At 41.4% G+C, this 140,461-nt stretch overlaps 11 protein-coding genes across 16 annotated transcripts in view; 9 read left to right on the forward strand and 2 right to left on the reverse strand.

The window, feature by feature from the left end:
• Nucleotides 1-10,950: 10,950 nt before the first annotated feature.
• Nucleotides 10,951-62,172, reverse strand: ntn1b (netrin 1b). The gene is made up of 6 exons (XM_069676362.1): nucleotides 61,158-62,172; nucleotides 31,752-31,940; nucleotides 26,493-26,642; nucleotides 23,628-23,681; nucleotides 20,559-20,633; nucleotides 10,951-13,719 (listed from the first exon to the last, which is right to left on the reverse strand). Exons 1-6 carry the CDS (start codon nucleotides 62,170-62,172, stop codon nucleotides 13,400-13,402), a joined length of 1,803 nt encoding a protein of 600 aa, XP_069532463.1. The 3' UTR covers nucleotides 10,951-13,399.
• A 2,290-nt stretch (nucleotides 62,173-64,462) lies between these two features.
• LOC138604131 (phosphoinositide 3-kinase regulatory subunit 5-like) lies at nucleotides 64,463-75,411 on the forward strand. 2 transcript variants are annotated; one of them, XM_069675988.1, is made up of 18 exons: nucleotides 64,463-64,497; nucleotides 66,873-66,987; nucleotides 67,504-67,604; nucleotides 67,691-67,759; nucleotides 67,887-68,025; nucleotides 69,320-69,389; nucleotides 69,526-69,703; nucleotides 69,782-69,953; nucleotides 70,107-70,175; nucleotides 70,264-71,066; nucleotides 72,233-72,358; nucleotides 72,511-72,642; nucleotides 72,727-72,820; nucleotides 73,203-73,279; nucleotides 73,389-73,482; nucleotides 73,559-73,641; nucleotides 73,735-73,853; nucleotides 73,949-75,411. In XM_069675988.1, the coding sequence occupies exons 2-18, from the start codon at nucleotides 66,888-66,890 to the stop codon at nucleotides 74,094-74,096; spliced, it is 2,574 nt and encodes an 857-aa protein (XP_069532089.1). In that variant the 5' UTR covers nucleotides 64,463-64,497; nucleotides 66,873-66,887; the 3' UTR covers nucleotides 74,097-75,411. The 2 variants fall into 2 exon arrangements, with proteins under 2 accessions (XP_069532089.1, XP_069532088.1); XM_069675987.1 differs by lacking the exon at nucleotides 64,463-64,497 and having other exon boundaries at nucleotides 66,860-66,987.
• A 1,149-nt stretch (nucleotides 75,412-76,560) lies between these two features.
• On the forward strand, nucleotides 76,561-81,933 carry mfsd6l (major facilitator superfamily domain containing 6-like). Its single transcript, XM_069676216.1, has 2 exons — nucleotides 76,561-76,668; nucleotides 78,295-81,933. The coding sequence occupies exon 2, from the start codon at nucleotides 78,344-78,346 to the stop codon at nucleotides 80,126-80,128; it is 1,785 nt and encodes a 594-aa protein (XP_069532317.1). The 5' UTR covers nucleotides 76,561-76,668; nucleotides 78,295-78,343; the 3' UTR covers nucleotides 80,129-81,933.
• Nucleotides 81,934-83,460: 1,527 nt separating this feature from the next.
• Nucleotides 83,461-90,793, forward strand: LOC138604405 (bMERB domain-containing protein 1). The gene is made up of 6 exons (XM_069676330.1): nucleotides 83,461-83,539; nucleotides 86,230-86,350; nucleotides 89,290-89,363; nucleotides 89,805-89,919; nucleotides 90,185-90,255; nucleotides 90,585-90,793. Exons 1-6 carry the CDS (start codon nucleotides 83,461-83,463, stop codon nucleotides 90,701-90,703), a joined length of 579 nt encoding a protein of 192 aa, XP_069532431.1. The 3' UTR covers nucleotides 90,704-90,793.
• Nucleotides 90,794-97,064: 6,271 nt separating this feature from the next.
• tom1 (target of myb1 membrane trafficking protein) lies at nucleotides 97,065-107,346 on the forward strand. Of its 4 annotated transcripts, none has more exons than XM_069676008.1 (16): nucleotides 97,065-97,205; nucleotides 98,678-98,762; nucleotides 98,867-98,945; nucleotides 100,085-100,234; nucleotides 100,356-100,490; nucleotides 100,590-100,724; nucleotides 100,875-100,991; nucleotides 101,174-101,307; nucleotides 101,396-101,438; nucleotides 101,520-101,646; nucleotides 101,732-101,795; nucleotides 103,392-103,464; nucleotides 103,861-103,926; nucleotides 104,333-104,395; nucleotides 105,540-105,579; nucleotides 106,668-107,346. In XM_069676008.1, exons 1-16 carry the CDS (start codon nucleotides 97,154-97,156, stop codon nucleotides 106,760-106,762), a joined length of 1,458 nt encoding a protein of 485 aa, XP_069532109.1. In that variant the 5' UTR covers nucleotides 97,065-97,153; the 3' UTR covers nucleotides 106,763-107,346. The 4 variants fall into 4 exon arrangements, with proteins under 4 accessions (XP_069532109.1, XP_069532110.1, XP_069532111.1 ...); XM_069676009.1 differs by having other exon boundaries at nucleotides 101,177-101,307; XM_069676010.1 differs by lacking the exon at nucleotides 103,861-103,926.
• A 709-nt stretch (nucleotides 107,347-108,055) lies between these two features.
• gcat (glycine C-acetyltransferase) lies at nucleotides 108,056-115,501 on the forward strand. Its single transcript, XM_069676145.1, has 9 exons — nucleotides 108,056-108,287; nucleotides 109,123-109,253; nucleotides 109,338-109,439; nucleotides 109,534-109,680; nucleotides 110,228-110,382; nucleotides 110,576-110,658; nucleotides 111,441-111,612; nucleotides 113,132-113,253; nucleotides 114,985-115,501. Exons 1-9 carry the CDS (start codon nucleotides 108,068-108,070, stop codon nucleotides 115,134-115,136), a joined length of 1,284 nt encoding a protein of 427 aa, XP_069532246.1. The 5' UTR covers nucleotides 108,056-108,067; the 3' UTR covers nucleotides 115,137-115,501.
• Nucleotides 115,502-116,218: 717 nt separating this feature from the next.
• Nucleotides 116,219-123,254, forward strand: mcm5 (minichromosome maintenance complex component 5). Its single transcript, XM_069675903.1, has 16 exons — nucleotides 116,219-116,515; nucleotides 117,579-117,705; nucleotides 117,814-117,942; nucleotides 118,033-118,205; nucleotides 118,444-118,599; nucleotides 118,691-118,860; nucleotides 118,957-119,128; nucleotides 119,403-119,514; nucleotides 120,378-120,521; nucleotides 120,605-120,670; nucleotides 120,751-120,927; nucleotides 121,019-121,131; nucleotides 121,231-121,359; nucleotides 121,448-121,590; nucleotides 122,114-122,241; nucleotides 122,576-123,254. Exons 1-16 carry the CDS (start codon nucleotides 116,343-116,345, stop codon nucleotides 122,675-122,677), a joined length of 2,214 nt encoding a protein of 737 aa, XP_069532004.1. The 5' UTR covers nucleotides 116,219-116,342; the 3' UTR covers nucleotides 122,678-123,254.
• Nucleotides 122,804-126,014, reverse strand: hmox1a (heme oxygenase 1a). The gene is made up of 6 exons (XM_069675906.1): nucleotides 125,957-126,014; nucleotides 125,821-125,872; nucleotides 125,317-125,428; nucleotides 125,007-125,222; nucleotides 124,381-124,653; nucleotides 122,804-123,739 (listed from the first exon to the last, which is right to left on the reverse strand). The coding sequence occupies exons 2-6, from the start codon at nucleotides 125,868-125,870 to the stop codon at nucleotides 123,572-123,574; spliced, it is 819 nt and encodes a 272-aa protein (XP_069532007.1). The 5' UTR covers nucleotides 125,871-125,872; nucleotides 125,957-126,014; the 3' UTR covers nucleotides 122,804-123,571.
• Nucleotides 126,015-127,062: 1,048 nt separating this feature from the next.
• foxred2 (FAD-dependent oxidoreductase domain containing 2) lies at nucleotides 127,063-133,414 on the forward strand. 2 transcript variants are annotated; one of them, XM_069675905.1, is made up of 10 exons: nucleotides 127,063-127,166; nucleotides 128,011-128,234; nucleotides 128,322-128,627; nucleotides 128,718-128,969; nucleotides 130,161-130,478; nucleotides 130,566-130,732; nucleotides 130,867-131,032; nucleotides 131,257-131,483; nucleotides 131,569-131,739; nucleotides 132,683-133,414. In XM_069675905.1, the coding sequence occupies exons 2-10, from the start codon at nucleotides 128,017-128,019 to the stop codon at nucleotides 132,913-132,915; spliced, it is 2,058 nt and encodes a 685-aa protein (XP_069532006.1). In that variant the 5' UTR covers nucleotides 127,063-127,166; nucleotides 128,011-128,016; the 3' UTR covers nucleotides 132,916-133,414. The 2 variants fall into 2 exon arrangements, with proteins under 2 accessions (XP_069532006.1, XP_069532005.1); XM_069675904.1 differs by having other exon boundaries at nucleotides 128,014-128,234.
• Nucleotides 133,415-133,773: 359 nt separating this feature from the next.
• Nucleotides 133,774-139,500, forward strand: ankrd54 (ankyrin repeat domain 54). Its single transcript, XM_069676028.1, has 8 exons — nucleotides 133,774-134,422; nucleotides 135,870-135,917; nucleotides 136,561-136,659; nucleotides 136,744-136,815; nucleotides 137,044-137,091; nucleotides 137,895-138,019; nucleotides 138,107-138,214; nucleotides 138,570-139,500. The coding sequence occupies exons 1-8, from the start codon at nucleotides 134,032-134,034 to the stop codon at nucleotides 138,642-138,644; spliced, it is 966 nt and encodes a 321-aa protein (XP_069532129.1). The 5' UTR covers nucleotides 133,774-134,031; the 3' UTR covers nucleotides 138,645-139,500.
• A 244-nt stretch (nucleotides 139,501-139,744) lies between these two features.
• hmgxb4a (HMG box domain containing 4a) overlaps nucleotides 139,745-140,461 on the forward strand; it is a 5,682-nt gene continuing 4,965 nt past the window's right edge. The window contains exon 1 of the mRNA XM_069676058.1: nucleotides 139,745-139,805. The gene's annotated coding sequence lies outside the window, so the exon portion shown is untranslated. The remainder of the gene's footprint in view (nucleotides 139,806-140,461) is intronic.

Raw genomic sequence — 140,461 nt, forward strand, 5'->3', positions numbered from 1 at the left:
AGGCAGGTCGGGACAAACAACAAGATGAAGGTCAGCTAATATAGCAGTTAATTCCACTTCCTGGTCCCCATGACACCCAGGCAGGGTTTATTTGAAGATCCCAGACCCTGAAGTCACTCTGCACTTTGTTTAGTCCATGAGTGTTTTTGGAGCGAGCCAACACTTTCAGATATTAATGTGTTGGGACGAGGAGGAAGGAGGGAGGAGGAGAGACAGGAGAGGGACAAACAGGCGAGCAGGGAGGAGGAAACTTTCTACACATCTCCGTCTATATTTACTCAATTAACAATAATACTGATTTAAAGACCAAAAAAACACAAATAACATTCTGACATGTTCTGGATTCTTTTATTTAATGCAGTTTGAGTTAAACTGGCTGCAGTAGGACATGCTTGTTTCCCATGTTGCTCTGATGTAAGTGTGTAAGAGTGAGCAGTAATGTTATTAAACTACAGACAGTAGAGGTGGACCACATGCGGCATTATTACACGTGAATTCCTCGTCTAAAGTTTGTCATTTGAGTCCAATGCAGGAATGCAGACGAACAATAAGAAAGAATCTTGTGATGTAACAGCAGCAGCAGGTTATATAAAAGAATATAGCACTAGAAAGATAAATAAATACACAGTGAATATACTCTAACTGTAGAAGATAGAAAAATTTACTTCCAGAAATGATAATAAACTATAGACATAAACACACCGTACAGGGAGGTGGAGGTGTTAAAGTGTCAGATAATCACAGAGAGAGAGAGAGACATGCAGACTGAAAAAATGTGTCTGGATTTTTTGTGTCTTTCATTTAGCTCTTTCAATTCTGAACATAAATGTAAAATACACGACATAAGAGTTTAATAATTTATAATATGGTGGTGGAACGAGCTACCAAACTCCACTCGGTCTGCAGAGTCACCTTTCACCTTTAAGAAGAAGCTAAAGACCCAGCTCTTTATGACCTCTGACCTTAATCATATTGATGATGATGACATCGAGGATTTATGCTGACTAGGATTTTCATGATGATGATGACTATACTGATCTTGTTGATGTTGCTGATGATGATTGTTACACTGCCTGTCAGCACCAGTGTCCGATCGCTCTTGGAGCTGTTTGTTGGCTCTTCCTGACTTCGTTCCCTCCTGTCTCGATCGTCGCTCATGTTGTTTTAACTCTCAGATTTACGTCGCTTTGTACAAAAGCGTCTGCTAAATGAAATTGTAACACTGTAATATAAAATAGGCCTGCACTCCCATAACGATAAATATACAAATACTAGAGTGCATTTTAGCTTCAACTCTTCATATCTACGTCTGTCTGCTGCTCTGCTTGTTTTCTCACCACTAAATTGACACCAGTTAATCTGAGGGTAGCTGGTAGCTGCTTTGGCTTCATCTGATCGCAACATAATGATGTGAAAGCACCGACATTACACCCAGGGCTCCATCCAGAAGGTCAAATTTTCACATGCTGGCTGAGAAAGCACGGCCTGTTGTTTTTGATTCAGTGCGATGAATTCTTTTGTGATGCGTTTATTGCAAATGCTCATATTGTGATAACGGTGAAATTGTGATTTATTTTGCAGCCCTGCTTGACAACAGGTAATAAAAAGATCCAAATGTAATAAGACAAACAAAGCTGCAATGAAAACAAAATAAAGTAACTGACCCAGAGACACAGGGAGAATTCTAACCTCAAGGTGGCAAGAACTCGAACCGACTCGACTCAGGAGCCGATTTAATCAAAGGTTTAATAACAGGCAAAGTTCGGTACACAGGTAATCAATCCTACAAGGCAACCGTGTCCAAATCGTGAGGCAAGAGGCATGTCAGAAAACAAACGAGGTCGAGGCTTACGTGAATCAGAACGCTGTGAGAATGCTGGAACGTGACGACAAGGTACAACAAACTGGAGACGAGACATGATGTTTAAATAGAAGAGGTAATGAGGAGTGATTAGACTCAGCTGAGGAGCAGGTGAGCACACGACGGGGAAAGGACAGGACACAGATCTGACACAGAGACAAGGGTGAGTGATCTTCAAAATAAAACAGGAAACTCGAGACATGATACATGAGGGAACAAAAAACAAAACTTAACTGAGGTGCAGACATGACACAAGGGTCATATAGACCAGTGGTTCTCAACCTTTAAGAGTCGCGACCCCCGCACCCCACCCCCGTCGCATGCAGAGCAACTTCCAAAGCGTTGGCCTTCAGTCCTTTTCTGGTCCCCTGCACAGCTCCAGCTCCATCTGTACACGCAGAGACACCCTGCAGAAAGTCAGTGTGATATTTCTGAAGCTTGTTGGGAGCTCGGGGCTCTGTTGGAACCGCAGGCGCCTTGTGTTTCTCAGTCGGTGCTGCTGTCGGACTTTTAGGTGACCCACTTTGAGACGCCTCCTGTTGGCCCCAGTCTTGAGCTGGAACACTTTTTCTGAGAAGCCATCGCTCCATAGTTGTTCTGTGTGACAACTAGCAAGACTAGCAATTGGCTATCCCAGCTAGCAGGGACCATTCCCATAACGTCGGCTAACATTACCTACAACTTCTAATTATGTTTGAGAGAAAACGTTTTAATCTAATATTCAAAGAACGTTTTAAGGATGTTTATCATTTCAAATAAAGTTCTTGTAACGTTAAAACTTAAACTAAGACAAAACGTTTTAACTGCAACATTGTGAAGATATTTACAGGATGTTATTGAAGATGTCAGAACGCCTTTTATAAAACATTTGCTCAATGTTACATAAAAACAAAGGTAGAACATGCTCACTGCAACATCCTGAGGATCTTTCCAGGATGTTAGTTCGGCCTGAGCTTTGAGAATGTGATTTATAAAACGTTCCTGAAATGTGATTTGAACATTCTCGTTGCAACTTTCTGAAAATGTTCTCAGAGAATGTTCTCCTGCTATTAAAAGGAACATTCTGGGAACCAAATAAAAACTTCACGCTCAAAACATTACCAGAACATCGCACGTAACGTTCTCACAGCGTTCTCAGAACAAGACAGTGCTCAGTTACGCCCGTTTTTTGTGTCCAGTCATGACTCATGCATGCACACTTTGACTCCCACAAACACACTAAAAAAATCTATTCAAGGCAAATCATATCACTGGCACAGGTAATGTAAAAAAAAATACCCCAGTCTGGAATGTCTTATTTTATATCAAATATGTCAGATTTTTTCTCCACAACCGTCTGGCGACCCCCTGAAATCATCTCAGGACCCCATCGGGAGTCCCGACCCCCCGCTGGAGAGCCACTGATATAGACAACACGTCCTCCCTGCAGTTAGACTGAACAGTCTGTGGAAGTTTTCTATAAAATCCAGAAAGAGATGCCTTATCTGTAATTCCTAAATCTTTTACTCCATAGCCAGTTACATCCTCTCTCGTGGTATATTACTGTTATAATCAACGTCAGCGAGCAAATGGGTCTTGATTTAAAGAAAATCTTAACTATTGAAGTCACATTTAAATATAACTTAAAGCGTCAAATTGCTTTTAGCGTGTGTTAAACTTTGTTTGGTGTCCCCGTTAGAGCCCGCAGGGTGAAAACAGGGAGCTACTGTGAGGCAACTGAAGGACCCTCCTCACGCTGCGGCCTCCAATGAGATCCATCCACTCGGGCGTCCTCTGGACCCGGCAGCGTGCGTGAATGGGCATTAAAAAGAGCTCGTTTATGAGCCGATTGTCTAAGTGATCATTTAACTCAGACCTCGTGAATGCAGCGGGGCGGGTGGGGTGGGTGAAAAATATAGTACACACCATCCAAAAGCCAAGTGGCTTAATCCTGTATGGAAATGGTAATGAGAAAAAAGAGGACTGACTCTCCTCTCCGGGATGGGATGGAGGCCTCTCTAGTGGGGCTTCTCCAGGATGCACAAGAAGAGCCTTTGTGCTTCGATGTAGTAAGCCAGAAATACAGCTTTTGAACCATGTGCAGCGCAAGAAAGGGGGAGATGGAGAGGCAGTTAGGGAGAGTGAAAGAGTGAGAAAAGGGGCGAGGGGCTCTGAAGTGTCAAAAGCTGTAATACATTTGGGCGCTTGTGTGTGTGCACATGTATGTGTCTCGCTGCCCATGTATGTGTGTATGCAGCGGTCACACCGTGGGCTGGTATGAAGGACCTCTTTAAGCGCTGCCTCCATCTCCAAAGGTGCTTCACGCTTTGTTTCATGGAGCCTCATTCCCCCGCTCGGCTGAGGCCTGACTGCGAATGAAGGCTGGGAAGCAAAAGATGGAAGACGGTGCTAAAAAAGGAGAGCGGAAATCAGGGAACAACATTTATCAGGGGGGCATGTTTGTGTCGCGCAATTTATCCAATAATGACCCGTTCTCACTCACAGGTAGTGAAGCTCGGTCAGTGTCTAAATAAGGAATAAGATTCCCATGAAACCAAGAGGCAAAGTTGATTTCTTTGAAAGTTCTATTACGTACATTAGTTGTGTTACATACGTTAGCTACATCAGCTACGATGCCTTAGTTGGTTTGTTTGAGGTTTCTGCCTGTTAAAAGCAATGACTGTATATTCAGATGGACGACACTGCTCTCCATTGATGCTAAAAGAGCCCCCGTGATAGGCGCTGCCATCTTGCGATGGTGACGTCCTTTGGAGCCAGAATCTGCGCAGTAGAGATCGCCGGGGGACGCCACCGTAGCTACTTCCGCCAACCCAAACACACACTTAACTTACAGAAAAAACAGCAAGGATCCCGCTCGCCCGCGTGTTTAACCGCAGAACAGCTTCTTTGTGTTGGTCTGAGGTTAACGTTCACAGATATGTAACTTTAATGACTGTAGTGATTGTTTTAGTTACGCCTCCTCTCACCGTTCCTCCTCTACTCTGTTAATCCGGAACTGATAGGATGCAGGAGCCAGATTTGTCCTCACAGCTGTCTGTCATACTTGTCAGAAAAATGAACACTTGGACATAAATCAGCATGATAAGAACTAACTATAATGACAGAAACCATGTTTGAGAAAAATGTATTTGACGTGTATTTTGATATTATAGTTTGACTCATGTCCCATCTGTTAACATGAAGGAGGCGGGCTTTATGATCTATACTGCAGCCAGTCAGCAGGGGGCGATAGAGAGGGTTTGGCCTCACTTTTAGGCAGCTGTCATGTCGTCCATCATTTTATACAGTCTGTTGGTAAAATGAAGAGTTCTGTTATGAGCAAATATAAATTGGCGCACTTTAAAACCCGAGCTGTGATGTTTATTCTACTTAACTAAATAATTTGGTGCTGAGACCTCACCAACCTGCAACAATGTGTGCTATTTTAACCACGTGCTAATGATTGTTAAACATCCATAGGTCCCAAAACGTGAAATGTATATCAGCAAGCTTCATTTAGAAAATCTAACCGGAGGTTTCGTATTTATTATTCTTAATTTGACGGCTTTATTTTGTAATAATATCCCTATTTATTATTGCTAACACGACCATGGAGCCCTGGACATTTAAAACTGACGCTAGATCGCCGTTTATTAAAGCTTAGAGCCACAGAACAAGCTGTTGTATTTGACATGCTGGATGTGAGGACATGCTGCCAACTGAGAGACAAAATCAAGCCAAATTCCTGAGGTTTATTTTGACAGTATTGATTATTGTTTATGCGATATGTTTTGGCAATTTGCATGTGTTGAAATGTGATCTGCATTTGTAAATGAATATGATTGTTTTTCATCTTCTGGAGAAGCAAAGTAAACAGGGCTTGGAAATACATTTAGTCAGCTGAGAAAACACACTGTTATTTTGTTCTCTGTTTAGTCGGGTGTTTAGGAGCAAACAAAACAGCATCTGTGAAGCTGCTCCAGTTTGACGGGGGGTTAAGAAGAAGGAGCAGGAGGCCAAGTGGGTTTCACAAAACCAAAAAGCATGAATGTTTGTAGTTTTCCCCCTTACAGTGAAGTTTTTATTTGTAAAATCAAACTTTAAATGATGAAATAACTGAAGATACCTGACTTAAATCACCTTGTCTGCGAATAGATATTATAGAAGTGGTGGCACTAATGCTCTGGCTGCTAGCTAATGCTAATCAGTCTCTGTGATCCCCTCTGTGTTCCTCCTTCTTCCCCAACAACTAATCCACTTAAGTATCACAGGCTCTCAGCTCTCACTCATTCAATAATTAGTCTCCCCGTGTGTGATAAAACACCAATATGTGTTGTTAACACATTGTTCTTTTACACTGAAGTTAATGAATATCTTGTCCGTACACTAGTTACCTGCTAATTAGATTGTTACTGGACAATTTGAAGACAGCCTTTTTACTTTTGCTTTTTACAGTTTTTTAAGGGCTCTAATGTTTATTTTTTAATGTATGTTTTCTAATGTATCTTATTTTTAGAGTTATTGTCAAGTTAATTTTTTTAACTTATCTTATTCGTGTGTCATAAGTCTTCGTTAGTTTTTATCATATTTAGTAAACCCCTGCTTGTTTTGTTGTTGTTGTTGTTAGTGAAAGATTTTGTTGATTTAAAAGGTCATTTTAGTCCTACTGTAACTTAGTCATAGTAGTTTTAAATCAATTGTCCATATCACACAGCAGTGGCTACTTTCCATAAGTAAAATCTGGCCCTATTTTCAGTTAGCTACAGTCAGACAACAGCTAATGTTAGCATTCAGTCACTTACTGGCTTACATTAATACCGTTAGCTAGGAAATGTTTGAAGTATATCTAGTATTGTTTAGTAGTTTTATGCGGTACCATAGGAAAGGTGTTAATATCTAGCTAACATAGTGTTGGTTAGAGACGTTAGCTAGGGATTAATGTAATGTTAGCTAGAGATGTTAGCTCGAGATTAACATAATGTTAGCTACAGATGTTAGCTAGTGAATAGTGTAATGTTAGCTTGAGATGTTAGCTAGGAATTTAAATAATGTTAGCTAGAGATGTTAGCCAGGGATTAACTTAATGTAAGATAGAGATGTTAGCAAGGGGTTAACGTTAGGTTAGCTAGAGATGTAGGCTTTGGAATAATGTGATGTTAACTACAGATGTTAGCTAGGGAATAACGTCACGTTAGCTCGAGACATGAGCACAAAAATTAACTAAATAAATTGTTTAAAAAATATATCAAAAGAGGTCCCATCCTTCCAGAGAGACGGGACTTAATTCCAAATGAAAGTTTATTCTAGACTGTTAGAAGAAAATACTGTGAAGTAGTCCTGCTGAACAGTTTTTAAAATGTGGGGCCCCTTGGGTCTAAAGGACCTGGGAGCACACTCCATGTTTCCCCACTGAGTTATAAAACGCAGCTAAATGTTTGGAAGTCACAAAAAGCCTCCTGTGATGTTGTTTCAACATTTCGGGCAGTCACAGCGGTCTCGTAACACTCACTGCTGACCTTTCAGGGGGGTAAGAAACAATAAGGAAAAGGCAATAAATCCAAATCCTCTGAATGTTTTTATGGGCTCAATCTGACAAAGAAATCAGGTCCTTTTCCATCATATACAATTTATGTCATGGGAGTTAAAGCCATGTCACTCAACCACTTGCTGTTTCCATTTCCTGGCAGCTGTCAAAGGGCCGCCCCGCACACTAAAGCGAGGACACCCTCAGCGTGTCGCATCATCCGCACCGGCTTGTCTGACCGTGTTTTCCGAGGAGTTTTCTCGCTGTTAACAGAGACACAATGGCAGCAGTGTGACCGGGGGATTCATCCGAGTGGAAAGTTCCGAGTCTGTGCTGCTGATGGACACCTGACCTCTGCATTCAGGTCGCTCTGTGTAGAATAAAAGCCAAATAACAGTGGTAATATCATGTCTGTGTGTTTGTTGTTCCAGCTTCATCTTTGCGCATACTGAGAGGGAAGTTCACACACGCCCAGATCTCTTTTCACCTCTCCCATCCCGCCCAAACCACCACAGAAATCAAAGTCTTGTAGTACGCTCCTGTAACAGTCGCCCTTGTTGAGCTGAAGTGAGATTGTTCATGCCTCGCAGGCTCTGAATGGCAATTTAAACTCCTCTTTGGGGAAGCCAGGAAACCTAAACAGGCATGTTTAAGGAATATTTCTGATTCTTTGAGGTGAGGTACAGTAGATGACGGTCAGCAGGGGCCCTGTTTGAACAAGCTGACTGGTGTACGGACACAGTAGCTAAGCTATTTACTGCTGTAGATGTGGCTTTGAATTTGTTCTTTCATAAATACACTGCTTGCCCGAAAATTTCCCAATATTGTCCTGTTGTGTGAGCGCAAAGTGCCGAAGTTTTCACCCCGACTTTATGCTGACTTTTTCCTGCCAGCCTCCTCGTAAAATGTCCGCAAGAAGTTGCGGTGAGCTGATGTGTGAACATTCACTGTGAGCGTGTGGGCGAGGTGATGACGTTTATATCATGTGACCGGTGTGAAACCACAAGAGCGACACATAAACAGGATGATTAAAAACATCCGAGGTTAAAGACGAAGGATCATTTACAAGATGACAAAAGCAAGGATGTCTGCAAACTGGAGAGATGAAGAGATTCAGGAGCTTCTAGCTGTGAGGGTTTCGGACTCATTCCGGACTGCAATTTTTCATTATGTCCTGCCTCATGAGACTCCCCCTGTCCGACGGGGAAATCTCCCACTTTGAGGGATGTGTTAAAAGGCAACTCCAGAAAAATTCAGGGGCAGACTGTCCTGAAATTTTGTGTGAAAAGGGCAAATGAAACAACTCACCAAACATTCACAGACAACTTTTCCTTGTCTCTGTGTGGGCCCGTCTAAGTTTCCTCTTGTCCCCATTGTGAACGGTAGTTTGTCTGTTCCATCATATTTTCTTGTATTTGTTGTCTCTTCCTCGAACCGCAGATGCAAACAGCTGCTGAGCTAATACCCTGCGCTTAGGGTTGAATAATTGAAATGGTTCAATCGAACAGGACGAGGCTGATCACTGTAAAACATATGGGAACCAGTATCAGAAATTGCAACCTGTAACCGCCCCAGCTACAACCACTACTAAAGGGCTGACCTTTTGCAAGCTGAAGCGATAAAAAGATTCAAAAGTGAAGCGTGAATTTTGTTTTAAATGGGACTTTTTATTTAAGTACATTTTGATCCAAACCCAGCTTAGCTCAGCTTCCTTGTCTGTACTACAGCTGGTTTCCCCAACAGGGGCCATGCTGACCTCCATCTACCGTAGGTGATATACTGACTATTGATAAGTACCTCATACAACCCCAACTATCTCTATCCAAACTATCCCTTACATAGAACAAAAAAAACCATGGGCATCTTCCTCCCTCTCCTTCCCTCCAATTACCAACACAAGAGATTTTGAGGGTGTCACTCCCGATAGCCTTTTATTAATGGGGAACACAGCTAAAACACTCAGCAGTGACTGTATGATTTATTGGCCTCTTCGGAGTATTTTGCACAGTGCATTGTGGGAGCTGTTTATCAATACTCCGTCCTAAAGCTGAGACAGATGGACGCTCATTTGGAGCACCTTCAGGATTCGTGTAAAACTCCCAAAGGATTAAGTTCAGGTATGCACTGATGCCAAATCCTGCCAGCTACAACAATAACATCTGTGCTGTGGATTATATCACTCTTTTAGTCATATGCCTGCAGGAGAGCAAATCTTACAGCCAGGTTTATTGTCTGTGAAGTTTATAGAGGCACAAGATCCAACTCAAATGATGCAGCAGTTTTTGTTTTGGCTTAAATTTTCTTATGTTACACCGAGAACGTCCCGTTATAAAACTCATGTTTTCTGAGGTTCAAAAGGTTCTCAAATACTTTACTTAAGAAAATATAACATTACAACATGACATAAATACAACAGCGTATTGGGGCCAATGTAAAGAAAAAAACAAGCCAGGAGAAAATAAATATTCCAAGAAAAAATCCCAAAATTTTGAGATTAAAGTCATAAATTTGCATAAATTTGAAACTAGATTCACCTGTTTCTCTTCAGCGCTCTGCCCTGTTGGCACTGCTGCTTACAGGTGTGCATGGCACGTAGCGCGGCGCATATTTAGCCTATTTTCTCTGCGCACAAGAAGCAGACTTCATAGTGGAGAAAGATTTAGTGACCCTCTGCTGCCCATAGGGTTACCATCACACATGGAAGTTATCCTACGACAGCTACTAATAGGAAACAAACCTGCATTACGGACAAAAAGTACTCAAAACTACTTTAAACACCTCAAAAAAGACGATTTTCCGAGTGTTAGTTTTTCACAAATGTATTACTTTATTTTTTCAAAAATGTGCCTTTTTTTTTTTTGACAAATTTACCAATTTAATCTTTGAATTTTCAAGTTTTTTCTTGGAATAATACTCTTTTTATTTTTTTTTTTTTTTTCAGTGACCCTAGTACGCCGTCGGACATAAATCAGTTGAAAGTCAAATGAGTGTATTTTTTTTTTACGTTAGCATTCACAAAATGTTTCTTAAGCAGTTGTAAATTACAGCGTTACATAATTGTTGCATTTTAAACTGCACATTGAAATTCAGCAGATAGAATTTTCTATAGCTTTAAATAACAGCTTTTAAAATCATTTCTATACAGAGTATCAATAAAATACTTAATAGGAACTTAACATGTTAAATTAACACACCTTTTTTTCTATGTTGCATATTCTGTTTTTTACTCTAAATTCTGTGAACACTTTCATGCACAAAATTGTACCACTCTTTCTTTTAATATAATTCATAATGCACACACTGCTTTAAAATAATTAACTAATTAAATGATTCATACTGTATATTGTAGTTAAAAGCATGTATGTAATGTGTGCATATACAGTATAGACCCTTTAATATGAGCAGAGAGGTGTTGGGTGGGGTTAAGAGAAGTTTATAACCCCATATTAACACATTGCTCTTCCTGTAGGCATTAAATGAAACCGTGAACATTATGATTAAAAAATGTGGTGTTAAATATTCCAGCTGGGATCAACCTCAACGTCTTTTTTTTAAACAGCTTTATTTCAGATGAATTAATTCTCAGTTCTATCAGGCTGTTCAAGAGCCAAACACGTATCAATACTTTTCATTACAGCCATCTACAATTCAATGCAAAAAAAAGTAAAAAATAATAGATCAAAACAAATAAAAACCACAAAAGCCACATTGTTTCATGTGTCATTAAATATATTCATTTGTGATAAACATAATATATTAGTATTACAAGACATTACACAACCTTTTTCTGCAATGGACACTGCTGAACAACATTTACAAGCCAATGTATAAACAGATAATTATTCAGGTGTGATATTTATGGAGAGTCTGGTACCTTTCTGCAAACACCTGCAAAACGAGCTGAAGTGTGTCGGTACTGAGACTTAATAAGTGCGCTGTAGCTTTAAGAGAAATACAGTATGATGCACAGAGTACGGAGGTGTACCCTTGTATTTATGTTTGTGTGTTTTTCTCTGACATTCAGATATTTGTCTTTTTTTTATTAGGCCTCTAGTATTTAAAAACTCTGGTTAAGTTCACATGGAGATAGATCTAGTTAATGTTTAACAAAAAATACAAAAGTAATACTATACATCTATATAACATGTAGACAGCCGGTCATGCCTGTTTGCCGTGTACCAAGTCTTTATAGTGGTCCTCAAAAAGGCGCTTTGAGGCGACAAACGTTTGACACAGCGTGCTGAACGCACTGTACAATAAACATGTGATATTTAATCACTCCACAGGTTACTTTCCCACAACACTGAATACTGTATACAAATTAAATGTGTACATAATTCACAATCATTGTTAGCTATCAGTCAGCTACAGTAAGTAGTGAGCATGCATCACGTCAGTGGTTTGAGGATTGTTGATAGGTTGATATTCTCTTTTTTTTTATTGAGGTGAAATGGTTCATCGGTTCTTTCTCTTGGACATCAAACTTACATTTAATTATTTATTAGAAAATAAACTCTGATTTATTTGTAGCCGTGACAAGTTTAAACAGAAATCAGAAACACCAGTCATGACTGAGGCATGAATTATTGAACTATACAGCTTTTTTTTTTGCATTAATACGGCGCCTTTATTGGGATTTTCTTTCTTTTTGGATGCCACTCTAAATCTGTGAACATATCTCATATGTTCTAAAAGTTTTCACTAGTAAAAATAAGTGCATGGTTGACATGTCTACTCTACATCTAGCCGATGCTACGGCATCCTCTACAAAAAATAATGTCTATGTATGCACGTATGGTTACTTTACATTGCAGAGGTCACAACCACAACATACTGTTGATACATCGATAAGCGCTGATTTGCTTCTAATATGAAATATGATCATTATACAGAATGAGCTGAGGATCAATATGGCAGCTTTTTCACTGAGGTAACACTCGCATATGAGCGGGGAGCTCTCGGACAGAATTGCACCCATTTTATTTTCATAGTTTTGAATAATTTCACAATTTTTCTGTTGGAAGTTTTGGCAGCAACTTATCAAACACGGCGTCTCTCAAAGCATCATGTTCACACGGCAGCCTTCTTCCTCTCGTCACGCTCAAAACTTAATCTCAAGGGATACAAAATAATGTCATGTCGCTGTATTTCTGGTTGCAAATCGTTAAATAGGAAATCTGACAAAACTATGAAGGGACATTGGGACATATTTAAAGGTAAAAGAACATAGGCATTAGCTACCGTAAGACAACAGCTAAAGGTAGCATTCAACCACTTCCTAGCTAACATTACTGTTTGATCAATGACAATAGTGTGGTAACAGAATTTTGGAATTCACACGTATGCTAACACTATCAAATGCAAGCGTTAGCAAGGTAGTGTTTGAATGCTAACTCGAGCTAGCTAATAGGTTAGCATATGTTGTTTTACCTTTAATATACCCTGATGTTTCAGATTGCCTATGATTACATGTACAACCTGGAACACAGCTTTCCAACATTATAACTGCATTTGAGTTTTTCATCCTGAGCGTGACATCAGAGGAAAATGGCCGCCATGTGAATCAGTAAACGCCATGCAGTCTCATGTAACTATACAATGCTTAATACAGCACAGTGGGAGCAGATCCTCTTAAGATCCAAAAATGGATAAAGTAGCATTGATCTTTAAAACAACTTAACAAGGGACTGTAAAAAAAACAAAGGCATCATGGGTAACGTAGTCAGAATATGACATATCTGTAACATTAGGTGCAAACTCTGCAATTACACAACAAAACAAACCTTGAAAGACAGAGACAAACAACTGTAGAATGAGCTCCTTCACAAAAGTTCCTAAAAAACACTAAACTCTTCGCTCCAACTCAGAGCAGCAGCACTCCGTCCTTCCCACATCTCTCCTAATATTCACCGTTGTCTTTCTATCTTGTTCTCTTCCAGTTGTTTTAATTCTTCTCCTCTTCCTTCGATCATCCCAGTGAAGACGTTAATTTACCTCCACTTCACCCTCAATATCTCTCTCCTCTCCAGCCACTTTTAGCACTTCCCCCTCTTGTCACGCTGTTGGAACTTCCTCAGCCGGCGACCCCACAGGTCCTTCCAAGGGATGAGCAGGCTTCCCTTGTCCGCCACCACGCCGCTCTGTCCGGGGGAGTCGTCGTCCGTACCCAGGAGCAGGTACTTCCTCCCAGGTTTGATCTTTGGGCATTTGCAGGCCACGTCCTTGGCCCGCACCCACAGCGGCTGGTCCCCGCGGCGGATGCGGTGCTCGCCTTGTTTGTAGACAGAGATGATGTTGACGGTGAACTTCCACCACTCGCCTGTCTTGTCTCCTTTAAGAACGTGCACTTGGACAGCTGGTAAATGAGAAGAGAAAACCTGGATTAGATCACCTGCATGCACAAGGATTCATTTTTAAAAACTAGTGATTGCTACCAGGGATACTTGTAGCCCTGTGTATACCGAATATACCCCTCAAATCAGCCATAACAGGTGAACACCATATGTTGCAATTGAGAGTGTTGGCAAGGGAGCAGAGCTCAATAGTCAATCAATCAATCATTTTTATTTATATAGTGCCAAATCATAACCAAAGTTATCTCAAGACACTTTACAAAAAGAGCAGCTCTAGACACTCTTTTTTAAGATAGCATAAGATTGTTTAAGATAGTAAGTTAAACATAATAAATGCATTATTTATTTGCCTAAATGTAATTGATAAATGATTTTACAAGTTAGATTAAAGTAATGGATAAATGGCTCATAGTTAGCTCAATGAACGCTTGACATAGATAACTCAAAATCATGTGAAATGGTTAGCTTAAAGTGATGGGTAAATGCTTTACTTGATTAGCTAAAAGAAATGGATAAGTTGTTGACAGAGTCAGATAAAGGTTAAAATTAACAGAAAAACTGTTAAATTAACTTAAATTTTTAAGTAAACATTTGACATTGTTAGCTAAAAGTAGCCACCAAAATAAACTGCTGAAATGGTTATCTAAAGGGAATAGATAAATGCTTTAATTTATTAGCTAAAAGTAGCCGAAAGAAACATTAAATAAGTTAGCTAAAAGTAATGTATTACAGTTGTATAGTTAGCTCAATGTAACAGAAAACTGTTGAAATGGTTAGCTAAGTAATGGATAGGTCTTTTGATTTGTTAGCTAAAGGTAGCTGAATAGGATAACATAAGACAAGATACTTTATTGATCCCCAGAGGGGACATTCGGTTGTTGCAACAGCACAAAGACAAGCAGGAAGCAAGACGGCAAGTACAAATAGAAAAAGGAATAGATAAAAAATAAATGTAAAAAAAAAAGGATAAATGGTTGACAATTTAGCTTAAAGTAAGTATTAGACAAATGTTCATCTTGCATCTTGATATCACAGATTTCACTGTTTTAAATAACATCCATTTTAAAATCAACTTATTTGGAGCATGACACAAGTTAATGAAGGGGTGCTCGATATCACTTGATTTAGCGGGGCTGTGTAAGTTGGACTTACACAGCCTATTACACCGTTTTTGAGCGTGGCATCGATCTGAGGCAGCACACAGATGCAATTGCTTTCTTATAAAACTGCATAAAATGTCAAATTAACCTGCAGTACAAACATAACGCAGAAATTGCTGCAGGTCACTGGTCCATCCACTATTCTCTGACCTTTGACCTTTCTTTGTTGTGCTCTTGAGAGTCCTTCTTATTACAGCAACATTTGGCAAAGCACTCCCTGTGCGAACACATTTATTGAAAGCATGCTCCCTGTGAGGGGCAGAGAAACTCTTTTCCTTCAGGTGGCCAGGCTCACTTTCTTTTATCTAAAGATAAATGTCCAAAAGAGATTTTTTAAAGAAAAATGACACATCTGCTAACAATATAACTTCTGAAACAAGTCCTTTTCAATTGGTCTTTTAGGTGCTAAGCTGGACTGTGAACACTGACAACCTCAGGCGAAATCAAGCTAAACCTGGTAACTATTGGAACCCCACTTGAAACAGATATTTTCATACCAGAGAATGACTAAAGCTCCTCTCGAAGAAAGTCCCCTGCACGGATTCTCTGTCAGACCAGGCAACCATTACTTCATCACAATGATCTTAACAAGAGGCAAACAGCTCTACAGCGACGGAGATAATCTGTGCTTGAGGTAAAGTGCTTTACCTCCTGGGTTTAGCTAGGAATGTGCCATTAACATTTAAGTGTTTGGGGGGTTCAGTAATCAAATCTGGAGAAGACTGGATTAGATGATGGGAAAAACTACATCTAACAATCAGTTACATTTGAACCAACCTTTATTAGTTCTGTCTGGAACTCATTTAATGATTTAACAATTAATGATATGTGTGTTTTTGTTGCACACAGGATAATTCATTGTGGGGGCTGTTCAATACAAAGCTTTGACTATGTGTTAATTTTTTTTATTGTTAAGCACCAAAGCAAACTCCTATATCAGCCTACGTGTTGTCTAATGTTGTAAATTGCACGCCGGCTGTCTACCGTTCATTTAAACATTTGCAGCTAACTGCTTTCTTTGTGTTTTAATTCATGTCACCTTCTTTTTTTAATTTATGATTGAACCAGATTGGACAGCTGTGATAGGCTCCACCTCCCCCACGACCCCAAAGAGGAGAAGTGGTATAAAAGTTTATATATATATATATATATAGTTAGCAAGTAAGCTAAAGTTAGCTGCGGCTCAGCTCGCATCCGAGGTAGCTAACAACAGAGAGACATAGTTTGAACTTTAGTAATTTTACTAGTATTAATGACATTATTGGTTTGTTTTAATTAATAACCTGGTGATTTTTTAATTTATGATTTAACTGGTTAGGATTTTAAGCTAGCCAGCAAGCTAAAGCTAGCAGCAGCTCAGCTTGCAGATGTGCTAGCTCCTTCGAAGAACATCAGAGAGTAATTCTTTTGGACTTGAAACTGCTTTATTCATGCTTTTTTACCATTTTTAATTACATTATCTGTTGTTTTAATAAAGTCTTTTTTTATATTATTTAAGTGAATGAAAGATATTAGTCGGCCAGAAGCTCAGCTCACAGCCAAGCTAGCCCCGCTAAATACTTCAGCGAGACACTGAATCCCACAGGATCGACAGACGGCGCTCGCCCTCGCCCACAGGAAATGTGTCTGATCCGCAGCGGAGCGCTGACCCAAGCAGCTTGATTCACGAGATCATGAAATCGTGGAGAACTACGTTATCGTGCGAGAATTGGGAAATCACGCGATAACATCAACGTTAAACAGAGCAACACACAAACAGTTCAGTTTGCACCTCCGAGGTTGATTATCTGCTCATTTGGAGATCATGCCGTGATTTTTGTGCTTCTTACCATGGCTGAGTACACTACTTCATTAAGAGTGTTCTTTTTTCAAGATTTCAGTGTGTTGCTGTATGCTGTTTTCATGTGTGACGACCTGTTTGGAACGATCTGCTCTGTTCAGCTTGACGCGTGTTTGAAGCGACATCCATCAAAAATAGACCCAGCATGTATCTTTAGCGGAGCAGAGCGGAGAGACGCTTCTGGGACGCACCGGAGACTGACCACGGCGCGTGCTGTGGAATCACGAGCATTGACATGATCGGGCGCGATCAACTCCGGAGGTCGCGCCGGAGACGGATCCTGTGGAATTTGAGGCTTAATTCATCGTTTGTTTTAATAACATACATTTGACATTTATGACATTTAACACACACTGATTTTTCATGTGAAACTGCTTAATTCTGTGTTTTTCTCTGTTATAACCTTTCTCTTTTTTTTTTTTTGTAGAGGATGGAGAAAAAATCCTGTGAATAAATACTGAATGGGCATTTCGATAGTTGGTTCACAGGCTCCTGCATGGCTTTGTACACAATCATACTGCCTGACAATATACCTGCTGAATCAGGGTCTTCTTGACTTTAAGAGTGCCGCCATTCAAAAACGAAATATCCATAATATACGTCCGTCTTACTTCTTTTAAATAGCTAGGTAGGTTAGCCTTTCTCCGCCTCTCTCACTGAAAATGATCGCTTTAGGTGCTCATCAGTCGTCTTCTATTACTGCCAATAATGAAGAGAACTGGAGGAGTGGGCTGTTTGAGTGTGTGTGTCAATGCACGGTGTGAGCAAATTGCACACAATTTCAGAAGAAAGAAGGTTTGTTGGGCTGAGTAGAGCTCACTCTCACAGCCCTGCCATTCATCGCAGCCCTCTCCTTCATCCAGACACAAAAAGGGTGTGTGAGGAGGGGGGAGGAGGGGCCACTATTTGTCTTCCCAGCCACAGAAAAAGTTCCAGGAGAATCGGGATGTGTTTCCGACCTCATGAGCTATCCGGGTTTCTGCTCCCAGAGCCCCGTCCAACTCCACAGCGTGAGAATCCGGCGGAGATATCGCGCTCCTCTCCAGGCCATGGAGACTCGGTTACAGCGTCCAGCCCTTTCATTCTCAAGTATGTTCTCAGTCTGCGCCATGTATTTAAACACACACAAATCCACACACCTTCTGCCACTTGGTTTGAGCTAAATAGACAACAGAGAGAGCCCGAGAGCACAGGGTCAAACCATCGATTACAAAACAGTGTGAGCTGACACTGTTTGGTGAGAGAGACAGTGTGAGATGATCCTGCACTCGCACAATGGCTGCCAACCGAGCCTCCCTCACAGCCAAACCTCCAGCTGGGTTTATCTTCTTTGGGCGGTGTGCTGCGGCTTGACACGGCATGCCACCAACAAGCGAGGGCTAATGAAATTAGAGCTTGGTTAATTACCGTGCTGAGGCCCCTGTCCCCGCTGGTTATCAGCTGAGTGAATGATCAGAGACCTGTTACCCTCGGGTGAGCACAGAGGGGTGTTCAGGGAGGCTGGGGGGTACGCTGCCTTTGAGCACTATCCCGGAGCGTCGGTAAACACACGGCCCTTTGATTCATTGTCCTCCCGGGTGCAAAGAGAGGGAGGGTGCGTGTGTGCAGAGGAGGGTGTCAGGCGAGAATATAATCCCTTTGTGTCCGCCGTCTCCGGAGCTACGGCAGTGATGAAAAACAAAAATTGAATAAACAAAACATATTTCTTTCTCTCCGGGGTGGCAATCCGTCACCGTCTGACTAATTTACCACCTGTTTGTGCGCAGAGGAATGCTCCGTGTCGGCAGAGCGCACAACTGTGTTTAAACAGAGGGCCCCTTCCCGTGACCCCCGGGGGCCCGCAGCAGCACTCACACATGGGGGTTGTGGCCCCTGAAGAACAGAGAGGAGACACTGAAGCCCCACAAAAGCAGGGCGACAGGCCTGAGAAATGAATTAAGAGTGAGGCGGAGGGAGTGCATGCTAAGCGATGATGGCTGCCGCACAGAGGTTCATCTGCTTCCAGACGTTTTATAGGAGCTTCAGAGAGACGCAGCAGGAACCGCTCGCTATGCATGAACCAGCCTGACTGATTTACAGACGCGGGGCCGGGCTCAGCTGTGATGATTAAGATTTAAATCAGGGGAAATATGAATAATGGCTGCTTTTGGCTTCCTAGCTAAACAAATGGGCTGAATTACTCAGCTGTGAGTTTGGCCACATTTCAGTTGGATGCCGTTGAAAGTATAGGAAGAGGAAGCTTCACCAATGTTGTTCTGAATGAGCGACTAGTAAGCCACATTTTTTATTATCAGTCATACGTATATTATCATTATTAAGGTTGTTGCTAATATTTATCATTTTTCTACTATTATTGACATTGCTACTTTACGTCTCTATTTGTTTGTCTCCCTCTGTCCCACTTTCCCAGCCCATCCAGTCGAGGCGGATGTCTGTTCACCAGTGAGTCTGGTTCTGCTCGAGGTTTCTGCCTGTTAAAAGGACGTTTTTCCTGCTACTGTTGCCAAGTACTTCCTCATTGGTGGATTTAGTGTCCACTAACGGCGTTTTTTGCACTGGCAGTTCAGCGTTTCAGCGCTCAACAACACCCTCAGTGTCAGCTGTTTCTCAGTTGAAAATAGTTCAAAGTTTGGAACACTGCGCGCTCGTCAATGTCACTCTTCCTTCGCCAACCAATAAAAATCAAGAAGGGGCGGGACTCACGATGAACTTCTTTGTCAACAACAATGGTGGAGGAGAAGTTTTTTTCCAGGGTACATTTCCCAGGTCTGGAGCTGCAGCTAAAGCCAGGACACGATTCCTTTACATTGCTTTTACATTTTCTTTTGTAAAATTACCTTGAATCAAAGCAAATGTTAAGATAACGGCCGTGTTACTTCCTCATATAGTAAAAATACTTTGTTTCTGCAAATTAGGGCCATGTCTACACGTACACGGGTGTGCCTCCTTCGTTTCCAACAAAAATCCCGTCCACACGGTTATTAAAAATCCCATTCCAAACGAAAACGCAAAAACATAACAGAAACGCTGTCATGAGAACGCCACACCAGCAGGCGGCGATATAACCCGGTGATGCAAAGAAGAAGAAGAAGAATTGTGGCCAGAAAAAATATATCCCGACGCCTTTGTTCCTCAATATAGTAGACGAGTAACTGTACATATATGTGTAAACATGTAAAAAGTCCTGTTGAGCATCACTTTTTATGTCACTTCCGTCATTTTGCAAGGAATGTCGCCTCATTAGTGACGCGTCACCATGGAGATAACGAGCAAAAAACTCTCCACCCTGCTTAGAGTTTTACAAAAGATCCGTTTTCTGTGACCTAAAACGGAGTACGTGTGGACATGGCCTTAATTTCAAGGTATCTGTATTTATCCCCCTCCCACTCCTGTTGTTTGTTTTACACCCTACATTTTAACACAAATATCTGTACTTTTTACTCCTTCCTTTTTCAAAACAGGCACTACTTTAAGTTTAATGAATTGCAAATGAAAAACAGAGAGAGAAAACACCTGTATAAATATGATCCAATCAGCTGTATCAGCAGACAAAATGAGCAATTACACCTGACAGAAAGTTGGCTGACATCATATGCCCTGAAAAAGCCAAGTTTTCTCCGTCCACACATCAAAATAAACCACAAAACCTGTGTTCTTTAGGGGGCAGGACTGTCAGCTTGGTGTGTATGAAGGTAAAGGTGTGTTTTCAGATTAATCTCTGTTAGCAGACGTTGCCTCGGGCTGTGTAAGTGAGCCATCACAGCGCCAGGGTCGGATTAATTGAGACATTTGACCTCTTGACTGCCGGCTGACGTCTGGCAGCAGACAAGCCTGCACTCACCGTAGTCTTTTTTACAGTATTTCTTCATAGTGATCTTCATCTTCCCCTTGGAGGCTTTGCAGTGAGATTCACAATCTGGAGAAAAAAAGAGAGAAAGAGGCAAAGTTAGATCCTCAATTTCTAATAAATAAATTGTGTTCCAGCATCATCAGCTAAATTTGGTCCCTTGCGTCACATTATTTGTGCCCCTGGGGTCTCCAAGATGCCTTAAAGGGCCACTGTGAGACAGATTCCAGCTTACACAACTCCTCCTGTGTCTGTCAACACACTCCTCCCAACGTTTCCACTCCGGCTCGCTCCCTCGTCAGTGTCCTGGCATGCATTGTGTGCGCTCTGAGGGCTGCAGAGGTCACCCGTGTACAAAAGAAGGCCACAAGGGGGGATTAACTAGTGACCTGCAAGAAATTAGCAGAGACCTTTCGCCGCGTCTGAGCCTCATGTGGAGAGAGAGTGGAAAACCAAACGCTAGCTGAGACTAAATGCCCTGTGGCCCCCGGAGAAACAAGCTCACAGACTTTTGATTAATGCCTCAGCGGCGTCACTTTTACACCAGCGCATGTGCACCTGGGGGAGCACGCCAAAATGCTTTATCGATGGCCGCCGCTCTGTCACCTCGCCAGGTATGTTTTTAAACGAGCGAGCTGGTGGTGCGACCGGAGGGCAAACTGAAAATTGAAATCATTTGTTCCCTCCACTTTCTTCTGACTGACACAAATTGGAACCAGATCATCTCTGAGTGTCGCCCCCCCTCCCGCTCCGCCTCTCCCAGAGCAATAAGCCTTGTGCTTTTTTTTTCTGGGGGGGGGTGGGAAAGCTGGGCAGTGTGAAGAGAAAGGAGGGGGCAGTTGAGAGAGAGAGGGGACCTTTCAGCTTGCCTGAATATGGACAAACTTCATTATTTCTTCCAGCCCTCTGTCCAGTCTTCCCCTTTCTTCCCCATTATACTCCGTGTGAATGAGGTTGCCTGGGTAATGATTGAGGAAGAAAAAAACGCCCCTCTCCTCCCTCTCAAAAAAAAAAAAAGAGAGGTTTGGGACGTGGGATGAGGATTGAATTCATGTATGTAGAGAAAGCATTTCTGCTGGAATGCCTGGCTGCTTTCTGCGGCGGCGGGAGAAATAAGAAAAGAGGAAATCCCAAAGTAAATGAATTTGACGAGTCCATATCAAGCACGCCTGATTTCCATGTAAATGAAGTGCAGAGGGTGGGGGGCCTCTTTATCTCCCGCTGGCCCCTGGGGGCCTGTATCATACATCCTTTGATAGCTGACGTGTCCCATTAGCCCCTTAGCGCGATCGCCGCAGTGGGCCATTACACTCTCAGCTCTCATTAAGGTCCAATCTCCCGCTGCGAGGACAAACGCCCCCTTTGTGCGTCTCTGCAGCAGTAACACGTTCATCCTGCGGGGTCCCAGGGGAACACACTGCTCCTAATTTGGAGGGAGGTGACTGTGTGGAGTTCCTGACAGGAGTCCAAACTCCACACAGCCTCGGCGGGCACTATAGTAGGAAGTGGGACTCACAACAAAGCTGAATGAAGTCAGTGGCGCCACTTTCTACAGGCACTGATCGATGAGGAGCAGTGACTCAGCCTATTCAACCAAACCTGCATCATGGTGGAAACAAACTGATGTATTGTAATCTAAAACATACAGAGGCAACACGTTTGACCCTGCTTGGAGCTCAGTGTAAGGTCAAGCAGGAGGACTGTACATTTCATTCATTCATTCTTTGATTCATCTCTCTCTCTGTGGGGCTTTTCATTACTCTGACATTTCTTTAAGGAAGAGGCGCGAGGGTGAAGCGATAATTACCATATTTTAAAACTATTTCAAAACTTTACAGCATCTTTTTTTTAGATAGACCCAATCGAATATTAGTGGTATATATTTTGTTTTATATTTTAATCATTTACTCGTCCTTTTAAATCTTTTATTTACAAATCAGTTTTACTTGAATTTGCGCTATCGACACAAACGTTCACTACGGAGCCGAGTGTGTATGTTGATATTTGTGCAATAAGAAACAAACTAGAGCTTTGTATGATGCACTTTGTCGCTCAATTATCCCCGGCACATTATGTTGTTATATTTTCTGTGCTTCATGACTACACAAAGACGCCAAGATGGAGTCTAACCACCAGTGACTTGGCACATTTCTCATCCTTATAATGTGATGGAAGTCTTTGTAAAGTAACACTGAATACCAACAAAACAAAAATGATGTGCTTTTCTAGGTCAAAGGGGACAGTTGATGGTTAGCAGATTTTCATTTGAACACTTTACTCTATCTTTTCATTATCATATCCATAGTCTTAAAAAAAAACCCACTGCGGGTGAAATTTGGTGTCATCTATAGAAAGAAATTATGTTTTTCAAGCTACATTTTTATCAGTAATATTCTTTACATGCATGCTGCCTCATCTTCACTGAAAATGTTGCACTCAGTGTACCACACGGCACTGCAGTTTGTCTCTGGCTCACGTTTCCGCACTTTTTTTATAACCAAATAAAAGTTAAATCAAAATTAAGAATAGTCAGTGTTTATTTGCTCTTATGAATAATCATCTCCACCAGCCAGCCAGAGACTGAAATCGTCACCACTAAACCTGCAAGTAAATATTTTTGTTGCACACGGTCTAATGTCAGCGGTCCAACACGGACACCCTCCTCAGAGCACAGGAACAAAAGGGTCGGCCAGGGCTTCACTGTTCGCTCAGCGGGCCTTGATTGAAATACAAACTGGTGCAAATGAAGCATGTAATCAGATTAGGGTTGAAACCCGGGGGAGGCTGCTTGGCAGGCTGGGGATACCGACAACCAGGCCACAGGGAGCACTGGAGAAATATCTGGAGTTTACATCAGCTGCAGACGGACCTCAACGACGGGTGTTTAGTCGAGGAGTAAAACCATGAGAGGATGGAAAAACTTGTGTTTAAATGTGAGCGTTAAATTTTATGAAGGAGAAGTTATTAAAATCTTTAATTGAAGGCCACAAAACATTTAAACCAAGAGATATTTAGTTTATTTTATTGTTTTAAAATCAGTCAAACGTGTCTTGTGCTGCTCACCTGACGGCTCCTCGTAGCTGCTGTATGTTGCTGTCGGAGATGCTACCGGGATCTCTGCGTTGAAGAGAGAGACAGATACAGATTTTACATTTTCGTCAAAACGCTAAATATAGACTTAAACTCATGAGGAAAAAAAGTAGCTTAAATCCTGGTCATTCTCATTAGAAGATCACTTTCCCCAATGTGAAAATCTCTGCTCTATGCAGTCACCCTCACTTTGGGAAGCTCAGATGTTGTATTCTAGCTTGTAGGACGTACAAACTTCTGGCAATCATTAAGTTGTTTATAAATTGCTCTGCAAGCAACTAAAAATACAATGAACAGTTAATTTCAACTAAAACAATACATTTATCAAACCATTAGCTGATGTTAGACAACAGCCAAAGTTAGCATTTAACCACTTACAAAATAATATTAGCTTTAGCAAGAAAGAGGCTGAAAGCTAATATTACTGTTGGGTTCTGATTAACAAAAGGAAAGGCCTTGCTAACGTAATGTTTGCTAATACTAACATTCAACGTATGATAGATTTAAACAATACAATAGGGATGGCGTAATGTTGGCGATTGTTCTTCTTGGCTAATATAACGTTAACTTAGCTTGTTGTAGCTAATGGGTTATCAAATATGTTGTTTTAACTTCAAATATGTTCGATGTCTCCAGATTTTCAAAATAAAAACAATATTTTTCACAACCAGTTAGCTACGGTCAGAAAACAGCTAACATTAGCATTCACTCACTATCTAGATAAGATTAGTGTTAGCAAGAAAGAGGCTACATAATAGGGAAGGCCTAGCTAACGTGATGTTTTGCTAGGAATTTTCTTCCTGGCCAACATAACGTTAACTAGTAAGTGGTTGAATGCTATCTGCTGTGGTGTAACAAACTAATATTGTTGTTTTAACTTGAAATATGTCCCAATGTTCCTCCGAAGTTTCAATGTCCAGAGTCTTTTCAGTTCCTCAGTTATCAAGAAGTTGTGTAATTACAATGATTTGAGAATATACAGGAACCATAAATGTATGCGCCTTAAAACCTGTAACACATAAGTACAACATCTAAGGCAGCTTTCCACCCTGAGCGTGACACCAGAGGAAAATGGCAGCCGTGTGAATATGATGAATGGGATATCTTGTTAATGCAAGCCGACTCTGATGCCCAGATGTGCTGAAAAAAAAGTCAATCATGAGTGCGAGTTTCCTATTAATGTTACGCTCCCTCCTGATTGTGGTAAAGACAGCCAAGGCCGACGGTCTTGTTAAAGCGAGAGCTGGCAGGAAGTTACATCCAACAAAAATTTTATATCACACTATTAAAACAAAAACACATTATATAAAAAAATATACAAGATTTCAAATATATTCTTTTCTTCAAAAACCTCATTTCCTCCAACTTTTACACCACATTTGTTTCCTTCTCACAAAAATTGAACAAATCCTGTTCCAGCAGGTCCGCAGGTTTGAATTATCTTTGTGGACTCTGGCCAAACACATCACTCCGATTCTCCTCAGACACCATGTCCAATTTTCACATAGACTTTATCAGGATCTCAGTAGAATAGTGGACAATTGTAAGTGTGTACTCTTATCTTATCTGTTCATGCCAGCCAGCTACTTCATGCTCCTAGCTAAAGCAGCTCCAAGCTAACCCATCTCTGTTTGTGTGAGTCGTTGGCATTTATTGCCGAGGGCCTGGAATCTGCGCGCGGCAGATACGGCCAATAAACATATCAGCCATCATTCCCCCGGACTGGTTCTGTGGATTTATTGTGAGACGAACCGCTAGTGTTGTTTAAGGCACACATGGCCATGTTAGACGAGCTGTAATGGTCTGTTTATCCTGGATCCAATTTAAACAGCCCAGTATCTAACCACCATATCTTAGAAATAATATGAGATGAGTGTGACTCATGAATTAATGCATAACAAGCATGTCCTGTCCTTTTCGGGTCTCGGATCCCTTTAGCTATTGCTAATGGAGTCCAGGAATCAAAGCTAACCGGGCTGAAGGAATAGTCACCGATGTAATTTACTAATATAAGCATTTTGCAATTAATTAATTCTAACAGAGCTATGTGCTTGTGGGAGGAAGCTTTAAATAAACTGACCCACAAATTACCACTTGACCGATAGCAAGGGAACTGCTGGATGGAGAATCATACAGGGAGGAGGCTATTGTAGCTAATAAAAACTTCTATTTACTGCCTTTCAGTATTAACTGTTCCACTATAGACTAAAAGGTTGCATTTCATTATAAGAGAGGAGTTGCTGGTACAACAGCTTTGGAATAAATTTCTTTATTGTCTCATTTAGCCAACAAGCTAAACTCGTTTGTTAACATAGCTTACTTACTGTTAGCTGTTTGCTGACTGAGCGTTAGCAGGGTTTTAGCCTATTTTAAATTTTCAGTACATTTGTATTGAACAAAATGATGGACGAAATAATAGGAAGAACTACACAGAACGGTTGAGACTCAACAGAGAAGGTTTTGGAGTAATAGTGACGGACTAGCATAGATAACTAGCATGTAACTCCCAGCTAGAGTTCGCTAACTATAGCCCTGTGAGTGGTTGGTATGTTGCCAAACTTCTACAAGCAAATATTTCATAAAGACGTGAATATTCATTTTGTTGAGCTACTTTCTGCTGACTGATCCTGAAGTTTGTCTGAATACAAACGACTGAGCTAGATCAAGTTTAAAACCAAATTAGTTTTAGCTTTCAGCCGTAGCTGAGTTTTATAATTTAGAAAGAGTTATAATTTCCAACAAAGTGTTTTGTTAACAGTCAGTGATGCATTTTTTTCGTTCCATGTGAATATCTTCTCCAGAACACAATAAAAACCAGGGTGTAAAGGTTATCCTTACTGATGCAGGGGGCGATGGGGGAGCGGCTCTGCTGGTAGCCCTTTGCACAGCGGTTGCAGGTGATTCCCGTCACACCGTCCTTGCAGGGGCATTGGCCTGTTGTCTGGTTACACGTCTTCCCTGCTGCTCCAACTGGATGGCAATCACATGCTGCAGAGGGACGTAAAAGAAGGCAAAGGAACGTCAAGATATATCTCCAATGCAGATGGATTTACAAAAGTCACAGTCACATTTGGGCGAGTTCAAATATTTCAACTCGAGCAACAACTTTGCTTGAAGCTGTGTTGTCAAATATATCCTTGCAATTAAATCACAATCTTTTTCAGGTTCATGCCACTGCAGTGAGCCAGAGTGCAGCCTCTGTGTGACTTACAGTAAAACTTCACAGAAACAGACGAATAGGCGTTCCTCAGCCGAAACGGACCACCCGTAGTTGGTAGAAAAATCTCCTCAGGAGGATGTAATGAATCAAGTAATTATGGCGACTGTTTTTGTGGACATTTCTGGAGGGGCGAATTTTCACTTCACGTTTGATTTGAACACACCCAAGTAATCCTGCCGTTAAACTCACACGAGTAGCGCAATGCTAATTTTTTTTTATTCGCTTTTAGTCTGAACCAATGGTTATATATAAAGATGGATGTCTCCTTCTACTCTCATTGTACGAAAGTAAAGCCAAAACACCACTCGAGGCGGGCACTGCCATCTTGCGCTGGTGTTGCCTTTTGGAGCCAGAGCTGCACAGTAGAGATCGGCAGAAGGCCGCCGTAGCCACTTCCGCTAACCAAACACACACCTAATTTACCGGGGAAAAACCCAGGCAAAGATCGTTGCATTTAAGTCCCGCCTCTGACCAGGCAGATAGCCAATCATAAATTAGGATAATGGGGTGGTAAATTAGATTTCAGGGGGCCCATGCCACCCCAGGCGACCCCTGGACACGCCCCTGCACTGATCTAAAGAATAATTCAAAAAATGAAAACGTGCTTTACAAACTCTGCAACATTACAAAACAAATATCTTTCAAACGACGACAGTTTGTCTCCCGCCTGTCCTCTGCTGACTCCACACATTACATACAATAAAACATAATCTTAGCACTTAAACCCAAAGAGAAATCATCCACGTTATGGTGCAGGCTGTGGTTTCCTCTCACAGATGGGGAACTGGGCCTTGGACCAGCATTAAACCTCATTTATATTACACTGCATCCCTCCACCCATAATGAGCGTAGGACTCTTCATTGCGTCTGGAAGCATCTCAGAAGAGTAAATAACCTGATTAATATGGTATTTTATTCTCTCGGCACAGTAAAATGTGTGTGTGTGTGTGTGTGTGAGCAGGCTTTGTGTGATCGGACTGTGTGCTCTGCAGATCTGAGTTTTCAATGTAAAGCTTTTTGGCAAACAGGTCCTATTAACAGGCGAGTGGAACGCACTTCAAAGTCTGTTTAAGCTGTTTGGGGAGATCGCAAATTAAATGTGAGAAATTCACTCAGTGTGTGTGTGTGTGTGTGTGTGTGTGTGTGTGTGTGTGTGCGCAATGCCAAACGTTTACCATAAAGCCAGTGTTTGAAGTGCACGCCCAGCCTCCCTATTAGCAGTTTGAATTTATGGAGCTTCGAGAACATAACAAGACGCTTATTAAATCTTTATTTCTTAAAATAAGCGTTGTTTTTCTGCCACTAGATTAGTATCGTGAAGTCGTCTTCCAAGTGTTCAAAAGAAATCAAACAGTGACGTTTTTAGGGATCCAAATCGTTTCCTCTGAGAGTTTAACACAAGCATGCAGAGAGGGCTGTTTAATGGAACCTATCAATGCAGTAGGTAATCATTATGTTACACAGCTTACTATGAAAATCATGAAGGACGTAAAGATGAAAGAATTCAGTTAAACATTATTGTATAAAAAAACAAACTTTTGGCATGTTGACACTTAAAACTAATTGCACATTATATTATGCGTACGTAAAATCCAATGTTATTAAGTCAGTGCGTAGTTATTAGTTTGCTGACAGACTCAACTTCTTGTTCAAAATCCTGCTGACATTAGCAACAACGCAGGAGACACAAACAATACAACCTTAAAACAAAACTCCACAGGGTGTTGAGTTTGTTGTGTGGTTAACTCCATGTATTTAACTAAGAACAGAAAATAATAGTTGGTTCAATATTTCAGGTTTTAACAGCCTTTAAGCCTATTTTCCGGAAATGAGAAGCTCACAGTTAGAAGGTTCCTGGTTCGAATTCTGTGTGGAGTTTGCATGTTCTCTCTGTGTGTGCGTGGGTTCTCTCCGGGTACTCCGGCTTCGATCCACAGTCCAAAGACGTGCTCGTTAGGTTAATGGGTGAATATAAATTCATGTAGGCGTGAGCGTAAAAGTTTGTCTCCTGTGATTGACTGGTGATCAGTCCAGGCTGTACCCCGCCTCTCGCCCAATGACAGCTAGGAATCGCTCCAGCCCTTAACCAGGGCAACCTCAAAAGTTCCCGATCTTGGAACCCATCAGATATCACCTGAAGATGCTACAGCCCCTCAGAGGGACTTTTTATTACATTATGGCTGGTTTGTAATAATTTTGGTCGGTTGATATATCCTCTGGGAGCAATGGCAAAACTTCCAGGGATTCCAGTGTAGCCAGCGGTAAACGAAAAAGGACTTCTGGTTAAGACTTCCTTTTCCGTGCGCTGCATTGTTTACATTGTTTACAGTCCAACCAGCAACTTGAGAAGCGAGAATGGAGTTGGAGTTAAGAGACGATGTCTAAGAACAGGTTGTTAGCTGCACTTATATGCAGGTATTTGGTCGTTGTCCGATGGGAGCCAGGACAACAGTATGGCCATTGTGTTCTGCCTCTTTTGCTCTCCACCGCCTGCCATCCTGCATACAACAATAGCCTGCTGAAATACAAGCTGACAACTCTACTTGGACAACACCTGAAATCTGGCCTAAAGATTCTGTACTTTTATGCAGAATCTGTTTATAGAGATTAAAAGTCCCAGAATGCATAGCCACAGCCTCTCCGCTTCTGCACAGCGGCTTTAAACTGGACACATTAATTAATTTGCACCAGCAGTGGGGGGCCTGGGTGTTCGAGGGAGTTCGGTGCACTGAACCATGTACCTGCTTCGTCTCTGTGGACTGGCTGTGCCTGGTTAACGGCTTAGACTGCCAAACGTACGAGGGGACGGGGGAAAGAAAACAAACTGTTAGGAGCGAGGGGGGGCGTCCTCTGTGGTTCTCCAAGAGCCGTGTTTACACTGCGCTTGATGAGGGGTGAAGTTGTTAATCTGGGAAATAAAGCATGAGGCATTCTGCGCTGCCACTGGAGACATAGAGAGACGTTTTTTTACTAAACCTCAAACTTTTTATTAGCGGATTGTTGAGAGGACATTTAGTTAGGAGGTAAAGTGCCTACAGCGGGAGGAGGGGGGTGAGGAATGAAAGCAGGCTTCCTCCCGGCCGTGTTGGCACAGTGCTGTATTTCCTGTCCAACAACAGCAGAGCGGGACGGTCGGCTGATTTGAACAATAAATATAAAGGTTTCTAACTGATGTCACATGGCCCTGCTTCTGTCACCTGAGGAGGGAGGCAGCAATCAGACTGTTTGGGTTTGATCCCTGAGCCCCTGAGCTGCATGGAGGCGTTCATCTTCAGATTACTGATTAAGCTGTTAGAAAGAGTTTAGAGGGATCTATGGATGATCATTCGGCAAAATAAAAACCTCTCTGCACCCGGAGAGGTCTTTGTTTTGCTATTGTTAATCAGGTTTGGACCGGATTCGATCACAGCGTGTCCAGGTCCATCTGACACAGCCACCCCTGAGGGTCTGCTGCTAACGTTAGCTTAGCTTGTCTGTGAAGACCCTCAGTCATCCAAAGATTAATCCAAAAGGCGACTGGACTTGGTGGAAGTTCTTGAAGACGTTTCACCTCTCATCTGAAATGCTTCGTCAGCTCTAATCTGACTGGTGGTGGGAGCAAGAAATAAAAGCCTCTGTAGGTCATTAGTCATTAGTATGACAGTTGCCTTTTGGATTAAGTTTAGAGTTAGCTTAGCTTAGCTAGTCTAGGATTCCTTCAGTTGAGGAGGTTTATCAGAAGCCGTATTTTAATAACAGATCTCCTGCCGTGATCTCCTCCTGAGTTATTCTAGTTTAGTTATGTTTTTGTATTTCGGGGTTCAGATGTTGTTTCCTGTTTTACCTGTTCTGTGAGTTCTGGTTGTTTAGTTTTGTCTTTAGTTTATTCCGTGTTAGATCACTTCCTGTTTTACTTTGTCACCTTGTCTCTTGTGTTCGTCCGCTTCCTGCCTTTGTGTTTCCTGCTTGTTTATGTGCCCTGATTGTTTTCACCTGTGTGTGATTAGTCTCACCTCCTGGTTTATTTAGTCTTTGTGCTCCCCTGTCTCAGTGCTGGTTTCATTGTCGCGTTACCTGTGGAACCTTTGTCATCCTGACCTATGAAGCCGTCTTTCTGTGGATTTACCTGTTTCCCCGTGGCTCCCTGTGATTATGATTGAGCTGTTGGTTCTTTTTTCTTTTGGATTTATTTTACCTGGACACTTTCTAAGTAAGCCTTTGTTGTTCTGTCTTTAGTTTATTAAACTTTATATCTCAAGTCTGCATCTGGGCCCTTTAAACCGTGACACCTGCTTTGCATAAGAAAAAAACTGCTGATTAAAACCAATACAAACACTTAATAAATCAGATTTACGTTCAAATCTGTGTTTTTCAGATGCTCTTCTGCAGCGTAATAGAGATATGTCCAGTTTAACTTCTCCTAATGAGATTTGTAGTAATTCTAAGATGCATTTATTTATTTATGTTCTTGTAAAACTAGATAATAAATATTTTTTCAATGTATGTGAGCACACTTGTCACAGGTACAGATATGAGCAGGTAGAGTGGCTGAGTGACAGGAGTTTGTTTGCTCAGAGTCTCAGCGCCGCGTTTTCCTCCCTGAGGTGCTGCGAGACAGAAGGAGCTCAGCTTTTGTCTCCCCGCACATTAATCCTCGACGTATGTGCTCGCACCTGCGTGTTTTTCAGTGCCTGTGAACTATTAGCCGGTTGTTTCCACCGCTCTGTTCAGCGGATCAGCTCGCACCTCTGTCCTGTTTGTTATGTTTGTCTCGTCAGGGATCCACAGAGAACCCAACAGCTCGGGAGCTGCACGGGTCAGATCGCACACACAGAGACAGGTGTTGATTGAAATGCACAGGTAACACAACAACATCCAGCCTTCTCACGTCCCGTTACCTTTACAAGCTCTGCGGTGAGAGATGGACTTGGTCATGTCTCTGTAGTAGCCCTCCTTGCAGTAGTGGCAGTGGCGCCCGGCCGTGTTGTGACGACAGTTGAGACAGACGCCGCCGCTCCTCCGGCCCGACAGCTTGTACAGCTCCATGTTGAAGCGACAGCGGCGGGCGTGCAGGTTGCAGTGGCATGCTGGGTAAAAAGAGAGAGAGAGAGAGATGCTGAACTGTGACCATGACATTTTGCTGATCAGTGAGCTGTAATTCCTTTAAGTGAAATAAAACACTATAACCTTTATTTAGAGAGGGCTTTTCAAAACCCAACTTACAAAGTGCTTCACAAACAGGCAGGTCATAAAATCTCCTGAGCCAAGGTGTTCAAAACATGTAATCCTGATCGCTTAGCACCTTACTTTTGACCTGGTTTTTCAAAGTAAAACGGATTCTAAAATGATAGTAAATGGACTGTACTTATAAAGCACTTTTCTAGTCTTTGCGACCACTCAAAGCTGATTTTACACTACATGTCTCATTCACCCATTCATTCACTGACGGCAGAGGCTGCTACGTAAAGTGCCCAACTGTCAATCATCTGAGGTTCAGTGTCTTGCCCCAGGTAGCCTGAGGGAGCTGGGGATCGAACCTCCGACCTTCCAGTTAAAGGACGACCGACTCTACCACTGAGCCACAGCCGCCCCTAAAGATACAGATTTTTCAACATAACCAAATCCGGATCATCAGTGCTCTAAATGGGACTACATACTTTGTCCACAGGGGGCGCCAAAGTCCACACACAATGAAAGTTCCTTCAAGCTGCTTTAAATTAAATATTTTGTCTGTTATTGATTTGGTCGATTATTTTACGGGGACAAAATCCTTTATTTTTTTACAATCCTATGGTCTATTTAGTTCCTAAATAAAATACAATGCCTGCAGTATAAACTACACTGTAGAAATATCTTATTTCACCAATTTAAATGTTTTATTAAATTTTGTTCCTGAAATCCAGCCTGAAGTTTTATTAAGGAGGGACTTAAAACATACTTTTATATTTTAAGTCCCATTTTTGTCGTGTGGAATCCACAAAGCTCCAGTTTGCTAATGTTTATGTTTTCCTGGTTCCATAGTCCCCCAAACACTGAGACTCAGAAACCAAAAGAAGTTTCATTTAGCCTCAAAAAGTGCAGTTTTTCTCAGCTCATAAAAACACAGGACATTCTGGAAACATGAGTTTTTTATCTGACAGTTATGAACTTGTGCTGCAGAGCCAGAAGTATTGGGTCGAGATCCTGAGAAAACAATTGACTGAGTCTGCTGTGAGAAAAATGGAAACGTCCTCGTTCAGGCTCGCTCTCCCCTGGCCACCTGCTTGTGAATTTAACCTTTGACCCCTGCTGATGTCAGGCAGGAAAACTTTCTTCCGCTCTCCCACACATCTGAGGGACTGTTGATTTATTGTCATTGCTATTTTCACTCTTTAATATTGACCCCAGGTCCCTATTTCTCACGCACTTATGTGCTGCTTAAATATCCGGCTTTTAGTAAGTTTTCTGCCTCCTGAACCCTGAATTGATCAATATTAAAGATGTTCCTAAAGTCATTTGATTAATAATATACTCAATAGATTGTGTAAAATATTTAAATGAACCATCAACTCATGAACTATAAAGAAAGTATCATGACAGTGTTTTTAACTTTTAGCCATCAGCATATCTTCTTTCTCTCTTAAGCTAGCAAGCTCAACAAATGCTACCAGTAATGTAGCCTTTTAGCTCATGTTAGCAAGACCAGCAACAATGCCAAAGTAATTATGAATAAACCAACTTAAACCCAAAATAAAACTTAAAGCTACTAAACCACAGTGCACTTTATTTAGCTTAACTAATCAACTGCTAACTAGCTAGGCCGGGCTAATGAATGAATTGTTAGCTAGCTCATATTAGCTTGACCAACCACGCCACAGAGAACATTTCTTTTTCTTTCTGCTCTTCACAGACCTGAGGATTTTATTTTAAATGAAAACACTTGAGATGTAACTCTGAGTTAACAAGCTACTGTTAGCTGTGCTCATTATTACCAACTCTTCACTTGAATGCAAAGTGAAAATCTAAGCTAACCAGAGGCCAATCTGACTAGCCAGCTAGCTAAGTAGTACAGTATGTCTTTTTTTAGCTAAGTAAATATATTACCCCTTTCCCACCTAAAATTAGTGTGTTGACGCAGGTTTTTTAGACCTGGGCTGAATGCAGGTTGTAGCATTTCCCACTAAGCAAAAAGTGACGGGTGTTCGCAGGTTTTTTGACCAGTGAGATAGCGGCTTAAGATAGCAGTTCCTATGTCTGTGTTTATTTACAACAACAGTTAAATTGTTGACTCACAATCACATTGTAATTGGTGTTGCTTTGAATAACAAGAGCTAAGTGGCTAAATCTTAAAGAAATTAAGTTTCAGTTGTTGAGAGCAAATCTGCACCTCAATATGCTGCTGTAACTAGCTTAAAACACAGACTATTAGCATGTTAGGGGATTATTTAGCACCCATTTTATTTCCCCCCATCCACTTTTTTCTTTTATAGGCTCAGTTTTTTGATGGTCATAAAAACATAATTCTGGGGTTTTGGACCTTTTTGCATTACTTCCTTTCACACAGCAGATTTTAGACATTTACTGTTATCTGCTAGCTGGGCCTCAACTGCGCTCTGTCTCTTTAAGAGGCTGGGCATGTGTGATTGACTGAAAGTTAAGTGAAGTTAGAACACCACTGTGAAGAAAAATAAAAATGTATTCGTTAAATTATTTTACAAATCATTGTGCCTTTATGTTTTGCTAAATGTATTCATAGTTTGTTGTCACAAACTTGTCACTTTTTTGAGTGTCACTCTGAGCAGCCCTCACACTTCCTCACATCTCTAATCTCTCCATCAAAGCGCTCGTGTTAATGTTTTTACGGGGGGATGTGGGCGATAAGACCCTCACATATGCTCTACCTTCATCAGCGGCCTGAATCACGTACGAACCGACTCACACCTGCCATCAGAGACCGAGCTGGCAGGTGGTGTGGATTCAGAAACTCTCTTTCTGTATGGGGGGCCCAGACACGCAAACACACACACACACTTACACACAAAAACACACGTAGAGGTGTTTGGCAGCTGTCACAGGCTTATCGACCACACTTCCCTCCCCAGGGACGACCTAACACACACTGCACCGAGCTTTAAAGACACACACACTTCTCCCTTTCCCTCTTTACAGCTCTCTTATCCCAGATGTTATCTCCACTTAAGGGCGGTGTGACGGAAAATGCACCCGGCTTTTTTCATGAATATGAAATTGAACGCTCCCCGATGCCGGTTCTGTGGTTTCATCTTCATAAATAGTCAATCAGCCGTGTTTATTGTTACGCTGCAGCCTTCATTCAAAGCACACAATTAATTTGGAATAATACAGCCACAAATAAGCGGGCTGACAGCATCATTTCTGGTGTCTGAAGATGAAATCAGTGAAAGGTAAAAATGCGCTTTATCGTACGTGTGCAAGAGCATCATGGGATTAATGAGCGCAATCTCCACAGCTGTCTGCAGGTCCTTCTAATGAGCGCTGTGCTATCTCATACACACATCCACGCTCTGCTCACACACTCACAAAGAGCCGGAGCGCTGATAAGAAGTGTTTAGAGCGACAGGATCCAAACGGCCCTTCAAACATCCGTCACATGTTTGTTAAATAACTGAATGTATATATAAATGAAACCTTTAGAGAACTTTAACGTTGGCCTCATATAAACATTTTTTCTATCGACAGAACACATGACAGCTCCCTAAAAGTGAAGCCAAACCCTCTCTATCGCCCCCTGCTGACTGGCTGCAGTATAGGTCATAAGCCCCGCCTCCTCCATGTTAACAGATGGGACATGAATCAAACTATAAAATCAAAATACACGTCAAATACATTTTTTTGTCATTACAGTTAGTTCTTATCATGCTGATTTATGTCCAAATGTTCATTTTTCTGACACTTTTAATTGCTGTAAAAAGGGGGTGTGGCCTCATGATTGACAGCTCTGTTAACAAATCGGGCTCCTGCAGCATTCTGTTCCCGAGTCACAAACAGACAGATCATAAAGTTATCAGGATTTAATAGAAATTAGATTTCAATACAGTTTAGCCAAAAATTAGGAAATAGTAGACGATTTAAAATAAATAAAATATGCTTAAAGATCTTTAAACTTCTGGTAATATGATCACATATTGATCGCAGCCCCTTAATTTAATTGAAACAAAATCGTCCCCTGGCAGACTTTGTGATATCGACAAATATTGCACTTTTGTCATAAAAAGTTCTTAAAGTTGTGACCTTCCGTCCTTACATCCGGGTAAATATTTAGACGTCTCCGCTCGCTTAGTTAACAGTCCAAACACCTTGTATCGTTCCCTTTGTGTTCAGGTGATAATTTAATAGAGTTCATGTAGTTCTTCTTGTGTCGTGCACTTTTACTACAAACCCTAGAAAAACTAATAACAGTCTTGTGTAAATAAAAGACTGTTTTGTTTCTCTGTATTCCCAACACTCAGTGAAAGATATTGTGTTTGACATGTGTGTCTCCTCCTCTCAGTGTGAGGAAGATAAATGTATCTGGACCACAGGAAATAATGTGTTTTCACTTTTTTGTGAGCAGTAGCTTGTTTGGAATAAATGAAAAGAGTAGAATTGAACAAAGACGAGCTTATTTCCACAAACTTAAACCTTCAAGCAACAAAAGAATGAGGACATATGTAAAATGTGTTGTGTTGAGGAATGTCACTATTGTGCTGAAAAACTAAATTGAAATGTGAAGTATGAGGTGAGTTTATGAAGCTGTGATTACTGTGATTTTGTTCTGGACACCGTGTGGAACAAGGTGTCGTTCCCCGCTCTGCTTTCATTCTGTTTTAAGGGCCCACTTTACAGCTTCGTGTTTCCAATCTATTTCTGTTCAAGTGTTGAATCCATCAGGCCTCAGCGAAGGAAGCGCTCGTGGTGGGTGTGCATATAGTGAGAAAATTACGCCTCCCACAGCTCGGCGGAGGCGGCTTTCTCGCTCCGTCTGCAGAGACGAGCACACTTCAGAAACAATCAAACGTCTGAACACGATGATTTTTCTAATGAAGTTTGGTTACAGATGCTTCAAGCTGAAGAAATGTACCAACTCTGTCAACCCGGCACGTAAAGTTTGGTGTGATGAGCGCTGAAAAGAATTTCCCGCTTCTTTACAGACGCAGAAATTCCAGCGCGGTTGTTGTTTATTCAGGACCAATTACTCTCTCACTGCGTTTAATCCTCGCTCATATCACAGCTGGTGACGTGAGCCAGATCAAACAGAGTCTGTGACAGCCTGTGATCTGTCCGCTCACTGATCACAGACACATATTTTCCTGACAACAGTTTGTTTAGTGTTGGGATAACGTACAGACCAGGTATCAGTCTGTGCCGCGTGCTTTCACATGCTGCTGAAGTTACATCAAATATACTTGACACTGCAGAGCATATAGAGATTACACAATGCTTGTGTAACACCTGTGTTGTATGTGGGTGATGTGGAGAAGAGTCAAAGAGTTCTTTATTCTCCAAGAGGTGGATACGCACTTTTTATTTAGCTGTATTTAATCTAAACATACCCCGCCGCTCATATTAGCTTTGATTTAACTTAACCAGTAAAGAAAACACAGTCCAAAGCTCTTTAGCAAACTCAGCTGACGCAGATGCATCAAAAATCTCCTCCATACTGATTTATTGATTACTTATGGTATTATTTAGTTCAGTGGCGCCCCCTACAATTTTTTAAATGTTCAGCCCCCGCAGCGGGTTAAACCTAGACCTATGAAATCAGGAACACATATGAATGATGCCTCGACCTACAAAAATGCCTCTCGGACCCATATTGTCAAACCAACAGGAAGTCCGCCATTTGAATTCTGTTGTCAAAAAACAGTACGTTTTGCACCATTTCCACTCCTCCTGGGGCTTTCATCAGATCCACCTCAAATTTGTCCAGCATACAGAGGAGACATTAACGATGAAAAGTTGTCAAAAACTTTTACACAACTCGAACGCTGTGGCCATGGCGGCTCGTCAAAGTGCCATGTCTCGCCATGAAACAGGAAGTTGCTGTAAGTCAATCGTACAGGGTCCTATCTGCCTTAAACTTGTTTGATATAAGTCCCTGCCTGACCACTCCTACATGTTAAAAATCAGTGTTTGTCAGAGCGCCACCTACTGGTACGAGGTAGTAAGCCTCATGTGACATGCATCCATTGCTTTACTGGGATTGTCACTGTGTTGTCTACACTTGATTGAACAATTAGGAGCCAGTTTCACTGTTTCGTGTCTGTTAAACACACTGCGACTGCCCCACATGTTGGTCTGCTTAACACAGAATTTACACTGTGTTGCCAACACTGTCCGCTGTCTCCAGAACACGGCAGATTTGAGAGTAGCTTCCACTGTTCTGTCTCTGATCACCACAACGTGGCTGCAGGTCGCTCTGTGACTGCAACACGCCCCGACGTGCACATGGGTGCGAGGGCCCGTTCATCGCCGCTTACGTTTAATTTATGTATTTATTAAGAAAGTTGTCTGTTTGGGCGCTGGTTACGCTTATTGATTAGAGCATGTGCCCCGTGTACAGAGACTCAGTCCTTGACCGACGGCCCGAGTTAGACCTTAACCCTCGGCCCTTTGCTGCATGTCATCCCCACTCTCTCTGCCCTCATTTCCCACTCTATCCAGTGAAGGCAAAAGGCCTACTTATATCAGCCATTTATTAAGATTAGGTACTGCAAAGAAAGAATCAAACATCTCGTGTTATAAAGACCTCACAGATCATACTCCATAACAATAGATGGCACAAACATATAATAATACTGGACGGCTGGAAGTAAATCGTAGATGATTTCTGCTGTGAACATTCATAGAAAGGTGCCATCGGCTGCAGTGTCTCTAACAGGCTGCATGGAGACTCATCTTTATTGAGACCAACACTCGTTTCCGTCGCACGGCATTCGCAGACTCTCTCTGACGAATCACGTCTGACTCAGTAACGCACGGATATAAAAAAAACAACGATCCGGCGCGTTTGAAACAATAAATATTTCAATCACGCATCGCTGCAGCAGCTGTGATTTATACGAAGACGAGGCTCCAGATGAAAGATCGGTTTACAGCTTTTTTTCTGAGCTGCTTTTGATGATTTCAAAAATGTAAACAGTGAAAGAAAAAGAGCTGGAGCTGTTACAGGGAGCAGGTGTAAGTCCTGCTTCATCAATAACAACCCCGTCACCTCCGTAAACAAATAAAGCATCAAAACATGAAACAATATGAGAATCATTTAAAGACCCGTTTCTTTGATCAAGTGGAAGAAGGGACGGCATGGTGAAGACAAACAAAGCAGCAGGAACCTGCTGAGTCAGTGAAAGTTACGAGTTTTAATGAGACGCACATTAGAGGATGTTTGAAAGATGATTGCTGCACCTGTCTTTGTGCTGAGCTTTTAGACTTTTCTATCGCGTCATACCATCGATGTATTTCAGATTTCCTCTGTTGTCCCTCTAGGACAGGAAGAGGCGAACATCAAACACCACAAAACATCAAACGACGGTAAATATTAAAACCAGCCCTGCTGACCAACAGGCCACAGTTAACAACAAGACCAGGTCAAAACCTGTGTGGCTGACCGCATCAGGTCAAAGTGTGCTTTTGTGGTTAAAAGCACTGTCCTTATGAGGCCGATGACGACATGTTTGAAAGCAGGTGGACGTAGGTGAGGACAGCGGACAAGCAGCCTCGCCTACTCCCCAAACAAAGTATCCAGAGCCGTATAGTATGTTCGGGGAGTAGGCGGGGCTGCTCGTCCGCTGTCCTCACCTACGTCGGCAGCGCGCACCTGCTTTCAAACACGTTGTCATCGGCCTCATAAGGACAGTCCTTGTAACACATACAAGCCACATACGAGGTTTTGACCTCGTCTTGTTTCTTCTTCTGTGGGAAATGTTTACAACAGCTCCCTTTACGATGTCTCTGAACCTTCTTGTTAACATCACACAGCCCATAAAGCGCTGTGTTTATGATTTTTGTGTGGAAAATATACATATGTTGAAATCACGTGTTAGTGTAGACGGGATGTAACCCACCTGCAACATGATTTTGGAGAAATGTCGCTACAATCATCACTTTCATCAACCGTTCAACGCTAAAATGAACAAATGACGCGCTGAGGATTTAACCGCGTTTTCGCCGGTTGAAACAGAGTTAAAAAGGTCGTCCTGATTTCACCCTTTTTAAAACCACAAATCAACATTGAAAACTTCTCACATGTAATTCCTTTGACAGAATATGCTATTGAAAGTGCTACACATGGACCAAACAGTGTGATTCCACCACACGTTTAAGTCTCCTGTATCCGGGACGTCATGCTGCTATAGAGAGACCACTTTGAACCCAACCGCTCTGCACCAGTAGCCGAAGACTTCTTGTTCTGCTGATTTAAAGTTGTGTTTGTGTGTTTGGATCTATGTGTGAATGTGTGCTTTCCCCGTGACACTGTGTCTGCACAGAGTGTGGGAATGAGTCTCTCCCCTCGCCTTGTCTCGCCGTGCAGCATGCGGTGATGTCATGGGGGGCGTTCCCTTTTCTTTATGAGCGCGGCTCTGTGATCTCTGGTGGAGATCAATTAGCTGAGCAATCAGCCCGCCCCGCGCTTTGTGTGAGTAACTGCTCGTAAACCGTTCGGTTGCCTGGCGAACGGGGGAATGCACCGCCGCAACATAAACAGCCACCCAAGTACGCCTGGAAAAAATACTACTGCAGACTCCTTCTCAGCGCGGCACACTGTGTGTCGTTAGGTAATGCAGTATGACATCATCCCACGCCGAGTCATTTAAGATTAGCTGGTAATAATGTGTGTGGGTTTCAGTAATGAGCTGTTAGTGGTGACTCTGTGAAGAACAGTAGTTCTCTCTTACAGGCTTTAAAGAGGCCAGGATGATCTGCGTTGACCTTACTGTCAGTGTAGGCTAATAGCAGTCAGAGATAATGTACAGTGAGCTGGTGTTTATTCAGCTATAACAACCTGCTCCCTGTACATTATCACGGTTATTAGACGGCCATCTAATTTGACACCAGATTTGATTTAAAAATGTCTCTTTCACAGTGTCAATATGAACAATTAACTCTGTAGCCTTCTTAAAATTAGCCTATTTAGCTGTTTAACTCATATTTAACTGAATATCTCAATGACGGTGAAGTGAGACAAGGTGAACAGGGCCACACAAATCAGAATGGCAAGAAATTGATGTTCTCTGCCTCATTATTGTCAGAGTCTGCTGCCTTTCTTTTCATTTTACCAGTGTTTCAAAACCACCATAGCCCATACAGTTTTGTGTTTACATTATATCTTCTTCAAATTAATCATCTAGCGCCTTGTTTTTCTTTTCTTTTCGGCCATAGTGTCAACAGGCACATGAATATATTATTATGAATGAGCTGAGGTTAAATGTTCTGGAAATCTGGTTGGATCAGGTCTGTGTCCCTTGCAACAGTTTGTTCTTTACAGCGGCGTTCTGATATACAAAAATATCAGACTTTAGAATGTTGTGATTAACCAATCAGAATCGAGCATTCAACACAGCTGTGTAATAACATTCTATAATATCATGCCTTCACAATTTATATGTAAAAAGTACTGCGTCACATCCCCCATGTAAGCCCTGACTGATCTTAACCACAAGCCCTTTTACACACAAGAAAAAAGAGCTGACATTTTGTAATTGTGCAATCAGTTACGACCACAGTTCTTCACTTCCAAGTTCTAAGCAGCTGCTGCTCGGCGGTGCCAATGATAACACATTCGCTCTTATGAATAATAATGCATAATGGCCAGCATATCTCAGCCCATTTATCCTCTTGTTGCAGGGTTTGGGAGCAGTCCAGGGGAGGCGGAGGTGGTCGACTGTTGGTTCAGTTTGCTTGAACTTCTGCCATGTAAGTGCAACAATCTGTGTAGGATCTTTGTTGCATGTCACCCATTTGTTTCTAAAACTCATTTGTGTTGTTTTTCTTCGACTCTTGTTAATTAAAGTAGAAACTAACCATTTTCACATGGCAGCCGTGAAGCTCAGGATGGGAAAGTCAGATGCTGTTATAATGTCATTCTGCTGTGTTCCAGGTTGTAATTCTCTCTGACCAGTCGTTATCACCTCACCGCCTCCAAATTAATCAGCAACTAAAAAGACTGAATATGTAAAATCAGAAAAAAACAAACATGTTTGATAACCCATTACCTATTATCAAACAACTGCTATTAATAGCATTCAGTCGACTCCTAGCTAATATCACCTTTAGCTCGGGAGGGGCTGAACGCTAACATCTTTTGAAAATGTTAAGCTACAAAAGCAGAGGCATAAACAGACGTACATTTCTAAAAGCAAAATATTTGATAACCCATTAGCTACCATCAGACAACAGCTAAGGTTAGCAGTCAACCACTTCCTTGCTAACATTACTGTTGGCACCTTTGCTATTGTATCGTAGAACACAATCATAAGGATATCTTAGCATTCAGCCACTTCTTAGCTAACAGTTATATTAGCTAGGCTTTCTGAAGGTGTCATGAGATACAATAGGAAAGACACAAAAAGGCTTACTCTTGTAAAAACAAGATATTTGATAACCAATTAGCTACTAACAGACAACAGCTAATGTTAGCAGTCAACAACTTCCTTGCTAACATTACCGTTACCGCACCTTTCCTATTGTAATCATAAGGATATCTTAGCATTCAGCCACTTCTTAGCTAACGGTTATATTAGCTAGGCGGTGGCTGAATGCTAACATTGCCTTTTGAAAGATACAAGAGTCAAGACATAAACAAACTTAACTTTGTAAAAACAACATATTTATTAACCCATTAACTACCCTCAGACAACAGCTAAGGTTAGCATTCAACCACGTCCTTGCTAACATTACCCTATCCTATTGTATCCTACAACACAATCAAAAGGTTATGTTTGCATTCAGCCACTTCCTTGCTAACGGTTATACTAGCTAGGAAGGGGCTAAATATGCTAACATTAGTAGTTGTCTGATTGTTGCTAATTATCAAATATATAGTAGACACAGCAAGACTGGAAATAAATAGCAGCCAATGGGACAAAGGAAGGCACAAAGAAGAGGGGGAAATAAGAGCATGCATTTTAATGTTAGCTTTTCCTCTTCACATCAGAGGTCATGTGTTTGAAGTAACAATCAGCCAATTCTTGAATGGACTCACTTTATCAAACACAAGGTTTGGAGGAAACAAGATTGTGCTTAACATGACTAATTAAAGCATAAAGCTGATTGATTGGTGACGCTGGTTGGCAGGAGCTTTGGGGCGTTGACTACTTCCTCTTTACTCTGTGTGTGCGGTGTATGTGGTTTGTGTGCAAACAGACATGCAACTGCGTCAGCAATAACACGCCTGCTGTGACTGTTGTTATTCTCTTGAGCAATAATCTCATAACAGTTTATTTATTTCTGATGTGTCTGTGTGTGTTTGTGTTTGATGCCTCTGTATATTTCTCTTGATAGCCCGGAGTGCTCTCCCAGTGTAGGTGTGGAAATGGGCTGACTGGAGTGCTGCTCCTTTCCTTCCTTGAGTTTATTTCCTCAAGTTTATGGGAGAGGTGATGAAAAGGTCCTGAGTCATTAAGCTCGATAAGCAAATTCTGTTCTCTCTGTTCTGCTTCTAAAGGAAGTCTGAACTGTGTGTGGTTAGGTGCACTACATAGATACAGAAAGGTTTTAAGCAGTGGTTCAAGCTTCCTTTTTCTTCTACAGACACACTGCACCTCACTATTTAACAGCTTATCACTCGCTTTTAAGCAACAATTTGAACTTCTTATCCATTACTTTATTATTATTATTTCATTACTATTTGAACTGGTATCCAAGACTTTTAGCTGTATTTTAACCATTTAGCAACTATTTTAGCCTACTACTTCAGCAGCTTATAAATCCCTTTTCGCTAACTATTTCAACTGTTACTTTTAGCTAACTATCAAAACCTGTTTTTAATACTTTTAGCTAACTGTTTCAACGGGTATCTAAGACCTTCAGCTAACTATTTGAACTAGCATACATACATTTAATTGTGATAACTTATCCAAGTCTTTAAGCTATCAATTTCAACCATCTGCAACTATTTCTACTTCTCATGCATGTCTTCTAGCTAACTATTGGAACTGTTTATTTAATACTTTTAGCTTACTATTTTAACTGTTATCCAACACTTTTAGCTAACTCTTGGAACCCAATACTTTTAGCTAACTCTTAAAAGCCAATACATTTAGCTAGCTTTTAGGAGCCGATACTTTTAGCTAACTCTTAGAAGCCAATACTTTTAGCTAGCTCTTAGAAGCCAATACTTTTAGCTTTTTAGAAGCTGATACTTTTAGCTAACTCTTAGAAGCCGATACTTTTAGCTAGCTCTTAGAAGCCAATACTTTTAGCTAGCTCTTAGAAGCCAATACTTTTAGCTTTTTAGAAGCTGATACTTTTAGCTAACTCTTAGAAGCCGATACGTTTAGCTAACTCTTAGAAGCCAATACTTTTAGCTAGCTCTTAGAAGCCAATACTTTTAGCTTTTTAGAAGCTGATACTTTTAGCTAACTCTTAGAAGCCGATACTTTTAGCTAGCTCTTAGAAGCCGATACTTTTAGCTATCTCTTAGAAGCCAATACTTTTAGCTGACTCTTAGAAGCCAATACATTTAGCTAAATCCCTAGACCCATCACTTTTACTTAACTATTTTAACTGTTATAAATACTTTTAGCTAACTATTTGAAGTGTTATCCTTTACCTTTAACTTCTTCATTATACTTTAAAGTTAACATTTTCTACATCCAATACTTTTAGCTTAGAAGCCAATACTTTAATCTAACTCTTGTTTACAGTATGTTTAATAATCTATTTAACCATTTATCCACTGTTTTAGCTAACTTTTTGAACTGCTTCCTCAATTATTAGCCAACTATTTCAACTGTTATCTAAAACTTTTATCTAATAATTTGCAGTAAATACTTTTAGCTAGCTATTTGAAGTATTGTCCTATTCTTTAAGCAGACTATTTAGCTTTTATCCAATATGTTTAGCTGTCTATTAATACATTACTTTTGGCTAACTATTGCAAATGTTATTTAATACTTTTAGCTAAGTCTTAGAACCGGATACTTTAAGCTTGCTATTTGAAGTGCTAGCTTAGAGTATTGAGTCACTTAGTTTATAGTCCTACCTAATTTTTTAACCATTATTATCCAATACTTTAAGCTCACTATTTTAACAGCTACCTAAGTCCAACATGTGTAGCTATGAATTTCAAACATTTATCCACTATTTTAGCAAAATATTTAAACTACTTTTGCATTACTTTTAGCTTACAATTTGTACCGTTCATCTTCTACTTTTTCCTGATAATAACGAGACTTGTTGCTTGCTTTTTGATATAGATTATATTTATTTAAATTTTTTTCTTTTTCGATAGTGACAGCTGACTAAGCTCTGTCTCTCTTTACGCACATTTTCTTTATCCCACCTTATAAATAAGTCCACTAGGCATTCATATCCCATTATTGTGGCAACATTTCTTCTGAGGGTGTCATTTCAAAGATCCTTGAAGTTTTCCATCACCTTTACAAGTTTACTCACAACTTAAATTGGTGGAAAAGGTGGTACGACAGATGACAGGTATGCTCTAAAACTTGTGAGTAGTGCGGTCTCTCGTGGCACCATGATGTTTCTGCACAGATTCTACCCTTTGAACCAACTTGTCTCAAACATTGTAAAATGCTAACTCCTTTTGTCTTATGAGTAATTTGGATAAAAGGGATTTTGGTTTGAGTGTTGATACAATAAGGAGACATCTGAAAACCGCCCACTTATACTATCTGTAATCACTAACTTGAGGCTGACCTGAATAGTTTTGTCAAAGTCGGGAGCTTGGATTTACAGTAAACCTGAATGCAGCATAATTGAGCTCTTGGTCAGAGGGGACGTTCTCCAGACTAAACCTGTATGAAATATCTAAACAGGGCCAGGTTGCTGTGGGACTCGGCGTTAGGCCAAGGTCCAAATCTTCCCCACAGAGCAGGGAGATTATTTTAACACTCTGGCACGTGCACTCTCCGCTGTGTTTCCCCGTGCAGAGGGAATAAAGGAGGCAGGAAGCCAGTATGTTGTAAATCATAAGGCTGAGGTGACAATCCATCCTTCTTGTGGGATGTTTATTGTGCTTTTCTCCCCTTTTCTCTAAGGGCCTATTTATAACAAACCACATCCCAGTGTCAGGAATATCTCTCCTGTGGGTTTTTAGATTGCATCAAAACATTTAGGGGGGAATTCACTGAAGGATTGTGCGGCTTTTGCGCCCGCAAAACCGGTGCAAATGACACAAAAAGACCTCGTTCTCCAAGCACACTCAGAGGGTTGAATGCACCACAAAGTGTGCTGCAGAGCAAACAGCGTCTCTGTGCTCCGGTGCTGTTTGCACGTATTTAAATGAGTCATTATGCCGACATTTGAGGCAAATTTGGCCACTTTCTATGTAAATGAGCCTCGTGGCAAAAAGCACCTAATTCACAAATGTCAGCGCTCACAGCAGAAACAATCTAAAAACAATCTGTCAACAATACTCATAATTATTATCAGTATCAATCAGTCCAGGGCTGTGCGAGGCTCAACGTCGGCACACGGGCCACTTTGGAGCCGTTACGCAGGACGGGGATTATTACACGGACGAGCTGAAAAAAATGAAGCTGCGTTACAGACGGTTAAACTAGTAAACACTAAACTGTTAAAGAGCTGCTACGTGCTCATCATCGATCTGTGCGTGCAGTTGAGATCAGTCAGTGTGGAGCTCAACTGAGAGCGCAGCACGGCGCAGCAGAGAGCGGAGGTGCAGACAGCTTCTCTCCACAATCAAAGAGCAAACTGCTCAGATCTGCAAAACTTTATGGGCGTGTTTGCGCTTCAATATCATCACTGTAATTTGCTTTGTGAATCGGACCTTGAGACGGAGCAGATAGCGGGGGCAAATGGTGCACAATTTATGGAGCTGCAAGCAGCCCCAATTCATTCTTAGTGAATTCCCCTTCAAGTTGTTTTCCAATTGTAATCATTACAGAGTAGTTGCACTAATATTGTGTTGATGTCGACCTGCTCTGTTTCTTTCTGCCCTCCCATCCGTAGGGCTCTGAGGGGGTCCGTCGTGCCCGTGTGCTACGGCGGCGCTCCAGTGAAGCTTCCCCAAAACACTGACTGCAAGAAGTTTGACCTCTCCAAGTCCAAGCATCATTATCATCAATCTCAATAATCAATAATATGTTAAATCGCATCCTGTTGAAGGTGTGGTCCCTGCCAGTGAAAATGGTGTTAAAGCAAGTGTTCAGTTCGCCTCAGGAAAAGCACACTTCCTCTCCACAGGGAGGAAAAGGTGAGGGAATTAAAGGATTGTTTTAATGGAAACGCTGGGAGGTCGTTGTAAAGGTTCTCTGCCTCGTGTTCATGTTCATCACAACGTTTGTTCTGGTTGCTAGGTGGCTCCCAGGACACGGTGCTGAGCTGAAGAGGAAAAGGCTTGGTTTCTTCCTGAAGCAGACCGACAGCTGGCGATCTTAACAGGAACACTGTGAACCTTTAACTGCAGAGGTAAGGAGTCAAATAAAATCTATAAACACCAAATATCAATGTGCACTTTACGAGGTGAATCACTGGACCTTTAAACGCACCGTGAGGAGTTTTCAACCGGTCGTGAACAGACAGACACAGAAATTAACACTTTACAAGACTTCTGTCCTCGCTGAACCAGGAAGTCAATCAGACATGTATCTTTTACTCATCGACACAGTGTGACAGGATGATTATCTGGTATTTTCAGATCAGTTCGTGTCGCTTCAGAACATTAAAACCTGCAGAAACAGAGCAGCATCGTCTGACGGCTGTGAGGTCATTCTTTTCCTCAGTGGGAACCAGATACTGCACGTTATCTCCGACTCACTATCATGAGAAAGTGACTGTCTGTGTAAACAAACCACATGGCACATATTCACACACATACACATGGATGCATGCGCTGAGCTTTTCCATGTTTCCCTCTCGGCGGTTAAACTTTTCCTGCAGGCAGAGACGGGAGGAAACCGCCCGATGTCCGTCTGAAAGCTCGTCAGAGAGGAAGGAAGTGACTCTCTGCTGCGAGCGTGTGAAGGAGCTGTGACCTGGACGAGAGAGGAGAGGAGGGTGGGAACAGGCGGCCTGCTCCGTCTACATCCAGACTGAAGAGGAATGGAGGAGCATCTTTGAATCTGATACATGATGTATGAACTGCTGGATACCAGGTTCTGAACTGATTCAAGTGCGATGACTTAAAGAATAATATCTGCACACGACTAACCCTGGAGATATACTTGCTTTTTAACCTGGCGTTCGCGTACACAACCAGCACGAACGTAATTGTTCACATACTTGTCTATGCACTAAGCGTGTTACTGGAGGAAACCTCTAGAGGGCGCACCAGAGAGCTCAGGCTGTATGCAACAACCATATGTGCGGGATGTAAACAACAGACGACACTTAAGGAGGTTACTGTGATGATCATTCTGAGATCACAGCAGAAACAGCTTCTGTGTGTTCAGTGGACAGAACCGTCTGCTCCGTCCCCGCTCCATCTCGCCAACATGTTCCTCCGTGCTCGGACGCAACACTCCCGGACGTGTTTCCACGTCGACTTCTAAAACAGAACTTATCTGTCTGCAGCTGTTTGACAGGCATGTTTGTCTCTGTGCAGCGGCAACGACACATCGCACAGATGTGGATCATTGTGGACCTGGTCTATCAGCTTGTCTTGAAAACTTCCTGCCTTTGTTGTCCCTGGCTGTGTTCAAAATGCCGTACTGTATACTACATACTACATGCTATATACTGCACACTGCGTTCAGCGGTAGTATGGAGGAGCTTTTCAAATTCATTTAGCAGTATGCTATGCCAGGAGGAAGTAAACAATCACCGCCGCTTCTTTAGCTATAGCGCCCCCTTCTGCTGTCCGTCATTTCAACTGCCGTTGTGACATTCCAGCGCTTTGCATTGTGGGATACAGGAGGCGTGGACTGGTCCGATGCACACTGGACATGTTCTCCGAATCAGTACAACATCCAGGTATTTTTGGCATACTGCACATTTTGGAGGCAGCCATCATGCGCACATGTAGTTAATGCAAATACATCTCCGGCTCTACACCACCTGTATGATGTGATATGATTTCTATAATCTCTAATTTTGGTGGTTTGACAGTCAACACTGAGAACGAACATAAGATGATCATCAGTGGAGAAGGCTCCGAGTTTTTACTGGGAGACAAAAACTCCTCAGGACGTCATGAGAGTCTACGATCCGAGCTGCTGCCAGCTCTGAAGCTCGTTGTTCAGTCAGGATCCCGACAATGTTAATCGCTTACAAGGTTTTTAAAGGCAGCCGAATTATCCACAGAGGTGCCCTCTTTTACAAATCAAAAGGAATCAGTGATTAAAACGAATAAAACATTGAATAAAGAAGTTGAAAATCAGCGTTTCTCAGATGCTCCTCCAGCGGCTCTGCGGGCTGCGAGCTGAGCTGCCAACAAGTTTAGCTCATTAGCTGACTGAAATCCATCATCCTGTTAAATTATATACATTCAAAAACAATGGCCATGTGACCTAAAACACAAAGAAAGTCGTGGCTTGGAAATGTTTTCACAGGTAAAATATGAGACTCAGGTCGGCTGATGTCGCCATTTACCTGGACTAAAAAGAACCCCAAACTATTAGAAACCTCCCTAAGACATCAGTCAGGCCTCCTGCAGACTTACTGTAAGTGTAATTCTGATAATAATCACGACTTTATTCAGCTGCCGTTGATCCAGTTGTCGGTTGTTGCTTTTGTCCTCCAGTAAAAAGACGCCTGTGTCGACAGCACAGCAGGGAGGATGCGACCAGCCAAAGGAGCTTACGCCTCCACTGCAGAGTTCCTTAATGCTCTTTGGGGGGAGGAGGGGGGAGCAGGGGGAGTGGCACAGGGGGTAAGTCGGGAAAGTGACACTGAGGAAGTGTGTTGTGTGTGGGCGTACAAACGGCGCTGTCACTGAGCTGGCTGTGTCGGGTGGCGGAGCAGCGGGGGAGCTGGCCGGGGGTCTGAAGCTGAGCTGCGGAGCGTGTCACTCCGCTGGCCCATTAATCATTCCCAGCCTGCCCCGCTCCAGCGCCTCAAAGGGGCTCGATGCGCACGCACTAGGTGGTCCTGATGCCACCCTGAGAGCCCCGGCAGTCGGCTGCATGTAGACAGACGGTGGACACAAAGACACATACGCACCAACATGTGCATCTATTTCATGTTGGCTCGGTGAACAATAAGGCGCCCCATGAACAAACTCAAACAAACAGCAGGAAAACAAACAATTTGATCCGTCGCAGCCACTCAGGATCAACTTCATACGTCAGTCAGTGTCGTCTGTTCTGCGCAGACAAACAGAGATAAGGCCGGAATAATACCATCACATATTAAAAGTCAAAGATCAGACAAAAGATGTCTCTGTTGGTATCAGTCATACAAAAGGTACAAATGTTTCCTGCTTGGAAAAATATGAAATAATATCTTCACAACATAATTTGAATTTTAATCTCAAGTCTGAATAAAAGCTGTGTCCGATCGCACCCTGTATGGTTCAGGCAAATACTACAGAATAATATCATCACAGGTTCCCTTCTGACGCACGCGCACACACACGCACACACACACACAAAAATAACAACAGTTAATGATATGTGTGGGTTTATATATACAACCGGCATCATACTGACGCTCATAGGGTCACGTTCATAACTCCAAGGGCGTTCGACGAGCACTGAGAGGAAGTGTGAAAAGGTGTCCATCGTACCTTTTCACCTGCCCAACATTCCCTACATCTCCTTCAGCCAGCAGAGTCATTAGGGTTTGTGAGGCCACCTGTGCCTCGTTAGACGCCGTGTGGAGCCCTCACTTTGCTCTCACTTTGCTATATAGACTTTCCATGTAGCTGGTTTGGTGTAGCTGGTATTGTAGTGTGAATGGTACCCATCCTTTCCCCCTGCAATGGTTTGATCCAATTAGGGCGGGGCCAGGAGAGGTATAAAGGAGACATTAACCGGGGGGGTATATTGCTGTTTGTAGCAGCTTGCTGTGAGGCTGTGATGTTGCACTTGTTTACAACTTTATCTGCTTTATATTTTTTGGGCTTTTTTATGCCTTTATTTGAAGAGAGGACAGTGGATAAAGCCGGAAACAGGGGAAGGGAGAGCGGGGATGACACGCGGCAAAGGGCCGAGGGCGGGAGTTGAACCCGGGGCCGCTGCATCGACGACTACAGCCGCTGTATACGATCACTGATTTAACCGCTGAGCCAAACCAGCGCCCATTATCTGCTTTATGTTACATTTTTGCATCTCGGTAAAAAAAAACACCAGTTCTTTTTGCCTCCTGAGCCACGTTTCAAGAAACTTCTTTTCACTCACCACCAGTGCCGAACAGCCACACTGTAATCCCTTTTTAATGCGGGGTTACCGTCTGTGATGCTACAGGAAGTCTATTGGACAATTTGCATTCACTTTAGAGACGGCCCCTAACTTCACATCATCAGGTTATCGTCTTCTTTCACGTTGTGCAAAGAGACAAACTTCAACATCCGATCATAAAGTGAACATCAGATGAACTTGCTCTGCACAGCAAATACGGTAAGAAGAAGAAGAAGAAGGTTTACTTTATTAATCCCTAACTACTCCGTCAGTACAAACATGCTACACACACAAAGGCCCGAAATGCACACATGCACAAACAGGAACCAGTGGACATGCATTAATGGAGAGATGTCAGAGTGAGGGGGCTGCACGTGGACATACGCCAGCTGATAGACACAATACTGGACTCTGCATGTTCCACACAGGTCCATATTAACGCTGTGTTATCCTGCAGCCCGTACATGAAGGACACGAACATTAAATCACAGCTACCACACTCTGAAAACACTCCTCTCCAAACCGCCGTCCACAACATGAACGAGAGTTTTCACTTTGCCCTCTAAAGTCTGACTGAAACCTTTCTGGCTCAACCCGGCGAGTCTGTCTTGAATTATGAGCTCAACAAAACAAAATCCTCCAAACATGCAGCGTTTACCCCGAGGACACTGGATTGTAGCAGAGCGTGGATTCTTTCTTTTTTTTTTGGAGATCCCCCAAATGCATCTCTTTGTTTTATGGTTTGGTTGTATACAGAGAGGCTCTGACCAAAGTCACACAGGCTTATGTTGCAAGAAAGACCAGAGGCGACTTTCAGTGAAGGCCAATTTCAGACGTTTTGTTCTCCATTTGTAATCGTGACAGAGTTAAAGGAGGTTTTAGGATGTGTACCAAGATGACAAAGGCTGTTAGCGCCGTTAACATCACAGAACTGTAGCTGTTAGTGGCATCAAGTACAGCAATCAGACGGGACAATACGAGATTCCCTTTTACAACAACAACAAAACTCTAGCTGTCATGTTTTTAAGCTGTAAACAAGGTGCTTAATGCATGTTGTTCCTTCATATAGTCCATCCATCCTTTTCCCTCTGCTTATCCGGGGTCGGGTCGCCGTGGCTGCAGGCAAAGCAAGTTAGCCCAGACGTCCCTCTCCCTAGCAACATTTTCCAGCTCCTCCTGGAAGATCCCGAGGCGTTCCCAGGCCAGGTGGGATATATAATCCCTCCAGTGAGCTCTGGGTCTGCCCCGGGGTCTCCTCCCTGTTGGATGTGCCCGGAAAACCTCTGCAAGGAGGCGCCCAGGAGGATCCTAATCAGATGCCCGAACCACCTCAAATGACTCCTTCGATGCGAAGGAGTAGCGGCTCTACTCCGAGCTCCCTCCTGATGTCTGAGACACTCTGCGGAGGGAACTAAATTCGTCTGCTTGTATCCGAAATCTCATTCTTTCGGTCACTACCCACAACTCATGACCACAGGTGAGGGTTGCAACATAGCTCGACTCGGTAAATTGAGACCTTCGCCTTCAGGCTCAGCTCCCTCTTCACCACTACGGTCTGGTACAACGCCAACGTTACTGCTGATGCTGCACCGATCCGACTGTTAATGTCACGATCCATTTTACCCTCACTCGTGAACAAGACCCTGAGATACTTGAACTTCATATTGTGTCTATTTTTTATTGATTGTGACCCTAAAAATGTGAAGAAAATAAAAGAGTCTCAAAAGGCAAAGAAAAGGTTTAAATATAAACATATATAATTTTCATACAGTCCCTTACGAAATAATGTTTTGCGGTGACTCTGTCCAGAAAACGTAATGCTTTGCAGCTCTCCCCTCGCTCTTCGCTCTGTACTCTTCTTATTTCAATTTTAAGGGCAAACGCTTTGCAATGGAGTTTTAAAAGATTTTTAATATCTGAGTTTTGTGAAAGTAGATCAGAAAACATTTAGAAACTTTTTTCAATTGACAGAGAGCTTTGCTAAAGAAGCAGTCGCAGTTAAATGTAGCATTTATGTATTTGCAGTTTGCTGTTTGTTTGTTTGTTTCAGCTTTTTGAATCATTTCATGTCTGTTTAATTCTTCGTTTGTTTCTTTGTTGATGACAACTCTCCACAGACTGTATAAATAGATGGATGACATGACAGCTCCCTAAAAGTGAGTCCAAACCCTCTCTATCGCCCCCTGCTGACTGGCTGCAGTATAGCTCATAAAGCCCGCCTCCTCCATGTTAACAGATGGGACATGAGTCAAACTGTAAAATCAAAATACACGTCAAATATGGTTTCTGTCGTTATAGTTAGTTCTTATCATGCTGATTTATGTTCAAACTGTTAATTAGTTATTTGATGCTATAAAAAGGGGGCGTGGTCTCATGATTGACAGCTCTGTTGACAAATGGGGCTCCTGCAGCGTTCTGTTCCCGAGTAGCAGAGTAGAGGAGGAACGGCGAGAGGAGACGTAACTAACACTAACACTACAGTCATTGAACTTTCCATAAGCGTGAATATCTGCTTCAGACCGACACAAGAAGCTGTTCTGCTGCAGACTGAGCCCACCTGAGGGCTCCAACACGTCACAAGTTAATTTTGTCCACGTCAAGACCGCGGCTCCAACAGCTGATCTCTACTGCACAGACTCTGGATACAAATGTACAAGATGGCAGCGCCCGCTCTGACGAGAGGAGGGGGAGACGCGTCGTCCATCTTTAAATTATCTTCCACAATGCCCCCAGGCCGCTAAACACATTCTGTCTGACGTATGATGCCGTAACGCCAAATAGGTCCTGAATGTCTCCTAACCTGCGTCACACCTGCTTCCTGTTAAGCACAACACGTTGTTTATTTCCCTTTTCTTATTATCTCTCTAACAGCTATTCCCATGTAATCTTTATAAAATGAAATGTGTTGTGTTGTGTTCGGGTCTCATTGAAACTATTTGTAAAGCACATCTGAAGGTTGTCATGTTGTTACGGTTTGCTGTGGACCCCGGGCTGTTTCCCCTGTTATCGCTAACGAGGACACAAACAAACAAAACCCACAACAAGAGCAAGACGCCTGCAATCACATTTATTTGTTTTCACTTTATTGTTTTCAGAAATGTTTTCGTCCTGCGTGACCAAAGTCATCTTTAAACGTTCAAATTGATTTGTTTTTGTCATGCTTAAGTTGATACTCTTTGCATACAAGAGTGAGGTCAAAGGTCAGAGAACTCAGTGCCTTGCTCATATGTACTACAGTAAAACAGATATTTAACAGTCAAGGGGATTGCACTGAGGCTTTTGTGCAACCACTGACTGTGTATGAAGATGCACGACGTGTCTCCACCTCCTCTAGCTGAACAGAAATTAAGCCAAATAACCCCCGGAGCGGGCGCTGCCATCTTGCACATTTGTATCCAGAGTCTATGCAGTATTGCAGTATTGACGTCCCGCCCCTCTAAATCTTTTCAGTTAAAAACTCCTCTTAGTACGTTTAATGAAATGTATTCAGACAAGAGACTCATCAAAACAGAAGTCAACAAAACAAAAACAACCTCAGAGATCGTCTCTCCTCTGGCTGTTGGTTTGTAACATGGGGGAAAATTAAAACCCTCAAGTATGTCTCAGCTTACAAATAAAATGGAAATAACCGACTGTCCTCTGGTGTTGGCACACACAGTGATCGACCAGACAATGACAGAGAGAGAGAGAGAAGGAGCAACAGGAGGAGAGAGGGGTAGAGAGCCTGCATACCGGAGGACGAGTCAGAGTATCTATGACATCATCCTTTACAGAAATTCCTCTCTCCTGCCACATGGGTTGCTGCCGTGGAGCTGAAATGAGACCCAGATGGTGAGCAAGCCCGGCCTGGTCCAATCTGGCAACCCAGGGGAGGCACATTCACCATCAGCAGAAAGAGCGTCAATGGTCTCAGGCAGGCACATGGACAACGACCGGTCCGGGACTGCATCCATTAAAGCATCTTGTGATTCACATCATCTCGGCTCAATTGAACACGAAACAGGAAAGCTGGCTTAAGAAGCGGCTTATTTCTGTCAAACAGACCGGCGTTGTCTCTTTCCCTTTGCTGCTGTCGTGCTATTGAGTCATTGTCCCAGCTCAATGGTAGTAATAGTCAGCTCAAAATAACATAGAATGGTTAAAATAGTTAGCTAAGAGTTACAGATAAATGGTTGACATAAAGTAATGGATAAACAGTTGAAATCGTTAGCCAATATTAATGTTTAGTCAATAATAACAGAATAATGGTTGAAATAGTTATCTAAAAGTGATGTCTAAACGGTTTGAATGGTTAGCTTAAAGTGATATCTAAACGGTTTGAATGGTTAGCTAAAAGTGATGTCTAAACGGTTTGAATGGTTAGCTTAAAGTGATATCTAAACGGTTTGAATGGTTAGCTTAAAGTGATGTCTAAACGGTTTGAATGGTTAGCTAAAAGTAATGTCTCAACGGTTTGAATGGTTAGCTAAAAGTGATGTCTAAATGGTTTGAATGGTTAGCTAAAAGCACTGTCTAAATGGTTTGCATTGTTAGCTAAAAGTAATGTCTCAACGGTTTGAATGGCTAGCTAAAAGTAAGTAGTTAATTGGTTCAAATAGCAAAAAAAATAGCCTATAAAATGGTTGAAATTGATTGCTAAAGGTTATAGCCAATTGGCTGAAATAGCATAAAGTAACGTATTTGGTGGACCAAGTTAAAAGTAATGGGGATTGTTAGCTAAAAATAGTTTAAATCATTAACTAGACATAACGGCTAATTGTTTACAAGTAACGGATAAATGGTTGAAATCAAATAATAGCTAAAATGTTGATATAGTTAGCTAAGAAATAGCTAGCTAAAAGGAATGGCTACATAGTTGATATAGGTAAAAGTAGGCCTAATCGATAAACAGTTAAAAACGTTGGTTAAAGTAATCGCTAAATGGTTTGAATAGTTAGCTAAAAGTTATAGTTAATTGATTTAAATAGTTAGATAAAAATAGCCAATAAAATAGGTTGAAATAGATTGCCAAAGGTGATGGCTAATTGGTTGAAATATCATAGAGTAACACATTTGGTGGGCAAAGTTTAAAATAATGGGGATTGTTGGTTAAAAATTGTTGAAATTGTTGAATGGTAGAAATAGTTAGCTTAAAGGAATGGCTACATAGTTGAAATAGCTAAAAGTAAAGGTTAAACAGTTAAACTCATTAGCTTAAAATAAAGCTCACAGATAAACGGAGTAATAGTATGCTAAAGGTAAGGGCTAATTGGTTGAAATACTTAGCTTAAAGTCATTTGGCAATGGTTGGTTATTACAAGTGGTACTACTAAAAAAGCAAACTTGACTATACCAAGCAAAACAATGACAAGTGAATTGTATGAAAACATTATTGTTGCAAAATCAATTCATATATATTGAACGGTGTATTTAATATCCAATTAAAAAATCTGTTAATATTCAAATAAACATGTTTGTTATTGAGTTGACTTTGGGGGTATGTGTGACCGAGAGGTTGGAAAGCACTGGCCTCATTACACGACTCACAGTATTGATTAAAAAAAACAAACACGCCCTCAAATTTGTGCTCTCGAGTCTCTTCCACCATATTAATCATCAAACCAGCTGGTTCCTTAAAAAAGCATTTATATTCTGCTCTCTATTTTTAGAGCTGTTGGAAGGAGTACCAGTGTGTGCTGCACAGACTGGGAGCAGAGCCAGCCCACAATTGATACAATCATGTCCTAATTCAGCTAACTTGTGGGTGGCAAACATGTCCGCTCTTCCTCGCAAAGATTTCTAAGTAGGTTTGAGAAATACTTAAACAGTTTGAGCAGATAACAAAACAAATAGTAACTCATAGCGTGCAAACGGTAAGAACAGACAAGCAAAGGTGAACGTTTCCTCTTAAAAGCACATCAAAGGTGTAAGAAAACAACACCGGTTGAACATTCAAAGGCAGGGCGACGGCAGAAACAAAGTCGAAATTCACCAAAGTGCAAAATTACACATACGAGTGACCAAAGCTACCATTTTCAACTTGCCTCAAAATCCACTTGGCGAGCAGAAGTTTCCCACACTTCCCTTCACAGCCCATCAGTCAGGCCGGAGAGGAGCGGGGGCCTGACTGTCAGGGGTCAGTGCTACGCTGAACACGCAGAGAATATGAAGCAGCTGCGTCCAACACGAGAGCCCCAAGTGTCACCGTGTGTGTGTGCGTGTTTCTCAACCTCGTTCATCCTCCTTACGTAAATGATTACAGGCCGTGGTCAAACATTATCGTGCATTAATGTATCAAACAAGTGCAGAGATTACGACTGTGTTTACAGACATGTTGGACACAGACATGACGAAAGCCCCACACCATTCTTTCCTCTTGTAGTTCTTTTATGTCTCGTGTTTCTTCTCACTTGATGCATCTTATTAGTCATTTTAATCCTCTTTGTATTGTTTTTAGTCATCTTAATTTTGTGTCATAATAGTTTATCATAATACATATTTTACATCTCATTTTGTTTCTCAATGAGGTAATATTGTATCTCTTTGTGGTTGTTTTATATCATGTTTTGAGTCTTATTTTGTGTCTCGTATGTTTGTCTTTGTGGTTATTTTGCATGTTTGTAGTCCTTTAACACTTTTTGGCCGTCATTTTGTGTCTCTTAATTATAGTATCAGTGTATTGGTTGTTTCTTTGTAGTTATTTTACATCTTATTTTGTGTCTGTGGTGTTTTTTTGTCTGTGGGCTCTTTGAAGGTTTTTGCATCTTAGATTGTGTCCGATAGTTTTGAATCTCTTTGTGCTTCGTTAAAGTCTCCTTTTTTCTCCTTTTGGTAATATTTGGTTTTTTTTATGTGTCTTTGTAGTTGTTTTATATCATGTTTTGCATCTCACTTTGTGTCTATGTGATATTTTTGTCTCTATCAGTCATTTAACACTTTGTTTGGCCGTCATTTTGTGTCTCTTAATTATAGTTTCAGTGTATTTGTTTCTCTGTAGTTATTTTACATCTTGTTTTGTGTCTCTGTGGTATTTCTTTGTCTGTGGTCTCTTTGAAGTTTTTTTACATCTTGTTTTGCATGTCGGTTTGCGTCTCTGATAGTTTTGAATCTCTTTTTCAACATCTCGTTTTCCATATAGTTTTGTTTCTCCTTGTTGTAATTTTGTATCTCTTTCTTGTTGTTTTATGTGTCTTTGAGGGTTTTTATATCTTGTTTTGCATCTCATTTTGTGTCTGTGGTACTTTTTGTCTTTGCGTCTCTTTTTTTTAAGATGAGATGATCCTTTATTCGTCCCACAGCGGGGAAATTTACAGTGTTACAGCAGCAAAGTGGATAGTGCAACATTACAGTACATCTCGTATTTACATCTCGTTTGCATCTCAGTTTGTGTCTCTGATAGTTCTGAATCTCTTTGCTTATTTAACGTCTTATTTTCCATCTCATAATGTTCTTGTATCTCTTAGTTTTTATTTAACATCTTATTTTGTGTCACTTTATTCTTGTCTTTGTGGTCTCTTTGCATCTCTTTGAAGTTAATTTACATCTTGTTTTCCATCATTCTTCCTTCAGTTCATTTTGTATCTCTGTGGTTGTTCTGCTCTCGTTGTACTTTATATCTTGTTGTGCTTCTCTTTTTTTACACCTTTTGTTGTCTTTTCCCCCCCATCTAATTTTGCATGTTTGCATTGTTTTTTGTCATGCTGTGTCTCTTTGTGGTCGTTCTGCGTGTCTTTGAAGTCTCTGTGGTATTGTCTGTCTTTGTCTCTTTGTCTCCGTGTGTTTAAAGTTGTTTTACAGATCGTTTTGCGTCTCATAGAAGTTGGTGAAATCCTTTTGTGCACCTCATTTTGTGCGTCTTCGTGGTCGTTTATCGTCTCATTGATGGTTTTTAACGTCTCATTTTACATCTCATTTTGTGTCTGTGTGGATTCACTTGATTGACTCTTCATTCAGTCGCCTATCTAACAAGTCACCTATCACTTTCTGGTTGTGATGGATGGCCAATCAGAATCCCTGCGGAGTCCCGTGCCACCCCCCCTCTGGTCGGGCCCTGGTTTTATGGACAAACTTTAAAGTCATGCAACTCCAGCTGACAGGAATGTGAAAGCTGCGGCTGCCAACACAAAGGCCTCTTGACAAAAATGATGGCAACCCTGCATAAGAAGTCATGGGAACGTGGCTTTGTCTTACTTCCTGGATGCCTGAAAGCAACTTTTCTCCCACAACCACACCTTCCTCTCTCTGTCGTCTCTCTATGTGTGAACGTCCTCCAGCAGGGAGGAGAAATCCAGACAGATCATTAGCACCATCCACCCTGCATCCCCACTGCCAGACCATATGGACCCGATGCTCCATTGAAGCAGCCCCTCCTCTGGGTGTTCTTCTTTCATGCTAAGGTGTCAGGCCAACCCTTATTATGACTTCCTCTTTGGAGGACACGCTCAGCCTGCGGTTTTATCTGATGACACTGAGGGGCCTCTCACTGACAGCGAGATGGATGCCACAAGTTCCAACCTTTTGTTTTAGTAAAATACACCGAGATGCTTTGCGGAGGCCAAAAGACGGAGGCCAAAGGGAACAACTTGCTCGCTTGTTCTGTGTAGTTCAGCAGGAACTTGTTACTTTTCCAGGTTTGTTTCTCTGCAGCTCAGGGGGGCTCGACTTGTTAATATAAGCTCCCATGAAAATAAGCAGCACAGCAAACACACTCACTCTGCGCTGCTGGAATAAAAAACTCAGATCTGGCTTCAAATTATCTCCCTCTTTGTCCGCCTCTGTGAATACCTCACCGCCTCTAAAGTGGCAGTTTATACTCTACGTGCCAAAAATGTCAATAAAACCGCCTTAATCTCCCGTCCGATCTGTACGAGCACCTGCTTATGGAAACACAACACGCCCCTGCAGTCTATCTCTGCAGCTGCAATGTTTCCTTCCTATTCTACAGTCGGAAATGAGGGTCAAAACGCAATTACGCATTTGGACTGAAGCGTTGTGTTTGTCTGAATGACTTCATGGCCTCTCTTTTCTTCTGAATGCTGATAAAAATCAGGATTAAACAAAGTGCGTACATTTGTCATCGTCTCTGATAGTATGGAAAGAACAGGGAATGTGTCATTACACTTGGTGTCACGGTGCCTTTCAGAGGCCTGAGTCGAATACATTTTGTGCGTTAGAGTTTCTTTATAACTTCCGGTCAAATCTGATTAATAATAATAATCACTAAAACTGAGCGAACAATTTGTTTAACGTGTTTGTAATTTATTCAAGCCTGAATAACTGAATTTATTCACATTTACTAAATCTAATTAACGTATTTCTCTCTGCTTTTTTGGGAGGAGTATTTACATAAAAACGATAAAAGCAAGGACAGTCTATCAGTTTGATTAAATTCAGGATGTTACACGTGTAATTAAAGCGTTACTTGATTTTGATAAACAGGATCGCTAATTTAAAGTTTAGATTGTGGGATCTCCGCTCGAGGCCTTCATCTCTTCTCAGAGCTTTATTTTGAAAGGACCGAATTAATAAAACCCTTATTTCATGTCACATTACTCCTATTAATCTGTGCCTATAGAGCCGAATGCTTCTTTGTAACAAAATTAAACACATAATATTCCCAGAAGTGAGTTGTGTGTTATTAATTCCCAGTCAGACAAAAAAAAATCAAGTTAACGAATAAACCACCTTTTGGCGCGTAATTCTTGTCTTAAATGCAGAACACACACGTCATCAAATATTACCGATTTTCAACAGCAACTTTGACATCAATCGAATAATTTAATTAATTAAATAAAACACATTTTTAAAATCACTTCACAGTGTGGGACAAAAGAGGGGAGGTCTTACCGACACACTCGTTGGCCTCTCTGGCCGTCGCGCGCTGCCAGGGTCGGTCATAGTGGAAAGGTTTGCACCTGTCGCACTCCGGTCCCGCCGTGTTGTGTTTGCACTCACACACCAGATTCCCCTCTCGGTCCTTCACGCACTTTGACGCGTGCCCGTTGCACTTGCACCGACCGCCGACCTGCAGGTCCGACACGGCGTAAAAGTAGGAGTCTCGCGCCAGCTCCGAGTCGTCCTCGTTCTCGTCCCCGAAGGTGTGCAGCCGGCTGAAGATCACCTTGATGTCGGTGGCCGTCACCCAGTCCTGCAGCACCGGGGAGTTGTCGAAGTCGTGCGCGGACGGTCTGCCGTCCAGCGTGCTGAAGGCGATGAGTCCGCCGGTCAGAGGGTGCATGTCCGTGTGGGAGTCCGTGCAGATCGCCTCCTGCTCGTTCTGCTTGGTGATGGCAGCTTTATTCTGCCTGTTGTACATCTTCTTACACTGAGTGGAGTAATACTGAAACGGCACCCACGACTTGCCGTAGTCCATGGACTTGTAGATCGCCATGGATTCAGGTCTAGGTGAGCAGAACTGCAGGCTCACATAGGTCACCTCAAACTTTTTACCGAGCGACAAGGTGAGCGTGAGGTTTTGCGGGTACTGCACGTAGTTCTCAGAGTGCCAGCACGTGAGGTTGTGCGGGTTGTTGAGGTCCGTTAAATACGCGGGTGGATGGGACTTCTTGGGATCCCCGGAGTCGCACGTGTGACAGTCCCGGGTCCTCTCCTCTCCCTTCTCGGTCACCACGCAGTACCTGGCTGCGGGGGAGCCACAGGTGCTGGACACGCGCACGTCCTTTCCAAAAGCGGAGTTGACAAAGTCCGGGATGCATCTGCGCGGGTTGCCGTTCTCGTCGTAGCACGGGTCCGGTGGGGAGGACTGAGCCGCGAACATGCTGAGCCCGTATCCTGCAAAGACCCCCTCGGTCAGCGCAGAAACTGTCACCAGCGTGACCCAAACCTCCAGGATCGTTTGCATTGTAATCCGAGCTCCGCAGGGACTGTCCCGCTGAAATGTAAGGAGACAAAACCAATACATATTAGTGAAAAACAACAGGATTAATCATCATAAAATCAAGATAAGTGTAAAACAAAAATGCTCAGGTATATTCAAGGAATAATTGGACGCATGCAACATACTAAATGTGTAGAAATATCCTTACGAGGCAAAGAAAACTCCACCCAGAACACTACCTCCAAATAAACTGCTCAGAATAAAAGAGAAGCTCAACTCCTAAGAATATGGAGAACAACCTTTCCCGTTTACGCACGAAAAACTACTTCTAAGTCTACTTCTTCAGCTTTCCCCCCTCTCTCTTTGAAAGCCCTAAATAAAAATAAGAAATGGCAAAAGCCCAGCTGCCTCCGCGTGTCCACTCAGTCACACCTCTGCCCACCTCTATCTCTGTCTGTCCCATTCCCTCTCTGTTATAATAGAAGAAAAAGGGGGTCCACTCAATCACAGGAGTGGGAGCCTTTTTATTTGAGGAGGCAAATCACAGCGGAGGGAGAGCGAGGGCGACCTCTGCTGGTGGATTATTTGCACTACCTACCACCTCATGGTGTGGATGGAAGACTCTTATTAGATCATTACACCATTTTCCAGCTGCTCTATTCTTTTCCTTATCATTAGAGCCAGTGGTGGTTCTGATAATGCTGTAAAACATGACCTAAAATCTAATAACATTATTAATACAACTTTGAATTCTGTTGGCCTTTCAGCTGTAAAGTACTGTTAATGCTTGTTTTAATTACCCAATACACCATATTGGTGGCAATTTTCCTTTGACGTCATGTTGTAGATGGGAAGCTCAGATGCTGTTATAATGTTGTACTACAGAATTTCAGGTTGTAACTCATATAAACATTGAAAATCTGACCAATAGATATTTCATTCCTTCAATATTGATCAGTACAGACAATACAGAAAGTGAAAAACATTACCATTCACTAGGCCTTTCTCATCTTATCGTGGAACACTATCAAATAGTATTGTTAGCTTTCAGTGCCTTCCTAGTCAATGGTAATCACAGCTAGCAAGTTGTTTAATGCTAATACTGTTTGATAATCTGGGTCATTAGACAATGATTTTGTTTAAAACAATCTGATAACTCATCAACTACGAAATAGTTAGCATTCAAACACTTCCTGGCTAACATTACCGTAAGCTACAAATGGACATGTTTCTTACTGTATTATATAACACTATCAAACAGTAATATTAGCATTCAGTCACTTCCTAGCTAATAGTAAGAATAGCAAGAAAGTTGTTGAATGCTAACATAACTGTTTGATAACCTGGAGGGACACTGAATAACTCATCGTCTACCATCAGACAACAGTTAATGTTAGCATTCAACCACTTCTAGCTTACATTGCCATTAGCTTGAAAATCAGGTCTTTCTTATCATGTCGTGTAACACTATCAAACAGTAGTGTTAGCATCCTTAGCTAACGGTAGTTTTAACAAGAAAGTTGTTGAACGCTAATACTGTTTGATAATCTGGAGGGACACTGGACTTTCTTTTTGTTAAAACAACATTTGATAAATCATTAGCTAGCGTCAGACAACAGTTAATGTTAGCATTCAACCATTTCTAGCTAATATTACCATTAGGAATTTAGGCCTTTATCTTATTGTGTAACACTATCAAACAGTGTTAGCATCCAGTCACTTTCTAGCTAACGGTAGTAGCAGCTTGGAAGTGGTAGAATGCTGACATTACTGTTTGATAATGCAGTTCCAGATGAGAAAGGCGTAGAATTGAAAAGAATGTTAGCTTGGAAGTGGTTGAATGCTAACATTTGTTGTTGTCTTACTGTAGCTTATGGGTAATCAAATAAGTTATTTGACCTTTAAAGGTGGCCCAAAGTCCCTCCAGATTTTCACTTCATCATGTTTAAATACCGATTACAACCTTAAAACACAGCAGTAAGACATAACAGAATTTTAGCTTCCACCCTGAGCTTGAGAACAGAGGATATGGCCGACTTAGTATGGTCAATTTTAAGCAACCTTTCCCTGGGGACACAGATATTAGATAACTCTTTTAAACAAGCTTTTGTGTTAAGCAAGGACTGTGTTAAAAAGGCTCCTCCTTCAACATTAGATTGTGTCTTATGTAAACCACCTCATCACAGGGACTCATTCAGTTCCTGTTTTGCAGCGCATGCTCTCCTGACTCTTCACTTGGTTGTTTAAAGCACCAGCACAGGAGGATGTGGTCTCTGTATTGTTTCCCTCCATTGACATGTCTCAGCTCAGACTTGGGATAATCTAGGACACTAATTACTGCACATAAAGGTAAGACTTGTGTTTGTATATGTCCCCTTCCTGCCCCAGATTGTTCAGAGGTAGCTTTCAATATGTTTTCTATATGTTTAACCACATCATATAGTCACAAGAACAAGCTGCTGTTGTGCAACTTCCATCAGATCTAACTGCAAAGTGTTATTCAAGCCCTGCAGATTTCCTGTTCCCCTTCTATTAAAAGTTTGTTCAGTATTTTTAATCATTTAATCAGTGAGTCAAAAGATAGGATGATAAGCATAATAAAAGTGTCCTCTTGTCTAGGGGGAAGCTTCTATATACCTTCTTGTTAAGTTTTTATCTTTTCCCTCCTCTTTAACATGTGCAATTAAAGCAAAGTCTTCATTTGATTTATCTGTAATTCTAAAAAGACCCAAGCAGAGAATGCTGTTTTGTCATCAGTCAGATTTGCATGGCAGGGCCGGACAATATAACCTGACAACATACAATGGGAAAACACCTGCTTCCTCAGTTATTGGGCTTGTTTGCAGAAGCTGGAAATGCCAAATACAGAGCTGCAGCCTGTGTTGCCCTGCTGCAAGGAAGATATTCTTGTCTGCATGCATTCATTCTGTGAGACTGTATGAACAGTTAGCTGAAAGTTAACTAGCCAAACATAAGTGGTTAAAATTGCTGGCTTAGGGGCGCTGGTTTAGCTCGGTTGGTAGACCAGGCGCCCCATATACAGAGGCTACAGTCCTCGACGCACTGATCGCAGGTTTGACTCCCGGTCTGTTGATCATTTGGTGCATGTCTTCCCCCACTCTCTCCTCCCCACATTTCCTGTCTCACCTCAGCTGTCCTATCAAATAAAGGCAAAAAGCAAAAAAAATGTAAAGTCTGCTTAAAAAAAGCCTAAAATTATAAGAATAAGAATAATTAGCTAAACATGGGCTGGATGAATACCATGAATGATTAAAATTGCTAGCTAACCCTTTAATAGTTAGCTCAAGTACCAGATTTTTTGTTTAAATACTAAGCTAGAGGACAGATGAATACATGGTTAAAACTGCTAGCTAACAACAAATAGTTTGAATTGTTAACTAAAAGAAACAGTTAGCAATAGGTAATGTATAAAATGCTAAAGTAGCTAGCTAGCCAAAAACAGTCTAAATAGTTAGCTTAAAGTAACAGATTCATGATTGAAATATCTAGCAAGACATAGGCCAGACGGGAAAAAAAAGGTTAAAACTGCTAGCTAACAAGAAACAGTTTCAATAGTTCACTTAAAGTTACAGATTTATAGTTGAATTAATTTGCTAAACATAGGCCAGATGAATTAATGGTTAACTAGCGCGTTAACAGTTTGAATTGTTAGCTTGAATTAATATCGATGTCTAACTTCTTCTAGTAATAGTACAGAGGCAAACTTTACCAAACCAACCTAAACACTGACAGTTCGACTGTATGAAAATATATTTAACAAAATCCACTGTTTTTAAAGTTATAACTTTAAAATCAGTCTTCTGCTGCTGTCCAGTCTGCAGAAAGAACTTAAAGGAAACAAGGGAACAGAAAAGGCTTTTTCCTGTTGTGATGGACACATGTGAACAATGTCTTACAGTCGTGTCACTAACAGTGGTAACACTGGTCATTGTGACATATCTGCCACAGCTGGGCATAAGAACCGCTTCTGTGTGCATACAGACATCCTGGAGAACAAATATACCTCCAGGGAGTTACAGGGGAAACATTCATCCTCATTAAAAGGGGTCTCTGGTGGAAGTAGTTGGAGTTGTTGTCTGTGTGGTTTTAGTATTTTGTTATCCAATGCGTGTGCATCCTAACCACAGGTGTCATGTGATGTGTAGTGAACAGATTCTAGAAATGTTTGTGTTTTGTTTCTAACAGTTGTACTTGTTTGGGTTGTTACCTGCAAATTGTTAAATACTAATCTTGCATGTTTGTCTTTTCTGGTTAATAGTAAGGATCGACTGGAAAATGTCCTTTCGTAAGACTCATCTCCATCCTACTTTTGAGTCACGCAAAATCTGGTGTCAGCAGCGGATTTTAAGAATGAAAAAACAGAAGTTGTGGCCACTGTTTTCTTCCAGCTCATCTCCGGTGCACTCGCAGTCTATGACTCACTGGTTTTGGTAGGAAGTGGCAGACTGTATTTTCTTCCGTGACGGCTTTGGACATTAGTCTTTACCTTTTTACTCTGGATTGTATTTGATGGTGTTCGGAAGGGAAAAATAACGCTTATAATGTGTTGGCTGGAGCAATAACAGGAAGTTCGGACGGCTGAGGAGACATAATATATTAGTTTACCGGAACACAATAATAGGGTGTAGGTCTTGCTGTTATTCTGGGACTTCCTGTTGGTTTATCATCTGTACTTTTCTGTGGATGTCGTGATGCCTCTGCAGAGGAGAAAGAAGGAGATGGAGCAGAGCGTGTGCACAGAGGATCGAATCCAGCACATCCTTGAGCGATGCCTCTCTGACCTGGGTCGCGACGCTCCTGACAAACAACTCTGGAACGGTAATCTGTCAACTCCATGCCTGCCTTTTACAGCAACACAATATAGGAACAAAACATGACCTCAGATAACATAACTTAGGTGCTGTCAAAAAGTGCAGATATGTTGGAAACAGTTTGTACATGTCCTGCTGTTTAAAATTCACCCAATGACCAAAGTTATAAGTAGATTTCTAACCTTTTTAATCATCAAACACACCCGGCTGACAAACTGAGAACACATTGTTCATCCTATAGAGACAAATGGGAAATGAAAGTGGTGACACATAGAATGAGGAGTGACAGACAGCAGGGGAACGTACCATGTTGATAAATGTCCGGTTAATTTTTAAATGTTTACTTAAATTAACTAAAGAATTAGGCATAAAGACAACGTGGTGTAATCACTTCACGTTCATTCAGGGCCTTTTTTTGAATACGACTTGTTAAATTAATGAGCGTGTTTTCTGCCAGCCATCAGAGTGAAACCTAAAAGCAGAAACAAGTGTGGTTCATGTTGTGTGTTAACTGTCTGACCAGCCGGGCTCTGTATAAACAACTGGTGTTTGGAGGAACTTGTGAAGCGAGATCCCCGCAACTTCCTCATCCTTCTTCAGAAAATACTGAGCAAAACAAAACAGGTAACGAGCTGAAAACCCAACATCACTTTCCACCAGTGTTTAGTGTAATATATTGAATTACAGAGTTTATTTATTATCTGTTACAGGTGCTGGAACTTTGTCAGTATGAACTGGTTGTGCCGCTCACGCTCCTGTTCTCTTCTACCGTCCTCAAAGTGAGTGGGAATCATTAAAAATCAGAAGTGAAACAATCACGCTTCCAAATTTACTTTTCCTCATTCATTTCACAATCAACTATTTCTGTCTTAACCTGGTTAGTTATTTCTTATCTGCCTCCTCCAGACTCCGTATGTGTCTCCAGACTGTGGTGTCCTGCAGGAGGCCTACCAGTTGTTCCATAGTTTCCTGACTTGGCCTGAGCCCTGCTGCTCTGCCAGTAAACGCCTGCTGCATGTCATCCAGGAGGAGCTCAGAGCACCAGGTACCACTGAAGTCATTATGCACTGTAATGAATTAGGCCCAATTTAACTTAAGTGTTAAGTGTGGAAAGTATAGTTTATGACAGTGATTCCCCACCAGGAGGAACTCTGCGGTAAGCCAAGAAGTAATGGAAAAACGTTGAAATAGATCGTTAAAAGTAATGGATTAATTGATGAAATGGTTAGCTAACAGTTATGGATGAATAGTTGAAATAATCAGCTAAAGGTAATGGATAAGGGGTTGAGATAGTTATCCAAATGATAAGGGTTAGGGTTAGTATGCAATGTATGCAAATGTAAGGTTTCTGTAATTGATAAATGGTTAGTTAGCTGAACATTGTTAGCTGAATGTAATGGATAAATTGTTGAAATAGCTAGTTAGAAGAAATTGATTTATCATTAAATTAGTTAGCTAACAGTCATGGCTAGCTGGTTGAATTAATTAGCAAAGTAATGTGTAACTGGTGAAAATAGTAAGCTAAACGTAATGGATACATGGCGGGAGATAGTTAGCTGAATGTAATGAGTAGGTGGTTGAAATAGTTAGCTAAACATAAGGAATACATCTTTGGAGTAGTTAGCTAACAGTCACAGATAAAGGTTTGAAATAGTTAGCTAAACGTAATGAGTTAAATGTTTAAAATAGCTAGATAAATGTAATGGATAAATTAGCTGTTAAAAGACATGGATTTTGGGACTAAATTAGTTAGCTAACAGTCATGGCTAGCTGGTTGAATTAATTAGCAAAGTAATGTGTAACTGGTGAAAATAGTTAGCTAAACGTAATGGATAAATGGCGGGCGATAGTTAGCTAAACGTAATGGATACAAGGTTGACATAGTGACCTAAACTTAAGGCATACATCTTTGGAGTAGTTAGCTAACAGTCAAGGATAAATGTTTGAAATAGTTAGCTAAGCATAATGAATAAATGGTTGAAAATAGCTAGCTTAATGTAGTGGATAAATTGTTGGAATAGCTAGTTGAAAAAAAGGAATTCTCATTAACTTAGTTAGCTAACAGTCATGGCTAACTGGTTGAAATAATTAGCAAAGTAATGTGTAACGTAATTATTAAACGGCAGAAATAGTTAGCTAAATGTAACGGATACCTTAAATGGTTGAATTAGTATCTAACAGTAATGGCTATAGCATTAAAATAGTAGGGGTGCTTCATCATATAGGAATGTAAGAATACGCCTGTGAAAAAAAAGGATGTTCTTCATGTGTCATTTTGATCATGTGGGTGACGTGTTAAGCTCCTGAGATGCTCCTAAACTTTCTGTCTTCTGTTTTAGGTATTTCATTTCAAAGACTGATAAAGACAGAGCAGGGCGTTTCCCCTGAGATCCACTGCTCCAAAACCATGTAAGGTCAATCAAACTTTAATGAAACTTATTAAAATGCCTTTCAGACAAGCTAAACATGGCTACTATTTCTGTGTTTCTTCTATGTCAGACTTTTCACATCATTACTTTGCTTAAATGTGTCTTTATTTTACAAGAATGCTGCTGTTAGTGAGCCCGGATGAGGACGTCCATCAGGAGGTCCACTCTGTCTCTGAACAGCTGAGCAGGACCCACCACTCACACAGAGACGTCACCATCCTCCTCACCCTGCAGGGCTTTCAGGCTGTTCTGGGCCCCAGACTCGACCTGCAGGCCCTCCACAGCGCCCTGCAGGTGACTCACCAACCTCTATCACTTTTTCTCATTTCAGTGCTTCCTGTTGTCGGCCTAAAACTTATCATGTTCCTCCAGACAAAGCAGGCAGAGGAGCTTGACCAGCTCATGAAGGCAGTGACTGACAGCATGGAGAGAGCAGCGTCCACAGCTGATCTGAATGCAGCCAGACAAGCTCTACTGCACAGCATGAAGAGAGTTATAGAAAGCCTTGCTGTTCCCGCTCCTGCTAATGGCCGTCCAGGTAAAGGTAAGACAGAAAAAATACATAGGATAGTGTGGAAGAAGTGGGGATTTAAGATGGATGTGATGAGAAAGTTTAGTTTGTTCGTTGAACTTGGTTTTCAAGGTTGCTTTGATGCAGCAGTGCCTCCTTAACCTGAGTATCCCCTCCTCTCTTCAGGCTCTGTTGAGACGTTCACGCTGCCTCTCCCCAAATGTCACACATGCTCCTGGGAAAACGACAACTTTGGTAATTAGCTCACGTTGAAAATGCCTCCAAATGCTTTACTTACTAAAGGTCTATCTTCTCAAATGTCGTCTTCTTTACATCCATGCAGATATTCTGAATCACATTCTCACCATCGAATCTGACCTGGACTCACCTCCAGACTGCTTCCTGAAAACTGATATGGATGAGGATGAAAGTATTGACACCAGCGTGGATGAGGAAGACGAGCTGGATGCGAACAAATTGGAGCAGGACTTTCTAAACAACCGCATCTCCACCGTGTCCTCTTCCTCCAGAGACTCCGGCAACTATCTGTCCTCCAGCTGGTCCGTGGTCTCCACGCCGTCCGGCTCGTCGGGAGTGGAGAGCGACTTCAGCGAGGACACGACACAAGACGACACAGAGGAAGGGCCGAAGCTGAGAAAGAAACCCAAGAAGAAGTCCAGATCCCTCCTCGGCGTTGAGCGCTTCTCCTCGCTTTTCAGGACTCCCCGCAGCCCGAGCGTTTGTCGGCGTGCTCAGAGTATGGGCTTCAGAGATGATTTTACCAAAGACGTTCAAAGAAGCGGATCACAAACAAGGACCCTGTCCAGAAAAGTTCATCCTTTAGATCTTTCCCCTCAGAAGCATGTGTGCGTGCGCAGGAGGCCGATCCTGAGCTCCGACGAAGGGGACGTAGCGGTGGCGCCCACCCTGGTCAAAGTGGTCGTGTTTGGAGGTGACAGAGAGGCGGGCCGGCTGGCGAGGGCGTACAGCGACCTGCAGCAGAAAGAGAGTAAATGTCCCCGACTCACCAAGAGGTGCAAACTACAGTTTTACTTTGTTCCCACCAAGAGGAGAACAACAGGAAGTACAGGAGGACACACGAGTGAAGGTCAGACAGGAAGTTCAACCAAAGCTGCTGCTTCTGTGGTGAGAACATCTGTCGTATTGTTTCTAATATTTATCTTAATGTATATTTATGCATTTATTCATCTTGTAAAGCAACATTTATCATTTCAAATCAGGAGAGCAGCATGAAAACATTCACACAAAACAACTCTTCAAAACTCTCTTACAGTGTTCACATTTTTAGCCGCCAGGTACTAAACAATATCTGTTGCCGGTCAGTCCCTCATAAAGTCATTAAAAGGGATAAGTCATTAAGTCTGGACTAAAAATAATTTCTAATAAGAATCACATTCAGCGAGTCATTTGCTCCACAGTGAGCTCGGAGCAGAGCCGCTACTCCTTGAGGTGGTTGGGGCGTCTGATAAGGATGCCTCCTGGGCGCCTCCTTTTAGAGGTTTTCTAGGCACGTCCAGCTGGGAGCAAACCCCGGGGTAGACCCAGAGCTCATTGGAGGGATTATATATACCACCTGAACCGTGAAGTGCCTTGAGATCCCTCAGGAGGGCCTGGAAAATGTTGCTAGGTAGAGGGATGTCTGGGCTGCCTTTCAGCCCCAGATGAGCGGAGGAAAATGAATTAATCGATAGAATTATTTGTTAATAAGTTAAAAATAAAAGTTGATCCACTAATCCATAATTTTTATGATTATAGTTTGGGTCCAAATGCTCTGCAGAGCTTTTACAGAAGGTCAGAGGTCAAACGGTCAGTTGGAGGGGTCCAATTTAAGAGCTAGACAGCTAAAAAACAAAGCATGTTCTGTTAGAAGAGTTTTTTTTGACTAGCTTGTTCTAATAAATGGGTACCTATCTATCTTTTTTATTTTTAATATTCATTTTTATTCGTTTTTGACAGGCCTGCTTCATGGCTTACACGTATTTTTGGTTCCAGGATCCAGGAAAACTCAGTGACCATGAACGAATAAATCAAGAGGAAAAAATAAAACAAAAACAAGTCTTTGACTCATGCTACAGGCTCTTAAAATAGCTCGACAGGCTGCTGTTCTACCTGTAAAGCTTTTATAAATGCTTCATTGACTCTTCATGAAGCCAATTTTGTGTCAACACTTAATAAACAGAATATATTAAGGAAATGATTCAGAGAGTCCTGTAACACTGGAATCTATCCTGGCATTTTATTTATGTTCTTTTATTATTTGATTGATGTTTCAACACCTTTTCTTCTTACAGGAGAGTAATGGCAGCGTACTGGAGGACAGTACGACTGATATCGCTCAGATGCTGGGAATGATCGACCCTTGGTACGAGAGGAACGTCCTCAACCTGCTCAGTCTGTCCTCTGACGTCCTCTGTCAGGTACCCTACACACATCACCTTTCTCTGGTCGTATGATAATTAACATCTTTTGGCACCTAATTCACTCTCAGGGACGGCAGGAATCATTTAATTTTGCTGAATGTAATACCAGAAAAATGCTCATTCAATAGATGTTTTTTCCTATGACCCAGACTGCCAGTAAGGAGGGCGACGTGTCGGTGAGCAGCGGCGGCACAGAGAGACTCCCCCTGCTGGCCGACCTGGTGCTTTATTACTGCAGACATGCAGAGCAGCCTGTTCTGGTGCAGCTCTACCAGGCCGAGGTGAGAGGAGAGCCACATACACACTCACCTAAAGACCTGATTGAAAGGACACAATGACTAAATGCTCTGTCCTCGTCCACACAGCTGACCCTGGCTGGAGGAGAGAGGAGGAGGGAGGTGTTTATTCACTCCCTGGAGCTCGGACACACGGCTGGGACCAGAGCTGTTAAAGCCATGGGCGAGTCACACACTTTAAGTTCATTAACAGCACATGTTTAAAGCTTAACGCCCGATGAGGTGTTCGTTATCAGGGATTATACCACAATTTGGTGGAATGCTCAATCCTGATTGGCTGCACGGTGTGCATTATTTCCTGATAACGGACGCATACTCAGTAGTTCAAGTGTTTAAAGTTGTAATGTGCATCGGGGAAACAGTGGAAGCCTTCGTGATCAATTTCTGAGAGTTATCTCAACATTTCTTTTGACCTGTTTGAAGAAAAAAGGAGAACTTTGACGACTGTGATTATTTCTCCCCTTTTTTCACGTGTTTATTCTACGTACAAATCAGTATTCACATAGAGCACGGTTTAAAGCCAAATGTGATGTGTTTGTTCGTAGGTGCTGCCAGCAAGAGGTTTGGGATAGATGGCGAGCGCGAGGCCGTGCCTTTAACACTAAATGTTGCCTACAATAAGGTAACGTTCCCGCTTTGGTGCCCACAGATTTCCTGCAGCAGAAACAAAAACACACAAAGCTCACAGCAGGACAGTTTTTAACATCTGCTCCATCTACAATCATTCCCAGGTGGCTGTTAGTGGGCGGAGTCAGTGGACGCAGACGGAGATGGTTTGCACATCGATTAATCTTTACAAAGCCTGCAGGAAACCCAAGCAGCTCGGTGTGTGATAATGACAGTTAAGTCTTTTAATTATGTGTTTTGAGTTTTCTATCTAAATTAAATCTCCTCCGTCCAGATTCAAGGTTAGAACATCTGCAGCTGACGATGACAGAAGTCCTGAAGAGGCAGTGCTCCAAGTCTAAAAAGGGCTACAACCAGGTGAAGGGTGATTTCACACGTTTAATTCAAACACTAAACATAAACAGCAGCCTCACCTTACACGTCTTCTTCCTCCACGTGCCGCCTCCGCAGCACATCTCCATCTCAGAGGCGAAGGTGGACAAGGTGCAGGTGATCGGCGGAGAAGATGGGACGACGTTCGCTGTGTGTTTGGATCAGGACAAGAAGAAGTTCATCCAAAGTGTCACCAGGTCCGACAGAGCATCAATACCAATAGCTTCCACTTTCTACTGCAGGTAATTATTGATAGGGACCTTATTCAACCCACCGTTGTGTCTTCCTGCAGGTGTGAGGTGTCTCTGTGCTGCAAACCAGGAAGCAGCGCAGACTGGAGGTCCTACAAGACGTCGCCCGGCCAAGTCCAGCCTCTGCACCCGTCCTACTGCTCGCTGCTCTGCCTTCCCATCACCTCCTTCTCTGCATCCTCTCCCTGAAAAACACGCGGCGTTACAACCCTGACTGAAACCACTGAGGTGATATCACACAGGCACAGTTTAGTTTGTGAATGTGGGCCAACTGTAATGAACATACATTTAAACGATTTGTGAAGCATCAAGATAAGAGCTCAAAATAAATAGCAAAATGTAAAAATAAACACTTCATTTGCTCACGTGACCGCTCGCAGCCGACCTGCAGTACCTGTGCAGCCCTCCAGGAGGCAGCGTCTCACACTTTGGGTATCTGATTTAGAGGATTGTTTTCCAACTTTCCACAGTGTTTTTTTTAAACAAATCCATGGTGTTAATGAAACATGTATGATGAAAGTGACAGCTTCAGAACCTTAGAAACTAAGAGATCAGTTTCAACAGAGAGCTTTAGCTGAAATATGCATTAAAATGTGCACTGATTGTTGCTCTTGTTTGGAGGATTTTACAGGGTCTCATAGTCTAAACCACTGACTGTATATAAAGATGGATGACACGTCTCTATCTACTCTTATTGTACAAAAGTGAAGCTAGAATACCAACGTGACAGGTGCTGCCATTTTGGGCATTTGGAGTCTGTGCAGTAGAGATCGGCCGGTGGAGCCGCTGTATTGACGTCCTGCCCAAAGATCCTGCATGTCGACGTATTTAACAGCAGAACAGCTTCTTGTGTCGGTCTGAAGCAGATATTCACGCTTATGGAAAGTTCAATGACTGTAGTGTTAGTGTTAGTTACGTCTCCTCTCGCCGTTCCTCCTCTCCTCTATTTGGGAACAGAACGCTGCAGGAGCCCCATTTGTCAGCAGAGGTGTCAATCATGAGGTCACGCCCCCTTTTTATAGCATTAAATAACTAATTAAAAGTGAACTTGTCAGAAAAATGAACACTTGGACATAAATCAGCATGATAAGAACTAACTATAATGACAGAAACCATGTTTGAGAAAAATATATTGCGTGTATTTTAATTTTGACTCATGTCCCATCTGTTAACATGGAGGAGGCGGGCTTTATGACCTATACTGCAGCCAGTCAGCAGGGGGCGATAGAGAGGGTTTGCCTTCACTTTTAGGCAGCTGTCATGTCTTTTTATACAGTCTATATTCTAAACACAAGGCGTTTATGGATGTTACTCATGTGAATCATCTGCTGTCAAAAAACTGATTACTTGATTACTTTTGTGTACGATGTGTTCTGTTGATCCATAAAACCCTGTTATTGTATGAATGTGTGATACAATAAGCTATTTATTTTGATAGATTTTTTACAATTTTTTTTACAATTTTTTAAAACTGTTTGTCACACAATTGCAATAAAATCATATTTAGTGAGGTCTTCTTTGTTCTCACTGTTTTGTTGATTTCCAGAAGCTCTTTTCATGTCTCTTTTTCTCAGACATTAATCGGGATTTAAGTTGCAATAGTTTAATAGCCTTAAATTACTGCTGAGATGTAACTTAATTGTATTTGCACAGAGCAGCTTAATTGTTTCTGAGCAGCAGAGACGATGGATGAGCAATTATGTGAGTAGGACTGACTAAGATTAGTGTCATACACAAACTGGTTTTGCTGGTTGAAGCTCACAGTGGTGAAATGTTCATTTGATAGCAGTAATCAACAGAATAACTCGTGAGCTTTATTTTATGGTGACGTGGCTGCGCGGAGCACAGAATCAGGCCTCTGCACAGCAAGCTGACTAAGAAACAATGAGGCTTTTAAAGGCAAATAAGCTTAGACCAATGTGACCTTAAAGCTCCTGTGAGGAACTTTTGGTTAGTGTTGATTTTGGCGCCCCCTGTGGACAAAGCCGTACATCTTATCTCTCTGTTGATTTTGTCCTGTACAGGCTTAAGTGGTGGTTTTTAACAAAGAATCTCATCCTGCTGTCTTTAACAGTCATATGTATCACTCACTCTAAATGTTTGTAAACAAAGGCAGCGTGCAGTTAGCCGCTTCGTCTGACACCTACCCCCCGCCAGAAGTTTCAGGCATTAAAAATAACTATATAGAAATAATCAATGTTGTCGCTGATGGTCTGGTTTGTTTTTGTAGGTCATATAGAGTCATCAGAATTAATTTCAGCCTGTTTCATAACCAGTACAAAACTCCTCACAGGAGCTTTAAGTATAAAAATATTTTATTATTAAGGGGAAAAAACCCAATTACTTTTAATTCAATATGCTTTATTTATTTCAAGGATTTCTTCCTGTTTACTGTTTTATATAACAAGGTGTCTTTGTTATTGTAATGTTAAGCCTTTAAAATACTTTTAAAGGTACAATTATTCAACGCTATTGGTTGTTTAACGATAAATATTTACCGGTAGATTCCGTCTTGGTGGGGAGCTCGAGCTACGCTGATCCTACACTGACGCCTCCACACCGTCAGGGGGCGCTGCAGTCCCTCTCATCCCCCTGCAGGCGCAACACTAAACAGTTGAGTGCGCTTACTGTCCATACGGCAGCAGGTGTGCTCCGCTTCTATCACTCACGAGACAAAAGTTGTGGATGTAATGACGGAACTGGAGTTGGAAAATGATCGATAGAAAAGTTTAAAGAAGTTTTAACAGGCGGAGGTCAAAAGGTAAATGTTTCACGTTGTCTTCTTTTCTTATCTTACAAACTTGTTGTGACGTGTACCTGCTCTCCACATCCTGATGTGCATCCAGCCCGACAGGTGTTGATAAGCGCCAGGTTCCTGCTTGTTTTAATCCGGTTGTTTCTGCTAAAATAACACGACGAGTTAATGAAGTAGGCGCTTATTTTAAAGTTAAAATGTTTTATAGTTAATACATTTATCTTCGCTGTGACGCAAAAGCAAAGATAGTGCTCTTATCGGTGCAAGTAACTTGTAAATGAGCTATAAGAGTTTGTTTATCGAGATCAAGGATACCGTCATAGCTCTTATAATGAAAGCAAAAACACAGAACTCACTGGACTGGATGATAACACATTGACAGAGGCTACAGTGGGGTTTGTGTCTGTCTGCATTCCTACATGAAACAAGTCTTTAAATGATTAGCTAGAGGAAATAAGTTTTCATCCTCATATTTAAACAGGTAAGACGTTTTCATTAGTGCATGTTGCATAAAAGAATATAGAAAGAACTAATGTCTTTTTTCCGACTCTTTAGACCTGAAACAACAGAAATATAACATACAACGACTTTTGATAATTGATTCAGTTTTCAGGCAAAAATAATAACAATAAAAAAAGTTCCAAAAAGTCTCTGAAATATGAACATTTTATTTCCTTGTCATCCATCTTAGTGAATTGAACACTTTCGAGATTTAAACCTCGGGTTTAAATAAGTTTAGACATTTGAAGAAGTCATGTTGAGCTGTGGGATCACAGACTGTCCATCACTGGTTTGTGTAATACTCTTTTGAAGTCATTAGAATAATGTTTAAAGAGCTAATAAATCAACAAAGAATAAGGGTCATATTCTCCTCCAGTTTTATAACATCAGACTTCTTTTTGCAGCCAGTAGAGTCTCCCCCTGCTGGCCACTTGAAAGAATGCAGGATGGAGCCATTTTGCATTAAACCAGGAGGCTACATCCATGTTTTTAAACAGTCTGTGCTCGTAATAGACATTTTCACTCTCTTAACATTTCATACACCAAACCTGAACTAAAACTACTATTTTTACGGGGCCGGATTTGATTTAACACTTTTATCTTAGGAGAGAATTTGGATGTCTCATTTAATATCTTTTTTATTCAGTTTGACTCTCCTGAATCCTTCTAAAAACATGTTAACAAAAGGTCAACAGACCTAACCCATAAATGATCTAAATTGCCTACTTATTAAATAATTATCCTCTAATAATTACACAATGAAATGATGAATGAGCCAACGTTAGCACTGTGTGGCTGTTCTAACAGAGAGGGGGAAGTTTCGTCTTTTATTGGAAGACATTTTCATGTTTTGAATACTTTTTAAGCCTTTTTTTAAACATATTTATAAATAATTAAAGGGCCAACTTGAGGTCCTTAAAGGGCCAGACACGCCTGTTTGCCAACAGTTAAAAAGGTCTGTCATATGCATATGGATCACTCCATGTTGATATGAATAATGTAGCTCTTTTGTGGACCTTGTAACTGCAAAAAAAAAACCACACATACCTGCAAATAAGTACTTAAGGACAGATAAATTGATACGTCTGATGTGTCTTGTTTACTCTTTTATTTCCTGTGTCTCTCTGTCAGTGTCGGACCAGCTGCTCCATGTGAATCAGGAGTCTCAGGAGACGCCGCCATGAAGAGGAACAAGCAGATCGACGTCAAGCGCGCCCTGGCTCTGTCCGGCGCCCTGAACTTCCTGTTCTCCTGCGCCCGAGCCTGCCTGCTCCCCTTCCTCACCCTCTACTTCAGACAGCTCGGTCTGACTCCCGCCATGACCGGCATCGTCATGGGGACCAAACACTTCATAACGCTGGTCTGGAGCCCCGCGGGGAGTTTTCTCGCCAAACACTACAACAAGAGGCGAGTCGTGATGATGTGCTGCCTGCTGTTCTCGGCTGCAGTTCCTCTGGTTCTGCCGCTCATCCCTCCTACAGGTGCGCACAAACAGATCAGCACCTGTAACATGACTGAGGCGAGCAGCAGCCCGACGCAAAGCCTGGAGGGTAAAATGCTCGTGAGCAAACCAACAATATCATCAACGAGAACTCACCCTAACACCACCACAGCGCTTCTTTCTCAGTCTATCACACTCGCCGGTGATAAATCTGCTCCTGCTGTGAATGAAACTTCACATCATCAGCCTGAGCATGAAAAATCCCACCCTCAGATGCCACAAGTGAATGCATCATCAGTGGAAAACACCACTCGTGCAGCACCAAAGGTCAGCAGCTCCAGGTCGACTCCAGGGAGGAAGAAGAGGTCCGTGTTGGAGCGGCGAGAAGTAAAGACGACAGAGGTGGAGGCAAAGGGCAGCCATTTTGAATTTCTGGGCAGCCTGAAGGTGATGGACCCTCTGCACCAGCTCTTCTTCTTGGTTCTCATCACCGTGTCGCTGTGGGAGTCAACGTGGGCCCCTCTGGAGTGGACGGCAGACGACGGCCTGTACGAGTATCTCGACTTCGCGGATGCTTCAGACCGCTACAGCAGCACGGGCGTGTGGGGTCTACTGGGAGCGGTGTGTGGGGTGGGAGGAGCGGGGTTACTGGTCAGCCACTTAAGCTGTCTCATAGGAGGTCAGATCCCCAGGAGCACCGTGCATTTCTACTGCTACGCTGCTGTGGTTGTTCTGACTCTACCTGTGGTGACTTACCTCCCGCTCCACCTGAATAAGAAGCGGGACAAAGCCAACGGGCTCCTCAAAGCGGCGCAGCTGGTGCGAGGGTCCCCCTGCGCTCTGCTCTGCGCTGCCACCACCCTGATGGTCGGGGTGGCGTGCTCAAGCATGGATAACTTCCTCCTGTGGCAGATGCAGGATCACGGGAGCACCGAGCTGCACATGGGGCTGTCTCTCGCCCTCGCTCTGCTCTCTCAGGCCGCCTTCCCGCTGCTTTCAGGCCGAGTGTCCAAGCTCCTCACCCCGGGGAGGATCCTCGCTGCGGGGGCTGCGACTCTCGCCCTGCAGTGCCTCTATTACTCCTTCCTGTGGGGTCCCTGGGCGGCGCTGCCCGCTCAGGTGTTCAGCTGTTTCGGCACCGGAGCCGTCTGGTGGGCCGTGCAGGTGCAGTGTGAGGACGTGGCCACGCCGGGGGCCGAGAGGAGCGTGAAGAGGATCTACAGCTCGCTCTCTCTGCACCTGGGCAGCGCGTTGGGGAGCTTCGCCGGAGGGTTCGTGGTGCAGAGGTTCAGGCTGACGTGGCTGTTCAGAGGAGTGGCGGTGGGCCTGATGCTGTGGTGCGTGAGTCTGCCTCTGCTGCAGTGGAAAGCCCCTCGCCAGCGCAGGATCAACTACTCTCGCCTTTTAGCCGCTGATGCGAGTGAAGCCAGTGACACTGATTCCGAGCAGGAGAGAGACTGGCTGGATAAAGCGATGGAGGACGACACAAGCAATAACAACTTTGGACGGAGGTTAAACTGTTAAACTGCTGAAGTGTGAGAGCGCAGAGATGCGCAGATAGAGGGGACTTTCTTGCACACATAAATAATAACTTCCACATCAAACCTTCCTCATATCTGCCACCGTATCTGTGAACTTTCCCCTCATAAATCTGTATCAGTATCGGTCTCAAACATCCCCCCAGGTTGGGCTCCTCTGTGAGTCTGGAAACAGGAATCACTCCCTGACACGTCACTCTTTATCATCAGGCAGCAGAGCCTTGTTTTCCTTCTCTGACAGCTTTAATTAAAACCTAACTGCTGAATTTTCTTCCTCATTACTGCTCATAACTTCATCAGAATTCGTTGCCTCCCAGCTGCTGTTTCATCAGTCTGCAGGTAAAGTCTCAGCTGCACTGATGGACTCTGTCCCCGAGCCACCTGAGCCTTTGCATGAGCAGATTTGCATAAGCAATCATTCTTAAATAAAGCAAACAGAGGCAGCAGGATTATGGGTGGGCAGAAGACGGACTCCAGCCGGCTTGTTCAGCAGCTTAGACATGACGACAACAGAGACACTGAAGATGGGAGTGTAAACACAGGAGGTGTGCACAAGGTGAGGCTAAACCAAACTAGCTACCTGTGTCACCACACCCACACTGCTTATCTTACAAAGACTCACTCATTCTACTATTGTTGTGCCTTTTTATGGACCTGAACTGTGCGATTAAACTAAAGCTGAAGGTGCATATTCAACTTGCATTTTATAAGTTTGATCTGTGAACTTTTGTTGTACAAAGCAGCAGCATGAAGAGCTGTAAACTTTGTAAAATGATTCTCAAATTGAACCTAAAGTTTTCATCTGGGAGCCGAATTATCCGCAAAGGCCTGCTCGTGTCCAAAAGAAAACAACAGGGTGATTAAATCAGGAAAAATACTGAATGCGGCTTTTTCATTAAAAACAGGTGTTTCTCAAATGCTCTTTGGCAGGTGAGGATGTTAGCACAGGCTGTGAGTCGAGCTGCAGCTAGCTTGTTTTAGGTTACGCGTTCCTTCTGTGTTCATCCTTCACAAGGTTTTATTCGCAGGTCTCTCTCTCTCAAAACGAACGGCCGCAGGGATTTAAACTGAAGAAGTTTTACATTTAAAATCAGTTTTCTGGGGCTTTGGGGGCTGTGCGCTGAGCTAACTTCGGCTCAGCTTGTTTCTGTGTTTCTAGATGCCAGATGATATCTCAAAATCTGGTTTAATAATATCCTAAAAAAAAGTTGAAAAAGTAACTTGAAACATTCAGAAAGTTGACAGCTAGATATTTAAATGTCCCTCAGACAGCTGAAGCCTATTAATGTGCATTTTGCTGGTAAAATCTGAGGCTCTTCTAGTCTGATGAAGGAGTTTGTTTTGGAGCCAAAAAATAGTCAACATTTGATTCGACTTCCTGAAGTCTGTTTGGGGTACAGCTCAAGTTGAGAAAAGATCATATTGAAGCACATTCTCTGCAAATATGGCAGAGTTGTCAGAGTCTTGTGTTAAACAGCCTGAGCTGCATATGTGTTTGTTTAACCCGTGTCAGAACATGTTTGTCTAACCTGTATTTAAAAGTGAGTTTGTTGAACGTAGCTCACGTCCAATGGTCCATCCTGACCTTAAAGGAAATGTTGTAAGTCTTTAATTCAGACAAAATCTTACCCTTAAACAAATGCTTTAAGTTGTGTGAAATTAAAAATGTAAAATGTGGATTTTCATACTATTAGGTCATATTAACACACTTTGTCCAGAGAGTTTATTTGTTTAACCTGTTGCCGGCTAATCTGGCTAATGTGTAAGAGTAAACTATTCGTATTTATTGCAATAAATACATTCATCCACTGGTTAGTCGAATGAATTTTTTAAGCCTTGAGTTTGACATTTTGGCCGGCGCCATGTTGGTTTTCACGGAGCCAGAAGTGACCGTATGGACGAGAGTGTGGAGCTGGAGAGGAGCGAGGGGTTGCCACACGACAAGTCAGGGAATTATTAACTTAACCATCGTGTTTCCTAAAGGAAGATTATATCTGTGGTGGCAGCTAACTGGAGTTGTGTATTTTTTAGACTGAAAAGCTAAGAGGGTTGTGGAACGTGGCGGATTCAGTTGCCCTCATGTCCGGTTTGAGAGTGAGAGAAAGTGCTGGTGATCGCCCACACCAGGTAACTTAAAGTAACCGCCGTCTTCTCTGCAGGGAAAAGCCAACGACAATCCTGATATACATGAGCCGCCACAATGAATCAAGATATGAGAGACTGAACAAGCCAGGGAGGATGAGCGTAGATATTGATACCTGCTAATTAGAGCTAACATGCTAATATAATCTACTCCTTGGACTGTCTGATCATACTTTTAACGGCACAGCAGGACATTTGTCCGATATTTGCATGAAAAAATCACCATAGGCCAAGAGGTTAAGTTCAGTCTAGCTGAGGTGACACCAAGCAGACAGCTAGGAGCTCCCCCGTCATTCTATCTAATCTAAAGAGAGAAATAAGCAACGTGTGTTGTACCAGGCTGTAACTGTTGCTGTGTCTGCTGAGTAGTTTGACATTTTAATATGAAGTCTACTCACATTTTCCTGTTACCTGTGTGTTGGACTCTGCTACCTGATGCAAAACAAACTCCCCGAACATGTGGCGGAGCCTCGAGGGCCTGACTGCATGAAACCAAGTCATCCAGAGTATGTTATGAACAGCTGAGCTCGATCATGTGAGCCGAAAGATTCATGATGGACTGATCGATCCTCCCGGGAGAGTGCAGCGGAGCGTTATAAGGCAGATGTGATTTTAATCCTTTGGAGGTGTAAAATTTTGTTTATTAAAGGGGCGATTTAACATATTAGTAATTACATTATTTTGTTATTAACAAAAACACTTCGTTCCTGTATGTAATCTCAACTTTTATATAATTTGGGCACAAAACGCTCGTGAACAATGTGGGGATTTTTTTCTAAGGCTCCAAGTTTATTTTTTAAACGTACAATCTCGATTTTTCTCAACTTTTTGTTTCTAAATAAACTATTGAAAAACTGTCTATACTTCTACTCTTGATACTTTAAATTAAGTATTATCACAGCGGTATTTCTTCCAGCGTTTTCCTTGAGTTTTGAAGTCATCACATATCATTTGCTGGGTGTCATAGCGCGGTTCGGCCAGCAGGGGGAGCCTCCTCGCAATGAACGCTGCTCCTCCTGACTGAGATCCACCTCTGAAAGAGTCGGTTCAGCATCTGTTGGCAGCTCTCCTCACACGTTACAGGAGCGCAGCATGGACTCAGTCGATGCCTCTTAGTTTAGATTTTCACGTTGCATAAATATTTGTTTGAATTTTGAAAAGTGTGTCTTTAATAATATGGAACCAGAGAGAAAATCTTCCCAACAGTACGGCTCTTTGGAGGAGACGCAGGTGGAGGGAGAGACGGAGAAATCAGGTGAGTTTGAGATGTTTGGTATTTAAATTGAAGTAAATACACGCTTGAATAGTGTTGCTGAATGGATAAATGAGTGACTGCAGAGGGTAACATTGCATCAAGTTTAAGCAGAGAGAATTTAAGCATCAGGTTTCCTGCAGATCCTCACAGTGAGCAGGTTTAAGTTATGAGGCATCAGGGGGAAGTGGGGACTTTTACTAGTACACCTAAGTCACTGTTTTCGGCAGGAATATTTGTTTAATTAATTCATATCTATCATGTTTTCTGGGAGTATTTTATTCTAGTTTTGCTGCAGGAATGATGTTCTAAATTTTGTTCTTTGAGAGCCATCTTCTGCACAGCCAAGAATGGTTTTAACCTATTTTTAATTTTATTCTTCCTTGAAAATAGTTCCATTTAAAGATACAGAGTTTAAAAAAAACTTCCAACATATACAGATGATCAATTTACTGTCACATAAGACAAAGAAGAGTGTCCTCAAATGATCTGGAAAGATTGAAGCTCACGAATGTTTAAAACTATGCTTGTCAAAAAGTGGTTTTTTTTTGTTTGTTTTTTACAACAACTAATATGTTAATTGAATAATCATTTCAGCTTTAATTTCACTGATTTGCTCAGCACAGCAGTGCACAACAGGTCAGCTGAACATGCAAGAATCTAAAACTTGTCAAGTGGCAGAAAATGTAACATGTAGAGAATAATGATTCACTTGTTTTGTTTTTGGGAATATACCTTTACCTCTTTTAATTAGATATAAATGAAACAATTCTTTCCCTTGAAAAATCCTCAGGAACTATTTTAGGAAAGTTATTGGAGTAACTTTATGTGTACTGTTTGATTGTGAGACTTCTTTTCTTTTTGTGTGTGGCGTTCCTCAGGGCTCATTTCTCGGTCCTCTTACGTTCCCATTGAGCTAGCTTTTTCTTCTGATATATCTTGTGTGCAACAATTTAACACACACAGGCACACATTAATTATATTGTATTGCTTTTTTTATTATGTTTTACGTGTACCTGATAATTGAACTTTTGACCCTGTTGAAATTATCTGCAGTCAGTAAGAATTTTAAAGAGACGTGGCCTGAAGACAGTAACTGTATATCTACACAAACTGCTGCAAAACCGGTTTAATTAAATTAACAAGAGTGAATTAAAAAGCCAAGAACCATTTTCATCAAAGTCTTGGAGCCTGTTTAAATGCTTTGAGCTAAATATTGGGGAGCACATACAATCGTTTGGACCTTAAAACAATGAATCAACCACTGAAAATGTATGAATTCATGTGGTAATACACATGCAGATGAAAAAGTTGTGTGATCACCAGATACACATGGGGCTTTGGGGAGGTTGAGTGTTTGTGCAGCCCTGATATCCCTGGTGATTTAGTGTGTATGATCATAATGTCTTTTCACACGAGGTCAGGTAATTAAAAGCCGATCTGAGCGCTGCTGGATGACTCATCGCTCCTGGTGAGGAGTGGGAGGCTGCAGGGAGGGAGGGGGGCAGTACAGCTGTTCAGTGATGCTTGAAGACTTACTGGTGGGAGGAAGTTTCCTCGAAGCTCTGAACCGATCATGTAAGGATGCTGGAATTGATCCAGGGCAGTGTTAACATTTAGAGCTGTAAGATCTTTTATAACTCTGCCTTTAGATATATAGAGACTAGTTATTACAAGGGTTGTTCAACAAGTTTTCTTTGATCTTAAGAGTGACTAAAGAGCCTCAAGACTGAACCTTTACTGGACTTAGTGCGTGCAAAATTGTGTCCAATTAAGCAATTTCACACTCAAGATGCAGTTGAAAGATGGACAACAACACTAAACAATTAAATTATTCTAAATATTGAGTAACAAATATCAAGTTTCTGCTCAGAACTGCCAAATTATTGTGCTGACAAATACATAAAATGTTATGACAAAAAGCTGACTTTATCTTGTCATACATTTTGCAGCACTAGATACATTACTAACTTTACATTTCTAAAAATAGCATTTATAGTTGCTCTCTTGCAGAGAGATAGATGAGACATTCAATACTAATCCAAGGCTAATTTAGCTTAGCATACAAACAGGTAACATTTGGGAAACAAGCCAACCTTTCTCTTAATCAAACAAACAAGATAAAATATGTTAATCAGTGCACACTTTTTTTTCCTTTTGACAAAGACATGCCAGCTCTTTTCCCCTGTTCCCAATCTTTATGCTAAGCTAGGCTAACCGACTGGTCGTAGCTTCAGATTTAGAATACAGGCATGTGTGGTATCATTCTTCTCATCTAACTCTCAGGAAGACAGCAAATAAGATTACTAGATTACTACTAGATTATTAGACAATAAATTACCTTCACAGCAAGCTCCTAAAGGATAACTAAAGTTAAATCTTATTGTATCTTATAGACATGTTTTGCCTTGTAATTAACCTCCTCACACTTTTCTTTTTCCTCTGCTGAGAATGAGCCAAAAAAACTGTAGTTATATATTACTTTGACATGATACAGAAAGCAGAACATTTGATATTTTAATAAACTGTCCATCATTAAAGTGATGGTGTGTGTTTCCTTTAGATTGTCACAATATATTGTAGTGTGATGGTCTATTCGATGTGGGAGTGAAACATAAAGTCTAATCTTAAAGAAAGTGTATTGTGAGTGCATTCTCAAACTCACAAAGTGTTTGGTCTTGTGTGTGTTTCAGCGGAGGATGTCGTTTCCATGGCTGACTCCACGATTACCATCGAGGACATCGAAGGCGAGCTGTGCAAAATCGAGCGGATACGGGACATCCTCGTACGCAGAGAATCAGAGCTCAGATACATGTAAGATTTTCAGTACATCTAAACACACCTTAAACATGGCAAAGTGAAGGTGGGAAGTGATTAAATGCAAATAGTTAGTTTTTAGGGTTTTGTACTTGAGTATTTATTCTTCTGACAACCTTTTACTTTAACTCCCTACATTTTAACAGAACTTCCTACTCCTTACACTTTCAAAAAAAGACATAAGCTTTAATGAGGGGAATTATAGATTACTTCACATCATTACGCCCTTCCAACCGAAACAGATGGGGTGAAAACACCAAGATAAGACGACTCCTTTTCCTATCCATCAAAGCATTTCAAAGATGCAACATGATAAAACCAACATTATAAAAAGAAGTATTAAGACGACGACAGACAAGAAAGGGAGACTTGATCAAAGAAAAGAGGCGTCTAATGAAAGCTGTGTCTGTGTCGCTCGGGGAGGACTTGTAGAAACATGGATGAAAGTGAAGCAGCCAACATGGCCGACGAGGTCAGAGCAGAATCAGAGCAGCGAGACATTACCTTTAATGAAATCCTCTGTAAAACATCTGGGGTCATAATGGATAAGGACTTGATGAATGCAGTTGTCAAATCAATCTTTTTTCAGCTCCAGGGTCAAGTCTTATTTATCTTTTAATGATTTAAAAAAAGTTACGCATGCTTTCATCACCACCCGTCTTGACCACTGAATGCACTTTACATTGGTGTTAGCCGAGCCTCTGTGCCTGGCCTGCAGCTTGGTCAAAACGCGGCAGCTCGTCTTTTTAACTGGTACACACAAACGTGAGCACATCTCCCCTGTTCTGGCTTCTCTTCACTGGCTCCCTGTGCGTTTTACGATTGATTTATTATTGATTCATTAAGTGAGATTGCTCCAACCTATCTTCCTTAACTTTTAAAACCTCGTGTTTCTTCAAGGACACTCAGATCTACAGACCAGTTGCTTCTGGCTGTCCTAAGGTCAAGGCTGAAGCTCAGGGGTGACCAGTCGCAGCTCCAAACTTTTGTTCTTTGGTTTTTGTCTCTGCATGAGAGTTTTAAAACCTCCGACACAAAGAAAAAACATTTGTTTTAGTCTGATATCAAGAGACCAAATCTAGAATTAGATACCAACAGGCGTTGATGACATGATGACGTTAGATCCACGAGGATGATATACATCTCTCTCTTCTTTTGGTCCTCTCTCACACACACAAACACACTAAAGCTCTGCCGCTGAGATGCTTTAACAAGCCCGGAGGAATAACGGATGATGAACCGTGACTGTCAGCCGTCAACACCGGGAGCAGCCGTGTGCATGATGCTGAAAAGAGTGTGAAGAAAAGCAGCAGGCTACCACAAACACATCATCCTCGAACAACGCCTTTTTCTCTCATCCTTCCTTTTAATTATTCCTCTTTTTCTCTACCGAGACCTTCCTCATTATTCTGACACATGAGGGTGGATGTGTGGAGCGGGGGCTAAGAGCAGCAACCATCTCTGCATAATGTGGCCATACGATGAAACAAAGAGACAGAGATAGCGACGTTTCGCAGGATCTTTTAGCTACTTTAATTTAACAGTAAAACAACTCCAGTCAGACAGTAACACAAAAAGGATCTCACAGAATGTTTCACTTTGATGATTTAGTGTTTTCTTAATCTCTATTTACAGATTCTACATTTCTATGTAGAATCTGTAGGCAGGGACGTGGATTTCTGGGAAGGCAAGTGTTCTGTTTGAACTACGCTCGTAGTCTGAGTAATATTGACCAATCACGTGTCAGCAGGCTGCAGCGTATGCAGGAAAAACAGTCCGTGAGGAGAGCAAAAGCAGGCGGAACGTAATCCGCCGTAACGCCATCCCGGCCCCCATCAGCGGCATCTGACGACGGTTTACCTTCTTATTAATCTCTATAAACAGACATCTGCATGCGAACAGCTAACAATCTGCTCTTGATCTCAAATTTAACTTGAGATGAATTCCCTTCACGCTGTGTCATGAAAGCCGCTCAGCGTTCAGATTTCCTGACTTCCTCGAATGCATCACATCGATCCGACCTCCGTTCAACAAACGAGCATTTTAAACGTTTTCTTCTCCGCTTGAGGACAGACCTGACAAAGTTTGAATTTTAACATCTTACAAATCTGCATCATGATGTTGACATTTGGGCAAAGGTAAGACCCGTTAATAACAAGTTAATCACAAGAGAATGGTTTCTCTTTCTGTAACAATGCAGCACGCGGGAAAGGAAGTCTTAACAGGAAGTCGATAATCGCTAACCGCCCGGCACGTTCGCTGTAGCTGATGGGACCTGAGCCAGCGGGTGACTTCACGGTGGCTACGTACATTTTTATACAGTCTACGGTTTACGTCTTTCACTAAATAACCAAGATGGCGACCACAGAGGGTGAAAAGTGTCCATCATCCACACCCAGCCTTTTTACAGTCAACAACATTTCGCCATAATCCTCATATTGAACACACGTAAGCACTCAAAATGGCACCGAAAAACAACTCACTTTGAATGAACCCTCCTGAGTGACTGCAAATGAGTCATCCTGAAATAAACACGGCTGAAGCAGACTGAAGTGAAATGTGTTTACGGAGCGTATCTGTCATTTCAGTCATTTTCCTCTTTGTGCCATCATAGTAATAACAGCTCACACACACTCGTACGACACACTCCTGATGTTTTAAAATCAGAGTCAGGCGGTGAGAGGACGTCTGATGCTGTCAGGTGTGATTCATAAACAGAGAGCTCTGTGTTATTTCAGCTAATAAACTCAAACACCTCGTCCTCGTCTGAGCCCCGAATATGAAGTCTCGTTCTCTTTAATAAGCTCGCACATTTCAAACTGATGCTTGTGTGTAAAGTTGGGAGGGAAATTGCCCTGCTGTTGTGATTTAACTATTTATTTCAGCAAAGTATTCTTTCAAAAAGCTTGTTTTGACTTTGTCTGTTTCCCTCTCAGGATGGACGATATCCAGCTTTGCAAGGAAATCACGAGACTGAAGACGGAGCTGCAGAAACTCGTCTCCATTCCAGGTAAATGAAAGAGCTGTCAGTGAATGTCACCGTTCATTTAACCTGCACACATTCAGCCCACGATGTGCTGTGGAAAGAGTTTAAAGACATCAGCAGACTGAAGCTGTATGTTATTCTCAGATCGCCTCTGCACCTGAAGGGAATGGTTGTCTGCAGCTGAAGCGTCATCATCTTAGCTGTGCATTTATTATCTTCTAAATATTGCACATAATTAACTCATTCGTGCAGAAAGAACACACTTTTACCATCCATGGTTGGATCCAGATCTGCTCCGTGTCCTCGGCCTGTGCTCCATCTTTTCACCAAGTTTCATGATAAGCAGGCCGCTAGTTTTTCCCTAATCCTGCAGCCAAACAGACAGACAGTCCATTAACAAAAACAGGCGGATGTAAATACGTGTCTGTGTTTTACATGAAGGCTTTCTGTGTGACTGTTGAGCAGAGAAGGAGAAGTCAAAGGAGGACAGGGAGCGGGAGGAGGAGCTGCTGCAGCAGATCAACAAGCTGGTGGAGACCAGAGACTTCCTGGTGGATGATGTGGAGTTTGAACGGCTGAGGTGAGGCGACTGAATCAAGTGACTTCATGGTGTTTGTCTTACATTACGCTAATTAACGCTTCCTCACATCCTGGAAACCGTCCCCTCTGTGGCGCTGACGACAGGTTTGTCGAGTGAAATGAAAGCGCCGCTCTCCTGAGGATTCGTCATTCCAGCTGCTAGCTTTGGTTAAACTCAAACGCAGTCAAGTGACATTTAACAAGATGTGCAAAATCTTAGAAGCACAACTTCAGAAATACAAAACATAAGTGATTCCTCTCCACAGGGAACGAGAGGAGGACAGAGAAATGGACGCCTTCCTACAGTCCAAATTCCCAAAGAAACTGGCTTCAAAAGGTGAGTCTGAGCATTCGTCTGTCACCTGCACGCGTCCAATGAAATAGAAATGTTGGTGGTAGCGAACATTTCTCACTACTCTTGACACTTGTAATGAAGACACTAAGGTGTGAACAAAAGGGTGTCTTTATCGTGAACTGTCCAGTTTATGAAGAAGATGTTACCTGTCCCCTGCTGTCTTTATGCTAGCATAACTAGCTGCAGCGTTAGCTTCATATTTAGTGTCCAGAAAGTAAAGAAGCCTTTTCCCCAAATATCAAACCTTTACTTAAAAATGTTTCTTTTCTAAAATGTTATTTATTTACCTGTCAGCTCTCCTTCTCACTCAGGTGCTTTGCAGGATCAAACCGTGGTGTCTAAATCTCAGCAGACGTCGGCTCCGCTCATCACCAAAACTGGCCTCACACTGCTGAAAGACTGCTGCGGCTTCACCTGCTCCGTCATGTAGCCGTCAGCGTGTGTGTGTGTGTGTGTGTGTGTGTGTGTGTGTGTGTGTGTCTGCTGTATGTCTGCTGTTGAGAAAGATTACCTGCATTTATCCTGGTGTGTATCATGTACAATATGCCTTAATCATACATGATGTTATTTGCTGCTGTGAAAACTGTTTACATGTCGTGCAGCAGGAAGCTGACAAAGATGTTCTTATAGTTTCTGTCCACTGACCGTATGTAAAGATGGCCGACGCGTCTCCACCTCCTCCTGTTGTACAAAAGTGAAGCCAAAAGGAGCGGGCGCTGCCATCGTGTGCATCTGTATCCAGAGTGTGTGCAGTAGAGATCGGGTGCTGGAGCCGCCGTAACGACGTCCCCCTTCCTCTACCTGACAATCACCTTTACCTTGTGTCCTTGCCATGTTGGACCCTCAGGTGGGCTTCAACACACGCCGGTCGGGAGCAGATATTCACGCTTATGGAAAGTTCGGTGACTGTAGTGTTAGTGTTAGTTACGTCTCCTCTCGCCGTTCCTCCTCTACTCTGCTGCTCGGGAACAGAACGCTTCAGGAACCCCATTTGTCAACAGAGCTGTCAATCATGAGACCACGCCCCCTTTTTATAGCATCAAATAACTAATTAAAAGTTTTGACATAAATCAGCATGATAAGAACTAACTATAATGACAAAAACCATGTTTGACGTGTATTTTGATTTATAGTTTGACTCATGTCCCATCTGTTAACATGGAGGAGGCGGGCTTTATGAGCTATACTGCAGCCAGCCAGCAGGGGGCGACATAGAGGGTTTGCCTTCACTTTTAGGGAGCTGTCATGTCGGCCATCTTTTTATATGGTCTATGTTTCTGTCCAATTAAGGTAATATTAGCCGCTTTGTCACTTCCTGTACTGTAGCAGAGAATTCTTACATTGTCAGACTGCAGCATACTTTATTGTTACATTTCAGACAGTGTTTCACTTTTACTTGGACACTTGTTTCACTGACCTGTGTTCCTCTAGCATGTGGCCACCCATCACCTCCACTGGACTGGCCACACTGATATAAATTACACTGATACATTCAAAAATAGTTTCTAAATATACTTTATAACACATGAGAGCCTTTAATGGATCTATACACAGATTGTATTCCCTGAGACTTACCTCGGGTACCTGACATCTGTCCCGGGTCTGTTTATCATATAATTATATATATTAGTTTTTTATTGGTAGGGGGTCAGATGGAGATTGTTAACAAGAAACTGAACATGGAAGGGTTGTTTGTTTTGTTTTATTGTGCTGCTTTCAGTCTTTCAAATTAAAACACTTTACGTAACCTCACGCTGCCTCTTGTCGCTCTTCTTCTGTGCTTTAGCTAGTCGCCTACATCGCGATGTTTAGTACAATTTAGTTGTGTACAGATGTTGGTTTCGAAGGGTAGACTTCTAGAAAGTAATCTGCTTTCACCTCCACCGCCACATCTGGACGTGTTTGACTTCTCTAATGTTTAATAATGTCTACAAAAGTGTGCACGTACACATCTGACCTCTTCAAAGAGCCTCCTGTATGTTACTGCCATGACAACAGGATGAGATGAAGGTGTGTGTGTGTGTGATGGTGTTATTATTGTTCACTGCAGTGGGGAGAAAACACATCCATGTAACTAACCTCACACCGCCTGCCTTCACCTCTCCCCCTCTCTCTCTTTCACACACACACACACACACATTAACACACACTGCAGCCACAGATGAGTCATACACAGGACTTAAAGGTGGGAGTAGAAAGACCACCACATTGAGCATTATGTGTGAAGAATACTCAGATGTCTGAAATGAAGAAGCCAAACAGGAGCTGTATTGTGTGCTTGTTTTTCTTTCTTCAGTACTTTTATTTTGTAGGAATCGATCAATTCAAATTCATAGTCTGTGTAAAGTCCGTCTCCTGAGCCTCTCTCCCTGCAGTAATGTGAGGATCTGTTCTCATGGCAGCGGATGAAGGCCGTCACAGCTGGCTGCAGTCTGCGGATGAACCTGAGCACACACAGGCGAGAAACGCCCTCCGCTGTGTTTAATGTTCCGGCTGTGAGGACTAATCAGAGGGCTGCACGCTGCGAATAAAGACGAGTTCCTGCCAACCCACTCTAATTGGATGCTAGTTAAAAAGCCGCTTGTTCTTGAACGCAGCGTTGGCTGAAAGGTGACATCACACTCCGCCAATTAGAGACTTTATGTTTCTTTCTTCTTCTTTTTTACAGCTTTGATTCCTTTAAAACATTTAAGGCTCAGGAGGAAATCTATTTATGCTCCTGCGCGCAGATGTAATGTCTGCACAGCTCTCCAGCAGTTTGTTTTCCCTGCTGCAGTTTTCTTCAGGGAAATAAACGAGAGATTTTTGTGTAAGTAAGAGCAGAGTGTGATAACATGTTGAATCGATGGGAACAGGAAGTGGAAGAATCCCTGAGAATTGCTGTAAAAAAACTAAAATAAAAATTAAACTATAGATAGATAAATAGAAACTCACTCGTTCATGTCGCCTACAGTATGCATGAATGCTAACAGGGTATGTGTAAATGGGTATACCACGTCAAATTTCTATTAACATTGTTGTAGTTCCGAGTTTTTAACATATAGATCTCCTTAGGTCAGAGGTCATAAAGAGCTGGGTCTTTAGCTTCTTCTTAAAGGTGAAAAAAGGAAAAAATATGTACTTAATTAATACAACAATATGTTTTTAACTTCTATATATAATTTATTTTATTTCTTACTCATGATTGTATGTGTATATATATGTAGCCTATTAATGCATGTAGTCACGTATATTGTATGTATGTATGTATGTACATAAATAGATTCTTTCATTTATACTTTCATTAATATATTAGTAACTATAATTTAACTATATTTTCTATTATTATTTTATTTTTCCTTTTTTATTTTATACATGTGGGTGAGTGGAAACCAATATTTAAGAAACTGAAGTTCAGGATGTCTGGAGGAAAGAATACAAATTTTAGGGGGGAAATTAAAATTAAATTAAATGTAACTTTCATACTGGAAACAATACGGGATTGAAGATATCAAATGAGTTGTTTCACTTCTCGGGTGTCAGATTTGAAAGACAGTGACTAGCTAGTTTCAGATGCTGCTATATTTGCTGATTATTTGCTTTTGATTGCCTCAAGATCGATCGCTTTAATTTGAAACTATCCACCGGAAGAGCCTGTATGCTAGCATATTTGCTTGACCGTTATCGCCGTTTGTTACACTGTTGTACTCTGCTCATTAGAAATGTGTTACTAAAACCGCTCTTTGTCGATACAAGTATTACTAATACTATTGTTTATTTTAAAGATTCAAATACACACGTAATTATAATTCGTTTATCGACATTTGTACAGATTTAATCGATATTAGCCACGAATTTGATTTGGTGTTGCAGTTTTTAATTCTAACCACTAGAGGGCAGGAAACACCAATTATCCTGAATACACTCCGGTCAATTACGCGGGAGGAAAGAAATACCGCACCCTTACTTCCGATAAATAACTTCAAATAAAAATAAATAATTACGACCTCCAAAAATATGAGAAGAAGTAGAATCAAAATATCTGTATTATTACCACAAAAATAATATAACGTTTATATTGATGGGCTATTAAATACAGTTGTTTCATGAAGCAGCAAAGCAACCATTGAGGTAGCCTGCAGTTGACTATATGCTTAGGTACTTTTACCCACCTACAAATATGAAACCATAAGCAGAAGATAATGAAACGATTTAATTAGAAAAACTGGATTTTTTTTATACTAAGAAAAGGCTGAACAAGTTCAAATAATGAACTCGGTTAGGTTACATGAGGCCTTCGGGAAAAACTCAATCTGGAAGGAAAGGTCACCATCTGTGATTAGAAACTGTTTTATGTGGTCTGTGATCACCCACATAACACACACATGGTTCCTTTTTAATGGGCCGAAGTGTTTCATCTCTGCTGGTGTCAACAGAGGATTGGATCAGCAGCGACAGTTAAAAGTATATTCTGAGTTTCTTACTGGGCTGTGAGTCACTGTGTCTGAGTCACGCTGTCACATCGTAGCCTTATAAAACCCCCCCACTGTCACTGAGAGCGACATTTCAGACAGAAAACTTCAGCAGACGGATCTTTGTATTGTGTTAGAAATGATCAGGAAGGTTACACTTACTAACTTTGTAGGGGTGAGTATAGTGTGCGAACATAACATAAAGGTATCATACTGATGTTACATTCCTTTGTTTCTTTTTTTTAAATTAAAAAATACTTGATAGCAAATAATAATCCATTCAATCCATCCAATAATAGTCCATTTCTTTATACAGTCTATGGGTGGCTTAGAGTGACATGATCAGCCACCCCTGGAAACACCCCTAGAAATGTATAGAGGTTTACTTACTTACTGTAAATAGGGTGAGAATAACCTGCCTGGGGCCGATAAGGAGCTGTGGGGGGCTCTTTACAATACTGAAAAGTTTTGTCATAGAAGGTCATTTCACCTTTCAGGCCCTTATCCTGTTTGTATTGTGTTTTAAATTTCCATTTCCAGTGAAACTGTCACTTAAATAAGAGTTGACACAAAGTAAGCACAGAGCCCCTGGAGTCCTGAGGATCCGGGTCAGCTGTCAGCTTTGTCAGGTTGGTAAGCAGGTAGCAGAAAGCTTCAGGCAGTCTGACCTGTTAATACTGTTTAATGTGAGAACAAACAGTGCCCCCATGTGGCAGAGAACCACACAACATCTTCGGGTGAATAGCAGCATGCTGTCACAATAAACATCTGAATTTGGACAATCAACTTTCTCCTTAATAGGCTGACAAATTTTAAAACATTACCAACTGATATATTTTACAGAATTTCCACATTTTATGATACTGAGAGCTTTTTATTTTGATTACACTGTTCAGCAGGTCCAACAAACTGTGTGCATCACGGCTCTTTCATGGTCTGAATTGAAAGTATCTTAAATTGTATCGTCCGAATCACATAGATTTAATTCAAGTAAAACATCAGAATGGAGATGTGCCTAAAGTTTGTCATTATCTTTGGCATTTACATCTATTCTCAAGTAATTATGGTAAATATTTGTGACACTATACACAGTCTGTATTGTGTCTTTAAGTATTTCTAGTGCTACAGGGAGACCTCACAGTTTTCAGACATGAAGTTTAGTTATCGTACAACTCAACCTCTCAATATAATCATCCCTGACTATATCATTATAAAGTCCTTATTTAGTTCCACTTTACCAGCTTAAGACTTAGTCTATATTGATATCTTTGCCTCTACTGCTGCAATTTTGACCTTTCATTACTCAAAGTCTTTGTCTTATGAGTCTAATAACTTATTGAAGTGTAATTGTAAATCACTGATGTCAGCATTCAGCCATTTCCTTACCTAGGAAGTGCTTAAATGTTAAAATTACCTTTTGATTATGTTGTAAGATACCATAGAAATGCAGTAGTTTGCTGACGTTAACGGTAGCTAGGAAGTGGTTAAATGCTAACATTAGCTGTAGTCTCATATGGGCTATCAAATATGTGCTTTCAATGTTTAGTCTGTTACTGATAGTAGCATAATTAATATTTTATTTTTATTTTAACTTAACGACAGAAAAATTGCACGGTAGGTGGGCCACACTTAACCTTACATGCTAGGGTAGCTATGTTTGAGTTAATCTTTGCCACACCAGCGGCGCATAAATTGAGATGCCGAAAAAGGGAGACGAATAAGAGGGAGTTTGAAAGGGCTTTTGACCCAAACAACAACGTGTTAGCCGACTTTTTTCAGTCAGTTCAGAAACCTGCTTTGAGCCCCTCTGAAGAAAAAGAATGATCCTCAGGAGGCTATGTTGTAGCTAACGTTGACATATAGCTAGCACCAGTGAAAGTGCTACCATTGCCACATCCACCTGTGAAAAGAGGATGAAGAGGATAATGTGGATAACAGTGAAGACTTTCTTTATTTAATCCAACACTAGTAATGACGTGTTGCCTGTAACTGTGTCCAGTCAGTGTCTGTTTGTAGGAGAGAGTTTGTTGAGAAAGCAGGTGCGTTTGTATGAGTAACTCAGATTTAAGGAGGGCTTCTAGACCTTTCAGGGGCCAAGCCTTTAATGTGGGCTGGGCTGCCCATAATGTGACAGTAAAGTTATAAATTCTCAGATCAATCGATATAAATTACCGCCTAAGAGCACTTTACTTTGAGCTAGCGCAGAGACACAAAGTGCCTGTGTGGGGAGCACTTTTATATCGCAACAACATTATTACATCGACCGTCCGATAATTGCAGGCTGCTTTCCCTTTAAAGTATGACGCAGCTCAACTGGTGCCCCACTTTGTGTGAGCAGCGGCAGTCTGCGGGAGCCTGCAGGATCTGTTGTCGCATACAGCTCGGCCCGGGGACGTCGGTGCTTCGCTGGGCCCTCACCTGCCCTCATTATGGAGTTTTTACTGGGGAATCCGTTCAGCACTCCGGTGGGACAACGGATCGGTGAGCCAAAAATCGGGATTAGTCGTTACATTGTAATAACCAAACGCTTCAGTCAGGCTCAGTCACCTTTACCGGAGTCATCACGCCTCCCACGCTCACATCTCTCACGAGCCTCCTCTCAATTTGTATTATGTAGGGTTGTAATTGCACGAGCTGGTGGGTTTATAATGTCGATACGTTAAAGTGATAAATCCGAGTTAAATTTAAGACTGACACAGGAGAGACGGGTTGTGGTTTGACTGACGCGTCCGTTGAACAATGATCTGGCAGAGGCGGGATTTATCTGCCGTGATGCGCAATTTGATTGGTTGTTTCCGTGTCTGTTTATCCTGCCGATAGCTGGGAGGGACGATCAGTGGCCGACATCCTCCTGACCTAAATTAGATGCACATTCTACTGTGGGATAATGACTGCACATGTGTTATCATTGACTGATGAAAATCTGAGAGTCAGTCGTTTAAATAAACGGATATGCAGATTTGATTATAGCAAATAAACATTATTAATTATTAATTAAACATACTGTAGATTTAAACAAAAATACAAAAAAACACACACCCATCGGTTCTTTCATATCTATAAATCAAAAGGCTTAATAGTTGTCTTTAAATTATGTTATCAAACTCCTATTAATATTACTTGTTAAGGTGCCACAAATTGAAAAGATTTAGAATATCAGTCGACTATAGATTGTGTTAAAGACATACATAACTCGCAACTAACGTTACTGGTTACTGTTTTTTTCTATTTGAAAAAGTTAGAGATTTTTTACACTTAATCAACCTAAATTAAACATAGCGTTACCAGATACTTATTTTGCAAGTCCATTGCTTAATCTGGCAAATTGTATTTTATTGTCATTCCTGGCAGAGTGTATTTTCTGTGTCAACGCCACACTTTGAATTCAAATAGTCAGCATACAGAAAAAGCTCATTTTGGACTCATTAACAAAACCAAATTGTTTGGGTTTAAGTCACTCAAGAGGGCCCTAGGATTGATCCCTGTGGAATGCCAGAAACATAATTTGTGGATTATTATTGTTTGTCAGAAAATACAGTGTTCTTTAGCAAATGTGAAGCGCTCTTTTTAAGAATAATTTTTTTTATAAATCTTCTTTTTAATAGACAAGCTGTACTGTTACTTGTAGAAAGAACTAATTACTTCATCTTTAGAGGCATAGATGAAGTAATAGGTTTCCAGAGGGTGAAGTAATTAGTGTCAAGAGGGTCCTAGGAACGATCCCTGTGGGATGTCAGAAATGATATTTTTGGACTCATCTTTGTTCGTCAAAATTGAGAGTGCTGTATTTGTTATGCTAAGTATGAACTATTTCTACATTATGAAACATGTAAGCCTTCATAAATGACATCCTCATCTTATTAATAATCCTGAAGGCAGGCCAAAGGATCTCACTATGATAAAAATCCCAGTTACTATGTCATAGTCATGTATATATTTCTCATTTTCCACAGAGAATGCGACAGGCTCGAGCCTGCCGTCAGAAGACTGGGCCCTCAACATGGAAATCTGTGACATGATCAACAGCGCAGAGGAAGGGTGTGTTTGCATATCTGTGTGTGTCACTTATCTGTCTGCATCGGGAACAAACTAGTCCTCCGGGAGTTTCATGCCTCTGACTGTTGAACATGTTCTGCTTACAGACCCAGAGACGCAGTCAGAGCCTTGAAAAAAAGGATTGTGGGAAACAAGAACTTCAAGGAGGTCATGCTGGCGCTCACTGTGAGTGTTTTCCCTCGTCACCCTCATGCTCTGCCCGGTTCTGGTTAGGGCTTTCAAAATAAGGTGTTCATTTTAAAATTGATTAGTTTTTGAAAAACTAGCATGACTAAAGAAATAATGCAGGTTAATCATACTCCATTATGGCACTTGAAACCATTTGTCACTGAGCATTAAACCCTCTATAGTGAGTTGTAAACATGACGGAAGCAGATGACAGATAGTTGTATGGCTTGTATGGCAAGAGCAGAGGTTTGGGTGTGTGTGTGCAGTAAGAGAGCAGATTTTTAGGTGTGTGTGTGTGTATGTGAGGAAAAGAGAAATAAAGGGAAGCAAGGTGAGCAGATTAAAGCGGTTTGTGAATAAACACTGAAAGTGATAATCTCGAGGATTTTCATTTAAGTAAATGTCTGTTAAGTCTCTATCTATCGCCGAATGAGGTAACATAATGGTGATTGAGCCTATGGCCCGCTGATGAAAGCCTTTGCATTTGCAGTTTTACACACAATCACAAACGGCGCCCAGTTAGTGACGCGTTCTCCATCAGCCAGCAGTGGTTGGTCTGCCAGAGAGGGTAGGCGGAGCTAAGCGGCTGCTTTTCCGCTCTCTGCAAGTGTTGCGAGTAAACAGTAATCTACTATGGCTGAACAAACAAAGAAAAGATGGATGACTACAGATACAACTTCAACAAGAAGTGAAAATCCAAAGAAAAAGAAACAAACTCGACGCTCAGATGAAGCAAACAGTCTGAAAAGGAAAGCGACCGTCAGCCAGGAAAATCAAGAGTTACAACCGGAGCCAACCGTGGACGTCACACATGCAGCACTGGCTCCCGCAACTACCGTTTATCGCCATAGGTGCCGCCAAAGAGAACGAAAGTGAGATCTTCGAGGTTATAACTTTAAATAAGGAGGAAAATAAAGTGCAATTAAAAAGGGTGAAATAATAAGTTACTAACTAGAGATAGAGTTATGCAGATTAAATAAGTCTCGCTGTGATGCAATGCTTCTCCCAAGAATTATTTATATATGCATTAACTTAGATTTACTCATCACAAAGCATGTAATTAATTAGATTATTATTTTTAACTGCTTGACAGCCCCAGTTCTCTCACAGCTTTGTGCTTATTTTCTGCGTGTTAGGTCCTGGAGACCTGTGTGAAGAACTGCGGCTACCGGTTTCACATCCTGGTGACGACGCGCGATTTTGTAGAGGGAGTTCTGGTGCGCTCGATCATCCCCAGAAACAACCCTCCATTAATCCTGCATGACAGAGTGCTCAGCATCATACAGGTGACAAATGCCACAATACATGTTTGGCAACACTGTGGCAGCATGGAGAAGTCCATCAGGTTAGTTCTCAGTCTTGCCGTCAGCTCATTATGTGATTAATCTGTGGTTTTCTCGCATGAAGGCGTGGGCCGACGCATTCCGTAGCTCACCCGACCTGACGGGTGTGGTGTCCGTGTACGAGGACCTACGCAGGAAAGGCCTCGAGTTCCCTATGACAGAACTTGACGGTTACTCACCTGTCCAAGCCCCCAAACAGGTACAAGCATACCTGGTGCGACCACTGCTGATGTTTGGGTTCTAACTTTCATCTTTGGTCACTTTTCTTTCGGGTCTTTTCTTTACCTTTTCCTACCAGACTTTGCCTGCGAACGGGCCTGTTGTCACTACTCTTCCTGCTATGCTGCTATCTTCCAAATCTCCTTTTATCCCACCACAGACTTCTGAGCTAAAACAGGCCCTAGAGGGAAACAATGCCTTCACTCCCAGCCAGGTGATAATGGATGTCTTATGTCCTGCTCATATCCGATCTTTCTCCACGTTGGCTGTTTCACAACTCTCCTTTGTATCTACGGTTCTCAATTCATTTTGTCTGCCTTCTATTATAGCTGTGTGTATTCAGACTACATTGTTGACGTTCCAGGTGAAAAAGCTTAAGGCAGAGTTGGGAGTGGTTCGCAGCAACCTGACGATGATGTCAGACATGATGAGTCAGCTGGATCCTGTCACAGCAAAGCAAGCAGACATGGAGCTGCTGGAGGTAAAAAACTAAACAGACTCTGTTTTAAAAGTGTGAACTCCTCTTTGAAAGATAATCCTTCCCCTCTATTCTTTTTATTAACAGTGTGTTACCCTTAACTGATCTCGTACTGCATACATTTTTTGTTGCATCTGGCCCCTCAATCCCCCGCCCACACATTCTCTGTCTGGTTGTGTCATTAGCAGTTATACACAGTATGTAAGGAAATGCAAGAGAGGATAGTGAAGATCGTCCCCAGACTCAGTGAGGAGAACCTGATTGAAGAGCTGCTGGCAACCAACGATGAGATGAACACGGCATTTACTCGCTACCAGAGGTTGACTTCGATTATTATTATACTTCTTTATTTATTAACAAAATAAGAGTTTTAAGAGGACACACTAATTTTATTCTACCATTAACAGGTTTGAAAGAAGAATAACAAATGGTCAAAACACAGCACAGAAGGTAAAAAAGTTTGACTTCAGAGCTTAACAAATACATAATTATGCATCTTGGATTTTAAATGAATTACTTTTTGTCCTTCAGAGCCACACATACGTCAACCTAACAGACCTCGATTTGACAGCCGAGTCAGGAGTCGCATCACTTTCCAATGACAGCTCACTCAGCCACTCAAAATCTGACAGCTTGTCCAGTCAGATGGCGAGACTCAGTAAGTAATCGAGTCTTCGTAAGTGCTGCAAATGCACAATGCCTCTTTTTATAAGCTTGTAAATTTGTCATTGTTCTTCTTGCAGGCACAAGTGAATCAGATGACACATTATCACAGAAAATAAATGTCCCAACTCAACAAAGACTAAGGTACTGTTTTAGTCAACATCTGTTTGCTGTGTACCAACTCAAGTTCAAGTTCAGTTTCATAAAAACTACTTAACAAACACAAAGACCTCACAGTTAGCTAAAAGTAATGAATAAACAATTGAAATAGTAAGCTTGAAGTAATAAATAAAAATGGGAATTAGTTAGCTACATCAGAATAAACTGTTGAAATAGTAAGCTAAAGTGGGCTAATGAATAAACTGTTGAAATAGGTAGGCTTAAGTGATGACAAAAAATTTGGAGTAATTTGCTATATCAAAATAAATAGTTAGCCAAAAGTGATGAATTAACAGTGGAAGTAGTTAGCTAAAAGTCTGCTAACGAATAAACAGTGGAAGTAGTTAGCTAAAAGTAGGCTAACGAATAAACAGTGGCAGTAGTTAGCTAAAAGTAGGCTAACGAATAAACAGTGGAAGTAGTTAGCTAAAAGTCAGCTAATGAATAAACAGTGGAAGTAGTTAGCTAAAAGTCAGCTAATGAATAAACAGTGGAAGTAGTTAGCTAAAAGTCAGCTAATGAATAAACAGTGGAAGTAGTTAGCTAAAAGTAGGCTAATGAATAAACAGTGGAAGTAGTTAGCTAAAAGTAGGCTAACGAATAAACAGTGGAAGTAGTTAGCTAAAAGTCAGCTAATGAATAAACAGTGGAAGTAGTTAGCTAAAAGTAGGCTAACGAATAAACAGTGGAAGTAGTTAGCTAAAAGTCGGCTAACGAATAAACAGTGGAAGTAGTTAGCTAAAAGTCGGCTAATGAGTAAACAGTGGAAGTAGTTAGCTAAAAGTCGGCTAATGAGTAAACAGTGGAAGTAGTTAACTAAAAGTCATCTAACAGTAGTAGTTAGATTTACAGAATGATTAAACAGTTAAAATAGTTACATAAAAGTAATGAATAAACAGCCCAACTTGTTAGCTAAAAGTTAATCATAGAAATTTGAAAGAGTTAGCTTGAAGTAATGACTAAAAAATTGAAATAGTTTGCTATATCTAGATAAATAGTTAGCTAAAAGTAATGAAAGAACAGTTGAAGTACTTTGCTATATCTGTATAAACAGAACAGTTGAAATAGTTACCTAAGAGCAGGCTAATGAAGTAACATTTTAAGTAGTTAGGTAAACGTAATGTAGAAACAGTTAAAATAGTTAAATAGGAGTAATGAATAAACTTTTAGCTTAGTCAGCTCAAAGCAGTTAATCAACAGTAATATGTATATCATGACCGTAGCTCATAACCGGTAGTGTTAAATGGCATGGTGAAAGGAGGTGGTGTTGATAAGGAAATTTGCATTCATCTGTAGGGAAATATAAGATAAAAAGGGTATATCAAAGATTAAAGAGATATGTTAGATAAAAAGCAGTACCACTGAACACTGAAAAAAAAACTGATTTGTTATATTAAATAACAATATTATTTTATGACCTTCAACTCTTTCCCAAGGAATAACTATTGCAGAGGTTGATATTTGTTTTGTAGTTTAAATCCGACTCAGTCCCCTTAGGAAATGTGCCAGTATTTCAACGTTTGTAAAGAGAATTTATCAGCTTACGTGGCAGTTAACCGCTGCACAAATCTTTTGTTTCAGTGAGCAGCCTGAAGTAGTGGACGGCCTGGCTCTGGCTCAGGCTCAGAACAGCAGACTACAAAACCCTGGAAAGGTATGTCTTTTATTCTGGATTTAAATGGTTTAACAGTATAAGTCACATTTATCTCTTCCCACTTTCTCGTATCTGGTGTGACAAAGAAAAGAAAATGCAAGTGTAGAATTGCTTATTTGGTCTAAGAAACATGCTGCTTTTCCAATCAAAATCCATGGACACCAATCTCAAGGTTTAAATAAGCTCACTGTACAGATATAAGTTGAATTGTACACAAAGTCTGAGCTGTTTCACTTGTAAGAGGGAGGAAGAGTTTCAGGAGAGGCAGCTAGTGAGTCTCAGTAAAGGCGTACTGCAGTATAATCTGACTAATTAAAGGTTGGTTGAGTTCATGTTTGTGTTGGTTTGTCTCAGTAACTGTTTTCCTCCTTATTTAACTCTCCGCTGTGCATGAAGGATGGCAGCCCAGCCTCCACCTGCAGCTCCTCTCCAAAGTTAGATTGGATGATTAAAAGGGGAATGGTGGGTGTGTGTCCAGACTCTGGTTTTCCATGGTTTCATCACTCCCTCTGTATTTTGGTTTTGTCATGAGGATAGGATTGACTTTTTTCTGTGGTGTGGCCTGCTTTTGTTTGAGTCACTTTTTGGGTTTGGTTGAGGTATTGAACAGAATGGTTCGCATGCAAGACAATAAGGTGTTTGTTGGAGTTCACATTTAGAGCATGCCAACGTTTGGGTTGCACTGTCCTGATAGACTACATTGTTTACATACCGGTCTTGCTTTTCTTTCACGTGGTTCTTCTTTTGTGTTGTTGTTTTTTCTTTTCTGTCTTCAGTGGTTTGGTAGCTTTTTTCCATTTTCGTACATGTTATTAAAGTCTATATTTATACTGCACTAACCATCCTGATGTGCTGCTTCCTTTATTAGATTCCTATCAACCAGTCCAATGTCATGGATGACATTGAGGACTGGCTAGCGCTGGATGACGAGGTAAACGGCTGGATTACTAAATTATCAGAAGTTGTACTGCACTTTTTCTGTTTAGGTTTTAATTCTCTGAAGGATAATTCTGGCTGATTCAAACACTCAATGCACTTTATAGTTACATTTTGCTTTCAGTACACAAACCAAATCAAGCCAGTACCAGGTTAAATGTCTGTTTAGTATCTGCTTCATTAATTCTAAATACCCATTCCTCAGGTTTAGACTTTAGAGATGGCCCTGTTTGTTGTTGTGTTAAGCTGCTTATTTGGTCCAAAGTGAAATATATCAACAGATATTTGATTGCATGACATTTTGATCATAAATTCATGTTTCCATCAGGATCAATGATCACTTTCATGATTCTTTAACATGTAATCTAGCGCCATCTTCAGGTCAATGTATCCATTGTAGTGGTAACACCTCTGCTGTCTGTTGCTTTTAATGCTAATTAGCAGATTTTAGCATGCTAAACTAAGGTTGTGAACAACTCAATTTATTTGCACATATACACGCATACAAAAAGAGGCGATAACAATTCAGTAAAAAGATGGACATTGTGCCGGAGAGGTTAGAAGCAAAAGAAGGCTTGTGAAAATACCTCCCCTAGTAAATATTAATAAAAGATAAAAACAGAAAATGTCCTACTTGATCAAAATTTTGAGACTAAGCAGCAGTAATACAACATTATTAAAGATATATTGACTTGACTAAAGATTGTTTTTACACAGTGAAATGAACTAAAATGATGTCCATAAAGAGTTGTGGCTCATCAGAGTCCTTTCCAGATGTTTTTTGAATGATGATCATGCAGATGTTGAATGTAGTGATAAAGGCGGGTTGTTCCAAAGAGATGCTCCTCTGTATTTCAAAGAATATTGAGCAAGAGAAAACCGACAACAAGCAAGATGAAAGTAATTTCAGCGTCTTGTGGAGTATGAGTGAATATCCGACGCAAACATAAATAAATTCTGGAAAGTGCTCGGCAGGTCATGCGTCAAGTGTACATATTTATACATAAATACACAAGTGTGGTTTATGTTGGCATCAAAAATTGATAAAACAAGCCAAACAAGACTTTTAACGGCATGAATTGTCTATGTATTTTCTGTAATAAGCAAAATATGTCTTTTCTTTTCTGTTTGTGCCACAGTATGACGACTTTGAGGATTCAGACGGCGTGACCAGTGAAGGTGAGTCTTTACAACTTACATCCTGTTTTTAAAAAAAGCAGATCCATCAGTGGCGGAGAGTCATCGTCTCTCAATCGGAAGGTTGAGGGTTCGATCCCTGACTGCTACCGTCACATGTCGAAAGTGTCCTTGGGCAAGACACTGAAGCCCAAATTGCTCCCAAAGACAGAGCCATCGAGTATGAATGCACAGATCATTAACTCTCAGATGTACGTCGCTTTGGACAAAAGCGTCTGCTAAATGAAACTGTAACATCTATTATTTTGTTTGTTACTCATGTACATAAAAAGCTCCTGATGAGCCGGTTTACATTAAACTTGCTGTAGATTTGATGTGTAGTTTGTTATAATGATACTGCAGACAATGCTGACAAACTGTGTGTACTTATAGCAACAGGCTTAAATTGAGGTTTTGATCACATTTTGCAAACTTGTTTAAAAGAAATATATTCACTCTAATTAGTGCCCATCAGTCTTATTTCTGCTGCCATATATTTCTGCTTTGAGCTATAGGTGGCAGGAGAGGCTTACCTGGAAATGTGGTGCCACATACTAACCTATTTTCAGACATATCCATTCATAGACTGCAGCCATATTTTTATCTTTCATGACACAGAAAAGGAGAAAATTATTCTGGTAATGAAACAGTCCAGAGTCAGTTTTGACACAGCTGTTTTTAAGTAGTATTACTACTACTTGAACTGCTAACTACTCTATAACAGTGATTCCTATTCCAGGAAGTACCTCTGCAGTTGCGATTGTATTTGGAAAGATTGTGGCTTAGCTTTCTACTTCCGAGCGCTGAGAGGTCGGCAGCCTGTTGCAGCAGCGCAGAGATTTCTTTTGTCTTTGTGCTGCAGCAACATTTGATTTCCTTACTTGGGATTAAATGATTAGGAGTCAAGTAATTCACAAGCTAATATAGACTTTGATATAGCTAATAGCTTTATGTTCACAGAAAGCTTGTTCATTCTTCTCATGTGTTTTTCCTTTCCTACCTCTTGTTCCCATAATTCATCCAGCAAATGTACCATAGATGGTTGATGTGTTGTTTTTCTCATCTAATCTAGCCTCTCTCTCCATTTGCAGAGTTTGACAGGTTCTTGGCCGGAAGAGCAAAAGCAGCTGAGCTTCTGCCGTCCCTGAGCGCTTCCTCTCAGGATAACAACCACTCCGAGTCTTAAGCCACGCTCTAAACCTGCCATACTAACAACACTCATGAAGCGTCGGCTGAGAAGTGGAGCCTCTTTTAAACGAATGGTTCAAAGGCACATTTGACTTTGGAATTACAACCCATGTCATATCTGTGTATAATGCTCTTTACTGGGGAAAAGTGTTTTTTAAACTGATAAAATAATGTTACTTGATTAAGGAACAAAGTTTTTTTTTAGCCGATATTGTAACGAGGGTTTGTCCGTGTGTGGAATGCAAACATTTGCACATTTTATAAGGTTACATTCCTGCTGTAAAAGAGGAGATATTGTTACAGAAACAGCTTTTGTAACATAGATTATGTATTATATTGCTGTAATATATGTATTGTCAAATATGATGAAGAAAACCCCGTCAAAGTAGCACACACTGTAAACTTGTACGTCAGAGAAGAAAATTGCATAACAGAAAAGTTTGACGCGTCATTATTGATGCAGGATGTCAAAGAAAACTGGATGAGATTTTGTACATCAAACTTCTCTCGTGAAGATGTCTTACTTGAAGTTTAACAGGAAGTCATGATATACTGCTGTCATAAATAAAACTAAAATGATTACCTGGATGTCTGGCTGCTGTCATTTGAATCCTACAATGCTGCACATTAAGGTTTCCTAATGTATAATCCAATTAATGGCTTTGCAGGTCTTTAACTTTTTGAGCTGCTGTCTTTATTATGTTAATTACATGTGACTTTAACCCTGAATGTCACATTCACTGACTGTGCAGTTCACAGTATCGTATCAATGAATATATTTAGAATATATTATTGTGCAGGTTTTACTTAATGACCACACAAATCTGCAACATTACAGTAATATTTTGATAACTCTTTTACGTATTACTTTTTCATGTTAAGGTGCTGGAATAAAAGCATTGTTACCAGAACATTTAAAAACAAATTACCCAAATAATTATGTTGAAATGGTCTTACAGGGTAAACGGCGTTAATGTGTGTGTAGGGGGGTAGTAATTATATTTTTATTTACATATTGTAAAAGTTAGAGTAGTTTTGAGTCAGGAAAAAAGGCTAAAATTGAGTTAAACGATGTAAAAGTTTATATAAGGCAACATGTTGCTACCATAGTGGATCTGAACCGTTGAAAATACACTCTGAATTCTGATTGGACAAAATAAGCCACCTGGCAAGTTCCCTGGTCTCTGATTGGTCTGCCACACACACGCCTACCCTTGTTACATGACGTAGCCACGCCTCGTTTATGGTCTTTACGTAGAGCTCTCGTGCACGTTTAACACCCTGTACACACTACAAAACCGTCATGTCTGTTGGAAAAGCTGCCCCGAGTTTGATCAAATCGCTCCGGGGCGCCCTGCGGCCCTTTGCCCCGGCTCTGAACCGAAGCTATGCTGCTGTCGCTGAAGCTAGAGCGGTGCTGGAGGGCGAGCTCGAAGGTATCCGAGCAGCGGGGACGTGGAAAGCGGAGAGGATCATCACGTCAAAGCAGGGACCTCAAATCAACGTGGACGGCAGTCGGAGCAGTGAGTGGAAGTAATCTACACTGACAGCGGTTGATAAAAAAAGTTCTAGTCATCATGACAGCTAGGTGTCCGTAAACGCACCACGAGGTACAATTTCGAAATGAACAAATAAAAAGTCTGTTAGCAGCGTTGTTTGTATCGGCGCTCTGCCACAATGTCATCTTGTTTTGACTCGCACTAAAGGTAAGTAGAGTCGTGTAAGGTTACTGGAGGACACAAATCTGGCTAACGTTTTGTTTCACACCAACGACTTGACTTACGGGACGGGATTTGCAGAAATACAACACAACTTTTTAAGAACATATGAGTTAAGGTTTTCTTTAAACTGATGGAACAAATTGCGCTCAAATCAGTTTACCATTATAAATGAAAGGAATCATTATTAGACATGTATTAGATTCAAAATTGCCAACAGCAGCAGCTGATCTTTCCCCTGTTTGCAGTCCTGCAGAGAGCCATTGTTTACACTGCAGGGTGAACCTTTGCCAAAGATTGACACTGCTGATTTATGAATGGCCATTATACTGTAGGCCATGACCTCTCATGTGTGAAAGTGACTTTGTTTTTATTCATCTGGATGGCAACGACACAATCCCATGCTTTGTTTTTCTCCCACTCTTTGTTCGGACATGTTGGCTTTGTTGTTTTGTTTTTGTTTTTTCCCTTTTGGCAGAATAGAGATACATTTGAGTTGAAAAGTGTGGTGTAACAAACTCAAACAATTACCTTTTTCACTTTAGGTATCCTGCTCTCCATCTGACAGTCTCTCTCTCTCTCTCTCTCTCTCTCTCTCTCTCTCTCTCTCTCTCTCTCTCTCTCTCTCTCTCTCTCTCAGGCATATTGAATTTCTGCGCCAACAACTACCTGGGACTGTCCAGTCATCCAGAGGTGGTGCAGGCAGGGATCGATGCTCTGAAATCATACGGGGCTGGACTGAGCTCTGTCAGATTCATCTGTGGCACACAGGTTGGGTGGCTAATATTCAGCACATTGAAACCTAGATAACAACATATGAATGCCTGTTTAACAGCTTTCATTCTGTGTTTACAGGATCTACACAAACATCTGGAGAAGAAGATAGCAGAGTTCCATGAGAGGGAGGACTGCATCCTTTATGCTAGCTGTTTTGATGCCAATGCTGGGCTGTTTGAGGTATGTCAGACTTCTCATATCTCAAACTGGCTAGAGCAACGGCTGAACTGGCTCTATTGCGATGAATAATGTGTCATATTACTCTAAACACCAGGTTCTGATGGGCCCAGACGATGCAGTGCTGTCTGACGAGCTGAACCACGCCTCCATCATCGATGGGATCCGTCTGTGTCGAGCTAAGCGGCTGCGCTACAAACACATGGACCTCAGTGATCTGGAGCACAAACTCAAAGAGTCTCAGGTGTGTGGACGTCTTCCTGTGCTGCAGCAGGACAGATGGAGCTGCTTTTTACATGGGACTGTAAATAGAATCAATCAGAATCGAGTGTTTATGCTTTGTTATATTATTATAGAATGTTTCTGCTGCAGATAAAATGTCTGTTAGCATATGACAAGTGAGTGATATTCTCCATCTTGTCCAGAGGGATAACCTTATATTCAAACATTAGCAGTTAGCAGGGTCTTTTAGAAAGCTTAGTGTGGTTTGGGTTATACACACAGAGACATGTTAGCTGTAGCATCAAGTGTTTTGGATTGCATCACATATTTAGTCAACAAGTGCTGACTTAAACACTGAGACGATTCTCCTCTTTGAAACATGTCAGCTGGAAACCTTAAAAAGTCAGCCAGAGTTGCTGCTTTATTAGGAGTCGGGTAATGTTAGCATAATAAGCTAGCTAGCTACAGCTGATATGTAACCTCCTAGCAGCAGTTTCAGTCAGTAAAAAAACAATGTTCATTACTTAGACATCTATACTGATCATATGACTCTTGTTTTATCCTTTCAGTCGTCTCGTATGCGCCTGATTGTGACAGATGGAGTCTTCTCCATGGACGGAGACGTGGCTCCTCTAACAGGAATCTGTGACCTGGCTGAGCAGTACGGAGCCATGGTGTTCATCGACGAATGCCACGCTACCGGCTTCCTGGGGCCGCGGGGCAGGTGGGTGAGATTCTGATTGACCCAGAAAAGTTGGACATTTCCTTAAAAAATATTTGAGTGTACATTTGTGACTGTTTTTTATTGGTATCACTAGTGGATGTCGCCAAAATAAGAGTACCTTTTAATAATATCAAGCTCTCTACATGTTACCATTATTATGATATAAAGTGTAACTTGTCCCTGTGATCTGCAGAGGAACAGACGAGCTCCTGGGAGTGATGGACAGAGTTCATATCGTAAACTCCACCCTGGGGAAAGCTCTGGGAGGAGCAGCCGGTATGTCTTAATCTTCTCTATGATTTCAATAACATACAAGTTCAGCCTCTTTGTGACTGCTGTACAAACATATGGATTTAAAGCTGCACTGATTTATAAAAGAGAAGAAGCAGAAAGATGCAGGGAGTGAGAGAGCAAAGACGTGGGTGTGTGTTTGGAGAAGCTTGTGAAATAACACTATAAAAAAGGTGTGTAATAAAGCACAATTACAATGGTGGACTAAGTTACAACCTAGTAGAATAAGTTAATATTTAATTTTCAACAGAAAGTTTAGATAAGAACCAAAACTCCCCTTTAAATCTGCCTCTTTAGATTCAAGGTTACAGACAGTTAGCTTAGCTTAGCACAAAGACTGAAAACAGGGAAACAGCTAGCCTGGCTCTGTCCAAAGTAACAAAATCCACCTCTGGGCACCAGTTAAACCAGTACACACGTTATATCGGCACAACAATTAGAGTATAATTAAGTTTAGTTATGGTTTTATGTGGGTCACCTGTCAGAATATATCTTGTTAGCAGTTGCACTGAAATCCCAGGCTAAAAATAGCCAGGCTAGTTATGTCTTGCTGTTTCCAGCCTTTATGCTAAGCTAACCCACGTGTAGACGTAGCCTCATTATTACCAGACAGACGTGAGAGTGGTTTTGATCCTCTCCTCAAACTCTACGCCAGAAAACAAAAAAGTGTAACTATTCCTTTAACTAATGCTATTACGGTAATATCACCAAGCTGTCACTGATCCATTTTAAATCCAGTCTTTATCTGTCAATCATTTCTTCTTCAGGTGGTTACACAGTTGGCCCGAAGCCTCTCATCGACCTGCTGAGGCAGCGCTCGAGACCATACCTGTTCTCCAACTCCCTCCCCCCTCCCGTGGTGGGCTGTGCCACCCGGGCTGTGGAGCTGCTGCTCGCCTCCAGTGAGATCGCACAGAGCATGACGGCCAAAACCATGAGGTGCGTTTGATCGAAGACAGGACGGAGTTATGTACATGTGTTGCTCTGTGTGATACATTAGATTTAAGAGAGCAGGGGGTTTTTTTTATGGTTTTCTAGAAGCTGCTCATTTGATTTTTCTCCTCTGACAGCAGAGTTTACATAATGTGTAGTATAGTTTGGATCCAGCTCTCCATCAGTGAATTTCAAGGAGCTTTGACGCTAGAAATTTTTTATTATTGAACTTTTACAGCTGTCTGCTTCGGCCTTCTGGTAAACAGATATTATTGATTTTTCTTATGTCATGTCTCCTTATAGAAATCAAACAGCAAACACAGAGGAGGATGAACTCTGGGAACACCTTTGTCTTGCTCTTAGTTACCATGTCACCTTATATTTGTAACAGCCGTAGCATTGTTCTAAATGTGTGGGTGGATTTAATTATTTCCTCATCTTGTTTCCCAAATGTGTGTAGTAACGCCTACATGCTGCCTTCAGGCCATATTACACAGCTGTGAGCTCCATGATGGAGGAACCATACTTACTGTATCGTGTTTTCAGAATAGACTTACACACGTCTAATTTTGACATCTGTTGTAATACCTAATGGATACAGTCATTAAAAAACATGCGGTTGCAACTCTCCAGACTGGAAACCAGACTGGGTGAAGTTGGTTTACCATTAAAATTTGTCCTCTTGAAGCTTAGAGAGCATGTCACAACAGATATCTCAGCGATGACGCTGGCGTGAGTACCACTCATGCCCAAGAAACAAAGACGAAGGTCACAGTCTCCTCTGACGACTTACACCACATCAGAGATTTTCCTGTTTGTCTTTTTAAAATCTTCCAACGTTCGATTTTACTCACACACAAAAAGAAACAGTAATCTGATCGGTGTGTTCATGTTTACAACACTTCCTTCTTATTTAGTGACTGTAATATTTAGGGATGCACGATATTATCAGGACGTTATCGGTATCGGCCGATATTGGCTTAAAAATGAACAACACGCCGATATCCGCCGATATAATTAACCGATAAAATATTCGGCTGCTGCATACTTGATTAAATGCCCGACCTCGGCGCAATGTCCCCAGCGCGAAGAAGACCTGCGCGGCGCAGCTTGATGACGTCACGTGTGTCTACCTGCAGCATGAGAGAGTTAGAAGCCAAAATGTCCGTGGTGTGGAAGTTTTTCAGAGTGTCCGAAATAGATAGCAAAGCTGCTGTTTGCAATGACTGCTCAGCTTCAGTGATGCGAGGAGGAGCCAAGGCAAAGTCTTTCAACACTACAAACTTGATTAACCATCTCAAGACCCGTCACCCCGACCGTTGTAACAAATGTGATAAGAGTATCACCATTATACTGTACGCTAATTCCAATACAGAGAGAGTTGATGATCTCTGCAATTAGGTGTGCGGGGAAAAAATATCGGTAATCGGCTAAATGAGTTGTAAAATATCGGCATATCGGATATCGGCAAAAAATCCAATATCGTGCATCCCTAGTAATATTTTTTCTGTGTCGTCCCCTTCAGGTTCAGAAACAAGATGACGCAGGCCGGATTCACCATCGCAGGCTCCGCTCACCCGATCTGTCCTGTGATGCTGGGAGACGCACGCCTGGCCTCTCATATGGCCGATGATATGCTGAAGCTCGGTGAGACCGCAGTGAGACCAGATCCACATCAAAGACCTGCTTCATGTAGCCTCAAAAATGGGGCCTCATTTACAGCTAGCCCTTTTTATTCCCTCTTTGCCACCAATTATGTCCTGATATGATTGAACCACACTTAAGATGTCTATCAGGTCAGCTAGCTAGTTGCGTGGAAAGATTGTGGTTTAGTTTAACTAATTCAGAAAAAAAAAAGTATTTATTTATATTTTGTGACTGGCAGTGTGTGAAAACTAGTTAGCAAGAGAGCGGTAATAAATAAATGGTGGAAAAACTAAATGTAGAAGATAAAACATTGAAACAGCTAAGAAATAACCACAAACAGACTGAATAGTGAGATAAACATTAACAGAAAATGGTTGAAATAGTTCGCTTAAGGTTTGGAGACATGACTCAAATAGTCTAAAGGGATAGTTTGGTTTGTTTGAAGTAGGGTTGTATGTGGTACTTCATAATAGTAAGTGCTAAGCTAACACCGCTGCAGACGGGGGTCACGAGTACAACGTACTTTAGCCACTTAGAAGAGTCCTACATATAAACAAACATTTCAGTTCAAGTGAACGCTGTGTTTTTGTTTTTGTCACAGCTTCACATTGACGTCAGACGGCCCTTTGCCTCGGCGCGATGTCTTAATCCACACAACGGCCCTGTATACCTTCACATGCAGTGCACCGTATCACAACAGCTGTTCAGATCAGTGGTTTGTAGAGGAGACAACAAATATAAGAAAATACAACATTATGGAAACAATGAAATGCCGTATCTCATACAACCCCACTTAAAAAAAAACTGAACAATCCCTTTAAGGCTTCACAGCACCATAATATTTAATTCTGCGAAACTTCGACCCGTTGGTCTCATTCATGGACACTTTGTCCACCACCCTGGGGTCACAAAAGCAAATTACACTGATCGGTGTACATTCAAGATGGCCGTGATCCCAGACCAAAATGTGTTACAGTCGGTCCCTACAGAAAACTCAACCAGGTACAAAACCTCTTCAGATTTTATGATTGAAACTTGTTTATTTAATGCGTATGAACAGTTGTAGCTTGATATGGCAGACAAATTTGACTAATTTTATCAATAGCAACAAGCTACAACACCGTTACGACAAGGTACTCGCATGAGGACATTGGGACTTTTTCAATGTAACACAAAGACAATTCTTAGGTTTCATACTTATTAGGTCCTATTTATCCCCAAAAGGTAGGAGAAATTAAAAATGTGTACCAAACAAAAGCTCGGGTCTTAGGAGGCTAAAGGTTATGGATAAATAGCTAAAAGTAATGCTTAAACAGCTGCAATAGTCAGCAAAGATTAAAGGATACATTGTCTATACTGTTTGCTAAAGGTTGTTGATTATCGCTGGAGTAGTTAGCTAAAAATAAAAGATGAATGGCTTCAAGTAATAGATGAATGGCTGAAATAGTTAGCTCAGACCAATGCAGGATGAAACCGCTCAATGTAGTGTAAAATTGTAAGCCAAAGTAACTATGAGTGGTTTTAATGGCTGCTTGGTTTTCAGGCTGTAAAGTGTAGAGGTGAACAGTGGGTGGTCGCATTTCTCTGCAGGGTTAAAATTATGGTGGAATAAGAAATGCACTGGAACTAATCAACCACTAGAGGAAGACATTGAATTGAGCTAATCTAAAGTCACAAACACAGAACACAGCACTTTTTTCAGCTCTACTAACACATGTTTTCCCTCCACAGGAGTATATGTGATTGGATTCTCCTACCCCGTCGTACCAAAGGGCAAAGCCAGAATCCGCGTTCAGATTTCAGCCGCCCACACAGACAAAGACATCGACCACTGCGTCGACGCTTTCATCCAGACCGGCAGAAAGCACGGAGTCGTCTCCTGAGAAACGCATGGAAAGAGGATTATGAAATATTCTGCAACCAGTATGAAATACTGAACAACGGTGAAACGCTTGCTCTGCAGATGCTGCCTGTAACTCATGAATGCTGTTAATGGAAATATTAGTTACATTTGTAGGTCAACAGAGGTATTGTTATTTTTGTGTTTTAAGCTGAATAAAGCACATTTGCTAACATGTGGAGGTGTTTGTGTCTGATGGAAAAGGGCTCTTAAAATTTAAGTGACGTCTCTCTGCCTTTAAAGAGAAACAAAAGCACATTTGCAGATTCTAGACATGGAAGAATGTCTAGTTAGTCTTTGCTCAAAAATGTATTTTGCATTTTGTTACATCTCTTGAATATTTGGGCTTCTCTTCGCAGAGCCATGTGCATGCTGATTTTGACTCTAGAAGGCTATTTTGGCAAGTTTCTCTGTTCTCGCCTTTAATAAAGGAGTTTATGGTATTTCTACTAGTGTGATTTGTAACATCACAACTAGTTTGAAAGTCAGTTGTTGTCCAACATGAAACTTGCGGACAGTAGGATGCATATTGTGTCCATTAGTTAAACTTTTAATATGAGAAATATTTGTATTAATATATTCTGGATACTTACCATAATTCCTTAAATAGTGAACTTTTATTACAACAACTATCCTAGCCCTAAATACAGTTAACACCCCTTTAAACAGTGAAAACAGTGTAAACACATTTAAGACACTAAAGAAAAGTTGCATTGTTCTTTAACTGCGACTTCACTTAAAACTCATGTTTCTTTGTTGCTGATTATTCTTTCTTTTGAAAAGATTTATTGACAGTCATGACAGCATATATTTCATAAAAACTTTACACGTTGGTTACCTTCTTTGTTGCTGTTGCCATTCTGGCTGTCCCCCCTCCTCCTCCTCCTCTCTTTTTCGCGCCATCCGTGCTCACAAACGCCCCCTTTTACGACGACAACTGCTATAGACCAATAACAACAGGCGGCAGCAGCTTTGAGCCAATCCGAGGACAAGAGAGGGGCGGGGCCAGAAGCGACTCGCGGGAAACAGACGGGAAGGGGTTCAGTTTTTGCCGCGAAACAAGGGCTCTGAGAAGCTTTGTCACCGGCAGTTTACACCCATCCTGTTTGTCTTTTAATTTACAAAAACTAGCCTCAGATTTAAGGCTCAACTTTTTGCTAGTTTTGTTTATCTACCGACCGGCTTCAGCATGTCTGGCTTTGACGACCCGGGAGTTTACTACAGTGACAGTTTCGGAGGAGGAGAGGGACACGGCGTGGATGAAGGCGGACAGAAGAGGAGCCAGATCAAGAAGCGGTTCCGTGAGTTCCTCCGGCAGTTCAGAGTGGGGACCGACCGCACCGGCTTCACTTATAAATACAGGTACGTTAATTATTATGATAATAGGGTATGCAATCAAGAATTAGGCTGTAAGAAAACTTTTCAGGTGGGGTGAAAATCATTAGTGTCCTTGTAAAAACAAAAAAGATGGGTATCTTACGTGAAATACACATAAAGCACAGTCTTTAAAAGGGCAGTCCACACATTTTACTTGTAAATTCGGTTTATTAATTATAAAAGGGGGAAAAGCAGCCTATACAAACAGTTCAATGAAGTCTTTATGTGACTCTTGAGCAAGCTTACTAAGACCTGACCAAAACGACGTGAGGCCGCAATCAAATTTTGGGCTCGAAAATGTAGCTCAAAGTAAAATTTAACTCTTACACTTCTTCATAAAGTTGTAGTAAGGCGTTTGAAAGCGTTCATTAACAGTAAGCAAACATGCGGTCTAAGCAAGATGCTACCGAGTTGCATTATGGGTAATGAAATACTCGGCCTTTCTGGAGTTTGAAACGTTTTACACATCAAAAGTCGGATTATCGTTGCTGCTCAAGCTTCTTTCATCATCTCAGTCTGTTTCTTGTGTACTTGTTTACATGTAGCTGTAAGTAATGTAAATAGTAAAAGGACAATTCTTTGTTAGCATTAGCCGTTTTGTCTAAATAATACATATAAGGTGGCTTGTCAGATAGATAAAATAAACATAACTTACACAATATATATTAAAAAAAAAATCATAGAGGGGAGAAAGAACATTTAAAAACATTCAAATAATTGTGTGTGCAGTTTAAAATGAGCATAACTGATATTATAGCTGTAAATAAACAATAAAAAACTACATTAAGAAACAAGAGTGTTTTATTAAAGTCTCTTTTGTAATCATTATTGACAGCTAAGAACACTTAAATCTGTAAAAACAAAGCAGTTTCACATTAAAAATGAAAATCAGTTAAGTGATAAGCTAGTTTACAGCTGTAAAAAGTGTAGGTGATGTGAAAGAAAAAACCTTCAAATAATATGTACTTCTTTTTTCCTGGGGATACTAGAGCGTAACTTCTTAAACAAAGCATTGTCAATATTTTTGTCTTTTTTTCTTTCAATCCAGAGATGAGCTTAAGAGACACTACACCATGGGGGAGTACTGGGTGGAGGTGGAGATGGAGGACCTCGCCAGCTTTGACGAGGATCTGTCGGACTGTCTGTACAAGCTGCCGACTGAGAACCTGCCACTGGTGAGTCTGTTGCTATAGTGATTAAACCTGATTCATACCTTCCTTCACCAAAATCTATATTTAGGTGCAAACAGGAGTTGTTTTCTAACAATTTGGTCTGTTCTTCAGCTGGAGGAAGCTGCAAAGGAGGTAGCCGATGAAGTGACCCGCCCCCGACCTGCAGGGGAGGAGACGGTCCAGGACATCCAGGTCAATCTGAAGAGCGACGCACATCACGCCTCCATCCGCGGCCTCAAGGTACCCACATCCCTCCTTGTGCCTCGTTCATAGTTTTAATCTTAGATATCATGTGTATTCGACCTTATTTTGTCATTCTTCTCCCTGCAGTCAGAGCAGGTGTCTCGCCTGGTGAAGGTGCACGGCATCATCATCTCGGCCACCGCAGTGAGGGCGAAGGCCACCAAGGTGTGTCTGCAGTGTCGCGGCTGTCGCTCGGTCATCAACAACATCCCGCTGCCTCCAGGCCTGCAGGGCTACGCTCTGCCACGCAAGTGCAACAAGTGAGTATGAGCGTCTGGATCAAGGCCACATAAGCATTATGAATATATCGGTCCCTCCAGGAAGTCAGGATGCAGAAAAAAAAACACCTAACAACATTTCAACTTTTAAAAAGAATGAAATCAGGTTCTTAAAAATCCCAAAGAGGGCCAGAAATTCTGGAGGGACTTGTACACAACACATTCAAAGCTTAGGGTGCAAATTTTTGTCACATGTTCAACATCTTCCCTCTTTTCTCAGGGAGGATGCTGGGAGGGTAAAGTGCCCCGTGGACCCTTACTTCATCATCCCCGACCGCTGCGTCTGTGTCGACTTCCAGACGCTCCGCCTGCAGGAGTCTCCGGACGCCGTCCCTCATGGAGAGATGCCCCGTCACCTGCAGCTCTACTGTGACAGGTGATGAGCTCATTTCCTGCAGCTCTTGCAGAAGCACACATGAAGGATTGTTGGCTCAAACTGTTTCCTCCTCCTCCTCCTCCTCTCTCAGGTATCTGTGTGACCGTGTTGTCCCGGGCAACAGAGTGACCATCATGGGCATCTTCTCCATCAAGAAGATGGCCGCTGCAAAGGCGGGAGAGAAAGGGAAAAGTGCAGGCGTGGGCATCCGAGCGTCTTACCTGCGCGTGGTCGGCATCCAGGTGGACACAGAAGGAACAGGTAACGTGCACTAAACGCTCGTATTCTTGTGATACATGTGATTATAGTAGACGATGTATTAAAGGACCATGTTAATGTGTTTTTTTTTTCTTCCAGGTCGCGGAGCTACTGGATCCGTCTCTCCACAGGAAGAGGAGGAACTGAGAGCTCTGGCCGCTACTCCGAACATCTACGACTCTCTGGCCCGATCAGTCGCTCCCTCCATCTACGGCAGCGATGACCTGAAAAAGGCCATCACCTGTCTGCTGTTTGGAGGTTCAAGGAAGAGGTGAGGCACCTGGATACACTCCACATTAACTACATTTCCCAGCAGCAAGGGGGTAGGGGGTCCCTGTCTTTTCAATCAATTAGCTTTTTATTAGCTTAGCTCTTTTATTAGCTTAAACCCAGTCGTGTCCACAGAAGCTTCACTCACCTAAGCGTCTTTGACCCTTAAGAGCAGTTAATCTTCGGCCATGTTTTGGAATAAAACTGCTTAGTGTCTCTACACTTTCTCTCTACACGTTCAGAGTAAGCAATGTTTCTGCTTCGTGTCCTTTCAGGCTGCCTGATGGTCTCACTCGCAGGGGAGACATCAACCTGCTGATGCTGGGAGACCCGGGAACAGCCAAGTCTCAGTTGCTCAAGTTTGTGGAGAGATGTTCACCTATCGGGGTACTTATCTATTCTACTGTGCTCAAGGAGCTTTTATTACCCGATTGGTCTGAATGTTTTTCTCCCTTGACATACATCTGGAAAAAATTGGGATCGTGTTATGTTTGGGGTCTAGACTTTTAAATGCCATTAAGTGTACCCCTCATGACTGAAGCCAGCTGCCACTCACAACTACGGAGCCAGGGGGATGAAAGAGAGAGAGAGAGAGACATGGGGATCGTCTGGAACAAAAGTATTATAGTATTAAAAGTAGGCGGAGTTAACCAACAACTGAGGTGGAGATATGATGCCAATTTTAAGATAATTGGTGCCGGCCTTAGCGCTGCGTAGCTCCATGCCCTGTCCTCCTGCACTCTTAGCGGGCTTAGTCTGACCCTTGGTTAAGCTCCTGGGAGTCCCCCAGGACCAGGCCTGCCCTCCCTCGCCCAGAGAAACACTGCATCGGACCGCCGCATCCTAAAAATGCAAACATTCTTACTGAACAGATGTAACGGAGAAAATCACACCGTGGTCCTTTAAGCGGCTGCTTCCAAGAGACTGACAGGAGAGTGTGTTACTGAAGAACAGAACAAAGGTCTGCCCGTTACCAGAGCTGTCACACAGAAACACCTCACTTCACTTCGATTGTTCATGATTTATTAAAACTTTGAAAGGCATCTTATTTAACTTAAATGAGACTTTTTAATCTTAAAGACAAAAGAATAATTTGGTCTTCAAAAAGTTAGTCATGAAAAGCGGGGTCGTCTTATATCCGGACCAAAAGGTTACTTGTTTTTTTTTGCAGTGTAGTTCCCCTTTTTCTTCAGTCAGAACTTTAGTGATAACCCACCCGCTGACGCTAAGCCGTCTTTGTGCACCCCCAGGTTTACACCTCTGGTAAAGGCAGCAGTGCAGCCGGTCTGACTGCCTCCGTGTTGAGGGACCCCAACACTCGTGGGTTCATCATGGAGGGGGGAGCCATGGTGCTGGCTGATGGAGGAGTCGTGTGCATCGACGAGTTTGACAAGGTACATGTTTTTATTTTCAAAGCAGGAAATTAAACTTCAGTGGCGTCGCAGGATTAAAGACTAAACTCGTGTCTGTTGTTCAGATGAGAGAGGATGACAGAGTGGCCATTCATGAAGCCATGGAGCAACAGACCATCTCCATTGCAAAGGTATTCCCCACATGTGTACATTCTAAAACATCCTTTTCCCACTTTACTGAATGTTTAACTAACACAGTGTCTCCTCTCAGGCCGGCATCACCACCACCCTGAACTCCCGCTGCTCCGTGCTGGCTGCGGCTAACTCCGTGTTCGGCCGCTGGGACGACACGAAGGGGGAGGACAACATCGACTTCATGCCCACCATCCTGTCCCGTTTCGACATGATCTTCATCATCAAAGACCAGCACGACCAGCAAAGAGACATGGTGAGGATGCACGCTCAGGATGCTTTCCAGCAGTGTTCAAACCCCTGAATATATCGAGCGTGATGTTTTTGTAATACACGTCTGTTTGTAGACGCTGGCTCGTCACGTGATGAACGTCCACCTGAGTGCTCAGACACAGACCGAGGGGGTCGAGGGTGAGATCCCACTCGCCACCTTCAAGAAGTACATCGCCTACTCCAGAACGTGAGTATCTAAGTTTGTATTTCTGATAAAACAAACGCTTTTTCTTTTCATTTTTGTAAGCATGTTTGGCTCATCGATATTTGCTCCAAATGTTCACAGTAAGTGCGGCCCTCGGCTCTCTGCTGCGGCTGCTGAGAAGCTGAAAAACAGATACGTGGTGATGAGGAGCGGAGCCAGAGAGCACGAAAGAGAGTCGGACAAAAGACCCTCCATCCCCATCACAGTCAGGTACTTGTCTTTAACATCAGCAATAAAATGCACCTTCACTCCATCTTTTGAAGCCGGAAGTAATCCCTGTGTGTGTTTGTGTCTTCAGGCAGCTGGAGGCTGTCGTGCGTATCGCAGAGTCTCTGGCCAAGATGAAGCTGCAGGCCGTGGCTGGAGAGGAAGAGGTCGACGAGGCCCTCAGACTCTTCCAGGTGTCCACGCTGGACGCGGCGCTGTCCGGCAGCCTATCAGGTGCGTGTTGTTTGATATGATGTGTAGTATTTGTGACTGAAGCAAACTTTAGTTAAGCAAATTTTGTGGTATAAAACATTTTACATTTGTTAAGTGAAACTAGGTTTTATGTTTAGTTTTAATATGTAGACTAAAAGTAATAGATAAATAGCTGAAATCTTAATCTTTAAGTAATAAATACTTTTCTTAAAAATCTGGGGAAAAAAGTCATTTATAAGCAGATAAAATAGCTAGCAAACAAATGGATAGGAGGCAAAATATTTGGGTAAGTGGGCTAACGTCATTGGCTAAATTATGGATAAATGAAAGGCTAAAATAGCCAGCTTAAAAGTCATGTATTAGTGATTTAAAATGGCGGAAGTAATTTCCTAGAGCCAAAAGTAAAGGATAAAAGGCTAATAGTTAGCTAAAAGCTAAAACCACTGCTCATAGTCTACCCTGACCGCAGAGACTGTTAAGCATGGTTTTAAACGGTGCACTTATTTTACGTCGCTAACGTCTCTCCAACCACGTTTTGTTTCAGGCGTGGAGGGCTTCACGTCTCAGGAGGACCAGGAAATGATCTCGCGTGTTGAGAAGCAGCTGAAGAGACGCTTCGCTATCGGCTCGCAGGTGTCCGAGCACAGCATCGTCCAGGACTTCACCAAACAGGTCAGAACGAGAATCACCACAACTGATTAGTAGAAGTAGATTTTAAAATAGGGTTTAGTTTTCTTAGATGTCGCTTACTTCCTGATTTTTATGATACATTTTTTTGGTAGACGGTGAATCTTTCATTACAACACTGTAAACCTCTAAAGCATTATGTTGACTTGGTTTGAGTGAGTAGGCAAGATGTGACGTTTTACCAGCCCATGAAGGGAACTTTTAATCTTTTTACATAAACGTTTAAAACAAAGGGAATATGAAAACAAATCGGGCGCAAAGACAAAAATAAAACTTTAATTTGTGCTTCCCGTTTGTCCCGATTTGTTCCACTTTACAGAAGTATCCAGAGCAAGCCATCTACAAAGTCCTGCATCTGATGTTGAGGCGGGGCGAGCTTCAGCACCGCATGCAGCGTAAAGTCCTCTACAGAGTCAAATAAAACAAACAATGCTCTTATACATATTCCTATTATTGTTGTAATGTAAATAGTTTTGATCTGCATTTTCTCCATTTGCTGGTCTGGAATAATTTCTGCGCTCAGTCATGGTGAAAACGTGGGGTTTATTTTGTCGCATATGGATTCATAACTGTCTGATTACATGTTTCAGAATGTGCTGGAATAATAAAAAATATTTGGGTGTCACTGTTACACAAAGATGTAATCAGGTGGGTGTGTTGTGTGAAGAATGAAAGGATGGGAAGTGATTCAAATCGAACAAGACATAGTAAAAGAAGTACATATACAGTTTTCGCATTATAAAATTGTTTAATAAAGGTTATACAAATGACAAGTTCAATCAAACCTGTATTGATCCCACTTCTGGCAATTTGTTTGACGCAATTTGTGCATAAAAAACAGACGTACAGAAAACACAAAATACACATGAAAGCTAGAATATGGAATAAGATCCAAAATTAACACTGATAGTGAAGTAGACTGATAAATAACACGATAAAAGGCTCATTTAGCAGTCTGGAATTTTTGACTAGCATTTTTAAAAGCAGGTAAAACATAAAGGCGTCCTGATTGTAACAGAAAATTCACTTGCAAGATCACGTCCAGAAGAAGCTAAAATAGTTGCAGCTTTCTGGAGGATTGGCTGGCTGCATAAAGAATACATTTCTTTGTTTCACATTTTAAAATGTTCAAACTGTTTATGTTTTTCGGAGGCTGTAAAACCAGCAAATAAAAGATAAACACAAGAGACTTGAAATAAAAGATTGATTAAGAAATTACAGAAAAGGAAACTGTATCAGAAAATGCAAGTCTTGATTTCACATGTGGTTAGTAAAGTGCTGTTTGTGCAGATCCATTAAAAGTGCCGGTTACGGCCTAAAAGGAATACATTCCGATTCCAATAGTCGTCATGGCAACACACAATCCCACGGTGAACTGCATGATGGGTGAAGACGGGAACATGGAAGTTTTGACGACGCTGCCCTCCGATTGGTCCACCGTTTCTGCTGTGACACTCAACATTTTCTGCAAGTCGTCAAAAACCTGAAGGAAAAGGAATAAACGGTCAAACTGGCAGAATCCTGAGGCTGCACGTTTTAGATTCACTTCCTCTCTTACTACTTTCAGTGTGTTTGCACTTCTCAAAGACCTTATTCACATGGAGGCCATTTTCCTCTCAGGGTGGCAAGCTCAAATGCGGTTGTAATATACTATTGGGTTCCATGTTGTACCGGTTAAAAGAATTATTGTAAGCAATCAGCCACTTCCTTGCTAATGGCAATGTTAGCTAAGAAGTAGTTGAATGCTAACATTACCTTCTGACTGTGTTGTAACATAGGAAAGGTGTTAACTCCTAGCTAATGATAGTGTTAGCTAGGAAGCAGTTGAATGCTAACACTAACTTTTGTCTAACGGAAGCTAACGAGTTATCAAATATGTTTTAACAAAAGCTAAGTGTGCTAGCATGCCTTTCCTATTGTAACCTGTAACTCTTTAAAAACATTAATGTTAACATGTAGCTAATGGTTATGTTAGCTAGGAAGTGACTGAATGCTAATGTTCCCCTCTGACTATGTTGTGTCAGAGGAAAGGCGGGAACTCCTAGCTAATGATAATGTAAGCACATTAGAGGAAAAAGCCTGCCATATGAATATGACAATGCACTTGTGCGCCTGTATTCTCACCTGAATGTTTAGCTCAAAGGCAGCGACAGCCTCCTCCAGCACCTCCGCCCTCTCCTCCTCCGTCAGCTCGATGCTGTTCATGCGGCTCCTGTACAGCTGCTTGAAGCGGTTTGGGCTGCTCACGCCGGGGAAGGAGAAGAACGAAAGCCCGTCTTTGCCGCTCAGCCCGAGGGATTTCTGGGTAATTTTCCCAAGAACTTGACCTCCTGATAGATCCCCGAGATAGCGAGTGTAGGCGTGGGCCACTAAGAGTTCGGGGCTCTCTCTCCCAATCTGTAAAACAAGGACATGTTCAGCTGCTTTTTCACTTTAACTTCTTCCTGTAAGCGATAATGTCCAGTTAGCGGGTTGTTATTCTGTTATAACAACATGATCACTGTACATTATCTTGCTTTTTACACAGCCACTAACTAAAGACATCAATATTTTAACAAAAGATTTATATGAGATGTTATCCTGAGATAGGTTGGATCAGAGTGGCGTGCCTTGCAACATTGTATTATTCGAAGCAGCCTGTCATAGAGCAAGATCAGACTTTAGAATGCCGAAATCGACCAATCACAATTGAGTATTTTCCACAGCCGTGCCATAATAAAGATTAACTGAACGCCTTCCTCTCTGCTTACCTCTCGCAGTTTCTGTCCATATCTGTGAGTGGCTGCGGGAACGACCACGCTCTTCTTCCACTCTGAGCCGAAAAAATGCTCCAGATCGCTTTCGAGTGATTCCAGGCGGGCGAGTTCCTGGGGGAAGTATATCGGTGCGACAGCTGGATGGGAAGAATTTCTGTCCAGCTCCTCTTCCAGAGCTTTGTAGATCTCGTAGAGGGAACACAGCAGGACCTGACAACAAGAAACATATAAACATAAATATATACTACAAAGATAAATACACACAAATATGCTAACTGAAAAGCAGTTTGATTGTAACATTTACCTTGTACTGAGGCAGGGTGATCTGTCCCTTCTGGTAACTCAGCATCAGCTGTGTGTTTTCAGCGCGGATATGAGTGTCTTTAGTGGCTGCTTTTATCTGCTCTGATAAATCACTGTAGGGACCAAAAAAAGGCACAATTATTCAGAGTGAACTTTAAAGAAGACCAGCTGTTTAACACATTTGAAAAAAGTGAAGTGCAAAGGACCCGGACATTTTCTAATCCTGTGTCTGACTGTAAAGCGACGAATGCGTTATTACTCAATCTTGTAGTCATAAGATGCTGTTTAAATAACAATTCAAGTTGCATTTAACAAACTTTTTAGTGTGACTCTGCCTGTAAAGTTAAAGTTAATAAGTAATTCTGTGCTAAATGTTCAACCAGCCAGATCTAGATCATAAAAAGGCTTATTTTAACCCACGAACCACCAGTTGAATGCGTCTGTTTTAAAGCATGAAATCCTGAAAAACACAGCTTTGTGTTTAAAATGATTTAAGTTGTCATACCTGCCAACTTCTCCTGCTTCATATTTCCTGGCGCTCTTCATGCTGTCCATTTCTGCAAACCACAATGAACTTTTGTTTAGTTTTAGGAAACACATTTAAAAGGAGTAACTGTACGTTGACAGTGAATACAACATACCTGTTATGAACTTAAGTCTTCTGTTCTTTATGCTGGTCGGTTGTTGTCAGCTCCTCTGAGTGAGAATTCCTCTATGGCTTCACAGCTCCGTCCTGCCTCTTTTATACAGGCAAACATGATGACTGAAACTGCAGCAGCTGATTCAAAAGGGAAGTGAGAATGCTGAGTCACATTACTCACTGTGCTGAGGCTAAACGTGATGAGGCTAAACATGCGGAGGCTAAACATGAGGAGGCGAAACATGCTGAGGCTAAACATGATGAGGCAGGTTTGTGACTGTGGTGTAGAAATCTGAAAACATGACCAGGCAGTTATCAAAAGGACACTAAAAGCCAAGCACTCACTCTGATAGAAGAATACTCAGTGGTGAAATGTTACTAAGAAGTTTATCAAGTACAATTTCGAGGTACTTATACCCTACTTTCTAATACTAGACTATTTTTATAGAACTTTTTCAATCAAACTTTATTTACTCTTGAGAGGCCATTGGGGGCGACCATCATTTACATAAGATTACATAATATGAAGTCAAAATAGAAGCCAATCAAAGAGAAACAACAGAGATACAAATAGACAGAGAACAGGCAACATCAAAATGAGCCAAATAAATGGGTGTTTAGCTTTTCTAGATCATGGGAGGTATTTTAATTTTAGACAGATTAAGATCATTCAGAAGGTAAAATAAAATACAGATATACAGAAGAGCGCCAAAAGCTGAAAGTTCTTTTTTTATAGTTTTTAATCAATAAGTCTTTTTTTCGTTGTCTATCAAACTGAGAGATTCAAGCAGAAGAAGAATTTATGTTTATGAATAAAAAACTTTGCTTGTAGATTACTGATGTTATTTTACTTTGTTGTTGTTTTTTAAGACATATTAGATATGTATCATCCGGATTCTTATAGTTCTTATCCATTAAAATGAAAAACATAAACAATAGTAATGTAAATATATCTATTATTGTCCTTTTCTAGTCCACTCTGTCCTGTCCTTTTTTATTTTATAATCACGCCCCTTTATGCAGGCAGCCCTCCATTGGTGTTTGTTACCTCAGGGAGGGAAGTGGGCTGTGCTAGTGGATTTTCCAAAGGGAGAACACGTACACAAAACATAGCACGTTTGATAACGATTGCGAAACATGTAGTTATATCGACAGCACTGCTATATGATAAACAACAGATGCTGGGCGCGGCGGATCGACTGGTGTAGAAGGTAAGGTTGTTCTCCATGTTTATATGTAGCCATCATCAATGCTTTAGCCGAGCTCACATCTGGCTCAGCGGTGGATGTCAGCAGTCGCATCCCCGGCAGAGTGTTATAGCATCGGCTGTAGATTTCATGGAGAGCCGGGGGTTCTTCCCGCGAGCCAACTGCTGTTTCTGGGCATGTTTACACCAATTTCTGGTCGCTAAACGATCAGACTAGCTTCCTGTCTAGTTTGACGCTATAATATTTGGGATTCAATTTGCAGCTTCACAGTGTCGAGCAACAAGATGTAGTCAATGTTGCCTTAACATGGCCCAAATGCCCATACAGGCGAGGGCGTTAGATAACTATATAAAAGAGGCAAACAAGTAACATTACCTGAAGACAAATAACTGACATGTTATTATCTCCACAATATGGTCATATTATATCGAAGCAATATCACATGAGATGGAGTGCTGTTGTACTGAATATCAGCACGGCTGGGATTCCGTTAAAGGCAGTCACAGGTGTTTTTTGAAAAATGGTTCTTTCTTTTTATTTACAAAACGCAACAAATATTTCTATTAATAATTGTGGGCTAAACTGAAGAAGAAACAAACAAACAAAATGAAACGGATGAAGTGATACATTCATTTCTGTTGTTCAATGTGTGGCTGCTGGTTCGGCCATCACAAGCAGCATGTAGCTGTAAAACGTTTGTGCTGTTATTCTGAATAACTGCACGGCAGTGATTATCTTGCGGTATTGGGCCTATGACCAAACAGCCGTGCTGATATTCAGTACAACAGCACTCCTTCCAATGTAATTATCATGTGTTATATTTTTAACAACATTGCCTCATTTCTAGCAGGTTATGGATTCCAGCTTCTCTTGTTACATCCTTTTCATCTTGATTGGCTGCGTCCAGTGCTCCTTTGATAACCCTCCCCACCACAATGACACCCGCCACTATGAGTACTGTGTGCTTGGAGCCGGGCCTGCAGGACTGCAGATGGGTTATTTTCTTAACAAGGCTAAAAGAGACTACATCATCTTGGAGAGGAACTCAGGGCCGGGCAGCTTCTTTAACAAGTAGGAAACTTTTTAACAGCATCTCAAGTTTTTTATCCTCCTTAATCCTCTTTGACACATGCGTCTTCTGCTGTTTTTTGTGTTAAGGTATCCCAGGCACAGGAAGCTCATCAGCATCAACAAGATCCACACAGGGAGGCAGAACCGAGAGTTCAACCTGCGCCATGACTGGAACTCTCTGCTGAGCGATAAACCTGACCTCCTGTTCAAGAGAGTTAGCAGTGAGTTTTACCCGCCGGCAGATGCCTTCCCGTTATACCTGTCCATGTTCGTGAAGGAGCTCGGGCTGAGGGTTCGGTATGGTGTGGACGTCGGGAGGATCAAGGCTGTGCTGTCAGCCACTGGCAGGAGATACATCCTTACAGATCAGCATGCAACAGACTACACATGCGGGTAATTTTCTTCATACTACTGAGATGAAAAGATTATATTTGTTTGGATTGTAGATTGCATCGTGTCTTACTTTTCTCCTCTCTCCCTCAGCGTCCTTCTGGCAGCCACCGGTTTGTGGGTTCCTCAGAAGGTAGAGTTCGTCGGCTCTGATCTGGTTGAAGGCTACGAGTCCATCTCTACTAATCCTGAGGACTACAAGAACCAGGCCGTGCTTATTCTGGGCAAAGGGAACTCTGCTTTTGAAACAGCCCAGAGCATCTTGGGAAGAGCAAGTCGAGTGCACATGCTCAGTTCCAGCCCTGTTCGACTGGCCTGGCAAACGCATTATGTTGGAGACCTCAGGTAGTGCTAATGAGATGATGATTTCTTCTCTTCTCTTTTTGTTTGTATTGTTTACATTTGTACTACAACCACTTGGAATGGCTGGACATTAGCGGTCTATTTTAACTACTTATATAAGACTTTTAGTTTTTTTTTTTACTATGACATTAAGCTTTTGTTTGAACAATTTATCCCTTACTTTCAGCCACTTAACCATTTATCTAACTATTTTATCTATCAATACACTACTTTCAGCTTTTTTTGCCATTTATCAAATACTTTAGGCTAACAAGTTAGCTATGTATCCAAAAGCTAACTATTCTCGCTATCTATCTACCTACTATTTTCGGCTAGTTAACTATTTATCCAAGACTTAGCCAACTGTTTCATCTATCTATACACTACTTTTACCTATTTTGCCATTCATTAAATAGCCTGCTTTTAGCTAACAATTTAGCTATCTAACCACTGGCTAACTATTCTATATTCTACAGATCTACAACTTTTAGCTAACTTTTAACTATCTGTGCGCTACTTTAAACTACTTAAGCATGTATCCAAGTCTTTAAGCTATCTATTTGAGCTATCTATCACTACTTTAAGCTTGTTCGCTATTAATCCAAGACTTTTATTTAACTTTTTTAGCAATCTATTCCACTACTTCTCGCTAAATATTTTTGCTAGCCGTGTACTACTTTCAGCTTAATCATTTATCCAAGACTTTTAGTTAACTCTCTTAGCTATCTACTTTCAGCTATTTAGCCTTTTAACAAAAAACTTTTAGCTAACAATTTTAGCTATCTATCCATTTCTTCAAGCTTGCCGTTAATCCAAGACATATGGCTGACTATTTTAGCTATCTATCCACTACTTTGGCTATTTTACAGTTTATCCGATCCTAACTCTCTTAGGTATCCATCCACTACTTTAAGCTTTTTCACCATAAATCCAAGACATATTTTTACAGTTGTCCATTGCTTTAAGCTATTTCCCTATTTATCGAAGAATGTAAGCTAACTGTTTTAAACATATGTCCTTTAACTTTAGCTTTTTGACCATTTATCCCACATATTTAGCTAACTGTCTTAACTGTCTTCCTTAGTTTTCATACACTTTCAACTTAATTTCAAGCTGCTACCTGTGTTTGTGAATCATTCGTTCTACATTAATGTGAACTTCACCAACTTTCTGCATATTGTTTTTGTTTCTCAGAGCTGTAAATAATGAGCTACTCGACACGTACCAGCTGAAGTCCCTTGATGGGTTGGTTGAGGCACGCCTGGAGAAAATAGTAATCGCCCAACGAAAGGAGGAAGGCAGGAGGAGATCAGGAGGAGGGAAGAAAGAGAAGCGAGGGAAGTTGTACTTGACTTTAAAAAAGTACTTACAGAACCAGGAGGAGAATAACAGCTCTGATGTGACAAGAGAAGAACTGCCAGCGTATCACATTGACAACTTCTCTATGCGGAAGCCCTACGACCGCGTGATCCGATGCCTGGGATTCAGATTCAACTTCAGCATCTTTGACAGGTATAAATACACAGTGTATAACACATAAGGCTTATTTGATACAAGAGACATGTCCAATCAACAATTGCCTTCCTTTGTACTTCCTAGCTCTGCCTGCCCACCTAACAGTGAAAATGCAAAAGGCAGGCTGCCGGGGCTGACCGCCTGGTACGAAGGAAAAAACACCCCCGGCTTGTTTGTGTTGGGAACCGCTGCTCACTCCAGAGACTACCGCTCCTCTGCGGGAGGCTTCATCCATGGGTTCCGTTACACAGGTGACAGTCCAAAAGATGTTTCATTTCTGTTTGTGACACTTTAGACTAGATAGAGATAGTCCAGAAAATTGGTCAGCAGTGTAACACATAAGCAAGGTGATATTTTAATAAACTGTATGGATTTTCTGCCACAGCCCGGGCTGTACATCGTCTACTTGAATGGCTTTACCACAGCAACCCGTGGCCCTCGAACAAGCTGTTGATGACGCAGCTGCAGCCGTGGATCTTGAAGCGGGTTGATGAGGCCTCTGGGCCGTATCAGATGTTTGAGGTGCTTGGGGACATCATACTTCTTCGAGGGTAAGAAGATGTTTTTTTTTTTTATATCACTTGTAACAACTTGCTTGTCCCCAACTGTACTTTTAAGTAACTCTTGTACATGTCCCGATCACCACGTCCTTAACTAACTCCTTTTAATTAATGTGAAAGAGCAGCAAGTTACCAGTTTTTTTTTCCCTCAACAGCAAAGTTAAAAAATGAATCCTTTCCTCGCTGATCACATTTTGGTCCCTCCTTCTCTTAAGCTCTCACTGTGAATACTTGGAGGAGTTTCCTCTTCAGGCCCTGCCTCAGTTGTCGTCACTCTCGGGTCATGAGGTGTCCAAACATGGACTGATAGTTCTGGTCATGCAGTATGGGAAAAAGAAGATAGACTATTTGGGGGAGGACAGGTCAGAAACAGACTGGACCAAAGCTTGGAAATCCAACTTTCTGCACCCTGTTTTATACTACTATGACACTCTGCCTACAGGTGAGTAGAAACACTGCTACAATTTAAAAAGCTCTTTTTAAGAATAGAATTTGTGCAGTTTAATTTACGTTTTTTTTTTCCTCAGAGGAAGATATGAAGCGCCGACCTCGCGGCTGGCCCTTACCGAGACCCAAGGCAATCCATCACATCGTTGAGGACTTCCTCACTGAATGGGATGTTCCTGTATCTCATGTCCAGCCGCTAAGGCGCTTCCTGGAGCACTGCGTCCAGACCGACCTCAGGGCTTTCTATGCTGGTATGGCTTTTGGGTTTTATAAACTTGGAACAGAAAATGGGGACAGAACATGCTTCCACACTAGTTTCTGTCTGTAGTTTTCCTGTATAAACCAAAATGGTAACATTTGTTTAGCCCTAAACTGTACAACAAATAGGTCAGTTATTCAAAGCAATACAAAGGAAGAAAGTGAGGATGATAAATAAACGTTTTCATGCTTGTCAACGAGCTGGGTAGCAGATAAAGAGTGTAGCACCTGCATCTTCTGCATTTTAAAGCCTCATAACTGCGCCAAATCACAGAGAATTTCACGGTAGCGTCCAAAGCTAAGATTGCAGCTACAGCCACTCTGCTAAAATAGGCTAATTACCATTTTGAAAAATAGTTAAACTAGATTTACTTCTTCTTCTCCATGAGATTTTGTTTCACGCTAATTTTTAACGTGGCATAATAAACAGAGTTGCAAAGATTCAAGGACAAAAAGCGGTTAGAAAAAGACACATTGAGCTTTAGCTAGGGCTAGCACTGGCTATCTCTTCAGCTAGCTTAGACTTGCACCATATAGGCTGTCTCCTTGTATACATTTCTATGTCATAATTATGTTTATATGACAAAAATGTATTTTAATATATATTTATTTAGGCCTTAAAGTAAAATACAATTAATCTTTCCCATTGTGTTACTATCAAACGGTAATGTTAGCAAGGAATTATGTGAATGCTAACGTAATCTATTGTCTGGTCTCGGTAGCTAATAGGCTCTCTTTCCAGTGTATGTCCCTCCTGGTTTTCACTGTACATTTTTGTTGGAGTTGCGATAACAATTTGCCTTTTAAGTCGCTCTTCTAAACCAAGCCTCACACCACTTTCCCCCTGTGACAGCTGATGGAAATGCCACAGGTGTGTCATTTATGTTATAACAAATAGTAGCTTAACTCATTCTCGTTTTTTCTCATCTCTTTTAGAATCATGTTTCCGCTTCTCCCTCACCCACCGCAAGCCCCCGCTGTTCTGTCAGCAGGGATACTCGAAACAACAGGGCGTCACTCACGACCGTCAGCTGTGGCAGCACCCTCACGACGCTGGTCTGATGCCCCCCCAGAAAGATGGAGGCACACCAGGGGCTGACTCTGCATTCCCCAACTACCTGGCACAAGCTGGAGCCTCCATGTCTTCAGGACTTAAACTGGACCTTTGAATGTTGTACCTTAAGCTATGCTCTTCCCTCAGACTTTTTACCTCCAGGACACTGAATAGTTCCCCCCCGAAAGACCAAATATATCTCACAGCATGCCATACTGCTGATCACTGGTTCCCAATCCTTATGGCTTGTAAAGCAAATTCTTCTTAAAAACACATGTCACCCGTTTTTAAAATTAAACACTTGACTATTTCAACCAAAGAGTGATTTTCCTATCTTTATTTTAATAATGTTTAAGGGTCCAAATTGGTGAAACTATCCAAGAATCAAGCAGAGATGGAGGAAAGTATGAAACAATTAGCATAACTTTCATCTTAGGGCCCCTCCATGTTCTTCAGCTTATTCAGCTTCAGCTTATCACTCACGAAGCACTTTATCCCTCAAACTCCCTTATTTTTATTCTTCACAAAATATTTGTATACATTTTAACACGCCTTTTTCATATCATGTAAATCAGAATATAGTGTGCTATAAACGATTATGCTTTATTTTACAAGATTTTACCTGAATAAATACATTTTAAAAAGTGAAAACGGCTGTTTTTTTTACTTTAAGACACAATTGTTTCCCCTATTTTTATTTTACATGTGTTTATAATCTGATGCTCGTCTGTTGTCTTGAAAACGATTGTTAATTTAAAACTGTTTAAATATGTTTTTGTTTTAAATAAAGTTTATAGAAAAAAGGTGAGCGAGGGGAAATGGAACTACTGAAACGCAGCGTTTGATTGGCTTTCCGTTTGCTTAGATTCTATTGGACGGAAGGTAATGAACAACACGGGATCTGATTGGTCGTCACTGCTCCGTAGCTTTCCACTGTACAATGGGTGTCCTTTTTACTACTTCGGTCCGTTGAGATGGAAAATGTGAAATAGGGGACATTTTGGTGCTGTAAAGGAAGGGTGTATTTTGCTGTTTAAATATTTAAAATTAACCGGAATGGAAAGGGAGCTTCTGTGTTGACGTGCGATGGCTCCAGGCGTCGCTAACGGAGCAGTTGCTGAGCTAAAAGCTAATATTAATGACGGTTTTATTTCCTTGTTGCTTCGGCAGTAGTAAAGACTGCATGCAGCGACTGTAGTGTAAACCCAGCATCCATATGTCACCATAAAGCATGGACGGGTGGAGCCCAATCGTCGCAACAGCCTCGGATAATGAACGATCAAGCTCCGAGGGGGAGTACATGGTGGAGCCCGGACCCGGAGATGAAACCCGGGTGGCGGCGGACCGAGAGCAGCGGGCTGACGGGGAGAGGATGGACGACGGGGGTACTGCTGCTGTCGGGTTCGGGATAAGTGGGACCGGGGAGGGCAAAGTGGTCTTGGGTCGGTTCGGACAGAGAGACGATAAAGAACTCAGGTACCTGCACTTGTTGTGGGAGCCCGGACGAGCGGAGCTGGGCGCCGGTGGGGTGGCGAGCAAGCTGGGCAAGATAACGGGAACCCGGGCCAGGAGGCAGCACAGAGCGGTGCGGAACCTCGGTCCAATTGGTCAGGATATTTATGGTAAGATTACATAGTTCATTTAGAAACATAAATATAGTGTAGAAAGAGCTATGTGTTGGCTACAGGTATGAGTCTAGTTACAAAAGAAAGGTACAGTATATATACACCTGGTTCTTCCAAAACAAAAGCATAAAGTAATACTTAAATATTCTGAATAGTAAAACTAATGTAGCCATCCATGATGTCATTTTTATTATTATTAATATTATTTTTATTCATGGTAATTAAAGCCACGTTTTTACTTACTGAACCTGATGTTATAGTAAAACCCCAAAAGGAGTCAGATCTATTGTTTATTTAAAAAAAATAAATGTTTGTGTAAAGAGCTAGGTGTTGGTGTAGCTACAAAATAAAAGCCAATGTTGAAGTGTCTACTAACATTGAGACTTAGCATCTTGACCTCTTTAATAAGACATTTTTCTAGCTATGTTAGTATTGTATTGTATCCTTAAAAAACATCAGTTATTTAGATTTAACTGAACAGGTAAATGTAATAAACCTCTAGTACATTGAAGTGTAGATAATAACAAAATAATTTAACTTATTTTTTAACAGGGACGATGCAATCTAACATAGTTCCAATACAGAGCATTAAACTGTATGATGCACAGATACAGGCAATTTCACAACACAAAAATATAGCCTGCAGCTTTCAGTAAAACAACGTTACTCTACAGATATGGAAATACTATAAAACAGACACCATAATATACCAATACAAATAATATATACACCAATACAACTTAGTTATTTAAAGAAAAATAAAACAAAAAAATGATTTTATATCTGGCAATTTCTTTTGAGTAAAACTCTCAAAACGAAGTAGATTGTGTTGTTTTTTTGTATGTGACATTTAACCCCCGGACAGGCTTTATGTCCATAATTTTGCCTGTTTGTAAAAGGATGTTATGTTTTTTACTGTAGATGGAGATGCTTGGGCACATACTGTCATAAAAATAAAAAATTAGTGAATACCTTAGAGTGCATGAATAACTGTTTAGTGCTGATATGGACCTATGTGTCTAAAATAAAGAAGTAAAGTATAGTGCCTTATTCAAATAAAACAATTAAGGTTGGTTGAAATTTTCTTTACATGTTCATCAAATCAAGGCTGAGGAGAACTTGCAAAACTTTCACCTCCTCTATTTCTTTATTCTGTGTTTTGATATCAAATTTTCTAAGTGCGTACAAAATTTTGATATAGCAAACATTTGATATTATGATGACCAAAATCCCAGTAGATATCTTGTTTCATCTATATATATCAGTGTGTAATTTACTAGTTTGTGTAACATAGCAGGATCATTTTCTGTTCAAACAAGCAGCCCTTTTGAAAGTGTAAAGAGTGCTCCTGTGAATGATGTCTTTGTTTGTTGCTCTCATGCCATGCAATCAACCATAAAGCAATATTTAAATACCTGTCACTTTTAATGTGTTATCTCCACAGCTGTGAAAAGACTGAGGGAAGCAGCGAACAGCAACGACATTGACACAGGTGAGATGAACAGTGAGGTGATGCCTTGAAGTGCCATGAATGTAACGTAAGGGAAGGACAATTAAAGGCTGTTTTGCTTATAAAGTTGCTTGTACTTGTCAGAGAATAGACTTCAAAGTACTACTGCTGGTTTACAAAGCGCTGAACGGTCAGGGGCCAAAATATATTTGTGATCTCCTGACACGGTACGAACCATCCAGACCCCTCAGGTCGTCAGGGACAGGTCTGCTTTCTGTCCCCAGAGTCAGAACCAAACATGGAGCAGCAGCATTCAGTTTTTATGCTCCGTATATCTGGAACAAACTCCCGGAATCATGCAGGTCTGCTGAAACACTTTCTTCTTTTAAATGAAGCCTGAAGACTCACCTGTTCACAGCTGCCTTTTATTAAACTATTTTAATAACTATTCTAAATTATTTATATCTGCACTGTAGCTTTTACCCTTATTTTTTATTTTTATTTTTATATTTTAGCTTCTATTTTAGCTGTTTTTCTTCACTTTGCTTTTTAATGTCCTGTTTTCTTTGCCTTTGTTGTTCTATGTAAAGCACTTTGAATTGTCTTGTTGCTGAAATGTGCTATATAAATAAACTTGCCTTGCCTTGCCTTGCCTTACCTTGCCTTGCCCTTGCCTTACTTGCAGTTCGAAAGCTCCTGCAGGATGACATAGACCCCTGTGCAGCAGACGACAAGGGAAGGACGGCCCTCCATTTCTCTTCCTGCAATGGCAATGAGGGCATCGGTAGGTTGCACAGAAGTTTTAGTAGCAGAGTGTAATTATTTAAAATTAAAGACTACATTTTAACAGTCATTTTTTTGTCTGTAGTGCAGTTGTTGCTGAGCCACGGTGCTGACCCCAACCAGCGAGACAGTCTTGGGAATACCCCCCTGCATCTGGGTAAGTCATCACGGCCTGTGAAACCTGTAGCACTGTGGTCACTAATGTGTACGACAGTGGTTTCATTCTGACACAAAAATGTGCAGCTGCTTCAGGTTCACACCAGTTAAAATGAACATACTCAGAAAAAAACTCTGAATATTACGAATGATTTTGCATGCAACAAATGTTTTTAAACTGTTAATTGTTGCATTAATGCGTCGTTTTTTATCACCTGTTTTTCTGCAGCGGCCTGTACCAACCATGTGCCTGTTATCACCACTTTGCTGAGAGGAGGTGAGACCACTGTCGACTTGTTAAATGCTTGTTTACTTAGTTTCACATTACAGGAACGCTCTTGGTAAGTTAGCTTAGTGAGCAAAACCAACATTTATCTCTTTAATGTAAACACTACATGTTTGCATAATGCATAAAGGAAGGTTATTCCAGATTATTCGTGGCTAGTAACTTGTCATAACCCAGAACACAACAAGTACCAAATTGTACCTATAAGTGTAAGCTAGTGGCGACAAACTAGGTTTAATCATCGTGTATGTAAAGCAGGCTGCCATCGAGCGCCATGATTAAACTGCAACGTGGTGCAGTGTTTTTGTCAGTGTCCCAGGAAATGATTCAATAATTTAATTCAGCCTACTCCTTTTCTGACATGAACTGCTTACTTTGTGTTGAATTTAGCAACAGTTGTTTAGATTTACTGATAATTATTTTATTGTTATTGTTGCTTTGTTGTTAATCTACTCCTATTTTATTCATTTTATTTCCCAGCTCTGTGTACATTTAACCCCAATAGATGGCTGCTTACCACAAACAGCAGCTCATTTTAATATTTCAATCAAATACCAAGTATATGTCTAAAGCTAGCATGTTTATTACACTTGCTAAACGATTTTATGGAAACAAAGAATGTAACCCTGGAAATGCGTACGAGGCAAATGATGTCTCGACATGTTTTGAGAGTTTTTACTTGATCTAAAACACTAATTTTTAAGTTAATATCCTTTAGAGTGGGATTTTTTAATTAATAATTATTTAATAAGCATGCTTTAACAGAGATATTTGTGCTCTTATTGTCTCTGAAGGAGCTCGTGTGGACGCCCTCGACCGTGCAGGCAGGACCCCGATGCATCTTGCACGCTCAAAGCTCAATATTCTGCAGGAGGGAGATTCACGAAGTTTAGAGACGCTGAGAGGGGAAGTCACACAGGTAGAGCATGTGCTAACCTGCCTGGATTATTATTGAATCAAGACTTAAGTAGGTAGTAAGTGTCTCATACCTCACTTTCTCTTACAGATTATTCAAATGCTGAGGGAATACCTAAACTCAATGGGCCAGAGTGAAGCTAAAGAGAGGCTGGAGCATATTTCAACTCAGCTGCAGCACACACGCACCAAAGAGCAGGTGAGACCTACATATGCATTGAATTGTTGTTTAAATGATTAGTTTGTCAGCATTTACATCTCTGATCAGGTTTTGATAGTGCTCCTGTGGCTAAGAATAATGCTAATAATGCTAACAATGCTAACGATTACCTTGATTAAACTGAAAAGATGGTCCAGCACTGTGTAGTAGGTATCCATATCAGGAAGTTAGCTTTATTTTCAAATTCACATGCGTGAAAACCAAACATATTTGCACAACTATACCAAAATGTGCATTTGTTTCAATGTTAATGTTTTGATAATTTCCTGTGCACATACTTGGATTAATTTTCACCCACTAACACACTGTTGTTTGTATTTCTGCTTTTTTCCAGGTGGATGAAGTGACTGATTTACTGGCCAGTTTTACATCACTCAGTCTTCAGAAACAGAATTTAGGGGATAGGTAGAAGATGAATTGTAAAGAGAGCTGAAGTCAAACTCCTTATCAAGCAAGTATCTGCACTACTAGCCGTCTCCAATAAAGAAAATCAACCATGATGCAAAGGTTTTCTGCCTGTATTCCAAACTAAATATTTATCTAGAGAATTACTTGACCATCACAATTAAAACGTAGTTGTTTAAACCAAAATAATATTGGGATTATCTTGTTAGCATTTTAACTCTGATGAGGTTTTGATAGTGAACCTGTGGCTAAGACTTATACTCTAACAATGCTATGGAAAATATTGTTTTCTTAGTTAAAATGAAAATATGCTCAAATTTTAATGCCAAGCACTAAAGTGTAGTAGATATCCATTTTGATTTTGGCCAGAAAACCAAATGCTAACATGCTAATATATATGTTAGAATATCATACGTTAGCTTTTCAGAAAAAAAAGCATAAAGACTCAACTCCCTCAGGGGAAAACCCATTGAGAAGAGGAGGCTAGAGGAATAGAGGCTCACCTATAAGTGCAGTGGGACCTCAGCTCTCTGTTGTGTGTGTGTGTGTGTGTGTGTGAGACAGAATGTATGTATGTATTTGTGTGTATGTGTGAGTCACAGCTGTGTGCCGACATGTTCTCTTTTTGCCTGCCAATATTAGCTTACTTTAAGATAATAATGAGACATTCTTCTCATGAAAGTATTCGTTTTCACAGTTGCAATTTTGGTTTTCTTATCAACAGCATGTTTGTATCATGTTGCCTTTTCTCTTGTATTGCATGTAACGTTTTTATGTGAAATGTGCTGTAAAAAAAATGCATTTGACTGTTGTTGGAAATGATTATATGTGAATCAATAAAATCAGTATCTTTGGCTAAATTTGTGAAATATTCTGTTGAGTAAATAATGTCATAACGAAGGCTATATTTATCTTGTTTATGTTGCTATTCAATATACTTATTTAAATATCATAATATTAAAAGAGAGAGCCTTATTTAGTTGTCATTTTCACAGTGGTACACAATGCAACAGAGATTTAGCTAATGTACTGCTAATGTGGCTACTTTTCCTCCACGCTGATTGGCTGCATCACCCAAGCCCCTCCCCTGCATGGACACGTATTGTTGTTTCGCCGATAATAAAAGATGGCGGCTGGACCCGCGTAAATTGGACACCCTATAGAGGTAGTATTATTTCAAAAACACATTATTTCCTTTCCTGTTGGTGTTCGTAAACTACACAAACTATCAGCCAAAAGAAAATGAGCACACGAGCAGATTTGAAAACATGTCCGCCATTGCTTTTTGTGCTCTGGAGTGGACCGCGGCCTAGCTGTGGGTGAAAGCCTCGAACTTTCCTGAACCGCTTTCACCGGTAAACTGAGGGCACGCTCGGCGATAAGGATCAGAGCGCTGGAAATGTTGGGAAGCTAGGGGAGTCAAAGTAAATGAAGAGGGGGTGTGTTTGTGTATCTTTATGAAAGTAGGCGGGAATTTGTTAAGCTAACATGTTTTCGTACTCTTTAGCAGGTGACAGACCAAGTCATTATTGTATTATAACGTAAATTGCATTTTTCCTCAAGAAGGAGCCACTTCTGCACCTTTAAATAGCATTATATCTAGGTTACCAGGTTAACTGCTGCTCCAGTGTTCCCTGGATTACACAGGGTAGGACTAAGCGGAAATAGTTGTAGCAACCAAATGTCTATTAAAGGATAATTACCTATTTGATGTCTTGGCAAGTTTACACGAACAGAAATTTGAGACACAAAGGGCTTACATTTGTTTTTTGCACTTTGTTATTGTGAAACCCTAAACTGCTGCCATTCAAGAGTTATTAC

Source organism: Semicossyphus pulcher, unplaced genomic scaffold (genome assembly GCF_022749685.1).
Source record: "Semicossyphus pulcher isolate SPU_LCO1_2020_fin unplaced genomic scaffold, fSemPul1.0.p SCAF_25, whole genome shotgun sequence".
Taxonomy (NCBI): domain Eukaryota; kingdom Metazoa; phylum Chordata; class Actinopteri; order Labriformes; family Labridae; genus Semicossyphus; species Semicossyphus pulcher.

Excerpts from the sequence above, each read along its gene's own strand:
- hmox1a (XM_069675906.1), bottom strand. The coding sequence starts at position 125,870 with ATGGACAGCATGAAGAGCGCCAGGAAATATGAAGCAGGAGAAGTTGGC. Across the intron at positions 125,429-125,820 it reads GAAGCAGGAGAAGTTGGCAG|TGATTTATCAGAGCAGATAA; the intron begins GTATGACAACTT and ends TGGTCCCTACAG. Across the intron at positions 124,654-125,006 it reads ATGGACAGAAACTGCGAGAG|ATTGGGAGAGAGAGCCCCGA; the intron begins GTAAGCAGAGAG and ends CTTGTTTTACAG.
- ankrd54 (XM_069676028.1), top strand. The coding sequence starts at position 134,032 with ATGGACGGGTGGAGCCCAATCGTCGCAACAGCCTCGGATAATGAACGA. Across the intron at positions 136,660-136,743 it reads CAATGGCAATGAGGGCATCG|TGCAGTTGTTGCTGAGCCAC; the intron begins GTAGGTTGCACA and ends TTTTGTCTGTAG. Across the intron at positions 136,816-137,043 it reads GAATACCCCCCTGCATCTGG|CGGCCTGTACCAACCATGTG; the intron begins GTAAGTCATCAC and ends GTTTTTCTGCAG.
- LOC138604405 (XM_069676330.1), top strand. The coding sequence starts at position 83,461 with ATGGAACCAGAGAGAAAATCTTCCCAACAGTACGGCTCTTTGGAGGAG. Across the intron at positions 89,920-90,184 it reads GTGGAGTTTGAACGGCTGAG|GGAACGAGAGGAGGACAGAG; the intron begins GTGAGGCGACTG and ends TCCTCTCCACAG. Across the intron at positions 90,256-90,584 it reads AAAGAAACTGGCTTCAAAAG|GTGCTTTGCAGGATCAAACC; the intron begins GTGAGTCTGAGC and ends CTTCTCACTCAG.
- mcm5 (XM_069675903.1), top strand. The coding sequence starts at position 116,343 with ATGTCTGGCTTTGACGACCCGGGAGTTTACTACAGTGACAGTTTCGGA. Across the intron at positions 118,206-118,443 it reads CTGCCACGCAAGTGCAACAA|GGAGGATGCTGGGAGGGTAA; the intron begins GTGAGTATGAGC and ends CTCTTTTCTCAG. Across the intron at positions 118,861-118,956 it reads GGTGGACACAGAAGGAACAG|GTCGCGGAGCTACTGGATCC; the intron begins GTAACGTGCACT and ends TTTTTCTTCCAG.
- mfsd6l (XM_069676216.1), top strand. The coding sequence starts at position 78,344 with ATGAAGAGGAACAAGCAGATCGACGTCAAGCGCGCCCTGGCTCTGTCC.
- LOC138604131 (XM_069675987.1), top strand. The coding sequence starts at position 66,861 with ATGCCTCTGCAGAGGAGAAAGAAGGAGATGGAGCAGAGCGTGTGCACA. Across the intron at positions 69,390-69,525 it reads ATCCACTGCTCCAAAACCAT|AATGCTGCTGTTAGTGAGCC; the intron begins GTAAGGTCAATC and ends TTATTTTACAAG. Across the intron at positions 73,280-73,388 it reads TAAATGTTGCCTACAATAAG|GTGGCTGTTAGTGGGCGGAG; the intron begins GTAACGTTCCCG and ends AATCATTCCCAG.
- tom1 (XM_069676008.1), top strand. The coding sequence starts at position 97,154 with ATGGAGTTTTTACTGGGGAATCCGTTCAGCACTCCGGTGGGACAACGG. Across the intron at positions 100,725-100,874 it reads ATGCCTTCACTCCCAGCCAG|GTGAAAAAGCTTAAGGCAGA; the intron begins GTGATAATGGAT and ends TTGACGTTCCAG. Across the intron at positions 103,927-104,332 it reads GGATGATTAAAAGGGGAATG|ATTCCTATCAACCAGTCCAA; the intron begins GTGGGTGTGTGT and ends TTCCTTTATTAG.
- ntn1b (XM_069676362.1), bottom strand. The coding sequence starts at position 62,172 with ATGCAAACGATCCTGGAGGTTTGGGTCACGCTGGTGACAGTTTCTGCG. Across the intron at positions 26,643-31,751 it reads TCACCGCAGAGCTTGTAAAG|CATGTGATTGCCATCCAGTT; the intron begins GTAACGGGACGT and ends GTCCCTCTGCAG. Across the intron at positions 23,682-26,492 it reads CCCCATCGCCCCCTGCATCA|AGATCCCGGTAGCATCTCCG; the intron begins GTAAGGATAACC and ends TCTTCAACGCAG.
- foxred2 (XM_069675905.1), top strand. The coding sequence starts at position 128,017 with ATGGATTCCAGCTTCTCTTGTTACATCCTTTTCATCTTGATTGGCTGC. Across the intron at positions 131,033-131,256 it reads GACATCATACTTCTTCGAGG|CTCTCACTGTGAATACTTGG; the intron begins GTAAGAAGATGT and ends CCTTCTCTTAAG. Across the intron at positions 131,740-132,682 it reads CCTCAGGGCTTTCTATGCTG|AATCATGTTTCCGCTTCTCC; the intron begins GTATGGCTTTTG and ends CATCTCTTTTAG.
- gcat (XM_069676145.1), top strand. The coding sequence starts at position 108,068 with ATGTCTGTTGGAAAAGCTGCCCCGAGTTTGATCAAATCGCTCCGGGGC. Across the intron at positions 108,288-109,122 it reads CGTGGACGGCAGTCGGAGCA|GCATATTGAATTTCTGCGCC; the intron begins GTGAGTGGAAGT and ends TCTCTCTCTCAG. Across the intron at positions 109,440-109,533 it reads CCAATGCTGGGCTGTTTGAG|GTTCTGATGGGCCCAGACGA; the intron begins GTATGTCAGACT and ends TCTAAACACCAG.